This window comes from Corvus kubaryi, unplaced genomic scaffold (genome assembly GCF_017639235.1).
Source record: "Corvus kubaryi isolate FWS band 111438036 unplaced genomic scaffold, C.kubaryi_AGA036_p1.0 37386, whole genome shotgun sequence".
NCBI classification, from domain to species: domain Eukaryota; kingdom Metazoa; phylum Chordata; class Aves; order Passeriformes; family Corvidae; genus Corvus; species Corvus kubaryi.
In genome coordinates this window covers 2,637,452-2,781,630 of record NW_024581128.1, presented here as the reverse complement: position 1 = coordinate 2,781,630, position 144,179 = coordinate 2,637,452, and the positions used below count along the sequence as shown (strand labels likewise).

At 41.1% G+C, this 144,179-nt stretch overlaps 3 long non-coding RNA genes across 10 annotated transcripts in view; 2 read left to right on the top strand and 1 right to left on the bottom strand.

Annotated features, from left to right (window-relative positions):
- Positions 1 to 26,835, top strand: part of LOC121668733 — a 113,929-nt gene extending 87,094 nt beyond the window's left edge. Inside the window, exons 5-7 of the long non-coding RNA XR_006017544.1 lie at positions 3,921 to 4,000; positions 9,237 to 9,393; positions 26,399 to 26,835. This is a non-coding gene — a long non-coding RNA (uncharacterized LOC121668733). The remainder of the gene's footprint in view (positions 1 to 3,920; positions 4,001 to 9,236; positions 9,394 to 26,398) is intronic.
- A 23,733-nt stretch (positions 26,836 to 50,568) lies between these two features.
- On the top strand, positions 50,569 to 71,877 carry LOC121668700. Of its 3 annotated transcripts, XR_006017523.1 has the most exons (5): positions 50,578 to 50,955; positions 59,879 to 59,974; positions 65,926 to 66,029; positions 67,707 to 69,748; positions 69,932 to 71,877. It is a non-coding gene; the product is annotated as an uncharacterized LOC121668700 (long non-coding RNA). The 3 variants fall into 3 exon arrangements; XR_006017521.1 differs by having other exon boundaries at positions 50,569 to 50,955; positions 67,707 to 71,877; XR_006017522.1 differs by lacking the exons at positions 50,578 to 50,955; positions 59,879 to 59,974 and adding an exon at positions 65,687 to 65,770 and having other exon boundaries at positions 67,707 to 71,877.
- Positions 61,847 to 98,101, bottom strand: LOC121668699. Of its 6 annotated transcripts, XR_006017516.1 has the most exons (14): positions 97,929 to 98,101; positions 94,095 to 94,293; positions 93,694 to 93,746; positions 92,704 to 92,951; positions 87,300 to 87,408; positions 86,263 to 86,427; positions 85,900 to 86,075; positions 83,574 to 83,792; positions 77,181 to 77,281; positions 76,119 to 76,297; positions 67,589 to 67,748; positions 66,805 to 66,884; positions 64,961 to 65,745; positions 61,847 to 63,546 (listed from the first exon to the last, which is right to left on the bottom strand). It is a non-coding gene; the product is annotated as an uncharacterized LOC121668699 (long non-coding RNA). The 6 variants fall into 6 exon arrangements; XR_006017515.1 differs by having other exon boundaries at positions 85,900 to 86,427; XR_006017518.1 differs by having other exon boundaries at positions 83,652 to 83,792; positions 85,900 to 86,427.
- Between the last annotated feature and the right edge of the window lie 46,078 nt (positions 98,102 to 144,179).

The following is a 144,179-nucleotide window of genomic DNA, read 5'->3' as shown; positions in this document are numbered from 1 at the left end:
CTGTACATGCCAGCATAGGTCTGGAAAGGATGCTCATGGCTGAATTAATAAACTCTGACTGTGGAGGTTTCAAACATGAATTCTGACAGACCCTTCACTATGACAATACTAGTGGGAGTCACAATAATATCATCTGCTGCTGAACATTGCTAGTATGTGAGTACTGTTGTGCCAAAGGTTAATATGCCAGTTTTATTTCCTTCTCTCTACAGCTATAATTTAAATGAGTTGCACACATAAGTGGTGTTATATGCATAGGGTTTTGCATTAAGTTTGCTATGTCAGATTTGTTTATAAAAATCATATTTTGAACCACTTGCCCAGGGGCTCCGTTCTGGGAAGCTGCAAGCTGATTTCTTTTAAAGAGGCAGTTTTCATTTTCCATGGATTTTCAATAGAGGTTTTTGAGCTCAGTTTTAAATTCAGCACTTGCCCAGGTTTACAATTATGTTTAATTACTTAGCAACAGAGAGTCTAATCTAGTTTTACATGTGTGCCACATGACCCTTTCCATACCTTACTGGGATTGGAAGGGCCGCCTTCCTCTCTTGGGGAAAATTGCTTCCAACATTTTGGAGACCATTTACAATGTTTTTATTCCTATACTGCGAAGTTAACATTGCCCATAAACCTAATAGTCACACAGTAGTTAATAAGGGGCAGAAAGTTTTATAGTCTTTTCCACAGTTGTTAAAATCTTGCTACTGTAGTTTAGTCCTAGCCACACAAAACCTATCAGTTGTGAAAAACAAGATGCTCTATGTTGGTTTATTCTTGGAAACCAATGGAAGAGAGGACCTTTCTTGAGAGTCTAGCTGAACGTAATGAACTTGGGGATTATTTAAATTGCTTGGCTTGTAATATAAACACTCGAGGGCTTGCCAGCAGTGTACCTTCAGGATGTGTGACTTTTCTAAAAAAAAACATTCGGGATTTTTTTTTCAGAATCCATTGCAATTAGTGGCACTATGGCAAAGGATGATATATTAAATTGCCTTTCAGTGAGAGGAAGTAGAATCCATTAATGATGTCGCACACATATTTTTAGTCAGGTTCAGCAAAAATAATTTTCTATCTGTCTTTCTATGTTATGTAAACTAAGAACATTCCCAGGGTACCAGCTGGATTGTCCTTTAGGCCTTGTAGACCTTCAGAATGGTTTTGACCTTCTTCTGATAGAGGAGATGCTGATGTTCTCAACTGCACCAGCGGAAATGAGGTACTACTTAGAGTTTCTGAGATTTCTAGACTCAAACCTGAACTGAAATGGCTCAAATACAATTAGGGATTGGCTACTAGTACCTCCTGGGTACACACTTATTCTTGTTCCTTTTACTACAGTGACAGGGAACAGGAAAGGCTAGAGCTGGGACAGAATAGTCACTGAAGGAGTGTCAGACAGGAGCCACTCTGAGAAGGAACAGTTCACAAATTTCTCTAAAAGGGAATTTCCTTTGCATCTGTTAATAACTAAACAGTTACATTAAAAAAAAAAAAAATCCAGCCATTAATAACCCAAAATATCTTCTTAGAAGGTACTTGTTCTGCTAGGATGTGGAAAATGGGTATAGAGATTAGTACACAGTAGTGAAGAGTGGGGGCAGAGAGGAATAAACAACAGTTTATTTGTTTCAAAATTGAAATCCTATGGACACTGTGAGCTTTTAAGAACAATGATACTGTCAAAAAGTATGCTGTCTAAAAGAGCAGAGTTCTAATTACTTGGCTCCTGTAACTGTACTTCAGTGCTTAAAATGTGATTTCCTTTAGATTTCATCTTCCACCTGTGTTGCCTGGGATTGCAGATTGCTTTCTATTACATTTCTAAAATGCATTTCTCTACAGATTACCTGTGCATACTTCATTGCTTACATCCTAACATTGTTCTCCCATGCAACCTCTGAGAAGAGGGTGGTGCATTATCTTGGATAAGTTTGGCACTACCAACACACTGGGTTTGCATCCTCTGATAACTGTGGGCAGTCAATGGAGTAGGATTCTGTGGGTTTGGTGTTGAATTTAGTGGGACTTTTAAATGCAGGGAACAGATATTTTAACAATGATAGAAATGATAGTTATGCTGTGTTAGTGGTGGGCAGGTGCTTTAAGGGGAAGAGTCTGTGCATGGGGATAGAGCTCTACTCTTACTTCCCTGGGCACTGTGCCAAAGTATTACCCAAATACCATGCTACAACCAAAGTCTAAAAAGGAAATGGTACTATTCACTCAGTATTCACTCAGTCATTTCTGACCTGTTGCATGACCACACTACTGGATTAATTTTGAAGTACATATATGGGAGTACCCATGTAATTATCTGTCTAAAAATACAGCACTGCCATTTCTGGGTTATTTTTTAAATAGTGGTTGCATAAAACTTAATCAAGAGGCTTAATACACTGTGCTGTGCTCTTCTTTGGCTGGATTGTTACTGGGAAAATAAACTTAGCATTGCAGTGGTTGCAATGCCTTCAAAGTCTGGCCAACTCAGTGCTCTGGATGTGATTCTGCACAACGGGAATTCCTGTAGGCGGCAGGCTGCATGCTAATGGAATGGGAATGGGTAGGAGGAAATAGAAGCAGGTCCTTGTGCCTAACCCTTCCCACACAGCCTGATTTCCTTTCTCCCTGGGAATCTGCACACCTGGTCTGGTGCCAAATGCTTTCTGCTTAACCATAGGAGTAAGCCAGAACATCCTTCTTGGTGCCTTGGAGAAGCTGTGGGAGACAGAGGGAGAACTCCTTCCCTCAGATGCTCCTGGACACCCTAGAGCTATGTAGAGCCTTCAGCATGGGTCTGCCCCAAAGGTACAGTCTGCTGCTGTCTGACAGGCTGCTCCTATCAAGAAGCATTGCTCTGGAAAGCAGACTTGTCTTTGTGCAGTAAGTTTGTTCTCCTTGATCCCAAAACCATTGAAATCAACAGTGTTTTAAAGTCAATTTCCACTGATTTCTATGGTCTGGAGATTAGATTTCACTGCCTTTTCAACTCTGAATCTCAACAATTCCTTACTGCCTCACTCTGGATATTTTTTCCCTACTGCAGGATAAAAAGATGCTATTTAATATGACGAAATCTAAATAACTGGGCACTGTGCATGGAAACTACAGCTCTACTGTCAGCCCCATTTCACGGACAAGGAAGCTGTATCTGAAATCATACCTCCAAATTTCAGCAAAGCTGAGAACAGATCCAACTTTCATTCTGTGGATATCCTAATATAAAGAAATTTTTCCGCTTCATTTTAATTTGCAAATATTTCCAAACATCTTCACTTATGCACAGTCTCTTCCAAATACAGCTGTGAACTGTTGCATTGCTGTTTTGGTATTTTTTAAAATTTTCTTTTCTTTGTTAGTTGCAGTTATTAAGAGTTTGTGAGTAAATCGATTATGGGTAAAAATATACTTATAGATAATTGAGCTTTTTTATTCTTGTTTTGATTGAGATAGAATAGTACAGGGAAAATGCACTGCTGTTTCTAAATCTGAAACGAGGAATTTTTTTTCAAAACTGTGCTGACTTACAAGCTTCAACACTCATAATTTTAACTAAGAATTAGTCTCCTTAAAAAACAGACTGAGACCCTTTTCAGATTTTCCATTACCTGAGAAGTATCCTTAGCTCACCAACCAGTCAGGGAAGGCAGTTGGAGAACAATATTGTAAGTGACATTTTAGAATTGCGGTTTTTCAGTATTTATCAACCACTGTATTTTCAGCTTGAAGGTACCAATGTTTTTGTGTCACATAATAAATTACAGAATGTTTACATGCAATTAAGTATGTGCCTAAGGAGGAGAAAACACTGGGAAACAGGATTTTCCAGAGGCAGTAGCTAGTTCAGAGGCCCAGAGCCACTGCAGTAGCTGTTGTCAGGGAGGACTGAGTGGCAGTTCTAATTACCATTGTCTACACAGGTTTCTCATAGGAAGATACAAGCTGTCATGATCCCTTGCCAATCACATGAGAACTGACCTAGGGAGAACATCAACTGAAGGTGAGTGTACATATCCAATAAATCCAGTCCCCATTGCATTAGCTTATTTTTAGGATTGTCCTGAAAAGACATTCAGCCTGTATCATAAAACCTTCAACTGAGCAAAAAATACACAGAATGATGATGACTTTAAATTTGGGTTCTTGCCCTCTGGGGCATGAATTCATAGTGCTTCAGATACGATTTGATAATGTACTGGATGCTGAAAGAACAGAGAATCTCTAGATGGGTTCATAAAGCCAAAGCATTTCTGCAATGTCGGCACTCTCCTAATCAAAGGAAGCAAAATAAATTTTATTCTTAATTTTACTGCAAATGTTATACTTAATTTGCAGTGAAACCATGCTCTCTTTTAAAGATATTTCTCAGAAGCAGAACATTTAAAGTTAGCATGTAAATTTATTCTTGCATCTCATACACCTTTTTCTGATTTTTTCACCTTCTTCCATTGAATGTATTAAGAGTCTTGTTCTTGAACATAGTTTAGACAATACATGTGTCACAAGCAATGATGAATCAAAGAAAGAAAGCATCCAGAAAGGGGTTAACTAGACAGGTAGGCCCTCATCAGCATCACACTCTGTTCCATAGCTACCATAACAGTAATTGAGTCAGACACATGGATTTTAAGTGCCTCTTAAAGAGGAAAGTTAGGGAGAGACACTGTGGAAAGAAAATTATATACTGAAATGTGGCATCTCCGTTTTGCAGCTGCCGACCTTCCTCTGTCAGTGGCCACAGCTGTTGCCTTTTCTACTAAACTTAGCAGGGGATGGATGAAACTAAAGAAAAGCAGGGCAGGCACTTCAGCTGATAAGGGGGTGTGGGTCCAAGTCCCCCTGTGTAATCAAAAGAAACCTTTGGTAAGCTTGAACTCTTGAGAGACAGGGGTTTTTTTATGAGTGGATAGAAACTCATGCTGGGGAGATGTGTGCCTGCCTTGTGGGTGGATGCACTCTCAGGATGCTCCTCGAGGCCCTTTGTGCACTAGTTAGGTTTTCTCCAGTTCTACTGTTTTGCCACTTGTGTTTTGTCCATCTTGGGCAGCACACTAGCTCAGCATCATCTTTCCCAGTGAGTGAAGGAGAATATTTGTCCAAAAAAGGAGGAAAACTAGTCTCCCCTTCTGCTGCTCGTTGAATATGGTCTTTTAGCATTTGGTCCTCAACTCCAAAGCCAAACCTGGTGGATTCCAAAACAGGAGTGATGAAAAGTACAGGCTTGTTATATCAGAGCTTGATGTCACTCATACCAGCTTTTAGTCAGAGTCTTTCTATACTCTCACTGAATTTGTGTGGTTGTTTTGGTTGTTTTGGCAGTTTTTTTAAGTGTCAGCTTTAGACAGGATGAGACTAAGTAGGAATATTAACTTTTTTCCCCTTCCTTTGGGTTGTAGAAGAAAATGTGGAGACATGACATGACATTAAAAACAAATGCAAAGACTGAAACAAATAATCCATCATTTGTGATTTACTTTTTCAGCATTTTTTTTAAAATGAAGTCTTAAGCTTAAAAGCCAGTTCTCTGCTCTTTCATCTGCTGCCTTGGGATTTTTGAGTGCTTTTTCTTTCCATGTGACAGTCCCCTGCCAGTGATGATTTGGGGAGGTGAACAAAATGCAGATGTAGATAATTTAAGACATGTTCCTGCCTCTGTTCACATAGTCTGAAGTAATCTGGGCCTTGGTCATGAAGGGTGTTTATGGTGCAAGGGTCTGTTGTGTAGCATGGGAGGACTCCTTAAGGTCACAAAATCTGGTGTGGTTTTGCCCTATAAGAAACAGTCCTGGGACAGAGTTACCTGCTGAATGTCTTTCACCTCAAAGGCAAGCAGTTGGTTCCAACACAGAAGTTGGGGGTGATTTAATGTGAGGTGTGGATAATCAGGAGAGAAATGAGAATATAATGGCCTGACAATAGACATACAGCCCTGTACTTATGGACGAGCTTCACTCTCTGCACCAGGCACGATAAAGCTTGCTGATAGTGAACTATTGTATGAGCCACTGACTGCAAAGAGAAGGTCCTATGGAAACAGGAAATGTGGATGTTTGTGTCATATACAGAAAATTTGGCCTGGCCTGCATGCCAGATGATGTCCTTCCATCTGGTGAAGCTGAAGATGCTGAGGAGAGGAGAGGAGGAAGGGGACCATACCCAAGTTAGATCTAGGCACAATGTGTAGTTGAATGAAATAAAATATTTCTTGAAAAATGATTGATGAAGGCTAGAGCTCATAACTCCTGCGGTAATTTTGTCACTTTTATCTTCAGGGTGGAGATCACTACATGCCAGGCTGCATTCCTTCATAGCATCTGAATCATTCTTATTGTCTCCACAAGCTGAAAATGAGAAACAGACTGGCAGGAAAGTTAAAATTTTCAAGGTGGAAAGAGCAAGGAATAGCCTGATTTGATTTTGTTTTGGTTCCTTTTTTTAAGATTAAATGTTCCTGTTGCCTTTTTTGCAGATAATACACTGTATTTTATGATCCCTTTGTTTAAAACAAAACTATAGTTTCCTAGATTTTGAAGATTAGCTAGAGCACCTGAATTAAAGGGCTTTCTTCAGTGCTGTCTATATCCAGCCTGGCTTTCCGTGAGCTGCACGAAGGAGAAATATTTCCAAGGCACCAGTGGTTGCCATATCCTGTATGCAAAAAGATTCCATAAATGTCTGAAAACAGATGGAATGCAACTTTGGAGGAATAAATGGATTTTTAATTTTCTGAACATTTTGGATTCCATCTGGTTGAAGTAACTAAGTGACCTACTAGAATACTTTTACCTTTCTTGTATAATAGATAGAAATACAGCTTGCATTGCTATTGACTGACACATTCCCCAATAGTTCATGGGGTTTACTTGCTCATACATTTGCTTATTTGTAATTCTTTTGCCTGTATGTCAGGGGATGCCTGATGCAGCTCTTCCCACATGACAAATCTAAATGTTGGCCCTCTCTTGGGTCATGATTTATCCTTGCAGCTGGTAGGGCGAAGCTCTGAACCACCTGCCTAAGCCCACCTGACAGTAGTGGGAGTCAAAAGAGCTAGAATACCTTAGACTTATCTCCTTATTTTTTTTCGCTTCAAGCATTGGCACATGGCAAAAAGAAAAATAAAATGCTCTTAGTTTTCTGTCTTGCTTAAAGACAAAGAATGAGTAAAGGCTTTGTGTACAGGCACTAATTAGGTGGATTATTTCTGTTTATTGTTTTTTGTTACTGCCATTTAGAATGTTGTTAAATGAATAAGAGTAAATACATGTGTTTTTTTAAACAGGAAATGAGCACTTCTCTATGAATAGGAAATACAGGCAACTTGAACTCACAAGAAAGAAGTCATAAAATATACTAGTCGATATAAAAAATTGATGACCTAGGTTTATGGAAAAGACCAATTTTGTGCCTTTCACCTCACTGAAAGGTAGAAACCAAATCTATTCACCCTCCTTGAGAGAGAAGATGGGTCTTTCAAATCACTAATTTTAAGCTTGTACTTAAAGTTGCACTACTTATGAAGTTGATTATTTATGATTGCCATGTTGCCATTCAGAAAATTCTACTGAGAATAAGTATTTCCATGCTGATAAGTTCATGACTAATAGTTAGTAGGATATTGACAATGTGTTTGGTATTAGTTTTCATACTTTTTGGCGCTTGGGAACATTGCTCAGGGTTCTTGCTATGAATATGGATAAAACATTCCAAGGAATGAGGAATAACAGCTTTTTTTTTTTTTTTTTTTTTTTTTTTTTTTTTAAGGGTTGTTAACGAGACTCTTTTCCACTTCTGGAACCAAGTATATTTGTGTTTCATTAAAAGCTGTTACATTTTAGGATCACAAGTTTCAGTCTAGCACAAAGCCTGAAATCATTGAAAGTTTTCCCTTTTGCCTGACACATTACTGCTGTGTAAAAAGTGTGTTTGCTCAGTCCTTAACAGGACAAAATATAGCATTTCCACTGCAAACAACGTTTATATAAAACTCTGGTCACCATAACCCCATAATTCAAAGTAGGCTTGTTTCTTCTCCCTGAATTTTGTGATTATGAACTTTCTGAGGGCTGGCAGGAGCACACATGGGTTCAGCCAGCAAAACTCTGGACACGGTGCAGTCATGTTTTGAGTGTCTTTTGCTGGGGTCCAGGAATAAGCTTACCTTGTATGGCATTGAGAAAATTGAATTCTCTTTTGCATTATACACTTATGTAATTGCATTACTGTCTCTGAAGCCTTTTTGCCCCTATAAATGATTAAAACTGTTCTTACACAAATTTGGACTTGGGAGACACTTGTAAACCTTACACAGAATGTAAGTGGCTGAAAGACTCGTAGCTGCCAGCATCAAGGATTTGCTGTTTTGTGATTTTCTAGGAGTTTAGAGTTTTCTAAAGAGAAGTCTGTATCCTGCTAATAGAACTCATCACATGCTCTCTCATTTGTATAATTGAGAAAATTACGAATATAATGAAAACAGCTCCATCTAAATAAGTTCTCTATCCACAGTTAATAAAATAGTATCTGCCCTCAGAGACCTGGAATTTCTCTGCAAATGCTTTTAGTTAAACAAAGCATTTTGTGTACCTACAGTAAATTTATTTTTTCATTATTCATGAAACAACTTTAATGTCACTGCTGATTTTCCTGGTAGGATGTTCAACTCCAGCATACCAGAAGCTCATGCTGAGTTGTAGCTGAAGATGTCATTCACAATAAACATGAGCTGCTGTGACAATATGATGGCAGAAGGTGAAGAATCTCTTTTCTTGTGCAAGGGCATGCATGTGTCTCTGTGTATGAGAGAGAAGGAAAGAGATTTGATTGTGTTTACAAGATTCATTCATGGCACAGCAGGTAGTAGTCACATTGTAATATTCACCTTAACATAGCTAATTTGATTTTCAACCTGGTTATCATGCATTTAGACATAACGATACATGAAAATATATGCTCTAGCAGTGCATTTTAAATAAGGTTGCACACTTTAAGTCGGAATATATTAGAGGTAAACATTGATTTTTGCAATTGCAGGAGTCCTGGAAAGCACTACTCAGTGTATGTTACAAAATTACCAAGAGGAAAGTGAATTCCAATGGATAAGTCTCAGGCATTGTTACCATTTCTGGGCTGAGCTCAACAGGATGGGTGTCCCCATATTTGACATCTCTAAAGATATACAAGTTTTTCCATTTTAGAGCTTCACATACTAATGGAATTTCATTTCTGAGTTTCAGGTTGTCTTCTAACTGGAAAATGAAGAGTCAAAAAGTCCTGAGGCCTTTCTGCCCTTCTCACTGAAAGGAAAATGAACAGCCTGGTCATAGGATGAATGTTGTCTTGGGTCACCATCAAGATCCTGACCTGCCTAAATGATGTCACACAAGGAAAGAGGTATGATGATGTTTGTGAAGAGCAGAGCCTCATTACTGCATCCTGGAGTAGCCTGAGAGATAAGGGCATCTATCAGCAATTTAATTATAGTCGTAACACACTAGCCTTCATGTGAGACAAAAAGGAATCTGCTGTTTGCACTGTGAGATTTCAAGCTCAATTTAAATCTAAAGAGAGCGGACGTGGTTGGGCATGATTTTGTGAATCACCTTCAGCATGTTTGCACAAACAAAAGCAGGTATAATTCTCCTGAAGTCAATAGAGTTGAGCATGTTTATATGAATGGGGCATTTGGCCCAAATCCAGTTGGAGTCTTTGCACTATAACACCTCTGAATCTTCAGAGGTTTTCTTAGAGTCGTTAATATTGAGTCTGTATGTACCCAAGGTAATTATCCATTATTGCTTGAGCCTGGCCCAGGAATTGTTTCACAACATGTTGCCTCATTAGTAAAATATAATGGAAAAAAACCCAGAAAAAACCTGGAAACTAGGAAAGTAAGGGTGCTAAAAGGAGAAGAGTGTGAAGGAAACAAAGACAGTGGGGTGAGATCCTCTGATGGTGTAAATCAGTATCACCTTCTGTGAGGCTCTGCCAATTTACACCCTGTGATGCTCTGGCCCATGATTATTAGGAAAGTATGTTGTTGATATGCTCTATAATGGCTTCCATTACCAGCCCATGCTAAAAGAAGCAGCTGGTGAAAGTTATGTTTATGTTCCACAGATGGATTGGCAATGGCAGACGCATAGCTCTGTGTCTGGTAAACAGGTGTTTTACTTTATGTTTGCTAGCTAGCCATAAGAAGTCAGATGCTTGGTGAGGGGTGTAGGCAAAGAAGATCAGTTCAGTTGTTGAAAAGGAAGAAGCAATGCTTTTTGGTTGCATTTTATTTTCTTTTTAAATGGCAAGTAGTGTCCGGAAACCCATCCTGCCTTTTATCAGCATAATCTAAATGACTGGGAAGAAAAATTAACAGAGGAACAAAAACCCCCAAACTGGTATTGAAGTGATACTATCTCATCTCCTTCCTTTCTTGCCCATTTTCATCAGGAGAAGGAAGCACTTCGGCTTCAGATGAAGTAAAAACTGCTTATAATACAGTCAAATCTTCCGGTGCCAGAGGAGAAACTTTGCCAGTTAGTACAGTGCAGAACAGGATGAGCTGAAATTACAGCAGAGTTTATCTATGCCTTTGGTGGGAGGTGGAAATATAATCCTCATTTTAATAAGTAACAATTTGCAAACCAATTCTGATGCCTGTTAATTTAATACTTACATGCCCAATGCAGGAGAACAATTGCTTTTCATTATTCAAAAAAAAGCATTTATTTTGACTGTGTTTATTCACTTCTGATTGCCCAGAAAACTAAAAAATGGCTGGTATTTTTTCTGATCTCTGAATGACAAACACTTCTAGATGGCAGAATGACAACATGTAAATTCCTTGGTGAATATCATTCAGGCTAAAATTCTTTAAACCCTGAGAGTTTAAGAGTGTTTTCACAAATACCCAGTAGTAGATTGAATATTCATTAATAATGAATCATAGTGGTATAGATTAAGAACTTCTAGTTGCAAATCAGATTATTATCTTATTCTCTATACAGCTCTAGGGAAAGCTCCTTAGTATGTAGTGCAAGGAAGTAGCCTAAGGGAATAGAGCAGTCTGGTATCATTTACTCAAAACTTGCCCACACTGCTATTGGGTGTTGATCCTCCTGGCAGAAGGTTAAATGCATCCTGCTGAGTCCTTGGAACCAGTGGCCAAGGCAGGGATGAGTGGTTCTCCAAGACAAGAGATGACCTGCGGAGTGCAAAGAGTAGCTGGGACGGCTGAAGAACCTAGGATAGGTCTGAAGAGATGTTCACCCTCAGCATTGTTAACTCGTTATCACGCCTGTTTTATTGAAACCAAACCAAAAGGGGCAGCTTTGGAATCAGCGCGTTACGTCGGGGAGGTGGCTGTTTAAATGAAGTGCAAGCAGCGCCTGGTTTTGAGCTTCTGTTGTGGATATAATATATGAAGGAATAGCGAGAGCAGCAGGTGTTGTCAAAATTTATGTGCAAGCAGCAAGCCCAGGCGGCAGCCCCGCAGGAAGAGCAGTGACAGTTACTGCAGCAGATGGTCTCAAGAATTATGAATGTGGGACCCATCCCCAGCTGCCCCTATAAGTTGGTCCTTCTCGAGCACGAGCCAACAAGGCGTTGACTCCAGAACCTACACAGTCAAGTTGAGCAGCAAGACTGGTGGTGGTCAGGGCAACCAGCCAGTCCAGCTCCACACTGAACCAGCCTGACCCAAGCTGTACATATTGATCTCTCAGCAGCACTGCCGGCTAGGAGAGATACATCTTGAACCAGTTGGGAATCCCAGAATAGAAGTACTGATAAAGGCTCATGAAGGAATTTAACTACCCAGACATCTGTTGAGTAACAAATACAGCTGAACATGCATCATCGCAGAGGTTCCTAAATTATAGTGAAGACAACTTTATGATCCAGAAAGTAGAGACTCCTGAGGAGAAGCCATCCTGGATCTACAGGAGTATATTAATGAAATTTGCAGATGAAACTTTGCAAGTGCATTAAAAATACAGCAGCATTGTGTTTTAGGATTAACTTTAGCAGAGTATCGTATGTGTTTAGAACAGATTGTTTTCCTCATCCATTTATTAATTTTTACTGTTTCACGAGTAAATGAAAGTTCAAGCCCACCTTCTCCTGTCTCTAAGGCTGTTTGCATCATCCATGCATGCCAGATATTTGAGATCTACAGACTCTCAACTAATATACTTTGCAAACATCTCTCTTGGATAACACACAGCTCATGAGAAAGACCAAGAGAATTACAAAACTTGATAGATAATAGCACTATGCCACTTGCCTTCAAAAAGGCATATATGCAAGTGCATAACTTTGCAGAAAGTAAATCATTTGAAACAAATGTTAAAGAGGATGAGGAATCTTAAGAAGCAGAAATATTGAAAAGATAATAATGAACAGCAAATAAAGCATGAGTTTTCAATAAGGCACAATACCACGGAAGACCTATAAAATTTTGGAGTACAAACAAAGAAATATTGCATCACAGGGTGAAGTTCAAATAGGGCTCTTTTTATTTTCCTTTCTAATTTCAAAAAAAATATGGAGATAAAATGGGCTAATACACTGATATAAGCAGCAAAGAGGTTACACTGATTATAATGATGAACTGACAGACTTCTGAATTTTTAGAATATCCTCTAGAAGTTTTGATTTATAATGCCACTTAATGGAATAAGAAAAGAAAACCAAAGAAAAAGCCCACAAAACATGAGTTTTATCCTGAAACAAGGGAATCTGTGAAATCTTAGGGGAAAGAAAATCTCTTAAAATTTCTCACATAAATCAGCTAATCTTTGCCATCCTCAAAGAAAAAGCAGCCCCGAATGAATCCTGCTTCATTCTTCAGATTCAATACAGGGATAATGTCAGGTTTACTCTCTAATGATTCATTTCCTTACATGTGGAGAACGTGTCTTTCAAAAATTTAGAGAAAAAAACCATTTTTTTTCTATCTTGCCAAGTTTTAATTTTATTCATCCATTTCTTCATTACTTTTCTGTCCCAACATTTGTTGTCTCAAACACTACTCAGCAAAACCTTTTTCTCATCTATCCTGGAAGGCAAAGTTTCAATTTACATTTGTAATAACAAAGTATGATCATGTCAGCAGGATGGCAGCCTTAGTAATCTTCCTGCTAAAAACCTGTTAATTAGCTTTTAGATAAAATGTCCGTGTTATAAATATTTCCAGAAAAGAGCAAAACTTTGCACTTGTCTACATTAATCCTGACATCTGCTATAGGTCACATAGAGAAAAATCTGCCTGAAAAGTTATTCCAATTCATAATTGTATTAAAACTGTTATCAAATAATTCCACTCCACCCCATCATGGGCTTTCTCAGCATCTAATGCTATTAACATCCATCATCTTGAGCCTTGGCTTGGTCAAAGATTTTAGACTCTCCAAAGCATCACCTAAAAGGTCGCTGAGGGTTCAGGGAATGTTCAACTCTTTGATGAGAAATAACCAAAAGCTCCTTTTTATCTTAATATTCAACTTCAATACACACACACACAAAAGAATATTCTCAGGAAGACTGATCTCAGTCCAGGCACAAGCAATAGTGAAAACTTTTGTCAAAGGTGTGATCTGGTGTGATCTATGAACTACCTTTGCAAGCAAGGAATTTGGAAGGAGATGAAAAAATGAAAGAGAATCCCTCTGTGGTTATTACTTGTGTCTGAATTCCAGTTTGAATTGGACTCGGACAAAGAAGATAGAAGACAAGCATGCTATCAACAGGATAGCAGCAGTGATACACAAATCACCACTAATGACCTCTGTTTATGTGTCCAGGGAGCGCTTCTAAAGAAAGCCCACAAACACTCGCCTGAAGGCTCTGCTTGCTTCAGGCTGGATGGATTTTCTTGCTGTTCTTGCTCAAAGTTAATTTGTAATCTACAAAACCATTCCTCTATTAAGGCACACAAAAAAACCACCTAAAGGTAAAAAAAAAAAAATGGTGGCAGAATCTCAATCAACCTGAAACTTCAATTTTTGTTTGCTACACCTGAACTGACATACACAGTCACTGATCTGAGTCTCTTCAAGGTTTCAGCACCACAGTAGAAGTGAAGAACAGTAAGAGAATTTACTCATGGATCCCAGTGTCAATGAGGGAAGGTAGAAAAGGATATGAACTGTCCCTGAGCAAGGTTATTAGCTTGAAAAGTACTTAGCTAAAACTCTTTCCTGGTGCATTGACTCATGCCCTCCACTTCAGCAAAGCCAGATTACAGTGATTTGCCAATGATTTTGTGGCTGCAAAATGCAGGAAGGTATTTTAATTGCATTTTCCCTGTGATCAGTTCTGTTTCCATATTCTGTGGTTAAAAACTTACTGGAATGTTTTAAATAGAACAAAGAGCTGGTCAGCTATTCCGCACCATTGCCCTTCCCCTTTTTCACTCAAACTGGTCCAGGTTGTTTGGATGGAAATGCTACTTTAATCTGAAAGGCTTTTCACCTAGAAAGTGACTACAGATGAGCAGTGCCGACAGGAACTCTACATAATCACTGGCTGGGTTTTCTCACTAGATGTACATTTTCCAAAGGAAGTATACTGAAATATTTGTTTCAAGTTTTGAAATGGAGTGGTGTGAACTGACTCAGTGCCATCAATATGCTGATTTACCCCAGCTGAAGTTCCTGAGCTGCACAAAAACCCCCAACCTTTAATATTATATGTGAATCAGCTGTTTAGTAATCAGTAGGATCCAGATTCTGGTGGTTTTACTCCCACAAAAGGCAGGAAAAAGGTTTTTATCATATTTTTCCTAGTGATCAGCTTTGAAGGCTTACCAGTGGATGAAATTCCAACACAGTCTTATTTGCATTAATACAGAGAGGGTTAGACCAGTTGCTCTCTTCTTGCTCTTCACTCATATATATTCTCCTTGATTAATAAAAGTATCTATAATTTGCCTCATTCACCTTAATGGCCCATCCGGTGGAGGTGCAGAAATGGTGATCCTCAGGTCCAGAAAAGCCTCAGAAATACATGCCCTCTTCATTCATCTCCTGAATTGCCTGGTACAGCAGCTTACCTACTTCTGTCAATTAAGACCAGCACTTCTGTTACTTCTGCCTGAGGTCGACACCACTCCAGCAAAGTCACAGAATATCAAACAGCACTTCCCGTGAAATGTTTGTGTGTAAGCAGGACCTGGATTTATGCAGAGGATGAGGAGCGGGGGTGGAAGCATGGGTTGATTACATCCCTTGGTTAGATTGGATCTAGTTCCTATCTTGAGCTAATCCACCCCAGACTCCTGGCGGTAAGATCCAAAGCAAGCATAAAGCAGATAACAGGAGAAGGCAGGGGGGGCTGGTCAGGGGTGTTTGTAAATAAATCTGGAACCTGGGATCTGCAGCCTGCTTGGTTATGGTTTTGTGAAAACAGAATTACAGCATAAAATGAAAGCAGGCTGTGCAATGAAAACAAGAGGAATGCCATCGCCCAGGTTGGCTTGTACTGCAAACCACGCTGGTCAATCATCTGAGATGAATGGATGTATCCGCTGAATAACCTCACTTTGCAACTTTTATGTGAAGGTTTGATAAATGAAGTCAGGGAGAGGTACAAGAAAGTGATTAAAACCAGCCTGTGCAAAAGGCAATGATAACCTCCCTGGGCTTTAAACTTTTTTCTCCTTCTGCCTGAGTTTGTTGGATAATTAACCCTTTCATCCTTCAGTCTCTGTACACAAACAATTGTATATTCCTACAAAGCAGCTGCTTTCTGAAAGGCAATTTGTCACTGGTAATAAATTGAACACAGCATCAAGGCCAACCACTTCCGGGAATGTGTACAGCCAGGTACCATGATCTGGAATTTCCTACTGGCCTCACTGTAGCAGAAAACCTTTTCCAAAGTTTAGTGCCCTCATTTCTTGTCTCTGGATTCACTGAGATGCCCAGCAACTTGCTTAGGCAGCTCCTTTTAGGCACCTTCTTGAAACATGCCTCAGCCCATGTTGGCCAAATAATTTTAGGGATCTTAGTCTGTTGCTGTAGAGCTTGAATGGGATATTATTGTCACCAAAACAAAAAGGAATTCCGGCATTTTTGATAAGCATGGGTCAGAGTTTTTCTTTGTGGACCTGGAACCATCATCACAAACCACCATGGTTTGTGGTAAAATTTGTTACTGGCTTGGAGGACGGCTTGAGCGTGCAGAAAAGCATTTTGCCCACACATGGCATAGCTGGAGTTTAACGGAGTTCCCATGCCTAGGTATAGCCCATTGTGCTCCTAGGTGCCTGCTGGGGTTAAAAAGAAAGTGTCTGGGAAAAGGGTCATACAAGCACACCCTTGCCCAAATAGGGTTGGAGGCTTACAGTTTGTTTGCTTAATTTTTGGTCTCCCCAGCTGCATCAGGATACTGAATCAGGTGCTTATGGAAAAGCAGCTGTCAAGAGATGGGCTCTCAGGTGAAGATTTAGAAGTCAGCATTGACAAAATGCACAGAAGCTTACTTGCATGTCAGAGAAATGAGCTTTTCTAGGGGGAAACCCCTTAGACCTAGCCCAAAGAAAGGCAGCAGCACCACAGCCTCTGTTGTACAAAGCTCTTTAAACCCTTACTGAGAAGCAAAATATCTGCTGAGAAATGTCAACAGAGCTTTTACAACAGCCTGAAAATTAATTGTCCTCTGAAATGGCAGTCCTCAATTTAGGCTTAATCTCTCTTGCATTACTCAGGTAGCTATTGTGAAGTATCACCCCACTTGCTGCTCTTGCTGACAGTTTCTATATCCCTTCACCACACCCACTGGAAGGAAAACAATCACATAAATCCCTCTTGCAGGGCATGCTCCAACTTGTTTCTTATTGTGGGGCAAATTTATGGTCACATTTACTATGTACTCTTTAAAGGGGACTGGCTGGTGGTTGAAGGTCTAAAATTACAGATGACCTGTGTGTAAGCAAAAGTGGATTTGTTAAAAAGTCTGTATTTAAGGGAGAGGAGAAGGGGGTGAGAGAGGAGAGCTAGATGTTCTCTGTGCAGTTTATGACCTTTCCTAAAAAAAACCCCAAACCTTCAAGAAAGGTAGAAAAGCAATTTTCATTCTGTGGCTCTAAATATGTGTTTATCCCAGTGCCATGATGTGAGCATGCCCAGTTGGGATGATTTAGCACTCTGCTGATGACTACCAACGGAAGGACTTCATGTGAAAAGGTAGTCTGCCACGGCTAATGGGCTCTTGTTTCAAAGGGATGCTGTGTGTACATTACTAGTGTATGGAGAAGGTGCAGAAAGGCTTCAGCAGACATTAGGAATGGAGTGTTGTTGATGATGAAAAGGCACTTTGCTGTTGAGGGAATGGTGGGAGAGAAAAGGCGTATCTGTCTTTTTGATTAGAAATGCATGCTTCCTTTCATCATCTGAGCTGAAAAATTGGCTTCTCCTCTTGGTTTATGAAACCATTTTTCTTTCCCTTCCTTCCCAGGTTTGCAAACTCTTTAATAAATTAGTTACTGTGAGGTGCATGGGTGCAACAATCACCTTAGAGGCTTTTCCCAAATGCATCTTTAATATTTTATAAGTATTTAAATAGATTTATTCAATGTGAACAGCCTGATTTATTAACACTGGCACTCTGGCATGGAAAGGGGGTTCAATACAAATTATGTTGTGTCAGAAATTTTTAGCAGCTAGATCTCAATTTACCAATGGATTCTTGGAAGTCAGGAAATAATAGGACCCACCCCATGTTAATATTTAATCAGGCTTTGGTGCCAGATAGGAGAAGCTGTCGAATGAAGGAGATGCAATGAGGGGAGCCCTGGATTACATTAAAACATACATCATGTGTTCACTTCTTAGATGGGGAGGGGAGAAGCGGGTCATTTATTATGGTGAGAGGTTCAGACCTGCCACAGAATAAAGATGCTTTGTCAGGCTCTCAGAGCTCACCACATGAAGTTAAAGTCTCACCGCAGACATGTGAGGGAAGCCTGAGTGACCTTTTGGCGTCCCAGGGTGCACAAGGATGCACACCTTTCCTTGTGCATATTCAGCAAGGAATGTATGACAACAGAAATGCTGAACCTGGCACAATAGCAGAGGTGACTTGTAAAGCACTTTGTAATGATGCGATGAGATGGGTGCTACCAAACCCACTACTGTCCTGCTTAATTTGTGTACCAAGGTGCAGGAGAGGGGTGGGTCCTCTGTAGGTCAGCACTCTGTAGGTAACTGTTTTGAATTACCCCAAGTTCACTTTCACTCTGAAGTGCCACATAGTATTATTTTTATTTAGCCTGGTACATCACCCTCATAGAAATGAATGGGTTTTATTTCTGTATGGAAACACCCAACTGCTTTCTCAACGAAGATTTTGGGCCTAAATTTAAAAAGCGAGAAAGCTCAGAAGCAAAACAGTGGTGTTCACTCACTTGAACACAGGAGATGAGCATAAGGGTGCAATTGCAAAATAACTGCATAACAGCAAGTCTTTCCTAAATCACTGCACCCAGTGTGGAGCGATTCCAAAACTGGCAGTATCTCTTTTCTGCTGAGTACCAGTGACACAGCCTCCCCTGTTAATCCCCTAAGGCAGGGGCTCAACAGGTGAATTAAGAGGAAACAAAGTTTCAGCCAGCCACAGTGGGATCAACACTAGACAAGGAGGAGAAAAGAGGGGATCTCAGATGCCAGAAATACTTTCCTGGAATATTTCAGGATGACCCAGTGGTCATCCTGATGAGTAAGAAACCCTCCAGTCATCAAGAATGCCTACCCTTAATTGCAGGCTCCTGTGCAACAGTTGAGTTCCTAGGAGGGTGTGAACTAGAGCAGTGTGGTAGAAATGCCTGGAGTAACACTGGTGTATGCTAGCTGAAATATTGGCCTGTAGCTGAAGTCCTGTGGACAGTGAACTGGTCTTCTGGTAGGAATTTTATTCATTTCCTCTTCTCACTTAATTATGTATATTTCTATTCCTTTAAGAATGTAGTGTGTTTAGTTTCCTTATGTGCGTTCTTTATTTAAAGAGAGAAAGAAGAGTTCAACTGCTAGTCCTTTGTAATGTTAATATTACGAAAATTGGGAATTTGACTGAGTCAAGAGTCTACTCTATACATCTCATTCTGCCAAAGTTTGGTTGGAATGGTTTATTGTAAGGTTGTATTACCAGGGAAAATACCTTCCTTTGTGCTGTGGTAGTTGCCTGTTCCTGTTGGTATCTTTAAGATGACTATTTGGAGGGGGGAGGTAAATGGAGGACTGGAGCAGAATACTATGTTAGATTTCTTTATGCAGTTTATGGTTAACTTGAATTTATTTTTGTGGGGTGTATATCTGAGAATGTTTGGTTGACATGGTGATAGATCCAGAGCAAGGTCAATTCTATGTCACTGCTTACAGATCTCCACCTAATCTGCCACAAGGCAGCCTGGCTGCTTAGAGTGGGATTATTAGTCTCTTCCACATGGTAAATTTTTAGCTATTTTTAACACATACTTATGCAGCTCCTTAGGAGTAAGGAGAGATGTTGTGATGTACTTTACATAAAAGAGTAACATGTGGAGTTGCACCTGTATCAGCTGTGAGAATGATCATAGATTAAACCTCTTTCCATTCCAGGGAAGGAGTGTGTCCTGTGGCTTGCAGGATTACAGTTCCAGGTTTTGGTAACAAGAGGTCCAGGTTTCTAATGAAGGATCTAGGCGCAGCTAATTAGGACCTGCTTTGCTCTGATGGGTAAAAAGGCATGTCTTTCTGCATTATTTTATGAGTCTGCAGCTGATATACAGTTTAAGTTATCATTTGCTCCTTATGTGGTGCAAAAAACGAAACCCATGCCGCAAATTAACTTCTAAATTTACTGTTTTGGTTTTTTAAACCACTGCAATTTTTAACATCTAATCTCAATGTTCTTGGTAATGACTTATTAAGTCTTCACTGTGCCACATTATGCCCAAGCAAGGTGATCTCTTTGGTCAGCAATCTGATAAAGTCACAAGAAAAGAAGGTTTATCACTTTTATCTGAATCCCATCATCTGCTCCAAACTCAAATATGTATGAATAGATTTTACCAAAAGTTTTTTCAAGTTGGGGATAGATGGGAGAAAAAATAAAAACATCAGAAGGAATAGAGCAAGTCTCAAAATTCATACAACCATTGGGGCTTATTAATAATAAAATATTGTTATATAATTTAAATATTATTGTATTATAATAATTGCTATAGAATAATAAAATATTAAGGGGTTGGAATGGACCTTAAAGATCATCCAGTCCCAACTCTCCTGACATGTGCAGAGATACCTCCCACTGGAGAAGATTGCTCAAGGCTTATCTAACCTGGCTTTGAACACTGCCGGGGTTGGGACACTCACAACCTCCCTAGGCTACCTGTATATATACGTATTTTATCCTCTTCAAAGTTCATTTCATAACTATTGATATTAGGAAAAATATTAGAAAAAATATTGTTATAAAACATTTCAGGAAGTTAAAAAAAAAAAGTGGAATAGGTTTTTCATTTAAGTGTCTCTATTAAGCTCATCTGGATTTATGAAGAATTTGACCAACTAGAAATATGTCTGAAAGCACTGAAAGTCCAGTCCCCTACTTCCCAAAGGAGACAGCAATTAAAACAGATGAACAGTTCTGCAGTCTTTCGATCAGAAATGGTCTTGCTCTGGTCCTTAGGACAGTTACAAAGTCCTACTTTCTCTGTGAGTGAGGCCAAAGGGGTTATCTTGGAAATCTGAATGTGATTTTAATTATAGCTTTTATTATTGGAGCAGCTGTAACCAAGATTTTAATGGTCAATTATATATGGAGCTTTATTGGCAAAGGGTGTTTAATATTAAGCAATCATTGCTAACCATGAACATACCTGATATAATAATGAACTTTATTTGAAAGATCAGCAAGAGATAAACAAGTTAAATTTAGCTGTACAGTCTGTAACAATAGCATGAGGGAATACCATGAATTCATTTTATTTGGAAACAGAAAACTCTGGATGTTGTTAGATTATCTTTTTGAGAGCATAAAGTAAATGTTTGGTAACCAGAGATTTGTATTGCTAGAGCGAATCACTTTCACTAAAGCTACAGTAACCGAATGTTTAAATGTGCAGGGCTGAACTGTCAAAGCACGTAACAACATCTTTAAATAAAATGGAAGCGGCTAGAGCTGCCTTTATCTGTGTCCTCCTCTGACAACTGCTTAAGGTTCAATTCTGTTCTGATTGAAGTCAGGGAAGGAACTCCTGGTAACCTGAAATGATTCCTGGCATGGACCATACCAGGGAAAAAAGGGGAAGTCTCGAAGCACCAGAAAGGTGTGCTGCTGTCCCCCAGCACGTGAGTTATTTCTACTTGTGCTGAGCAACATTGCCAGCCCACAGCATTCATAATTGTGCCTTGAGCCCCTTGCAAGGGCCATGTCAAAGACAAAAGCCTTAATCTCTCCTCAGGAGATTTTTGTTTTCAATCTTCATGTTCTAAGTCACTGGACATCTTTGGCAGCTATAATACTTAGGTTTTCAGCTTAATTAAAGGCTCAGAAAACCTCTTACACTATTTTTAGTTTATTTTAATTAAAGCCGACAATCTCTGATAACCAATGTTAGGCTTACAAAGCAAAAGGGCTTGTGTGGCAAAATCTGCCCCAACCCCACAGCTGTGAAGCACTGAGAAAATAAGTGCTGGCTGGGCCATATGCCTGGCTATAGCAGGGTTTGTTTGCTGGTTGGGATTTTTTAATTTTAAATTTATATTTGTGGCAAGGGCCTGTTTGGCCTAAAGCAGGAGTCCTGCTGCGAGCAAGGAGGCAGGATGTAAAGTGGCTGTGAAATGCAGGGACAAGGCAGGCTGAACCATCCTGCAGACCACACTTCCACACTGGCAGGAGGACAAGCTATGTCTCCTCTTTTCAGTCCTAGTTTTTTTGATTCTCAGAGGCTAAACTAGGAGCCAGCATTTTTTATTTATATTTGGGCTAGAGTCTTTCTCCTCAGTCCCACTCTCCTTCTGATTGCCTCTATTTGGGCCTGATGGACCAATATTCTGCAAACAGACAGTGTTTTTGTCAGTGTGTAGACTGAAATACTCCAACCAGAGCTCCCTCCCTCTTCTCCGCTTCCAAAATGCAGCTCAAATTCTTAATTGGGTAACCTGAACTTCTCTCTAATCTGCGTGTCAGCGTGTATGGATGTAATGGACATGTCAGTGCTGTGTACACTAACACTTTTAAATCATATAATGAGCCTGTTCCCTAGAAGAATAAACACACAGTGCAATTTAACTGCAAACTGGGGGGATACCAAGAGGAATGTTGGCTGAAAGGTTATCTACAATGTAAAAGCAGTTCTTTCCTTTTGCAGATTTTGAGGGTGATCTGAAGCACTAGTATTCTACTTAATTTTGAGAATGGTTTGTCTAACTATTTGAGTGGTAGGGAGAGAGGAAAAGAAATTGAGAGAATTTCTTCTTGCAAGCACTTTTCAGTTCTTAAGAGGCTTTTGTGCTGCCTGTGCAAGCCTACAATTGGATATTGCAGAATACAGTGCTTTTATGCAGAGAAAAGTATTATGAAAAAACCTGAAAGGTGTGAAATATAACAAAAGGCAATGTTTGGAATTGCACTGTTAGGAGAGACAGCTGAAGTCAATGGGAGCTTGATCCATGAAAGCACAGCGGGACCATACCATATATAGGAAAGCACAATCTGTCAAAATTAAGTATGTAGTTTATGGTATGCTTTTTGTTTGAAATAACATATTACCTCCTATTTATAGTAAAGCAGACTAAACAGTTCTATATGTCTGCATTTAAGATTTTCAGACAGAGAGTAAGGATACCTTTTACCTGGAAATTGTAGAGTCAGGGCTCAAAATTGTTAGCAGTGATAAATGAATACCTGTGATTTTACAGGCATATAAATCTCAAGCTTCTGCTTACATAGCCCCGCTCTGTCTGCAGTATTGGCTGCAGCTGAATCTCACTGCTGGAGGACTACTAGGAAACAAATGAACTTGCAATGCATAGTATCTTAAAGGAAACTATAAATGGGATAGGTCAAGGACTAGGCATGTAAGCGACAGGAAAAAAATCTTCCTTTTAGTTTATACAACTCCTGCTTCCATGTCTGTGCAGATTCCTAATAAGGAATAGTAACTTTTTGAGGCACTAGGCCTGTACATATTTCCTGACCTTATAATTCTCACAGTTCTAGACATTCCAAGGTAGGGGGTCATTCAGACAGAGTTGTAATTTCTTGTGCATATTTATTTCCAAAGTATCTTTTGCATAGTTTCCCAGTGAAATCATGTGCTAGGGCTGGGGAATGCTAAATAGGTTATTTTTCAAGCTTGCATATAAAGGGCCTGTCAAAGTGCACTGTTTTGGACTTACCAAGTAAAAGTGACAGAGCCAAAGCATGATGTTTGTAGCTTGTCCTTCCTAACCCCACTGTGCGCTGGGCTCCCAACCTTCCAACGGGAGATGATGTAAGAGGGTTAAGGAGCTCTGGTTTTGTTATCATTGAGGATTTTAATGATCCTAAAAGTCTTGAAAGTACACGTGGCTCAAGTGGAGTTTGATATGGGCCTTCCCCAAAACCTGTTAACCCTCTGCTGCTAGATTTGTGCTCCTTTCTCTTCTCATTGTAAATAAAAACACAACAAATTTTAGGGGGAAAATGGTTGCAGAAGCTCAGCCTCTCTGTAAATAACCTTAACTGGTTGTGAAAGGACATTTTGAATTCATTTTCCCAATCCTTCAGGACACATACTTCTTTTTTGAAGTAATTATATTTATCTGATCAAAGAATTAGATACACCAGGGACCAGCCAAGACCTCATGAATTTTGAATATTCTTTTCTCATAATCCATATGCCAAGCAGCAACTAGAAGTTATCTACTGTCTGAAAGAGGTTTACACAAACTATTTGTCTGGCCATTTTCAAAAACAAGAGTCTCTGCTAAAAGTCTTGCAGATAATGTATGTGTCAAGGAGAAGCTGAACTTGAGCCAGAAGAGTTTGCCCTTAGTGCTGTGTATACCCTGCTCAAAGCAGCTGTAAGGAAAGTTAGTCAGACCTCAGCTTTCATCTAGAGGTGTCTAGCTAATCTAAATTGAAATGTGGGTACTTTCCTTCTGGACTCAAAACGCGTGCAATACATTTGGGACTGAAGGTTTCAAACTTGTTGAAAAGAAGTGTAGACTAGATGCTTACAAAAATTCCTGGGAAAAAAAAAATAAAACCTTTTCCTAAGATTTTGAAAAGAATGACAAGGGGAAGATCCTGTGGAAATTGGGATTGTTCTCAAAGATTGCTGGTGACAGTAAGTAACATTGTATAAAGCTCCAGTTAGGCTGCAAATGACATATGGAGACAATTTCTGCCTCAGCTATATTTACCTTTCCCTTTGATCTAACGGGAACAGCACATGGATACTGAGACAGAGCTTGGTCTACAGTATCCTGTTTGGTTTTGTGTATGGGGAGAAGTTTGGAATAGCTAGGATGACACGTGCTGTTGTAACTGAGAGGGTAAGATGGTGCAATGAGCCTGATTTAGTCACGTGGAGGGACAGTTACAAGGTGATATGAGTGAAATGCATTAAGTGCTGCCTTTTGCCTTTATCATCAGAGAATCACTGAAATGTAAGACTGGAAGGAAACTCCATAGGCCATATATTCTGTTCTCCTGCTCAAAGGCAAGATCAATTATACAGCCATCCCTGGCAGCCATTTAAGTAAAATATTACTGGAATGAAGAGATATTCTTTATATTTAGAAGGGGTAATACTGCCAGCACAGTGAGTTTCTTACCTTCTGGGGAAAAAAAAAAAAAAGAAAAAAAAAAAGAAAAAAAAAGAAGGAAAAAAAACATAAAAGAGAGGTTATTGCAGCTCTCTAAGAGTTATCATTCAAATTAGCTTGATGATTTGCTTGGGATCATTGGAGAAGCCTGACTAGAAGAGATAAGTGGAATGTAAGACTAAGTGGAAGTAAAAAATAAGGAGATATGATCATAGTAAGGCAAAGGAACAGGTTGAACAGGGTTCCAGTTGAGGTGGTGAGCTCCAAAGGCAATATTTAGGCAACAACTGAGTAAGCCTGTGGAATTCAAAAATACAAAGAGCTGTGCATTGTATCTCTGAGCTTTGAATTACCTGGTGACTCTTTCAAAGGTTAGAAGTGAAAGGCTTGCCCCCCTTTAATTACTATCAGTGATGTGTGTGTGTGTGTATGTGTGTGTGTGTGTGTGTTTGCTTACACAGCACTGGTTTTATTCCTCTTGAAAAAAAAGACACAATAATTTTAGTATTTTTTAAAAAAATAAGTTTTAAAGTGTCTAAAGGAGAGAGAGAACAAACAGCATTGCACCTCACATCTATAGGGATCCTGCTTGCCTCTGCTGTACTCGTATCACTCCCTGCCTGACTGTTGCAATTCATTTTTCAAAAGCTAGCCCATTTCATTTGACTTTTGTCAGAGCTGCAGTTTTCTCTGCTGTACTTTTAAGTGTAAACACTACAATTATTTTCAGAGTGTTATTGGTCATTTATTTTATCAATCTAATATTCTTATATTATGAATCTTAAAACCACTATTAACTGTTTTGGGTCATTTCTTATTTGTACCCCAGAAAACTGCTCCCAGTGTTATTACTTATTGGTCATAATCAATTAGGGAAGTTTTCAGACTATGGCAGTCTTATATAAATACACTGGCAAAGTTCACCTCCTATGATTTCTGACAATTAAATTGTTCTGTCACTTTGGGACCTTCATTAATCTCAACTTGTCATCCTTGTTTATGCAGGTTATAATGGCCTGTGTGTGTAAGTGAAATGAGATGCTAAAAGCCCTTGGCTGTTTAACTCTTTGATGAAAGTCAAGCAGGAATATGATGCTGAAGGGAAAAGTTGGGGGCTTTTTTCATCCCCCAAAATAGCACTATGGAAATTATTGCATTGTTTAACAACTAGCTTTCAAATAAGTCAAGGAGGAGTTTCACAGACGGGTGAAGGAAACAGTTGAGAGTACTGTTATCACAGTCCTTTATGTGTCTGCAGGACTACACATAGAAATAAAGACATGGCAACGTAGATTACTTTCTCTTCCAGGAAAGTGGTATCAAGACATCGTGTCCCAGCAGAGTAATGGCCAGAGATTTTCAGATAACCTTGCAGGATCAGTGTGGCTCAGGTCTCTAAAGTCTCTTGAAACTCAGAGATTTGAGTATTATTATTATTAGGTATTTTGTTTTGGGTAATTCTGGCAGACTGATTACTTGGGACTGCCACAGGCACAATTCTGAGGAAGTGAATTCCTGGGAAGCAAAAGTCCATTTAAAGAATTTAATTTACTAATTAAGTTCCTGGAGGAGTTAATAATTTTCTTCTTCCCTAAATTATCTCCTAGAATTTGAAGACCGGCTTTCTGATGACTCCGAATGCAGATGGTGGTTTACTGTCTTCTGCCCTTTTCTTCATCTTTTAAGAAGGTCTTAAAAGACTTTGTAGCATGGTCACTCTATGGCAGCAGCATTGTTACTTGTATCACTCTCAGACAGAATTCCTCTGTGAACCTTCCCTCTGGAATGGCCTCTCACTTTACAGCCATCTGAACCATCATCACATCCTCACCTGGCACCATGCACCAAAGATGCAGGTACCTTTTATTCCATGGAGTTCATGAATAGTGTTTCCTCTTGGGCAAGTGCCTACTGAAATTGAAGCCCAGCCTTAACAGATCTTTATTCTCATTTGCAACTGAAAATGAGGGGCCAGGTCAAAGCAAGCAGCACAGTGTCCAGTGCTGGCAAAGCTGGAGATGGAGCACAGCTCTCCTGACCTGTTCTGAGCCTCCATCCATTCACAGCTGGCCAAGGTTAAAAAATAGAAATAGTCTGGGAGTTATCCATCTCAAATCTAAAAGGAGTGTAATGATATGCTATTCTCTGCACCCTGAGAAACATACGAGTACATCTTCTCTCAGAGCACTAATTACCATAATTCTTAGACCAGAGAGAGATCCAGAACACTGCACAAATTATCACCCAATATCTTTAATAAATGTGGATGGTAAGTTACTTGCAAAGGTGCTGGTTAATAATCTGGAACACATATTCCCAGACCTAATTCATTTCAGTCAGGTGGGATTTATTAAGAATTGTACTGTCATGCAGTAGTATGAGGCAACTCTTCAGTACAGTAACTTCACAGACCAGCAGAGAAGAAATACAAAACAGAGACAAACTATTTTTGAATTTTCTAAATGCTGGCCTATGAATAACTCTTTGACACTGGGCAGTAAAATCCAGTGGCACCCATCAATCTGTTATAAAAATGCCGATGCCGGTGGGTTAATGGCTAGGTTTCCTAATGGCTAAGTTACAAAAAGGAGAAATGGTAAAGCTGCTCTCCCATTTCTATTTGATCCAGAGTTCACATCATAACTTTGTTTCTCTTTTCTTTCATGAGATTAATTTATAAAGAAAACCAAATCCCATGTGCCTCAAGGATGTCCATTTTGGATGCCTTTCCTTCTTGCCTAGAGAGGAAACAAAGTGATGGGCTCCTACCAAAGATGCATCAGTGTGTGTGCCTAAAGTTCAGCAGGATAAATGCAAGTCTTAGAGGCAATCTGCCAGATGTTATTTGTCGAAGCTGCCTCTAGGCTGCTCTGAAGCATACCAACACGTATGTCAGGGCAGAATGAGAGTCAGGGCAACTTTCCAATTTTTCTTGCTCCCAGAGGCTCTCCAGGGGAAGCTAAGTTTAGGAATAGAGAAACAAAGATGATGAAAATGAGAGATTGGTGTATGTCAGGCTCTAATGCTGGGGCAACTATAAAGCATCATATACATAATTTCACAAATTTTGAACTCAAAACAATAAAGGTGTATCTCTAAATACTTCAGTGTGTGAAGAAGGGGCATAAATCAGATGAGAATACTAGTGACAGCATTAATACTTCTGCTTTGACAATGCCACCTGAGCATATACTTTGGGAACGAGGTAAGGCTTTAACAGGCCTTTTGAAATAGAATTTTTAAAAGGTACACTGGATTTTACTCAGGATCATTCTAGGAAAATCTAGAGTTTAGCCCATTCATTTCCACCCCTTGCCTTTGTACATACATGCAAAATAAACAGACCAAAACATACGTAGTATTGGTTGCAAAATAAGTGATTCATCCCACAAAAGTGAAAACACTTGCCCAAATAAACATAACATGGTGGTGAAACACTGTTCTTGAAGTAACAACCCACAAAGATGCTGTTACTTATATTCTTCTTACATTATCATCTTTCCATGAACAGACAGTTTACTTAGACTGCTATCTATGGGGAAAGTCTATTTTTAGCATTGGCTAGCATAGCCAGATGCTGATGCCTAATACTTGCCTGTTGAAAGTGAAAAGACAGAACTTACTGTGGTTTAAGAAGGGAACTCTCAAAAAAGTTTACTACACTATGCAAAGGGTGGATATTTGGTCCTTAACCTCCATTTCTTTGCAATAAGATATAGCATTAAAGAGATGACAGTGATGTATTTGTTATCCTGCCTGATAGTCATGCATTTTTTTTCACCTCCTCTTGCAGTTTTACCTTACTGACATTCTCCATCTTAATGTTTGCATCAGACACTTTTGGTAGTATGCAAATTACATTTAGTACATAATTATGCACAGCCGCAGGGTTGCATAAATAAATTTTCATCAGTTTTGCATGTCAACCCTGAAATGAGTACACCTGTACTAGCTCAAGACTTGGAAACTGATTAATTGCACCAGGACCACTTAGCTCAGGTGGGATTCTGCACTGAGCTCCTCCACTTCCAGAACCTGGTCAGTCGTGTCTGCACAATACTGTGTTGTCTTATAGATGTATAGGGAGCGCTGTCAGAAGACCATTACGACCCCTCCAAAAGTGGTGGCACAGAGTGGAGCTCAGTGGTGGTGCTCTCAGGAAGAGAAGTGGGGTCAGCTGAAAATGGACACTTGGGGCTTTGACCCAATTCACTCTTCCTTGTAAAACTCAGAAATTTACTTCATGACATTATTTTTAAAGCGTTTTTTAAAACTGTATTTGTACAAACAATGGCTTTGATGAAGAATGGGTATTTTCATGTTTAGTTTCTTCAGAAGTAGTTTTCCAGTTTTCATTCAGCACTTTTTAGTGAAAATTCCCACTTTTAAATTAATTTCTGAAACATTTAGTGGATTAACTTGGAGCAAAGAAGGATAAAATGCAACTCACAAGTCATTTATTTCTTGATTACAGCCATCTCATATGCTCTGTGTGTATAAATCAGTTCAGTTTAGTAATACCAATTAAACAAACTGTAGCTTTAAAACCTCAAAATATATTTAAATGAAATGAAATAATTAATTTCTTTTAATGAGCAATCTCACATAATTAATGAGTTTGAAGTTTTGCATAATAACTGAAATGCAGGGACATACAGAGGCTAGATATTCTGGACATCAAAGTGTATGTGTGTGGGCACCCACATGTCTTTGTATACCCAGCACACACTTTTGCATCCCTACACGTGAAAACACACAAGCACGTATATGTATATTTAGACATGCATAAAATCACTGATGGAACTACTGGTGACTACCTCTCCAGGCAAATAAGGCTCATAAATTGACACATTTTGCTTAATCTGTATGTAAAGCATGTTACACATCACTGTTACAATGCAGACATCTTAACTTTAAATGAGACGAAAACAAACATAAAATTAGCACTTTAGGGAACCCCCTGCCACTCAATTTGTGTTGGGTTTAACACCTTCTTATTTTATATATCCTTCTACATAAACAGTTTTATACCAGCCCTTTATATGGTGCCTTCAAAGAATTAAATGTTGAGCTGTTTAAAAGCACTAATTAGCAGCTTTAATACAAAGGGGAGCATAGCTATTAGTAAAATCTTGTAAACCTAGAATACCCTTTGGGCCCCATAATTTGTGTGTGAAATAACTCAATAAAAATATTATATTGTTAATCACAAAAACCTTCGAGGGAAATACTAAATCTGGGAAGAAATATAAACTGTACCTTTCCAAACAAAGGAAGAAAAGTGACCGTCCACATTAAAGGAAAGCCATAAAACCCCAAAAAGAATATATTCACTGATAAAAAGCAGCTTGTTTCGTAGTAAAGGGTTTGCAATCTGTAGCCTTATGCACATACAACAACAAACATGCATTAATGGTGTTTAGTTTAAACACAGCTAGTGACATATTTATTAAATTAGCACTTCATTCCTTTTGGTAATGTGCAAAAATGGCAAGGCTTTTGCAAAAGGTAGCTTTTGATAGTGGTAAGATAATCTTTGAATCCATAGTCATTTTGGCACAATGCAAATTATACACACACACACATACATATATGTATATAGGAACTATTAGGGGTGTTAATAAAGACATTGGGATCAATCTCACCCAGATTTTCTTTCTAGATAACTAAAAGTACCCTTAATTTTGTTTGATACATTAAAATTATGCTTGACAATGCTGAGTTCTACTTCTTTCAGTACTTCACACATGGTTTATGTTAATAGTTAATATTTATGATGCAAGTAAATAATTACATTCTTAAATGTTTAAAAATTACGCTTATTCCAACATTATTAAAGAGGTAGTGTTTCTAATTTATACAATGTAATGGAGCTGAGTGGCACTAGATGAAAGAAGAAACCTCCACAAATATGGAGAAAATCTTTTGACTGACAACTAACTAGCATAAAACGTAAAATACTAAGAATGTCAGAATTTAGAGATGCTAAAAAAAATACATAGAACATTGCTTTTATAGCTTATAGGTTATTTCTTGAGATAGAGCTGAAGGCTTTCACCTTAAAAAACTCTTTGCCAGTGCTTCACTGAAAGGTGTTTGATCAGTACTTTGAATTTTAAATTTCAAGGGAAGAATTCTGAGGTATGTTACCCTTCTGAAATTATTATTATTATAGCAGTTTTATATGCCATCATGCAGTATCAATATTTTCATCTGGTATCATTCTTCCCCTCGCATTTCCTAGGAAAAAGACTGGGGAGGGGGGAGAGCTCGCCATGCATATTTTAACCGGTATTGTCATAATGATCATTTGCTGATCTAGTGCTAGTGGATTTTGTATTTTTTAATAGGAAAAGTAAATAAGCATGGCTTCTAATATTTGAGGACAATTTTAAGTAGAAATTTCTCCATAATGAACAATGTCTATTTTTCCAACTATGAGCTACTATGAGAAACAGATTTATTCAAAACCACAGTATATTTGCTGTGAATATATTTTTAATCTATTTCTCTAACATGAAAGAGCTGGCCAGAGCTTAAACTTTTTTCTTTTGGTATGTCAAGCTTTGCTTTTTACGGTGTTTTATGTTACAACCTAATTAGTATCTTACAGTGCCCTTACATGTACTTAGGGTGTAGGGTTTCACTAAATACACTGAACGTTTTATTTTGGGGGACCTCCGTGACACACTCTAAGCAGTTTTAGGCAGGCTAAGAATATGTTTCCAGTCAATCAAGCCTCTAGAGATAGGTTATCCACCTCTGGCTAATGCACTGCTATAAAACCTTCACTGGTTCTGACTGCGTGATACAGTCTGTTATTAAACCCCTTAACTGTGCGCGGCCGCGGGATTCGGAAGGGGGGAGGGAGACAATTATTTCCAGTACTTCATAAAGCCTACTTCAACAAATTATGTGAAGATTAACTAATAGCAGCCTCAGCACTGGATGGCTGGCCAAATTAGGTATGACTTATCAGACAGGTGCTTCATCGGCTGCTCTTTAGAGCCTGCATTTGCAGAGAGGGTCTTTCAATAGATGATGAACCAGGTCTGCACCGCAACAAAAGAGAGATCAAGCAAACGGTGCTCTGAGCTCCTCTGCAGACTGAGCCAGTTTGGAAAGCCAGTGAGGTCTCTGAGTGTCAGCGGTTTTCCTGCTGAGGATTAAATGCGCCTGCACAAAGCCAGGATATCCCACAAATCAAAAGCAGTGGGCAAGGAGAAGGAGCAAGCGATGGGAAGCGCAGTCCAGAGCACCATGATGGATTAGGGAGAGGGCCTTGTGAATGCTCCCTTCTCTGAAGGGGAGATAATCCGTCAATCTCAACAGGGCAATCCTGTCAGACTACACCAAGCTGGAATCCCTGGCATCCTCTTCGGTTTTTTATCTGTCCTGTGGAGGGCACCAGCATTCAATGGCAGTTGCTACCCTAGGCATTTGATGAGGAGCTGAGGAGGGATAATGGGGCATGTTTGGGAAAGGAACTATCTTTTGGCCTCCCTGCAAAAAGGCTGTATTATCTTCTATCTTTGGAGGGCTGGGCAGAAACCAGTCCAAGATGTTTTGGAAAGGTTGACATCTCTAGCCTTGCAGTAATAAAATGCAAGATAAATTGTTCATGTTTAAAATATCTTAAGATTCAGACAGGGCAATCTTACTGCAGTACCATGCAGGTAGAGCACTTGATGGGCTAGAAGGGCTTCCCAGGAGGAAAACCTTGGAAGATCTAGACTTAAACAGAGTTTATATTTAAACATGAAGGGATCACTCTGCTCTCTCTACAAAGACGTTTCATTTCCATCTGGAATGAGTATACGATAACCTAGTCAGACCAGCCTCTCAGTCACCAATCAAAACACTGACTCTTGACATTTGCCTAATTATCTTTTCTCATCATCAGTCATCTCTTGAAGTCTTTGCTTCATTCAGATGCCAGGTATTTACGAAATTAATCATGTCATTGAAAGCGGCATCTTTTCATGTAAATGGACTTTATTATCTGGATCGAAAAGCTCCCCCCCTCTCCTCCTTTGAGCTGCAAAAGCCCATTTGTAGCGAAAGTGTCTGAAAGCTGACATGCTGCCTTCTCAAGAAAGATTCGTAGTGGTGACCTCCCAGCAAGAGCTAAGCATCCGTCACCGGGAGTGTGTGTGTGTGCTGCTTGCACCCTTGGGCTGGATGCATGCTAATTTGCCCCATTGTTTCAGGGTGAGTGGCTTTCCAGCACTTCCAAACAAAGCCTTTTTGCATAAGCTTCTGTGTGTACAATTATTTTATGTTCACATCATTCCATCATCCTATGTCTATTCCTGATATAAGAGGGGATGGAAATGTCTTTGTTTTCTTGTTACACTGGGGATTACAGGCTGGATTTAGCATGTTAGCAAGGCCACTCCTCTTTCATTAAATCCCATTTGACAAATGTTGGGATCATAGGATTGATCAGCCTATTGCACTGCTCATCCTAGCTTTAACTTTCAAAGGGGCACTATCTTCAAACCGTGTTGATTCAACAAGAAACCAACCCACAGTGATTGGCTGTGCATGCAGAGTATTGCAGGGATGGATGAAGAAGTAGCAATGACAGGCATACTCTTAGGACTTACCAAAGCCTTGGTAGAAGAACGCATTCATTTTTCTCATTAGACTCCTATTTTAATGAATTCTATGATGGGCGGGATTAAGAACAGGTCAGCACTGATAATGCGGTTCTTAATTTTGGAGATATTACATTTTAAGTTTGTGGTGATGCATTAAACAACTCCTTTCAAAAACACCCTGTTATTTTATACCCATTGAGCTTCCTCTGGGACCATCTGAGGACAGCATTATTAATTGTTGGCAAGCTCTAGGCTCAGATTTAAAAAGTGAAATTTGGGTATCATCTGACTAAAAGGTAGAAGTGGAAGCTTCTCAATGGCCTTCTGTGCTTACACTGTAAAGTACTAAAACCTTAAGGTCACTGGTTTTTATCATCGGCAATGATCTGAAAGGATCAGCAAATTTATTAGGAAGTTTTCAGCATTGTGTGCCACGTGAGAGTCATGTTCTGTATTCCCTGTATTTCCTGGCAACAGTTGAAAAGCATGAACAGACCAAAAGTTGGGATTTTTTAATTACAGGCACACTGTTACACATCATTAAGGATAGCTACAAGTGTTTAGATGTAATGTATAGATTTTTGATTTTTGGATGCTAAAGGCAAAAAGAAGCAAGACCATTATCTAGTTTGCTTCTCTGTCTAGTAAAGGCCAAAGGACTCCTTGAAGGTTTTTTATGATTCTGTATATTTCAGCAGACCTTCCAAAGGTAATGTTAAACTATCATGACAGCAAAGCCACCACAATATTCAGTAAATTGCTTCCATTGCTAAGCACTCTCATGGTTAAAAAATTCCCCTTAATTTCTGGCATGAATTCATCTAGCTTTGACCTCTAGATGTTAGATCTTGTTTTACGTACGTCTTTGTTAAACTGAAGAGCTCTCCATCAAATTCTGTTTCCTCTGAAGGTTCTTGTATACTGTGGTCAAGTCAATCCTTAACCTTTTCTCTATTAAGCTAAACAGTCTGAGCTTCTTGAGCCTCTCACAATTGTTTTCTAATCCTCACAGTGTTTTCGAGTCCTTTAGCCATTCCCTTGGCTCCTCTCTCTAATTTATCAAAAACCTCTTTAAACATAGGCACCAGAACTATTCCATTAGTGGTCACAACAGTGCCACAGAAAAAGATAATATAACCCGGGCTTCCCCCTGCTTACATTCCTAAGGACTGAAGTTACCCTCCCAGCTACAGAGCTAACATGTAGTTGACCAGCCACCATCCTGTCATGTTCCTTCTGGAGCCATCTCATTCCAGAAGAGAGTCATCCCCTTTTGTAACTATTCTCTGGACTGTTTACCCAAAGTTATCATTTTACACTTGCCCTGGCTCATTGTTGTCTTTGTGCATCAGTGTCCTGTCGTCGCTACTTACAGCCCTCCCAGTCTATGTCAGCAACGACTTCATGTTTTCTAACAGCTGTTAAAAATGTTGAACAGCACCCATCCACCAAAGAAACAATGCTTCATTCCCAAATTCTCAGTAAAGATTCCCCATATAGAGTGAAAGATTACCAGCTGCCCTCCCCCTCCTCCCTTGCTAAGAAAACTGTGCACTATAAAGCACAGAGAAGAGGCAATACCCTTATCTCTGCCTGGCACCTCACGTGTCATGCCCACTTTGGTGTGGGATTTTTCATTCTCTTCTTTTTTTTTCTACACTGTCCTGAGAAAGTTCATATACCCGGTCCAGAGACAAGAGACTGGGAAACTATCACCTCTACCAAGGAAGAGTTAAAACTCTTGTCTGCCTGATAAAAGGATGTGTGCTAAAGCCAAGATGCATTTCACCAAGTGAAGGCCATTTATAGGAAGAGCAACACTTGTTTCTTCACATTTAGATTTGCTGTTTTGTGTAGGGTTGCTGCAGCTTTCTGAGATTGACAGGTTGCTTGGTGTTTATCGTTAATTATTAACGTTAATTTATTGTTAATTATCATGTCATTATTGCTGTGGTACTACGTTGGTACTAAAGTGATGGGCAGCATCCATTTGTATGAGTAAAAGTATAGGCTTGTCCTAAGGAACTGTAGGAAGGCTTTTTCAAAAAGTAAAAATAATAAAAATCCGTCACCAGTTTTAAATTATTTATCGCTATCAATGCATTTAAATGGATTTCCCTGTACTAGCCATAACATTTATTTTTCTCCATAGTTTTCAGTAGTTCTGGGAACTGTTTTTCACAGAAATGTCTAATTATTATCATTGGTAATTAAATTTATTTATTGTGTTTTGCTGTTGCTGAAGGAGCTTCTCATGCCTTTGACATACTTTCTTGTACACTCTCACCAAAGATGAATGGAGGTATAATCAAATTCCAAAATAAAATTGTCAATGTTGTCATTGTTTCTTTTTCATGGGGCAGTTTGTAACCATCTCTGATTTTTGTCCAGTTAAAAATTATATCATTTGTTTTCTATTTTGTAGTTTTTGAACATACTTTTTTTTGCCTTGGGCTCCTCTACCCTCCCCTTTTTTTAAAATTCATTCCTATCCAGAAATTGTCATTTGTATTCTGGTAACTTTTCAAGAAATCTTGCAAAGCATCAGCTCCAGACTTGTCCTTAGCTCTTTAGCCAAAATTTGTTATTTCCATGTTGCAATTTGAAAAAATGGGTGCAGTGGAAAAAGAGAAGGTGAAATGAACAAGTGGAAAAGAATTTTCCATCCCAAGTAAAACAATATTTTTGGTTGCAAAATATGAAGAGAACAAAAAAATAAAAATACGAGAGAGAAAGAGTGAAAGGAAATCTTAAAACTTTCAGTTCTAATGGAAAAAAAATTTGAAGTTTTGAACAAACAGAAGCATATTTGCAGAAAGGTGAGATTCTGAGATGGGTAAAAAAAGCAAAAGCAGAGGGAATTTTGGAGGAAAAAGAAAAGCTGTAAATGTCAATTCTTTTTCTTTAGTGCTTGCTTTCTGCCCTTCTTTTATAGAGCATTAGGACACACAAGGGGTTAAAGGTCCAGGAAGAGAGCTAGGGAAGAAAAATCCCTCTGTTAATTGATCTGCCTGTCTGGTGACGAGGGCCAGCTGAAGCTTGTCAGAAACTGTATGAGCTGAATCAAGCTTGGGGCCCTAAGTAAAATACAGACACCTGGAGCGAGGAGGGGCTGGCTCGCACTGTGAGCAGCTATTTAGTTGTTCTTTTAATGTAGGCAGAGAAGGGAAAGGGTCAAGCAGTGCTGAGCCTGGGCTTGAGAGATGTCAAATAGTTTTTCCACTGAAAAGAAACAAGGCTAAAGCCTGTTAATGGCATCTAATGCTATTATTGTGAAAGTCTGTGTGTACTTGTGGGCTTGCTGGTGTATGTTGGAGGCACGTTTTGGTAATTGAGGAGGCATTGTTGTTTGATAGTTTTACCCATAGGCATGTCACTGGACAAGCAGCAGTGGAAATTTGGAGTGAAATCTGCACAACTTGATTTCAATTCACGCTGCTCAAGGCAATGTGCTCAGAGGGGATCCTTTACCTCCTGCCCTGCTTCCCTTTCCAAAGGATGAAGTGATCCACAGTACATCCTAAAAAACATTTTTCTTTCTCCTTACTCTTGGTTCTGCCTCCAGACGCCTCCACCGAGGCAATCTGGCTAGGATTCTGCATGCCACTTTGTTTGACCCTGATGACATAAGTTGACGCATGTACTTTTGAACCTTCCCAAGAATGAATAATATCCCTGCAATAAAATGAAATCCTAGCATTTTTAACCCACCAAGCCCCTGTGATTGCTGGGGCTGGGCATGTCAAGTGGTGGCTCAGCCGATGGATGCCTGAAATGGAAGTGGATAGATTTCAACCCCCAAACAAACAAGGCATTGAGACCGGGCACTAGTCCACTTTTCTCCTGATACCTGTGATGAGCACATTTGAAACACTGAAAGCTTTTTTTCATGGTTAGTGGGAGGGGAGAGAGAGAGAGAGAGGACTAAAGAAGGTGAAAAAGAGCAGAGAGACTTGTGGCTTCAGATTTTAAAGGTAGCAAGTACCCTAGGAAATCTCAGGGGCTGGGGGAGGCTCGCTGGAACTAAAGCTGTGAACCATCAGGGTTGCTTTGATTCTCCTGTGTTAGGTATAACTTAAAATAGGTCTTTCCCTCCCCTTTGTCCTGCGTTCCCAAAATACTACACTTCAATTAGAGATGGGCCTCAAGGTTACACCAAGTTCAGACTTCCGCCGATTTTAGTGAGGTCAAACCCAGAACTTTATTTGGGGATTTCTATGCTTTTTGAAGACTTCCGTACACCTGGCTGAGCCCAGGCCATATAAAGGAGGACCAAGACACAAATGAACTGCATCATCATTATTAATGTAAGATCTTAAGCCTTAGTTATGCCATTCCTGCAGCTTTCGCATTTGGTGTCCAGACATGCCAAGAGCAGACCACAAGGAGACATGAGCAGAGCTCTTTTCTCCAAGAGAAGCTGCCAAGCTTCTCCTTAAAGTCCTTAAACCCTGTCAAGGTACTGTGAAATACTGAAATGGTCTTTTCTGGAGGAGGATTGTACTTAAATCAGGATGCAGGAGGTTGTATTTGGCTGAACCAGTGTGATAACTCTGCATGGCTGAAATAGAAACTGCCAGTATTTATTTGTGTGTATCATTTGTTGGATGCCAGGAATCCTTCTCCCTCTGGACTTCTAGTACTATTCACATCTATCAATGAAATAGAAGGTTTGCCTAAACATGGTAAATTTACATATTTATAGTTAAATATTGCATTGAAAATGGCAAGGACAAATAAACAAACATGTTAGAAGGAGATTAGGTCTCTCCTTGATTAGGTCATTGTTTTAATTAAATTAAAATCAGGTTTCATTTTTTTCATTCATTTAAAATGATAAGACTACCTTGAATCTGTCTTTCACACTTCAATTTTGTTTTGTTTCTTGAAGAGAGGCACTGAGGAGAACTGATTGCAGTTATTCTTGACATTTTAAATGGCCATCCTTTTCCTCTTGGATATGGTACCCAGATGTATAGTTAGAAAGTTAAAGTGGCTCAGCTAAAGATAAGGATGCTGTGAACTTCGGTTTTACAACTCCTGCCTTGGCCTCCCAGCCCAGCTGATTTAGTAGGAATGAGCTTGCCCAGCTCACAGAAATTCAGCCCAGGGGGAAAAGGAGGGGGGGGAAATAACAGTACTCCACAGACCTCTGCTCCAAATGCATGTAGAAAACTGCTTGACCAGAATGTCGAGAGCAATCTTGGCTCTGCAGCCTCCCCTAAACGAGGGGCCTGGGGGAGCTGCCCACAGTAGGGAGGCTGAGCCTGAGGAGTGGTATGGGCAGGAGCTGGGGTTGCCTGGCTGGAGAAATACAGGAGATGGAAAGATAATAAAAGGAAAGCATGGGGAACAGATTGCTTGAGCAGAATATTTTAGCTTAATAAAAAAAAAAAAAAATCCACAGACAACCCACTCCTCTAAGATTACAGTCCTCTGTATGAGACTGATGAAATTTATACAAGAGAGAGAGACATAACGAAAGAAATTGTTTATTTGTTTGTTTGCCTTTATAAAACCCATTTGGGAGGAACATCAACAAATACACCATACATCAGTTATCTGCCTTATACCAGTTACACTGATGCTGGAGACATCTTTTGTTAGAAATTAATGTATGTAATAAAGTTTTACATTTTTCATATGTTTTGAAGTATGTGGGTCATAATTCTTTTGACTGCATAATTACTTTTTCTACACAAGAAAAATGAGGTGCTTAGTCCTAAGTAAATAACCTCAAAACAAACCAAGAAAAACAGTTGCATCTTTTTTATCTTCTGGGTCTTGCACAATAAATATTTTGTTAGAAACTTTAAAAAAAAAAAAGTTATATATTCTCAATATAATTTCACTTAAAAAAAAAAAAGACCCTCTAGAATCACGCTGAAAAATACACTGAAGTTAGAGAGGAAAAGAAATACATTATTTGTGACATTTTTAGGTGCAGATGAAAATAATACTTACTGGAAGGGTTTGCCTGGTTAATAATTTTAGGTTTTCCTCTCTTCAATTCTGGACCATCAAAAAGCTCCAGTAAATTAATTTCACTAGATCCAAGAACATTTAGTGCTCTTGCTTCTCTGCTTCCATTCCCTTTAACTGAGCCTGAAGCCATGACTAAAGAGCCAGTGTGATATGGAGACACATGAGAAGGACAGTCCAGTTGAACCAGCAGGCAATGGAAAAACTCCCTCTGCAGATCAAACTGCCTTAATTTTGATTGCTAATGGCAGACATTGGAAAATGGTGTGATAACCTCCAAAATATAAGAGTCTGGCTTATATATAATGCCAATATAAAAGAAGGGGTTGTGCTCTGTTTTTTTGCCTAATTCAGGACTCTTTTTGTTTGTCAACATGGTTTTCTGAGATTTCTGGATGTTGTTACATTGGGTTTGTGAACCTCTCTCTTTTTTTATCTTGAGCACCAGAAACTTTTTAGAAGACTTTTAAAGAAAATAGGACTTGCAGGGATGGCAGCAGCAGCTTAGGTTCCCCAACCAGTAAACAACTGTATATATGGGGTGCAAGTGGATGCTCTGGCCATGTACCACTGGCAGCAATTCAGTCCCTGAAGGAAAGGAGCCCTGGAAAAGGTCAAAACCAGTTTGCCATTTCTAATCCTTAAGCACTGAAATAATGTCAAGTCAGGGTCATGTAAATACAGATAGGAAAAGGGGAGGAAGGAATGTTTTAGGGAAAAAAAGAAGAGATACAGGGGTTTTTAAACTAAACTGAAATAAGGAACTCTTCATCAGAAATCAGGGAGTCACACCAGGTTTGGCACTGGCTTAAATAAATCAGTTAAAGTACTGATTTAAGTTAAACCAATATTCTAGCAAGGCCTTAGGTTTTCATCTTCTGAAGACTTATGTGCATGCTTGGCTGAACAGTGGGAGTGATTATCTGTATAATTCATGGTAGGAATACAGCCCTATTATTTAAGGATTCAGCTTTATAATGTACTCTGTATTTGCAGATTGCTGCCTCTGTACAGGGCTTCTGTGGATCTGGAGCCACTTGCTCTGGGTAAAATGTATTTCCAACTCCTCCACCCACCCCTTTATTACACTCTCATGGTTGTGACTGTTGTCTCTCCCACCTCATCTGCATGAATTGCACTGATAGTGCTGGTGAGGAACGTGCCACTTCTGCGGAGCCAGGACATTTTTTATAAATATGTAAATAAAATTTACCTTCTTTTGCTGACCCCTCGAAGGGCCATTTTTGGCCTGCAGCAAATATTTATGTGTGAGCTGTAAACCCCTGAAACTGAGGGGTTATAGTGGAAATGCTGACAGAGTATTAAGAGACCTTTAACCCTTGGTTTAGCTGGCCCTGCTATAATTACAGGTCTGTCTGTTATTTTCAATAGCACTCGTCATGACCTTGCCTCTATTTTTTAATTATAGTAGAAGTTGTGAAGGGAATTATTACTAAGTTGGGGGTTCCCCCTCTCTCTGAATTCAATCTTTATTAAACATGTAAAGCGCTGAAGAGGCAGGATTGGGCTAATAGCCTTTTCCCTCCCTTTCCCTCCCTCCTTTCTAGACTGTGGTTCAAGTTGTGCATAAGCCCTGAGTAAAAGCCCTGTGATTTGAGCCTCCCAAATCCCCTGTGAGCACTGAAACTGGCTGTACAATAAGCATCAAAGGTTAATGAACAAGGGAAAAAAAGTTGACATTTTATTTGGTAATGATTCTGGTGCTTGAAATCCGGATGGAAAAGATGAGATCCAGGAGAAGGTCGCTTTTTCTTTTGTCCTTCCCTCCCTTTCTTTTCCAAAACCTCTGTGTCTGGAAGAGGCAGGTCCTATCAAACCCCAGAAATGTCTGTTTAGGAACGTTTGTGATCACAAACAACTGGGCCGTAGCTTGCAGCTTAAGGAAACCAGCTGGAATACATTTTTCAAGCAGCACTGTCAGTCCCTGCTCTGGCTCCCCTCTACTTTAGGGAGGGAGGGAACTCACTTGGCCAATAATATCCAGCCCCTTTCACTGCTGACCCATAGCAGTTCAGTGAGCTGCTGGCACTCAAGGTGGAAAAATGCCCCATTCTCATCGGCTGTGCAATGTCCCATTGGGTTTTCACATTTGGCCCCTGCAGAAGTTCCCTCAGCCTCGGTTGCCCAAACTTAATGAGGCTGAAGTTGCCCAGCAAGTCTGCACTGTGCAGGGAATCCCCAAGGAATAGGGACATTTTACAGCTTAGTGTACCATTGCTAAAGGGATGATAGAGTGATGTATGTTTCCCTGGCTGGTGAACAATTCCCAGCAACCCAGCAGTAGCCTGGAAACCTCCACAGAGGCAACAGCAGCACCCATCCCCAGTATCATCATGGGACTTTCCCGAGCCATGCATGTCAGCATGGTTAGAGCAGTGGAGGGGCCACATATAGCCTGGAAAAAGGGAGATCCTCCATCCTAACGTTGTAGTCTTTTGGGATGAGCACTGGCTTTTCTTATCATGGGACTGACCTAAACTCTGTATTCGCAAACCCCCTGACACTGAAAGGAGGCAAGCGGAGAGAAAAGTCATGATGTAGGAAGAGCACAACAGATGCATTGCAGCACAGGCATGTTAAAAACAAGAGGGTGACAAGAGATGTACTTCAAGGCAGGAATTTTCCTGGGACCCCTGGCTTCTCGCTCATATCCTCAAAATGAGCCCCAGGAAGGGTACAGGCTTTGTGTTGGCCCTCATCCCCTGGGTAAAGGGACCTTCGCTGTTCTTTCAGTATCTCCCCATCAGATCCACAAATTGAACCTGTGGAGCAGTTTAGGTATTTTCTTTTTTAATAGGAGTGATGGATTGGCCTTCAGTGGCTGAATGACCTTTCTGTTCCAGTCTAGGCAGCTGCAGAGGGTTTGAGAAACATGACTGGATCAGGCCCTTAGGAAATGCTTTCACTAAAGCACTTTATGTACATTCGGGGAGCTCATGAATCACTGGGCTTTGCAGATAACTTTACCCTTAAAATATAGGCGATTATATTCATTTTAATATTTACCCAGGTAGGATACAAAGCGTGTGGCCGTGAGGCGTAGAGCAGCGGTGAGCGATGGCTTGTCTGCATTGTTTATAGATGAGTAATTAGAGCTGCTGTGCTGAGGCTGTGGGATGGGGACCAAACTGGCAGGATATTTATTTACATGACTCAGTGAATGAAACTGAGTTGGAAACATAACTTATAGGTGTTATTCTTTCTCTCCCCACTCCAGCCCCCCTGCCCCAAAAAAAGCAGTTTTGGAGTATCCATGGCTACTTAATGCTGTATCTTCACACTACTTGTTTTGAACACCATGTTCCTTTATTGAGGTGAAAGGAAAATGAATTAGCAAAAGCTGGCACAGGTAATTAATATTGTGTGGGCGAGAGAGGGAGAACACTTTTTAAATGGCTTGCATTACATTTATAAATCTGTTCTGTGGTGTTCACTGCTTGTAGTTACGGCTAAGGATGCTCATCTGCCCCTCATCTTCCACCGCATACCAACTGACTGCCTTCTCCACTTTGATGATGTTGAGTATTTTATCTTGAATAATTTAGACCTTAAATTAAGTATTTGCACTTAAGTATTGCTGATATGCAATTATCAATAAAAGAAGCAGCTTCTTCTTGATCAAATGAGTGAGCTTTTTTCTGGGAAAGGTGAGAATGTTGAGAGACAAAATTTTACAGTGAAGTCACCTCTTCAGGTTTAACCAATTTTATCAGTGCTTTCCCAGAATATTTTCTCCTGCTTTAAAGTATACATTGACATCAAAATTATTGTTGAAAACAGGACTGAAAGTAAGGCATTATTCTAAGAAATAAAACCCCACCTATTTTTTCCATAGGCCTTTAGATTTTAGACTACTGAAAAATGTGTAAAATGTATGAAAATGTAGACTCTTGGCTCCAAAATGAAAATAGCACTCCTATTCCCAAATCGGTTATGAGAGTGGGTTTCCACTTTTCCACCTGCTTCAATTAAATCAATAACCCATCTGTACACTATCATTTTAGCTTTTAAGGTGGAAAGAATTGTAAGGGAAGTGTGGTATAGAAAGGTTAAGCTTACACATGGTGGCACGAAAAGGAAATACGAACTGGGACTGGAGTCTCACCAAGCATTGGGTTGTTTTGGTTTATGTGCTTCTTTATACCTAGCTCTTCGTTTGCAGCATTTGTTAAAATGCTGGTTGCTATTTTCATATACCTGTCCAAAACACATGGACTTACGTTTACAAGTTAATCACAAGTATGTCCATGCCAGTGTTAATTTCCTTGTTTTCTGGAATGTTGACAGTTGGATAGGTAGGCTCCATTGCTACATACTATGAATATTCACTGTATCTTTCCTTTTAAAAGGTATTTTGGCTTTATCATAAATATCTTCACAAATCTGGAGAACTAGGCAGGGGAAAGCATGAGCTGGCCAGAACTCTTCTCTATGTGTCTCTTAGGTAGCTGCCCTGTGGGGGGGTGACCAGGGGATAACTTAGCCAGGTCACTTGCTCTCCATATCCTACTGCTTTTTTTGATCTAAGTGCTTCTTTTGCCCTTTCCACTTCCCATAACATACCAGGACTGGCGTGGATATACATAGACATAGAAGCAATACTGGACCAAATTCCTCCTTTGTAAGTCTATTAAACCCTAAATCAAGACCACTCATACTTGACAGTGGGATCTGCCTGTCTTTCTTTCTTTCTTTCTTTCTTTCTTTCCTGTGGTATCTGTTGCTACTAAACGTGGTACTTGTTGTTGGAGGCAGTTTGTTTTGGTTTTTTTTAATATATAAAATTTTCAGAAAGACAGTCGTTTACTCTTCTGTAATAATTTGTATATTCCCTAAATGCCATAGGGATATTCTTCTTGGTAACTCTGGCTAAAATAAAATATAACGAAGGAAACCACTGGCTGTATGTTAGAGCAGGTCAGGAAGGGGGCAAGTTGATTTATGCTTCCAAATGATCCAATGCCATGAAGCATTTAAAGGCACACTGGCTTGCAAGGATGTGAGGGGTCCTCAGTTGCCACTGGCAGGCACAGCAGAGCAGCAGCCCCCACACTGGCCTTGGGAGGAGGCTACAATCCACTGCCCACAGCATCCTGTACAGAGAGATGCTGCTGGTCCCAATGCAAAAGCCAAGACTCAGGGGAACTCATGCTTTCAAGTCATTTATCTGCTTCCTGAAATCCTACATGATCTATCCAAGTGCCAAAGTAAATGAACAAATCACATTTTTAATGTTTTGCTCATTTCGTTTGATAGATTGCCAAGAGAGAAATTTCAAGGGGTCTACAAGTCTTTCAGGTGAAAGAGTGACTTTCTGCTGTGTTTTTCATGTGAGTAAAATGCAGATCTATAAAGGATTAGGAGTCTTTATTCAGAACTTGAACTTTAACATTCCTCAAGCCTCAAATTTTTAATCTTCAAAAGAAAGTAGTCATTTCATGGTGAGTTATGAAACGTGAATTATTTATTCCACCAGTAAATATGTAATTAGGCATATTTTGAAAATCTGTAATTAATCCCTCACCCCTTAAACCCATAAGAAATGCTAATATGCCTCTGAGGTAAGGCAGGTTTCTCTAAAGGGCATTATGTAAGCTGTTCTGATCTGTTGTATAATTATGTTTGCTGTCTGTAGTGGAAAAAAAATCCTAGTGAGAATTTGTTGTAGAGGAAAGGGAAGAAAGGGAAGAAAAAGCTTCACTCCTCACTGAGCAGGAGGCAATTATTAAATGGCAATATATCCAAAGTTTTTCATTTGGTCGGATTGGGTTTCAAAGGGTGCTGTGCACACACTGGGGAAGAAAATCAAAGCTGGTTGTTTTATTCCTACTAGATGCAGCAAACTATCAGCCCTGCCTCAATAACCCCATAGCCAAGGAGCTATTTTGGCCTGGCTACACCCACAGTTTAGCACAACTGTATTACCCTTTTATCCTATTGTTCCAGTACCTTCCCCAGTGGATTTTTCCTCATAAAACAGGGAGGTCTTGAATCCAAGCAGTATCTTTTGAACCATGTTCACTTTTTCATCTTGCATCATGGTAACACAGTATAAAGAAATATCACCAAAAAATATATATTTTTCTTTTTACATATATATGAAATATGACTTTCTGGCTTGCTTTTGCAGCAAGGAAATCTGTTGAGAAGAAAGTTTGACCAATTTTACCATTGTGGAAAGCCCAAGAGCAGACTGCTAAGCTCAAACATGGCTTTAGTTTGAAATATCTAGACATATTTTAAGAACCTTTCACTAACAGCAAGTGCTAGAGCTTTGTCACTTTGCTGCTTTGCTGTAAGAGTCTCTTGTTGACATTTTAACTTCATTGAGAGGACAGGGACAACCTCCTTCTTGAGTAAATGAAAGCCATTTTGGTGAAAATTGGGCATTTTGGCACTTAGGATTGGGCTTAGGGGGCTCCATAAGGGGCCAGTACACATCAGAAAAGATTATATAAATTTTCTCAAAAAACAAGCAGACGAGTTCATGCAGATATGTTTATTGGTAATTCGTGAATACAACCACCTGACTACAGCCTCAGAAGAAGAATATCAGGGGAAAGACTTTTCTGTATGATATGGATGGTTTTCAGTACTTAACCATTCTCAAAGTCCTAATTATTGAGTTTACTAGTTCATTATTTTCTCGCTCCCACCAGTGGTGATATGTAGGAATTTTATCTACTTTTTCTCCATGCAGCTTTTTACTTTTGTCCCAAGGCGAGAACCTTAGGTCAAACCTGTGGTCTCAAAATTATCTGGCTTTAGAAGCCCTCTGAAAGATACACCTTTAAATGTGTGCTGAACTTGTCCATCACACTCGAGAACAGGCAGCATATGCTGACTCAGTATTTGATGAAGAAAGTCAACCAGAATTTGGGCATCAGTAACGCAGATGTACAGCCATTTCTCTTCTGAAATGTAGGCAACTTAATGTCAGAAGGGTTGTAGCTCCTGCAGTAAGAAGAAAGTACTTATAGAAGCTAAAAAATACCCATCAGGCTGCTCCTCAAGAGGAACATATGCCTGAGTCAATGACATTCAGTGGTACAGCACCACTGAAGTGAACATGCCTTCTTGTAGACTGAATTAATTTAAAGCAATAGGAAATGCAGTATTCTGTAGAAGCTGTTGACCTCCTGGTGAATTTTTCATGGGCATTTTATTGTTTGTCATCTTTATTAAAGACCTTGGAGATGTGAGATGATGTGAGGATCCCAGCTTTTGTCTGAATCAAGCCGTGTACCAACAGGGAACACGCTGCTTCACTGGGGAGAAAGTCTGTGAAAATACACCCTGCTCCACTGTGGTTTTTGTTCTGAAAGCCTTTAATGCTTAGGTACTCTCTTAGGAGAAAAACAAGGCATTTCCAGGGAGTCATTTATGCCACCTTAAATAGATGTGTTGGCTTTTCCATACCCATTAGCCCACAGCAAATGACAAGACATCTAATTTTCTGGTGCATGAATAGTTGACTGAAGTGAGTAGAAGTCAGGTCAAGCTCTGAAAGAACCTAGCCCAGATGGCAATTACAAAGAGCTTCATATGTATAATTGAAATTTTATTATTTTTAAGTCCAGATGATAATTCCTGAGGTCCTAAATGATGAGTATTCAGCACTGGCATTTGGCAAAGCTATGTCTGCTTATTTTTATTTCAATTACACGTAAGTCAAAAATAGTCTTGTTTGTATTTCAAGGCACAGCAAAGAGGGAGTATAAATCCCCATAATGTGAGCTTTTCAATGAGGTCTCATTTCAGTTTTCAGTTCATTTTACAAAGTGAATTTACAATAGAAGTGCTGCCAGTGGACATTATGGCCTCAGCGATGGAGAGATAAACCTCTCCTCAGATGGTGCTTTTGGTGTAGAGAAGTGTTTGTGTCAACAAAACAATCCTCAAAAATGTAAAAGACTGCTGCAAAGAGGAAGGGAACAATCAGATCTCCATGCCTCTTGAAGATAGGACAAGAAGTAATGAGTTTAAATTGCAGTAAGAAAGATTCAGGTTAAAACCCTCTTGTGATAAGAGCAGCAATGCAGTGCAAGACACTGCCTGGGGAGGTGGCAGCATTTTCAGCACTGAAGGCCTTAAAAACCCAAAGATAAGCATTCTGTCAGGAATGACACAGGTGCCATGGGCCAGGGAAGGGACTGGTGACCTCTGGAAAACCCCTCCAGCCCTTTGAGGTGATGACTTTTCAGGGTTATGCACTTTGGGATGGTCTGCGATGTGAAGCTCCAGGAGAGTTGTGCCTGTTGGAGATTTTCATCTGTGATAGAGGCTCCATGTCGTTAGGTCTGGGGAGGTCTGAAGAATGATAAATGAGTTTGGAGGAAATGAGAAGGAACACGCTATCATGCCTGGTTTCAGGAAAAAATAATTTAGGCAAATTGGGTACCATGAAGTCCAAGTCTTTCGATGGACCCTCTCCTTGTTTTTCTGATGAACTCTCAGGGTACATCACTGTCCAGCTTTCTTGCTGGCCACAGATATCCCTGAGTAAAAAAGTAGGAGAGTTGGAGTGTTTCATTTGCACCATTCAGCAAAGCAGGAGATTGCCAAAACCTTGAGGGGAGGGAAAAAGGGATGGGCATGGGGAGAAATGCAATGGAAGGAGAAAGGAGATTGAAGTATCAGGAGCCTTTAGAGGGCAGTAAGAATCCTTGGAGGGGAAAAACAAAAAAAAGGAAAAAAAAGAAGGCTGTAGTGGATGAGAGATGGAACAGGGTGTTAAAGGGGGAGCTGAAAGGAAATGTTCCAGGATTTTGGTTGACAAACCTCCTGACCACACTGAACTTCCCAGGTATTGTTTATTCCTGACGGGTTTCTGATAATGCCCATGAACAGAGCTTTTGCTGATAAGCTCAAGTGAATAGTAGTGGTATGATAAATATGTTTCTACTTGCCCCCTGCCAAGATATTAGTGGAAATTTGGTGTTGTCTGTCTTTTAAACTCAGGATGGAATGGTCTGCTTTTTTGGTATAAATATAAGGAGTCAGTAAAACAAATGAAACCCAGAAATCTTGAAATGCTACCAAGCGCTTTCCTGCACCATTAAATGGTTCCTCCCTGAGGAAAGAAACAGATTCCTGGTCCCAGTATGTAAATTTGTGTGTGTGTGTTCATCCGTGTTTGTGTGTTGTGCAGGCACCATACCTGGGGTGCATGGAACCTGAAGGAAGAGGTGGAAGCAATGGGATGAACCCATGCGCCCACTGCTCCGGAGGCTGCTGTCACCACCACAGTCTCACTCTCAGTGACAACTTTCTTGAGAAAACTTTGACTCCCAGGCAAGCTGGGAATTTGCTCCACATGAGCAAATCATGTCTGAATTTTGCCTCTTCACACCGCAAGGAAAACTCCCAATTTTATTTGCCAGGTGTTTCTCAAGGCAGTATCTCCTACCCTTTCAAAAGATTGTCCTACATCATCATTCATTAAACATTTGCTGTATGGTAATTCCATTGTGCCATTGTATTGCAGCTTTCTGTGTTTAGTTGCTCATAGTAAAATTGCTTTTACTATGAGACTAATATGACTGCACGGGGCAGATTAATGTGCTGCTGCACATAAACGCTTGCCTTGCCAACTGCTCCTAGTTAGTTGGTTTGAGTGTAAACCATGGGTGAGATTTGAAGTGAGGAGGCATACAAATCTAAAGCCAGGATCTAACATGATATTAGCTGCTTTGCTAGCTTATCCATGGGTCCCCACTTCCCAAGTATGTTACATATAATTACTACATTGCATTTTTAATTTTGTTTGTTCTCCTCCTTGCAGTGCCCATTTCTTATGTTTCTTCTTCACTGTATATAGTACCCCAGCAACATCCACATTTATAATTACAGAAGATAAAGTTATAATATTCCTGAGGCAAAACTGCATTTTAACAACTGTGCTAATGTGGAAAACAACTTGTGCAGAATAAATATGCCCTACAATTAGTGGTATGCCGACATTTTTCATGGTTACCTTACATATAAATAAACTCAAGCCACTGACATTTTTCCTAAGGGCTTTTATCTCTGCAGCCCCGAAACTGCAGACAGATTTGTTGTAAGTAACACTATCACCATAATAAGTTTGAAAGCCCATTATTTTTTTAAAAATTCATCTGCTTTTACATCTGCATAGCTCGGGGCTGGGCTGGTGGGTCTGATATTGTCTTGTCTGATGAACCATGGGTGCGTCCTGGGCTCCCCAAAGCCTATCATTTGGCTGAGGCTAACAGGAGGTGACTGGGCAAAGCCGTTTCACCTGAGGGTGGGCCAGGTCACAGGTCACTTGTAATAGCTCCTCCATGCATCTCCAGACCTGTAAATGAGACCAGAGCCTGACTCACTCTACTACACTTTCTTTGTCTTAGACGGATGCTCTAATCAAACAAATTACCTAGCCCGTGATCACAGCCACTGAGCCAGAGATGGTTTTGCAGACGCTTGTCTGGAGCCCTCCAAGCCCCCTCGACCGTGCAGCACCGCTTAAAAGAATGGGCTAATGTTTTTCACCAAAGGTAATAAAAAGATTGCAGTTACTTGGCTAAGCTGGCCTCGGAAAAAAATCCCCAGAGACACCATGGGACACAGTTTGACACACGCAGCACAGCAAAGGGCACATATAGGACGTAATGATGGCTCTGGCTTCCCCCAGTGTGGGGGTACACATGCTATGGCTCTATGGACCCAGTGCATCTCCATAAAGCCTAAATGCTACAACAGTAAGGGAGTAGGTGCACCTTACCTCTGGGTAGGATTACTCTCTGCTTGGGGTTTTATTTTCTTTTTTTTAAAGGGGAAAAAGACTGAGATGGGCAAAAATCCCATGGGAAGAAGGTGAGCCCAACCATAAATAACTGGGCTCATCCAGCACCAATAAAGAAAAGCATACAGGCGTGGCTTGTTTATTGTAAAAATCAGCCTTAGGCAAAGGATTTAAAACTGATCAGCCTGCTACAAACATTTTATATTAGTCTTGTATTTATTTATTGCACAGTCCTTTAGTTTTATTTATTGACTGTCATTTCCTACTGTACTGCAGGCAGTGCTGTCACTGTATATTCTTAAAACTTTCACAATAAATTGTAAACATTAAAAAAATCCCAGCCATCCCATATTTTTATCCTGCATTTTCCAGATATTTTGGCTTTTGTTGAAGTAATGTCAGTTGTTTACTTGATTCTGACTCAAAGAGAAAAAGCAAACCACCACCCTAGGTACTTTCTAGTTTCAGATGTTTTGTGTGATTGTAAAAGAGAAAGAAACCAGTTTTGACTGAGAGAATGAGCTACTGCAAACAATCTGTTGCTAATATAGTCTAATTGCTAGTGATATTTTGAGAAAACAATTAAATTGGAAGTGGGGTTACTTTGGTGTTTATTGTCTGTGACAGCTTCTTTTGGAAACAGGCTCAAGGGCTGCCGAACTGAGGCTGTGATGATGTGTGAATAATACTTATCATCAATACAGAGCCAGCCAGCAAAGCAGAGAATTACAAAATGGGCAAACTCACCTGTTAGACATGTCAGGATGGGCAGGGAGCTGTTACATGGTCACAGGTGAGTCTTTCCACTTACCCGTATTTGCACCCTGCAGCATCAACGTCCTTTTTGGCACTAGGAATTGGGGGGGAAGATGCTTCAGTGCCTCCTGGGTTTGAGCTAAAAAGTCTGTATAAATTTGGTTGTTGGAGGGAAAGGTACCATATACTAGCAGAAATACATTTGAACCATGAGTCTAACAGCTCAGGGAAAAAGTCTGGGCAAAATTCCCATGGATTTTCCCACATCCAGGTTTTCACTGCCAGTTGTCACTGTGATTAGTTCAAGGTGTAAACAGACGTGCCCTCTGCAAGCAGATGTGCTAAGAGATTGTCACCCACCACCAGGCCTTCTTCTTCAGTACCCTCTGGTGGGAAACATCCCCTGTCCCTCCCCACCAGCAAAGTTGCTCACCTGGGTCCATCCAGCCCCATTTTGAACACCTCCTGGCAATGCTCCAAAGACTTCTTCTGAGATGAAGCCATTCCTGTGCAACCTCCACCTGATGGGCTGAAGAAGCTGAGTGGGCATAAAAAGGTTGCCTTGAGGCTACTAAAATGCTGTGAAGACTTTGTATAAGCCAGTGATATGGTTGGGTCAGCAGTATTTAATTGAGTTCTTGTCATGCCATGACATACAAGCTACCACAGAAATGGCATTAAAGAGAGATGGTAATTTTCAGTTCAAAGAGGTCAGATCTCTGGAAATATGCGACACTGTAAAATGGTTACAATGGTTCAGTTACTGAACTTGGTACCACTGGAAGAAGTCATCAGCAGCCCCATCCCGAACCATCCCGGCCTTCAGCAAGTGCTGAGTGTGTGTTGCTGCTCCTCAGTGTCGAGAAGTCCAGGCATGGCAGAGAGGACTACTTAACCCCATCTATGTATTGGTTGGTGAGTTGCAGTTTGCAAGCTTTTCTACTGTGGCAGTAAGTCTAGGAAACACTTCTTTATATCTCCTATGAGAACACTAGTGCTCACAGTATCTTCCGGCTCCAGAAGCCAGAGATTTAGGAAAAGCATCAACTGCCATCTAAGTGGGAACAAAATCAAGTGAAGGGTTTTGACAGTGAGAGTCAGTGTCTCAGGAGCTCTCTCATTTTTGTCCTCTCTGCAGAACTGCTTGCATCAAGACCTTAAAACCCCTCTATAAAAGCTGTTTGTGTGAGAGCAGATGGTATTTCATTGTCTTTTGCTACTGATCTTGAATTATCAGCCTTTATAATGAAAATGCCAATTCAGCCTTGACTGTTCTGCTATAACTCTACCAGGACCACTATAATGCACACACCATATATACTGAATATTTATTATGGTACTGTGCATATTATTTATTGTATATGCAGCATATTTTGTAGGTGAAAAATGATACCTTATCTAAGTCAATGAGCATAACCCGGAAAAATATGGCAGAGTAATCATGTGATTCATAATTGACATCTGCTCTCCAAAGACTTGGACAGAATCTGAATTTTCAGCATGCACTGGAAATGCTCTTCTGTTTGCTGGTCTGGGCATAACCATGCCACTGCTCTCTCCAGCAGCTCCATCAGTCTTCTGTATTTCCATAATTCCCTGGGTGCATGGAAAAGCTGGGCCAGGCACATGCTGAAAATATTTCAAGAAGTTGCAAAAAAGTGCTGATGTTTTTCAGTGTCCAGAAATAAGACAAGGAAGCGGGTTTTTTCTGTCCAAATGCTAATGAAGACCAGCCTGTGCTCATCCTCAGGGTTTTCATAGATTCACAGTGGGATTTTATGCGTACATGTGTTTTCACGTATATAAGAGTGAATCTTCTGCTCTGATTTCACCACTCTGTTGGATATCACCACACAGCCTGGATGTGGCCAGACCAGCGAAACCTCTGCAGCCTCACTCCCCTCCAGCACTGACTCTTTGGTTCAATCCTATTGTAAACCCCCATTTCATGAATGTGCTTTTTCTGAAACAGCATACAGGTTCCTTGCATGTACTTGGAACAAATTGCTGAGAAAAGAGGAACTGGGGTGTGGTGGTCAATGGTTTTTGTCACTTTTTTGTCACTGATCTTTCTGGTCATGAGAGGCTCATGGGGCAGTGGGTGATCTAGCTGCATTCAGGTGCTTTTAATATGTTGTCTCACCAGCCTTATTATTAACCAGATTTCCAGACTTAATGTATCAATGGGATAGACAGGCATCAGTGAACAACTCCCCAGAGGAGAGGAGGGATGCGGAAAAATCCACAGAAATTACATATTAGGTAAAGTCATATCTGATCTACAGAGACTTGACTGCGTTTATGGAGAATAGAAGGGCAGTGAAGCTGGAATTTGAGAAGTGGAGTTGTGTGAAGCCCCTCAGTTCAACAAGCACCACATCTTGGGAAGTTTTCCTTTTGCCATCTTAATTTTTCCTGCTTTTGTGGATTCTTTAGTGTCTGCTACTCCAGCTGGGAGAAATCTAGAGGCGTCCCAGCCCTTTGCAGCCTGGCTGCAATATGGCATCCTTGCACAGTGGGAGGGAGGGTGAGGCAGGAGAGGAGAGGATGAGGAAGGGTTTATCAGAATAAACAACAACAGGGACATAGCAAGAGTTTTCGAACAAGCATCCAAATCATATTATCAATGGCATCTAGAGACCAGCTCACGTCTTTCTTGGCATTGGTCTCGCTCCAGGAACGTGGCCAAACTTGTCTCAGTATTTGAGCTAGTCTTCCTTGTCAATGACTCTTTTTTTTTTTGGACAGATACGGCTCTGTTCATATCACACTTAAAAGCAATAGGTGAAGAGAGCAGAGGCTTCACCTCTTTCATATGCAAAAGACAACAAATTTTATGTATATATGAGGGGAGCTAATCCTGCTCTCACTGAAGCCTTTTGGAAGATTCCCAGTGACATTGCAGAGACTTTGAATTATGGCCAGCTTTTGCTTTTATTTTTTTTTTTCTTTCCCTCTTGCAAGATGTCAGGAATAAATATTTTAATTCAAAATGGCACTGCGGTGCCTTGCAGTGCTGCAGGCTGGGACCCTGTCCCCAGCAGCCTCTGGCACTTTTCCCAGCAGTGAGGCATGCAGCCGGAGCATGGCCCTTCGGCAAGCACAGCCGCAACAGGGAGGTGCCAAAACATCACAGAGCAAGGCCATCATCAACTAGCAGGCAGGCTATTTTGTACATTCAAAACTCACAAAAATATATATAGTTCAGTTGGCTCAGTGAGCTGCTGAGGAGCCTATATGCTGCTTGCAATGTGTCCGCTATGGAATAAGACATAGGAAGTCACTTTAGAGATAATTTTAAAATATTTCAGGTCCTCTGGGTATGCCAGATCAATGGCAATAAAGCCAGCAATCTGTGCTTTATACCAAATAATCAGACCTGGTTTGGTTATGCTGCCCTTGCCTCAGGAGAAGTTGGCAGCCAGGCAGAGAGGATGATGGCTTTACAGAGAGCAGAAGAGGAATAAGGCTTGTGAATAGTGCCTGCAAAAAAAAACCCTCTTTAAAAATTTGTTGAATTTTAATGAAAGCAGCTCATAGTGTATAAGAGGGACAATGCTGTTATGTAGCAGTGGTCTTGCTTGCATGTCTAGCCTGGGAGCTGTTGTGAAGGCTCGTAGTCTGTATCATGGGACTCAGTGCACCTTGGAACAGTGCTGGAGTAGTCAGTCATTTTATACACCCAGCATGTGTCCATACATATGGATAGGTAGAGACATGCACGTACATTTATATATATGTTTGTGTAAATCTGTATATACATATATGCATATATGTGTACATATATATTTATACACACACCATATTATTGAATATACATGCATGCATACATATGTATATCTGCTTAGGCTTCTATGCATTTTTTATGAGAAAAACAAAGCATAAGAAAAAAACCTAATTATTTAGATAACTAACAAAATATAATAATTATACACATTTAAATACATCGTGAGCCTTTGCATGTATACATATGTTTAGGTGAAACAGTTTCACGGATATTTTACCTTTTCACATAATATAGGATGAACCAGATTACATAGTGATCATAGTGGATAATTGCTACAATGCAAATTAGAGCAACCAAGTTATCCTCCTCATATATGGGTCAATTTAAAGAGATAGTGTCAGTCATGTTGTGACCATGCTCCCCAAGAGGAGTTCTGCACTTGGAAATGTCCTTAGAGAGATGGTCTTTGGCTTTGAAAAGTGTCTGGGCTGCCTTGGTGGGGTGGTGCAGCCAGCACCCAACACCCCCAGCACCACTCACACTCCAGCTCTCCAACAGTGAGTGTGGTTTCAACATGTGCACATCAGCTTTAGGAATGTCTAGAAGTTTAACAATGAATCATCAATTCCTAATGGTCCTACCTCCTCAATGCTTCTACTCCACTTATTATCACATCATTTAAGCATCCTAGGATGGTACTAGGAAACATCAGTCTCTGACCAAAAGAATCTGAAGTGCAGCATTAAGTTTCTTCTCAGGGATACTTAGTCTTGATGACTGTCTTCCAGGTAAAGCAGAAAGAGATTGCCTTCTCCTGCCAAAAGGGGTAGAGCAATATTTGTCCTGATTTCTGATGGCAGTTGTTGGCATGCTGCTTGGAGTGGCTGGTACCCTGCTTACATGAATTCTATTCAAGAAAAGAAACATGATACTGGGTGGAAAAATAATAACGAGAAAATTGATAGCATTTCTGAAAGTCAAACAAGCATCTCTGACTTCACTGTGTCACCTGGCTAATGCTGAAAGCTCATGCTGAGCCTGATTTTCACAGGGATAAACCCAAACCACCAAACGTGGCTGATGCAAGCAAGTCACAGTGATAGCCAGGCGGTAGGTTTTGCCAAAGCCCAGCTTAGACAGATGCACCATATAGTCCCTGCCGCCAAAAAAATGAAAAGCAGAGATCACTTCAATGTCTTACAGGGTCAAAAAGAATGAAAAGGAGTGGTTTGTTATTAGGGATAAAAATTGGTTTGGGCTTCTCGGGAAACAGCATGATTCTCCTTCCCTGTGGTACTCAGTTCCTCCAGCATGTGCCCACAGGTGCTGTGAGTTGTGGGGTCTCAGCTGCAAGGATTCCTTCACCAGAGGAACTCTCCTGGGCACAGGAAAATTTCCTTTTCCCCTTACTTCTGGTGTTTGAGGTCTTAATTTGTAAACCCCTTGCTTTTGAGCAAGAGAATAGCACAGTCCTGTGAGAGTGATGTGGGATGCCCATCCCTGTGGACGGGACTGGAGAGGGATCAGCAGGCCATTTCCCAATGCTTTTCAGATGCCCTCATTGAATGAGGGTGTGGGGGGAAATCCTGGAGATGTCAGAAATGCCAACAGTGAAGGAAAGAAAGAACGAAGGAAAAAGCACACTCACATCTGCAGCTGATTTAACCATATAAATAAATGGTAGGTTCCTCTGGCACTCCCAGCACAAATAATTAAATGGTGCATTTGGGTTCTAGGACACCAAAATACAGAGGGATATGAGAGTGACATGTATGTATTTGTCCCAAATCATATGTTTATCTTTTTTCCCTCTATGCAATTAAAAATTCATTAATAACCATATGACTAAAATAAAAGCAGGGTAGCGGGGCTGGACTGGGCTGTGCATCAGACTGCATGCGCAGGGAGCTGGGGGCTGCTGTGCCTGGAGTGAGACCGGGGCTCTGGTTTTATTTAGGGCCACGCCTCGGCAGCTTTAAGACAGCACAATGCAATTACTCTGACCACAAAATGTTCTGCAAGAGCCTGATGGTCCCTGATGCAACCAGGAAGGGAGATGATGGGAGCAGTCCAGCCTTGCCAAAGCCTCTGCAGTGGGGCTGTCAGCAGTCATCTCCCTTCTCAGGCAGCCCCTAGATGTTAAGGTGAGCTTAACTTCATATATATCTGCCAGACCCAGGGATTCATTTCCTGTAACTACCTGCTTTTTTCCTATGTAGGTGTACAGCTGAGGATGTGTGAGATGGATGCTGGCTTCCAGAGCTTGAAAAATGTTCTTTCCTCCTCTTAAAAAATCTTTGCCAATGCTGAGAATCTGCTGCCTCTGTTCAGGTGAAGCTCCCTTGGCACTTTTTCTTAGGAGCAATGAAGACATCAAGCCTTATATGGATTCCATTATTATTTTGTTTTATTGTGTTGTCATTTTATGAGGGACTTGAGGCCCACAGGGAGCAGGAAGGCGCTACCAACTAAACCAGGGTGGGGAGCGGAGGAGACATGTCGAGGCAGCCTGGTATCAGGGAATGATTTCATCCAGAGCCCTATTGTGGCAGGGAAACAATTCCCGTTTACCAACAGGCCCACTATTGTGCTGCTGGTGCCAGAGGAAATCTGTGGCTGAGCAGGGTTGCACAATTGCCAGTGTCATCCCTGCCAGACCCCTGGGCTCCATGGAGCTGGGACAGCAGGCAGGGCTTAGCATGGCATGTGGGTATCAACAGACCTTGGTGAGGCAGCCTGAACCTGGCCACACAGCCATAGGCTGTTATTATTTTGCTGTGAGAATCAGAGGACTGATCCACGCTGATACACCCCTCCTACTTGCTTCCCTGCCCTCTTGCATCAGTTTGGGGGGTCCTTGGGCCAATCAAATGTGTGACCATACAAGCAGTGTTAAGGGTGCTGCATGGTGTCCAAGCAAGAGAAGGGTGAGTCAGCTTATACCATCCTTTTATTATTTTTAAACCTGGACTCCATGTAGGTAATGTTAATAGCAAACCAGAGTGGGATTTGTGAGTTAAGATGACAAGTGTTGTTGAAGTGTTTCAATCTCCTTATCTCTTTCCCAGACTTCTTAATCCAGAATTTAGATCATCTAAATGCAAAGCCCCGTGCCTCTGGCTTCCTCTTCTTCTCCTTTCAGTTCATTTGCTTTTAAAATGGACATTCAATTTTTACCTGTGGAGTAGGGATGGAGCAGCTTTGAATGGAATGAAGAGATAAATGCTAATCTGATTTGCACATCCTCTGCCAGCACCTCTGGCAACTCCTGCTTGCAACTCCACTGCCAGCACCTCTGAACTGAACCCTCATAACCCCCTAAGCAAGAAACACTGTGTGTCTGGACAAGGAATCCACACCAAGTCACTATCCATGAATGGACACAAAGTCTCAAATACTCAGAGAAGTTTGGAGGGTCAAAAACTCCTTGTTTTTTCTTGCTTCCTAGACAGCACACAGCACAGCTACACATTGGCTGTGGGGCCGTGGCAGCTCCTGAGATGTCTAGGCTAGGGTTTAAGGGATAACTAGGCATAACTTTGAGTTTTACAGATGTGTCCATTCTCACATGGCTACAGCTCACACAGCTACATGAGCTAATTTTCATGAAGTGTTTTGGGGGCTGCCAGCAATGCAGATCCTGTATAGAACAAGCGATGGCAGAGATCTAGGATTCACCTGCATCTCAGGAGGGTTTCATTGCACGCCCTGAGTTCCCACAGCTCTATGTACCCAGGCTTGAAGCTACTTCAGGTATGTCCCTGGTTCATCATCAAGCATCAAGGTTCTCCAGTTCCTGCAGCACATAGATCTGGTTGTTTGTTTTCCTCCACCTTCTTCAACTACCCTGTTTTCTCATGGGGGGCAGCCCTTAGGGTTATGATTACTGGTCCTACCCCAAAAGTCAGTGCTGGAAGATAACAAATGACCTGATTTTTCTCATCTTCTTTGAAAACTTGGAAACAGATCTACACACAAGCTCAGCTGGGCTGCTGCAATACTAACCTACCCCTTAGGACTTCTCTGCATGAAAAGAGACTGGGACAACCCTGAGAGAACAAAACAGTCAAAAATGGTTTTAATTTACTTCCCTGTATGGCGTGTGTTCACCAAGCAGGGACTGGGAGCAGCGTCCAAGCCTAATTTTTGTTTCTCCATAAGGGCATTTAGAGAAGCATCTGAGCGGAGGGACACATACTCCTGTGGTGTCATGTCAGAATTTCTGCAAAACCATGTAATTTGTGCACGTGCGCAACCTTGTATTTTGTTTTGGGGTTGTATTTTTTTTATTTTCTGTCACAGACTGCTGGCAGATAACGTACTATTCTCTCAGCCTGGTATGAGTGTACACTGAGCCATTCCCAGCCAGTTGGAGCTTTTCCACAAGATGGTACTTAGCCCAGTCTGTAATTGAAACAGGGCATGGATGCTCCTGGGGAAGGCAAACATCAGCCAAAAAACCAGGCCGTGATAGTCAAAGATATTTAGTATACAAATAAGAAGATGTTTCATAAATATCTTATAAAAACAGTAATTTACTTCCCAATATTTCAGCAGAATATCTAAATGCAAACAGCAGATGTATTTTGGAAGGATGAGACAAATGTTTAGCAAAATTAAAGTTATTCATGTGCAGTCACACAGGGAATATTTGCATGATATTTTACTAATTGCTCTAAAATCTGAATTGTAGCAAATAAACAAACTGGGGGAAAAAATGAATCAGCAGAAAGATTAGCCCCAGGCCTGTCTTTTTAAGTTCTCTGAGTCTTTCTTCAATAACCCTTTTTCTCTGGTGTCCTGGGGTTCCTCCTGAGTCTCCTCATCAGTCTTCTCAGTCCTGTTCCCTTTTGCAGAGTTTTGTTTTTCCCCGATGGGATTTCTTCTGAGAGGGCTTTGCTTTTCTTCTTCCTTTGGAGTCCAAGCACTCTCCCCTGGTCTGCAGATCTGCCTGGTCCTGTTTCTTATTGCTTGACTGGAGTCAACAAGACCAATTTCCCATGGTCAAATTTTCGTCATCATTTTGGGAAAGTACTTTGCTATTGTATCAAGCTCAGGGATTGCCCCAAATAGGATTAGCCATACAGAAAAACCCAACACAAAAGGAGTAGATGCTTTTATATTGGCCAGGAATTCAGACTTTGGTTACTTTAACCTTCTCTTACAAGTTTCAAGTTACAGCAGCAAGGATCGAGTTGTAGTTGCTGATTGTTATGACATTATTTTTTGTCAGGTCTATTTATTTGCTCTCCCGGAAAAGAGAATGTATTTCGAGATGTCAAAATATTTTGTTCGCCTTCATTTCATTGTAAGAGGAGCCTTAGGTGAGGTAAGAAAAATGTATGTTTATCAAAATGTTGGTGCACAGTAGATGGTTACATGCTTGTATATGTTTCATCCACCCAAAGGAATGGTGAGGGTACAAAAAATCAAGCAGTAGGAATTTAGCAAAGGTCAGAATTAAACTGATATGTCTTACACAGAAGTCACATTGACTGCAGGAGGAAGTGGGCTGCAGCACTGGAAACAGAAGTCCTTGGTTTCACACTACAGCTGCTTTTTACCCAAGGTGTTGGAGTTTCTTACAACAGTGAGCGTCTCTTACCACCCTTCTGTCCAGACATGTAGGTGGGTAGGAAATGCACCTTTTACACGTGACTTCTATGGCAAAAGGAATTTTTTTAGCCTCTGAGTCTTTAAGATGCAAAATCACATTGTAAATCATGTCCCTAACACTAAAAATTCTCCCTGTTCCATTCTGGAATCTGAAGGAGAGTCTGTGAGCCTTTGAGGGAGTCCAGCCCGATGTGGGGTGCACATCTTCTCTTAGCTCACATAGCAAGCATTTTCAGGATCCTGCTCTTCATGCTGGCCAGTATTTTCATTTTAATCTCATTTTCCTTATGGTTGTGAGGTGCAGGTGGATGGGGATGCTGAGCTAAATGCACAGGTAGGTGCTAAGAAGTAATATAAGTTGTACATCTCAGTCCTCCGAGGTTTTGTTAAAGTACTTCTGTAGGGTCAGTTGGTAACTTCTTCTCTAATCTGATATTTTATTTTTTTTTATTTGGAACAACAAAATTAATACAAAAGTCTATGGGTATCTGTTACCTGACTAAATAGGAAAAACAAAGGGGAGAACAGGGCATTACTGTCGCTATTTTTTTTTTTCTTTAAAGGATGAGATTTCCAATCATTCATGAAGTTTACACTTTGAACTCATTAAAGTCTTTCTTTAGCTTCTCCCATCCACAGGTCATTGCAGGAATATGTAAAAAGGAAATGTTTTATTTTAACAGAGTCAATCAAAGTACATGAAACACACACTTGTCACTGCGTAACACTCCTTAAGTTAAATCACAGAACCAAAGAGAACTTTTTTTCCTGCCTCGGTTTTTTACTTCATTGAAAAGAGCTCAAAGTATAATATTCTTTCAGGAAGCTTAAATTGTATTACTGGAAGTAATAGCAATCTCCTAAGCAAAATCCCACAGGACTCATGCCACTCTGCTTTCTAAAAAGCTGCATTCAAGCACATCCAGCGTTGCCTCTTTCCTGAACACTGCTCTCGAGGTTGTGTGCAGGGAGCTTTGGATAATGCCAAAGCAACTGGATATTTTTGCATTGGGATCTTCCAGGTGTTTCAGTCTTTATGGCAGTCCAGGATCTTGGGAGAAGCTGTGAGAGTCCTGCCCAACCATCCTAACTTTGGTCCTGCTTCTTGCTGTTTAATATGCATGTGTAACTTCCATGAATGTAAATAAAAGTTATGTACATGCATAGAGAGGGAAATAGATGCATTTATCTTGGCTCAAGACAAGCAGCATCTCCCCAGGCAGCTACTTAGGAGGTTATTGAAGAGACAACAGCAAAGTGGAGTGGGTTGTACCTTTCTACATATGTGTTGTAGAAATTATTGGCATGTTGCTGATGTTTATGGCTAACAAATAGTTTATTTCTAGGCTAAGAAACATTCCAATGTAAATGCTCAACTGGCAGCTAGCTGGAAGTTTGCCACTTGAAGTTAAAAGGCCCGTGACCAATGGTGTCAGATTAACATTTCCAAGTTGGACAATGTACAAATGGTGTTCTTGGACTGAAATAGAAATAGATGAAAGTGGTCTACTGCAGTGCAAATAACAAACTGGCAACCAGCTGGTCATTGGAAAGAGAATATGCTATGGGAATATGCTTTCTGCAGAAATACTTTATTTTGGAGATAAGTATCAACAATAGGAAGATGAGGCTTGTTTAACAAGAACCATATGGTCTCATCCTGCTTTTATTTCACTCAGTGGCAAAGCCCTGATTGTCTTTTGTAGGTGCGGAATGGGGATTACTGCTAATAAACAAGAAGTACAACAAGCTGTCTGATCCATTGTTGCCCTTCAAGAATTATAAACAGGTTATTTTTAATGCACATGCTGATATTTCAGGAGACAATAACTGAAAGTAAGCAGAATTGAAGGTGCTTGCTGAAAAACCGTTACTTCTGACAAAATAAGCCAAGAGAAAGAACCATTCAAGACAAAGTTTTCAAACTGTGTGAAACCAATACAGCAACATTTCCAAACTGATAAGTGGAGAAGTAGTGGATGGGTTCATTCAAAAGAAAAAGTAGTTTGAATTTTTGTGGAGAGAAAACAATAGCCTGTAAAAAATAACTTATGAGCAAAAGGGGAATACGGCAGGGACCTCGCTGAGGTTTAAGTAACTACACAATTTAGTCTGTTAGCAATGCAATTAAAGATAACAGAATTTAGCATTGCAGTTTTGGTATAGCCACAAAATTGATTTGTGCTACGGAAAGGAAAGGGAAAGGGAAAGGGAAAGGGAAAGGGAAAGGGAAAGGGAAAGGGGAAGGGAAAGGGAAGGGGAAGGGAAAGGAAGGGAAAGGAAGGGAAAGGAAAGAGAAAGGGAAATGCAGCCTCAGTGGAAAATCCTGCTTTGGGAACTTTTCAAGGATGTAAAACATTGTCTAGAATTGTTTACTTTTATGGGTAGGAAGTAAAAAATAAGTAAGAGTGGAAATGGCATTCTTACCATAGCTGGAAGGTCGCATTAAAATCAATAAAAGTCAGCACTGCAAACTCATTTTTTAAACTGGTTGTGTTTTGTTGCTGGTTTGTTGGTTTGGGTTGTTTTTACAGTGGCCAAGGTTTTTTATTTTGATCTCAAAAAGACAGCAAGTAGGAAACTACTAATTATCAAGAAAATATAAAGATTTGAACATGAAAAATATAGATCATGTATGCAGAGGCTCACATCTCCTTTAAGTACTCAATCCCACTGATTTCCCTGTGTATGAATACAGTTTATAACAATCAGGGATATCAAAATTATGTTACATATTGAGATACATCATATTACTAACTCTGGTGGTTTTTCCTCACAAACTTCCTTTTTCTTCTCTTCTTGCTTTAAAGTATAGAAAATAGAGGAAGCATAAAGAAATAATACAGAACCTGAAGCATGTGAGGATTCAGATGTTCGGTTTGACTGTCTTAGTTAATCTCCACTTTTAACTTTGAACACCCCTTCCCTATGACTCCCTTGGCTTTAGACTGATGTCAAAACAGCCTTAAACCATTTCTGTTGGTTTTCTGGGCTCCTGATGCCCACCTCAACCCCTCCATCTGAAAAACGTCAAATCCCCAGCACAAATTACTGCAATTTGAAAGTAGTTTCAAGGCAGCCCAACGATGAGGGCAATCCCACACTATCTGGTTGTGTTTGTGATGGAAATACATGACAAGTGTGGTCCTCATCCAAAGCTCTTCAAAGTGCTGGGGTGTTTCTCCCGCATGACTTGGCAAGTTGTTCACAGGTGGGTCCTGGTGGAACAGGACTTCAGATGCCAACACTTTCAGGATTCAGTTTTTCCAAGTTACCAGCAGCTCTCTAATAAAAGGGAATCAAACAGAACGTAGGTTCAGTGTCCATTTATAGGACCACTAGTAATTTGGCAATGTTACCAATAAATAAACACCCACACTTCCCTAAAGACTGGGACTGCATTGCCCCACTGTACAGCTCCCCCAAAGCTGAGGAGAACCCTCTGATTTTATCTCTCCCTTGCTTTTCTTTTCCCCAAGCAGCGGGGATAGCTGAAGAAGCCCGTCATCGTTTTATTGCTGTTTCTAATAAACACATATGGTGATGCCTATAACAAGAACAACAACGAGTTGCTATTGTTCAGCACATGGCCATATGTGGGCTGTCCAGCGGCTCGGCAGCTGCATCATGAGGGCTCAGGAATGCCGATAGCCCAGAGAGAAAGGAATGATTTTTAAGGGCTCTGAGCCTCACAAATAGTGCATCTGCTTTACATACCGCTGTTGCTAAAACAACTTCTGACCATGGTGTGCCAAAAGCATAGATGTGGTGTTAGTCACTACAAAAGTTCATAAGGTGCTTAAATTGTTAGTAATTGCAGTGCAGACTGAGAAATTTGCTGGGAGTATGTTGAAGGGAGCTTTGCAAAACAAAAAGGCCTGAATAAATATTTTTATAAATATTTTGCATGTATATACATATATATATGCATCTGTATGTGTGTATTTAGACACTTAGCGCTATTTTTTTTACATTAGAAACTCAGGCACTTGCACATCTAGTACTTCACATAATAAAAACTTTGACCCCAGCACTAATCCATATTTCTTTTATCCCATTGTGCAAGGTTGAAAGGCATGCAATTTGCCAATAGTTTTTTCTCCATTAACTACATTTCCCTCTGGCCTCATATGGCTCTGCTTAGGATGGATAATCAACACTTCAGTGATGCAGAGGCAGCCCAAACACGATGGTTGGAATGCCTCACATACAACTGTGTTTCTAACACTCTTCTTTTCCTGTTGCCATATCTAAACTGATTGAAAATGAACAGCCCATCTGCACATCTTCATTTTTCCATCAGTGTGTTGAGGGGAGAGAGAGAGACTGTGATTGAGAGAAAAGAGAAATAAGGCTTGATAGGAGGAAACACTTTTTTTCAAATTTGGACAAACACAATCAGGCAACCAGTGCTTTATTAAAGCCCCTGAATAATTCAACTGATTTTATGTGCATGTGTGTGTGTGAGAGAGAGAGAGAAAGATGCTGAGTACCTACTGTAAATAAGAAGAGAGAGAGAAAATTGTAAAGGATCCAAAAATCAACTACTTGCATATGTCTCCAACCAGGGATTTTAAAAGTCTGATTTAAGTATCACAGTGCAAATGATTTTGGCCAGTATTTCTAACACATGGCAGGAAGTCTTGGTCTTGTACTTCTTTTGTACATGTACACACCATCTTTGTGGCACACAAATTACCTGTATAATGGGACACGATTTGAGTAACCCGTAATGCCCCAGGAAGAACCACATCCAGGCATTCACAGAAACCATAGACCAACTCAGACTGCCAAAATCCACAACTGTTTTTGCCTGGTAAATGAAACCACAAACATTTGCATGCTTAGATATCCCAACAAAAAGTAAATATTCTGGATGACGTACTTTTCAATATCATACACAGTGGCATGAAAAAAACAGAGGGAAAAAAATTGACTTCTGTTTACTCTGTCTTAAGGAGTTCTTTCCAATGGATAAAGCTGAAATGCCCACACTGACTTCCCCTGAAATAAAGAAGGACCATATTTTCCCCCTGACAGATGTACATGGCTCTCTCTTCCTCCTGGGAGTAGTGGCAGAGCTTCATAAAACCCTGCGCCAAGGCCAGATTTTCAGAGGTCCCCGGCATCCCCCAGTTCCTGTTGATTTGTAAGCAACATGCAGCTTGAGGTTTTGCTCGTCCCTCAGCTGAAACTTTCAAAACTCGTGATTTCTCAGCATGAGTCAGTGTTTTATGTAACCCTAGCTTGCACTGCTCCAAACCCCTCCTGAGCTCGGAGTGCTCTGACAGCCAACCTCAGATTCTTCATCCCTGCAGCTGATAACTTCAACCCTCTGATGGTGGCACAACAGGCCCCTCCATGCTGCTCCTGGGGGTTTTGGGGCCTCAGTGGGGCTCTCCTGGTGCTCTGGGGACCGAGGCTAGGAGAAAGCTGGGCTGGAGAATGGAGCTCCACTCCCGGTGGGAAAGATGTTGAGCTTGCCTGCAACAGAAATGCCCAATCATGGGTTTGTTTGGCTGATTTTTTTTTCAATTGCCTGAAACAGCATCAGTTTTATCCATGGCCCTGACAGAAAAAAAGCCCCCCAAAAAAATTCTCATGTAGAAGTAGGAAGAGAAGGCACTGATTTGGTGGATCCCACTTGCTGTTTGTTTTCTGCAGGCACCTTGGATGGTGACTTCAGTTCACCTGGTACACTGCTTCACCCTGAAGGCAGCATCCTGAAGTCAGGTACCTGAACGAGCTGGAGAGGGGCTTGTCACAATGTAAGTAATTTTTAACCATTATCTGTAGATACATTGAAATATATAAAAGCAGATGAAAAGAGTGTTTGAAGGTGAGAAGCTAAATCCCATTTTTAATTCCTATTTTAAGTTGATTTTCCCGTGAGAGGTGGAAAATACCAACACGTATTCCCCTGGCAGGTTCCCATGTCCATTTTTGGGGGGGATATCATTAGTGGTGGGATACACCCTTCCCAACCTCAGTGTCAGCACAGATCTCTCATCTCTCAGGCCAGCCAGGAACTGTCCTGCCACTCAAAGGAGGAGGGATGCCCATTTTGGTTGGTCAGCCCATCCCTGCCACAGCCAGACAGGAGTCAGTGAGAAGCTTTTATGTTCCTGATGCACAATTTCTTCCTCCTCAGTCTTGGAGGGGAAAAGGGCTGTATTACATTTGGCCGACCCCTACCTTCTCTCTCTCTAAACGTAGTAGAAAACACAAAATGGTGCTTTTTTCCTACAAAAATAAAGCCCCAGTTTACTGGAGTGGGGTCTTGTGGACACTGAGCTAGAGCCACTGTTTTATTGGAAAGGTCTGATGATGTGGCAGAGTAAAGTGTGAGGAAACCAGGCTACTCAATGCAGTACAGTGGGAAGCAAGTGGAAGGGCTGGAGAAGCTGTAGAGATGGCTTGGGCTCCCCCCAGTATTTAAAGTGGAGCCATTCATACCTCCGTGTGTCTCTGCTTGCTGTTTGAAATGTACCCAGTGCATTCAAATCAATGAAACAAGTAACAGAGAAGCACATTTTGGCGTACTTTCCCAGGTATTGCTGGCTTTTTTTGGTGCAAATGACTGATTTGGACGTCATGTGACAGGAGTACCTCAAATTTAGGCCCTAGAAAAAAATATAAGAAAAAAAGATCTTAAAAAAAATTAAAGCAAAACAAAACAAACAACAAAAAGAATCCTGAACAATTTCCTAAAATAAATGTTATTCTCTTGCCTTACTCTGTTTAATCCTATGTATGTGTGTACAAATATTCACAGGCAAAAATACTACCTGATGATAAAATAGTCCCACATAAGAAATTCTTTACAATATTTAGAGAAACCATAGAGAAATGTGAAGATCAGGTGAGGGGGAACATGTGCCAGCTCACTCCACTAACCTACTTAGATGCAGCTTGGTAACAGCAGAATAACCAGCCATCTGATGCTTTGGATGCTGTGATCATGTGCTGGCACTGTGCAGACCTCGGGTATTGAAACCCTCTCCTAGAAAAATGATGGGATATTTCTTATCCTTGTTATTGCAGAAATTTTAAATACATGTCTGTAGGGTCATGGCCAAGTTTTGCGGTTGCAGTGATTGTAGAACATGAGGAACGTGCACCACAATATTGGGATTTGTCTCTTATGACTTGTCAACCCAACAGACCAGCACCTTCCCCAAGATGAGTGTTGACACCTACATTCCTCCAGGAAAGGGCTTTATGCAAAGGTTTTTTCACCCAACTGTTTGCCTTATAAATGTTGTATTACCTCCATAAATGTGTGTTTGGTTGTACCAATAGATAACATTCCAGTGATGGGGCCTACCTTGTGTGCTCGGGCAGGAACTAACAGGATGGCCATAGATTTTCCTGGAAAATTTAGATAAAATCCTTTTTCAGCTTGCTATGCCTATGGCCTGATTTTGCTTTTTTTTTCATTGCAGACCTCAAAAGCAATCCCCTTGGACATGGTTATATATATTTCACTGTAAGTGAAAGGGAACAAAACAAATAAAAACACAATGAGACTCTTTCTCCACGCTGGTACATTCTTCAAACTTTCTGCTGAGGATTTCCAACAGCATTTGTTGTCACATGGTAAGGGCTCTGAATGAAATTATTGATGGTAGCTGGAAGAGAAAAAAAAAGGGGAAAAAATGAATGAAATCCCTTGAGACAAAAGGTATGTCATGAACTTCCCCAAGTTATTTTCAAGTGTTTCTGCCAGTATCAATAAATCCCTCAAGTTTCAGGATAGGCTACATTAATTACAGGATGGCATTATGCATTTAAAGGTTGCTGAAAGTTATATCTGTGATCAGTCATGTTTGAATTGCATGTTCACATGAAATATTTTTTTTTTAAATATGTAGGCATGCAGGCGAGCAGCGATAGCCTCCACGATGTTTTAATAGGCTTTTATTAGTCTGTACTTTCCTTGTAATCTTGTTTTACAGTATGTGCATTCAATGTGTTTGTGTCTGTGCTCTTCATGCACACATCGCAGGATGCCAAAACATCCTTCTGCTTCCTTGTTTCCAACCACTTAGTCAGGCACTTGAATGCTTTCCAAATCTTGTTAAAAAACAGCAATAGCACTATCACTTCTTCTTGTCAGAATGTACAGAAAGGGACGGATGGAGAAGGCAGTGGAAAGGTAAAGGAGGAGGCTGAATGGTCAGGAACCCCTGGTGGGAGGTCTTCATAGGTGAGCCCAGTAGAGCCACGGTGCCATGATGCCCAGACCTGATCTGGGGCTTTCCACTGCCTCACTGTGGGGTTTTGGTTCGCTTGCTGGATGAAAAAGCACTGCAAAGATCCTCCTTATACATTACTTCTAAATTTAAAAGTTTACAAAGTAAAAATTCCCTGACTGAAAATCAAAGAGTATTTTTCTGTGCTGATAAAGATTAATTCTATTTCCATATTGAACTGTCTCTTTTTTTCTCCAGGAAAATTTAACATAACATTCAAATAGAGGTGTGTTTTCTTCTGAGTAAAATAGATTTAAAAGTCAACTTTATTTTAGTCACTAATTTTTCTGAAACTAAACTAACTAGACAGGCCAAACCTAGACTCAATAAGTGCTACAAATTTACACTTCTGGTGAGCTGAAAATTGCTCCTGAGACTGTTGAAAGGGTTTCAGTCAGGTGCAGCCTTTCTGGGTTACACTGGGATCATGCAATGCTGGTGGTCCTGGTATGAGCTTTAATTAACTGTATGCTCACAACTGGAGGGAGCAGGGGATGATAGTTTCCCTTGGATTGCTCTTGCAGATGTAGATTCTCTGATGTCTACAGACAGTTGAGTTCATCCCATTGCTACTGGGGAAGGCAGACATGGTTGCCTTGGTTGCCTGTCTCCATGAGGGGGGAATATCTGACCAGTTTGGTTGCAGTCACACAATGAATTTAAATGTGTGTTGATGCAGGCGTACGCCCACACACCCACACACCCGCATGGATCGTGATGAGCACCCAGCCCCAACAGCCTTTAGCAACACAGATAAAAATAATATTACCTTAGAAAACTTATGCTGTGTGTGAGTGAGATGACTGCAGGGCTCCCACTACCTCCTGGGAGGGGCTGGGATTTCAGCTTCAACTAAGTAACTTGCCAAGAAGTTGTGACACAGCCATTGCAGGCTGTCTACACTACAGCCCACAGTTGTTCATGGTCAGCAAAAAAGCTGGTCAAATAACATTTATCAGAGTGTTCACTTGGCCTATGCCCCACATTCTGAATAACTTGTTTTACAGATTATTTTTTTCCCAAGATGACAGGCTAAATGCAGGACTTACTAATATAATTCTCAAAAGCAGTCCTTTGTCAAGTCTTGGGAGAAAGTTTGAAGTCAAGTGCCAGGTTTCTCAGCAGAGCAGTGTCTGCGGTCCCAACCAGCTGTGTACTGTGGGAACACACAGCCGTGTGCCAAAACATCTGCTCATAGCATCTCCTTGCAGACGTGGGCTCCATCATGTCAGGTAAGAGATATCCCAGGACTTGAGGTCGTGTGTTGGATCTTCTTGCTCCTCCAAAAGGGAAGGACATGGGTGAGCCTCTTCTGTTAATCTACCTGTGCTTGGTGAAGCAAGGATGGAGGACAAGTCATGCAGGTTCACATAAAACTGCATTTTTCAAATGAGTAGTGTCTTTTTATTTTTCAGGAGAATGACAACCCTGGTTACCTCAAGGCTGATGCACTCTTGGAAAGTGAAATATTTATGGTAATAGTGATGGCAGAGAAGAGGAAATCTCTCTTGTAAGAAAACATGGTGCATAAACACACACCATAGCTCAGGCCACATCTTCATTTCACCCATAAGAAGTTTGTGCAAGTGCAGAAAAGCCCAGGTTTTTCTCTTGCCCCCCAAAGAAACATAATCTACAGTTTATATCGGATGGTTTATGAGAGTTTATTGGAATATCCAACAAGGTTCATGTGATGTATCATAAGGTAAAGCCTGTTCATTGGTGATTTACAAGCAGTGTGTGCTGGTGTTACTGTAATTTATAGACCACAGATGGTCATGGGGTGCCCCTGCTGACTTGTAGCTGAATAAGAAGCTGAGCCTTGTGTGTCATCTGCTGCAGGTACCTCCGGCTCACTTCCCCAGATTAGTGCTGATCGAGATCTGCCCTCAAACCCAGAGGGTCCCAAGACCTTTGCCTTGCAAGCTGGGGCTATTTCAGGAGGGGAAAGGATACAAATGATTAAGGCTGGGGAAAAAACCCCTAAGCCTATCAGAATGACACCAAAGGAAAATTGCTTTTTACAATAATAACTTCCCTTCTCAAGGCTGGTACTTCACTTGATGGGATTTTGTCACCTGTTAAATGGAAAATGAAGAATGTCAGTCACCCCCTTCATAAGCCAGTCAAAGACAAACACCTGCTCTGCAAAAATTTCTGTATATTCATAGATCTCCCTTGTAATGACCCTTAAGATAGGTCCTATCTTTGTTGTCATCATTTTACCCTTTTATGTAATTACTCTTCAACTATGTTTTACTATGACTTTTTTTCAAGTTTACCTGTCTTTTCTTCTTTAAACCTTATAAAATAATTATGTGTTTATTCCGGCACCTCTTTCTGATTCCCCAGGACTTTGATTCCGGTGGGTGCATGAGGCAGAGGGAGAACCTGACTGGCTGCACATCTCACCCAAATCTTTGGGAGATTTACTGTCTTTGGCCAGGGGATTGGGCCCCTTTTCACTTTTAATTTCTCTGGTTGACAAAGTTCATCACGTCACCTCATATTTCTCCCAGACGTGTTTTTGTCTTGCTGCGTGTGGCCTTGTCCTGCCCACAGAAATACCACGGTGGTCTCCGTCAGGATCCAGCAGCCTTCGGAGGAACGTGCCAGATCCAGGGACGCCTGGTGCTTGGCTTGCCTGCTGCAGCGAGGTCATGCATTTTAACAAGGCACTGCCGATCCCCTTTTTAAAGGGCATTGATTATGTTTTGTTAAAATGGGCTTTGAACTCAGCTGACCCTGTGCCGGTAGGACATTTCAGGGCTTTTTTTCTGCCTGGACCACACTTGACACCTGTTGGCAAACACAGCTGCAAATGCTGCTGAGAGAAACCTGCATCCGAGCTCAAAACTGAGTGGCTCAATTTTTTCCCAGTAGTAAAGACATAAGAGAATTTGGTGGCTTCTCTAGTTAATAAAGAGAGAAAAAAACCCCAAATTTGTTTTTCTTTATCAAGATGAGGGAAAAAAGCACCCTATAGACAAAAGAAGCAGAAGGAAAGCTGTAATGGAAATAAAACTGACAGCCTCTCAAAACTCAGGTGGCACTTTCCTTTTCCAGTTAATTACAGTTTTAATTACATGGCTTCTTGTGACTCCTTGATACCTAATAAACTAGACTCTGTGGGGCGGCAAAGTTGAGTTTTGCTTGAACTGCAGGTGTAAGGCTCAGTATGAAACATAAATCAACTTCTTAAACATGTTCCCATGGTGTGTTCAGGCTTTTTCTTCCTATTTGCATGTAAAAATCACATCTTTTCACCATTGTTGGGTAAAAAAAAAAGAAAAATATTGAAGCTACAATGGAGAAAGTATTACCTTTGTGTCTTTGGATATAAAATCCCCTTTTATAGGGGGAAAAAAGAGAGTCTTTCATTTTTTTAACCCCAGATATGACAAATTTTAAAGGAGTGATGCATTACCTACATAGACCCTCTCTCATTAACCTTTTTTTGCAGGGGGTTGGGTGCATAAGATAGAAGAGGAAAGTTCTTTGGCAGGATGAAAGCAAGGGGAGATCAGTATGTGGAAATAAAGAAATATTCAGCCCATAGGAGCTCTGCTTTCCAAACCTCTCCTGAAGGTTTGGAAAACAGAGTGTCTGTTTATTCTTTGTGTATTATGCCATGGAAATGTGTTCTCCAGTCAGGCTCAAGCATGTTCCATATATTACCTCTGAGCGGGGTAACCCGCTGATGACCTGTAGCAGCAAAAAGCTGGAGACAAATACAGTCCAAAAGTTCACATTGGTCTCAATCCCATGGGATCTGATAGGTCACAAGTCTGTGGCAGGAAAATCTACTGTCAAGATGGTCAGTGGAGATTTCAGTGGAAGATTTGCCCATCTTCCCTCTTCCTCAAACCAAACAAAATTGTTTTAAAAAAAGTGGGAGGAAGAAAACAGACAGTAGGGCTTCACGTATGGCGTTTGGATGGTGTAAAATATGAACAGAAAGGTTCATGTGTGGGACATGAGTGTATCAACAAGTCCTTCTTAACCTGTAAGACTGGGAAGGGCTGGTTTTTTACTGTCTTGTTAGTTTTAACTTCAGCTTGTGATTTGTCTGTTGAAGCATTGGTTTTAAATGAGTGCAAAAAAAGGTGTATTTGTTATGAGTGAAGAAGGAGAGCTCTGGGAAATAGGTGCCCAGGTAGCAGTTTTTCATGCCCAGTAGGGGCAAGAGCCCAAACAGGAAAAATCAAAATGTCCTGCTTGCCTTTCAACAAACATACTTATTTCTGTTGTATTCTCCCATTGCTCATTACCTGAAGCAGCACTATCCATGGCTGGAGCAAGTGTGCTGAAGTCAGCAGAAGGCCTTTCTTGCTCCTCCAAGGGCTTCCTGATACCCACCTACTTCCCCCATGGTACATCCCAGCCTCAGACCCTGTTCCCTGAAAACCACTGACATCTCACTGATGCCCACAGTGTTCAGGGCCACCTGAGGGAACGTCCTATATAAAAATGTTATATGACTTGGACAAAGCAGGCAGATATCAGCGTTAACTTCAATAGAAATCTTGCCTGAAAGACAGTCTTCCTGCAGACTAGACTTGTCTGGTGTCATTTCACCTTGATGTCCTGTTGATGACTATTCTTGGTTGTTTATTATTGTTGCTGTTGTTTTTGTTGTTCTTGTTAAAGATCATAATTTCTTTTTTCCCCCACAGTCTGGCTACCTCCTCTTTTTTGCAACTGCATATGCTTACCTGAACAACTCCACTTCCAAATAACAGGTTTCTCTCGGATTAATATTGTGTTCAATCCCTTGGGTATAACTATCTTGTGCTCTTGTTGTCTGTTTGTGCGCAGTGTTTGGGCAGTCCACAGCAAAAATGTGGGGACCTGGACCATGGTCTGCAATTTCTGTAAGTTATGTGGTGTAAGGAAAATAAAAACCCAACCCAACAGCCAAGAGAGAATTTTCAAGATGAGAAAAAGAATTCCTCCTACCTTCCTCCCAAATAGTGTGTTTCATCATCTTTTTCAATTAGTCTTGGTTTTATTTTTGAAACCACACAAAGAGGCAAATATACTGTTTCATATAGTTTCATATATGGTTTTTCAGAGTGGGAAAGGCAAGGTAAAATTAAGCAAGCTAGAGAAAAGGAAGGAGAGTGGGGAAGGAGAGGAACAGAAGTTTAAAAAATAAAGAAGTTTTAAAAAAATTTAACTCCAGAAAGGTTTTATTCAGAGCTGTGTCTCTCACATCGTGCTGGGATGGGGTGTGTGAGGCATCAGAGCAGCAGCAAGGATTACAAGCTCATGTTGGGGAGAAATCTCACATGCCTATGGCTCAGCAGAGGGATGGACTAAGTGGAGAAATGGCAATGGAAGAAGCAGCAGCATCATGAATGTCTGTCATCCTACCACTCCAAGTGGTGTGGAATGTGAGAAGTAAGAGGAGAAAAAAGTCAAATATGCAAAAAGTCTTTTCAACAAAGAAATAAAGCAAAACTTTCCAGCTGAAGCAGAATATCATTTTGTTTGCTTCTAAATGCTTCCAGTGGAAGTTTTTGAATGAGGAAGAAAAAAGCAAACATGCATGGGGTAGGGAAGAGGCCACTTGTTTCTGTGTGTATTAAGTTGCCTGTACCTGGCTGGTTGAGAGCATAAATGGTGTGAGTGACTGCAGAAAGCTGCAGCATTGAGCTGGAGAAAGTGCAAAAAATGTTAAGGACCATCCTAAAGTGAATACATCCCTGCAGGATGGCTGGTCCCATCATGGAAGGGGAGGGTGGTGACACAGTGTTGCGTGCATTAAACCAGATGCCACCAATCCATATGGCAATGTGGTCTGATGTCTTTCAAGGCAGTTCCAACTTGGAAAAGTCTTGAAAAGTTTTCAAATGTCATTTTTATGGTCTGCTGAAACACAAATGTCCATTTTTCATTCCACAGAGAAAGTTTATGTGGAGGAAGGCAGGTGAGAAGCAGCCACCCTCAGACCCAGCCGCCTGGTTCCTGCTTCCGAGCTGGGCAAAGGAAGCGTTGCAGAGTGGGGAGTGTATTTCTTCCCCAGTTGTTGGCAAGCTGTGCTTTAATAACGACATAACAGACAGTGCATGAAGGAATATTAGCTGCAAAAATGGGAAGGGAGCTTGGAAGAGGGTTTCTGTCTAAACTTGGGAACCCAGTGCACATCTGTCCAAACGTACCTGAGGACGGAAGAGTCCGGGTGCTAGAGATCGTACCCTCACTTGAGGCACCACCACCGAGGGGGGGTGGACTTAGCTGGGGAGGGTTTTTTTCAGAGCTGGGCACCCCACTCCACTCTGGGATGGGGTGCATGAGGCATCAGTGTAGTAGTAAGGGATGCAGGCTCATGCTGGGGAGAAATCATGTGCGGCCATGGCTTGGCAAGGGCATGGAGGGAACCGAGAACCAGTGATGGAAGAAGCAGCAGCATTCTCATGGTGGCTGCAAGACCATGCCTTAACATGAGCAGTCACAAGTACCCAAAGCTGCTGCACTGGACTCCCAAGCATATTGCTCGTGTCCTGGTGCTCCTACCCATGGTAAACATTGCAGATCCAGCACTTTAGGGGATCTATTATTTTCTGGTTAAACAAGTCTATCTCTTGTTTTAACCGGCTTAGCTTTTTTTGAGCTGGTCCCTCATAAATTCAGTCCAAGCTCAGCTGAACAATCCTGGTTTTTAACTTTTAGGAGGAACATGACTTATGATTTACTAGGATAGCTATGTCGAGCTTAATGTAATAAAAGTCCAACCTATGTGATGTGTATGGGCTTCTGTATTATAAATATTTAATAAGTTATATGGAAAAAAAGAAAGTATAGGAGTTACAGCAATCATATTAAAGCAACTAAGTAAATGTAAAGAAGATTAAAGTGTCTAACTCTATATGGCATAAAGGCTAAAGCAAACCAGATCTGTTTTCTAGATACTTTTTCCATGTACAGCTGTAACTGGGCTGCATAGAAATAAAGCAAGTACTTAAAGACAGGCAAAGTAAAGAAAAAAAGAGATCTAAAGCATTTGGTTGGCATTGATAGCAATCATTTCAAAAAGCCCTGGAACATTTAAAGAGAATTAGAAAGGATTTTGCTGGAATCAAAGGGAGAGCACTTTCCATGGCTGGGTGTGTATTTGGGTATCTGCAAACTGATTAAATCAGAGTGAACAGAACAGCCTTGATCATCCAGGACTTTTAAAACAGAAGAAAGGGGTTTTCCGGTTCAGGCACTTTTTTTCTCACTCATGCATCTTATGGTTTTCATTCTTACTTGATGGTAAAGTAACATTTATTTTGCAACAGAGACTCGCAGAGAGCTCTGAAAGGCCCTGCAGGTCAAGCAGCTACAGAGTGCACCAAACCCACAGGGGTGAGCAAGCCTGGAAATATTTAGGCTTAGGGGTCTTTTTTTCTTCCATCCTAACCTAAGTTTTGTTCTTAAAGACAAAGTGGATATCTTCACACTTCACTGCAATATCCATTACGAGGCAGACAGTGCTCCTGCCTTCGCACCTCGCTACATGCCATTCCTTTGGCAGCACCAATTCCATAACCACCTTTCCTGCTGCACAGGCCAGAAGAGATTTTCATGAGGACTTTGCTATTGCTGGTGACTTACCCTTGGTATCAGCCACGTGGAGAGAGTGAGATCAAGCCTCCTTAAATCCCTAGCTTTCCCTCTCCTCTTTCACACTGGTGGTGTTGGTGGTCTTGGCTCTTTGCTCTGGTACCCCCCGGTCATCTGGGAGGGAGCTGGGATAGTGCCTTGTTTAATTAACATGTGACAAGTGTGTATTTCTGTTTGTGAAAAGAGAACAGAGGGGAATGAGGCAAAGTATTAGAGTCACATTTATGGCTGATGCTAAAGAGTGCATCTTCTCCCCAGCCTCCACCCTTCCCACATCCACTTTGGCTTGTGAAGTCTGCTGAAAACAATTCCCTCTTTCTTTTTTTTCTCATCCTTCTTTCTTTCTTTCTTTTTTTTTTTTTAAGCCTTCTCCTGGCCTAGGCAATGGATTTGTCCAGCAGGAAGTGTGGGAGAAGGGAAGAGTGGACTGTGGGAAAGGGGAGTGGGAGGGAGACCCTCCCCTCATGCAAGGGCTTACATTGGTGGGGCTGTTCCCATCACCCCACTCCTTGCTCCTCCCACACAGCCATGGATAGAGGAGGGCAAGACAGGAGGTGGGATGAAATCAATAGAATTATGAGCACTGGGTGTGGGGAGAGCTGGGGGTGGTGGGGTAAGATGTTTTCCCCTTTGGTCCCAACATGTATTTGATAGAAATTTTAAAGCTGGAAATTAGGGGCAAGCATGGGATGGATGTACTGCAAATCCAATGCAAACAGACAAATGGAACAGGCAAAGTGAAAATGAAATTACATTCATCCCCTGCTTTTCTACCACCTCAGTCTTGTAAAATTCAGTAAACAAGCATACAGTGTAACCCAGCCCCCAACAGAGGTGGCAAGAGCCTTTCCTTTCCATTTGATGGGAAGCCTAAGCTGTTTTTAGGTCAGGGAATGGGTCTTCTTGTGATTTTCCTTAATGATATTTAGAAGTCATGCACAGAATCTCCAGCACCCAGAAACTGTTACATTTTTAAAACCTTATGTGGATTCCTACTGTAACCCACGGAAGAGGAAAGCATCCCACATGGACTTCAGGGGGATGCTGTGTTACCTGGAGGAGCGTTTCCCAGCTCGTGCCCGGGGTATCGAGGACACTTGGCCACACAGCTTCTTCCATAAGCGCGGCTCAGCTCCAACCTGCCATCCAGCAGCCTGGTTTTATGGAAAAGCAGGGGTAAGAAAACTCACTTCACGGTGCTGACAGAAAGAAAATTGCAGTGCAGAGAGGGCTGATTCATCTATTAAAATAGGCACCTTTTTCTTTGCAGACCACCTTTTTCTCTAATTTTTGCAGTATTTTTCCTGCTACAATTAACATCCTAAACAACATTAACCCACCTCCCTGCTACCAACAGAGACGCTTTACAGTGCTATGGAGAACTATTTTGAAGGTACAAATCACTTGACCTAAAGACTCTCCCTGGAGTGTCAGTGCTGTGTGCTACATTTTCACTCTGCCAAACTCTTTATTTAGCACATGCTAAAGAACATTTAACATTTAAAGATCCCCTCTGTACATCCTCTAAATGTCTCCATTCTTTGCTTGTAGATTAATATGTCTTCTGTGAAAATGAGATAATTGATTACAGAGCTGTATTATTTACAAATGAAGTGTTGTTCATGTATTGACCTTTCATTTCTATAGCTCAATACTAGTCCTTGTACAGCATTTTTAATTAGTGAAATGGTTACAGAATTACGAGAAAAGAGCTTCTGTAGATGCTTTTAATAAGACGAAATTTAAAGAAGACTTGCACATTTAAAACTGCAAAACATATTTCTACACCCCAAATCTCTGTTTTGAAAGAGAAAGAAACCTCTTCCTTCCAAAGGCATAAGTGGTAATGCAGGCTGAAGGGGATGATCAGCACACACAAGTGAGCGTTTGCCCTTCACCCTGTTCCGGTAGTTCTTCTTCACCAGGGGATTCATTTCAGCACAATCTCCTTGATGAGCAACCAGCAAAGCCCATGTGAGCATTTCAAGATGAATGACACTGATAAAGTCAGGGGACATGGGCATATTCACAGAAGCAAAGTTCCCAAAATCAGTGGCTATGGGGCACCAAATGCCATTGTCAAAGGTGCTAGAAATGCCAAAGTGGCAAAAAAACCTAGCAAATTCATCCTCCTGAAGCAGGACAGGGCCACCTGACCTGTAGAGCCGCGCCGGATTAAATAATCATGCACCCACAGCCCGGATGGATAGAGTAGGCAGCCCCATCCCTGGCCATGGTATTGCACTCAACAGCTGTGAGCTCCGGATGTCTCAAACCCAGCTGAGAGAGAGATAAAGTGTAAGGAAGCAGGAGGAAATTATGAAATATGGCATAAATACAGTTCACAGGAGTTCGAGGTTTAAAAAATATCCTGCTTGGGAAGGGGAAGGATACCCTGTGAGAGACGCCAACAGGCTTGGGAAAGCTTTGGATTTCAAGAATAACCAAGATAAACCTCTCCAGACGTGAGTTTGACTTAGTCCTCGTATAAATGCTTTGGTCTGTTTGTGTCTGGTTTAGTTCGGCCTCTTAAATGAGTACTGTTTCTAGTGAAGGCAGTGATTGGGATGGGGAAGAAGCATGCTGGAGTCAGGCAGCTCCATGGTGTGCAAGACAAGCCACTCAAGGTGCTCCTTTCAGGTGGCTGATCAAAGGCAGAGGTGCTCACAACACACAGGGAGCATAAACCATTGCAATATTTTAATTTCCACTAATAGAGTCAGACAAACAAAAACAACAACAAAAATTATCTAAATTTAGCCGGACAATCTGCTTCTAATAAAACTCCAAACACGCAGAGCTCAGGTTGATTCCACCATCCTTCCCCAGGAGAGTGAAGGAGGATTTTCCTCATGGACTTCAATATATTCAGACTCATGAATAAAAATATATGAAACATAAAGCAAATCATTTAATTTCTCAGTAACAATGATGCTAGTTACAGCTATAAAACAAATCTTGTAACTGCAGAAGAGGGGTTTTTAAAATCTTTTTTATTAATTCAACAGAAGCATATTAAAAATGTCTGTCATTACAAGTCTGAAGAAAAGTATTAGGTTCGAATAAGGTCATTGAGGAAGGATAGAGGAACGTAAGGGAAGAAAGGCTTTAAGCGTGCTTTCAGCATCCTGTGGATACAGAAAAATAGCAGAAATCAGTCTTCAGAGGGTCTGTTTTGGGGGACCTTCACCCCAGTACACATGATCCCACCTGTAACATCCACTGAACTGATGAGAAAAACCTCACACCATCATCTTTCAGTGCTCTTTGGGAAATGTGACTTGCTGCTTTGACAGCTGAATTGTTTGCAACCTGTGCTTTATCTGAGGCATCTCAGGCACCGTTTTCTTGTTAAGGGGCTGGTCATGTTCCCTGCTAAGTATCATCATCTTCTGGCCTAGTGCTGATCCCCTGTTCTTACTGAGCAGTCACTGCTGCTCAATGATATTCCAAGAAACAAAATTAGGTATGTATTCAAAGCAGCTGAAACAATTCTGCTGTTTATGGCCAGGTCTACCACACAAGGTAAATCATACATCTATGACACAAACCATGGTATAATTTTGCAGAAGGTGGCAGCAATCTTTGGGCAACCCCAGCTTGTGGCTGTGCCCATGTCTGTGCAGAAAAGTCCCAACCAGGGCCCATCCACCTCACATGATCAAATTTTTAGCCTTCCTCACATCTGAAAATAGCAGGGTGGGGGTGTGCTGCTTCTTGAACACAATATATCCCATACATCCAGCTTTCTGGGCTAAGCAGGATGCGGGGACCTCTCAGATGTGGAGCCAATAGGGAGCACTCTGGCTACCTGGGATTTTATAAATCTTTCAGCTATCAGTCTTTCAGAGCTCCAAATGCAAAATCCAGCAGCCCAGGATATCATGTGGATTTATGACTTGGGATTTATGAACTGGTCTGGATAAAATAAGAACTGCCTGACTTTTTCTTTTTCTTTTATTTTTTTTTAGTTTGAGAAAAAAAAATAAAAGAATGAAAGATTCTTCTTTCTCTTTTCAAAGCTTTTTGTTTATACAAATGTGGATGTCTTGTATATATTCAATTATTTTGATTTTTCTTCTTATCTGTGTGCTTTCTGGGGCTGGAAGAAGAACAGAGAACAAGCAATGCTGCTCTCACAAGGTTTCCTGCCTGACAGGAATCTCCTGAAGAATCAGGGTTTTGGGGCACTCCCAGCCCTTCTCCCAAAGTTAGGAAAGGTGCTGATAAATGTTTAAGAAGGTTTCTGGATATTTCCAAGCAGTGGGGTAGCTCCCCACCATACTGCTGCCCCAGCTCTCACCCACTTTCATCACTTTTTTCCTTAAATAATTTTGCAGCTCATTTTATTTTTCATTTGATGCACGCTGAGTTTTTGTTTTAGGTGCATATGCATGCAGACATATATGTACACAATCACACGTCTATTACAGCTGCATAAACATACACACGTATGTTTATGAGGGAGTATCATGGATGGTTTGTATCAAGGTTGGACTAGATGATCTTTGAGGTCTTTTCCAACCTTAATGATTCTATTATTCCACGATTCTATTAATTCTTTTATTAAAAACCAATACAGACTATCTGGTTTTTGTTACTAGTGAACTGTATATATTTTGCTTGAGAGCCCATCCCAAAGGAATTTCTAGTCTTATCTGTAACTTGTGACCTTCCTTTCAATAATTCTCATCTTACAAAAAAAGAAGACATGGTATTTACCTTGGTCAGGAGGAAAACATGTCAGATATATTTTTGTCCTCTCTTCTGATTGACCCTTTCATACCTCTGTTCACAGTTTCTGAATAATTTTCTTCCCACAATCCTTGAATTCTGTTCGTTCTTTTATGGAACAAGATATCCCTTAGGAAAAAGCAACCTAATAAATAGCTCCAGTCTTTCAACCTCCCACCTTCCCCATCCCCTTGGGCACAGTATTCACATGCTAGCACTGCCAGAGCTTGCCAACACCTCCACCCCAGGTTGCTGAAACCTTTGCACGTACTGTTCACCTCCTCACACCTCAAGCTGGCACCACATAGACACTGGTACTGCTGTGTTTAACCTCCACATGAGACCTGTACACACCAGTAAATATCTCCTCAGGCTTCTGACAACCTCTTCAGCAGGGAAGGGGCTGTACAGGGAGAAAAGGCCAGGGAGGGCACATGAGGAAGGGTGCTCTCACCCCTTCTCCTGGTGATGCCCCAGCCACAGAGGCAATGCCACACCAGCACTAGGGGAGTGGGGATGATGCTCCTGGAGCAGCTTCGTTTTGTTCTGCCCATGAAGAACAAGATTTTACATCACCTTTGGTGCCTGAATAACCTAAGGTGGGGGTGTTTATCCCACCGAGGAATTCAAATCATCCAAACAAAACCTCCCAGCCCCTATCCTGTGACACACGACATGGAAATGCAACAGACTCAGTCTAAGAAATGTCAGCAACTGACTCTTTGTGGATCTGAAGGAAAATGTGTTGTTTTGTTTCTAATTACCACACATTCAGAGTGGAGTTTTTTAAAGCATGACTTGCAGCCCAGGAATAATTTGATTTGGAGCTTTTTTTTTAATAAAATCAAGGAGCCCAAATCGTGTCTCAGAACTAGATATAAATTACTGCTTAAAAAAAAAAGAACTCAAAACTTATATTGGTTTTAAATTATTCCATGTGAATTTTCCAATTTCCATCTCTTTTTCAGCTCAGAAGTTATGTGGTGAGCAACCAGGTTTGGGATGGGGAAGCCAGGAGACTACTCCCTGCCTTAGCACCTCCCTAACCTCAGCTTTGGTTAAGAAAGTTTGCTGAGAATTTCATGTGAATTAATGAAATTTAGTGAGCAGTGAGGAAGGTAGTGTTTGGAAATATGTCCTTCCTGTTTTCACCCCACTCAGCATGTGTATCCCTGGTGACTCAGTTATCCACTGCAGTTCCTATTCAGGCACTGGAGATATTTTGGGGGCAGAGTGGGGGGAAGAATAATTTTTCTCCTCTGCAGGCCTTTTTCTGTCCGCTTTTCGCATCACTGGAAGCTGGAGAAGAACAGGTGGCTCTTGTTTTGACACCAGGGATGTGGTACCCACACCAGAGCAGCTGTGCGCTGGAGCTGGGGAGGGCAGTGGAGCAACAGTTGTCTCCTGGGGACATCCCAAGTCCCTCACCCCTCTCCCTGCAGCACCCAACCCTAACAAAACCCGCCACACACTGATTGTGTGCCAAAAGCATCTTCACTTGGCTGCTTGGTCCTGGTACATGGCTCCTGCTCTCCCCCAGTCCCGGTACCATCTCTGCATGGTCCATTTAAAATTATCTCTCCATCAGAGAGCGAGGGAGGGGGCTGGGGGCAGGCTCTGGTGCAAGGCACTAAGTGTCTGGACCCTGCTAAGTTCAAAGGCAGCCTCCCTCCCACCCCGAGGAGGGATGTAGCCGGCCGGAGGATGGCTGGAGGCCACACAGACGGGAAGGTATGTAACAATCCATTTATCACTTTGCAAATATTAGTGCTGCTTGCATTTGCTGCAGCAATATTTCTTCTTGGAAATTGGTGAAGTGAGTAATAACAATGTTATTTATTCTAAGACCTTGGAACTGAGAAGCAATAACAGGGGGGACTGTTCCCTTGAAAGCTTCAGAGGTGCAGGAAATATAATGGGGGGTGGGAGGTGGGGGGGGACGATGGGAAATAGACCAACAAAGATCTGGAGGAGAGAAAGCCATCGAAACATTGTGTTTAATTTCTTTGCCCCAAGAGTAATAAAATGCTTTTTGTAATGATTTATGTATAAACAAGGTGGGGTGGGAAGAAGGGTGAACATTTCAGATTCATCTCTGGCTGGAACATCCTGCAAGGTAGCAGGGCATGCACCTTGGGTTCACGGTCTAGCAAAGAACCTCCTTCACCAGAGGAGACCAGAGTCTCCTTGTTCTCTTCTTTCTTTTTTTTTTATTTCCCCTCCCCCCCCCCTTCCCCTTCCATCCCTTATCTGAATATATAAGGCTGCCCTTTGCTCAGATTTATGGGTTGGGGCAGCACTGTGTGTATTTACAGTCTCCTGACCTGCAGACCTACAGCTGAACAAGAGCAGGAGGAAACCAGGGCCTGTTCCATAAACAGAGACAGATACGTGGGGGAGGCAGCAGGAATTGTGAGCAGCACTTAACATTTTTAACTATTTGGCCAAGCCAAGGAATCAGTGATTAGATTAGAGGGAAAGAAAAATGAGAAGTGGGATTAAAGATTCCTGAATCTGGGAAGGTGGGGGAAAAGGACAGCAACAACCAACAGAGGCCCCAGGTTTGTCATGGGGAGAAATTAAAAGTTATTGGGCTGTTATAAAATGTTTTCCAGGGCAAAAGGGAAGAAATGAAAGCAAATCTCCAAAGCGTTTTAATCAAGTTGAGCTTTCCTTGGGTAGAGCCAAACAGCGCTTTTCAAGTCTGATTACCTTTTGAGGAGGTAGATTACTTAGTGTGTGTTTATTCAGGTACTAATTGCCTCAGATTAAGTCAAAAAAAACCCTTACTCGATGATAATAAATAGTTCTTAGGTCCATATCTATCCATTGGTTTGTCGGCAGAAATTCAGTGCAGATGAGAAAATATTTCAAAGGGGCCAGAGCATTACTCAACTTCTCAGAGGCAAAGGCAGCAAAAGTGGCAACAACCTGGAAAATAAATATATGAAATGCAACGTATGTAGAGGTCACAATATAGCATAAGTATATCAACATGATGAACAGCTTTGATGAAAATGGTAAACAAAACCACCCTCTTTTCCTGTGGCTTGTTTTACATTGCAATAAACCACTGACTCTATAACCTATCAGAACATGCTGAGATTTTATGCATCATTTCCAACTACTATTTGAACATTTGGTTTAGAGTAGTCATGAACCATAATTAATGGGATTTTTTTGTGTGTGTGTCCTGATAAAAAGCAAGCTTTATTGTATTTTATTACCTGTTGGTCCAAAGCTCCATATAGATGATGTAAATTCATTGTAGGTTTTAGGCTGGGGAAAAAGAGGAGGTGGGGGTTTTGCACATGACTATGATGAATTAACGTTTACATTTCTAATCAAACCCAGAGGTTTAGCTTGAGATGCCCAGTCCAAATTTTCTTTGCTCCTGTGAGTGAGTTGGTAGCGATGGGACACAGAGATTTTGGCCCAGCTCAGCCTACCAGGAGGAAAGGGGAAAAAAACCCCAACAACCCAGGCACCACAAAGACCATGGAGATGAATGGCTCTATTTTATGAGCCATAAAAGTTTTATTCATCTTGACACCGAAACAGGTTTAGGCAGCGAGTTGACACGCCTTAAATAAATAAGTGGAATTAATTCTCCAGCTCTTGAAACAATAGCAGCATGCCCATAACGCTGAGAGCTGCCCCGTTGTTTCCCGTTGCTGCTCGATATTGATATTATTTGTGGGTTGGTTTTTTTTTCCTCTGGGGCCTGGTTTCTCCACTTCAGATTCTTCCCCTGTTTTATTAGAGGTTGAAAAAGGTTCAAGACCTGGTTGTACCACTGCTCCCACCGACAGCTAAAGAACCAGTTTGGCGTCTGGTTTGTCTGTTGTTTTACTGCTGACCTTCAAATCAACTTTCCCCTCTGACCCCAGGAGGCATCTATCATGACAAGAGGCTGTTTAACACAAATGGTGCCCATTTATAGGGGAAGAGAGTCAGAAGATTTCCTTGGTTGTTGGTTTTTTTTGTTTTCTTTTTTTTTTTAATGAAGAATTTGGTTTTTTCACCCCTCTTTTCTCAGTCACCACAGGTGAAATCCCTCCTAGCAGCTGGCTTATGAAATAATGCAAGGGGAGGCCTTAATGAGCTGAAAGCACCCTCAGCTGGAGATAAATATATGCAAATGAGATGCACAAACAAAGGAGCCCGGACAGAGAAATATCTGCAATTCCAGCAAAATGCTGCCTGCAGCTAGAAGATGAACAGCTTTGATAAAATGGTAACAAAAAGCACCTTTTTCTCCTCCAGCTTGTTTTACATTGCAATAGAGCATTGTTATTGTAACCCATTGGAGCATGCAGAGGTTTTCTGCCGCTTCAAAAAAAAAAAGAAAACCTGTTTAAACATTTGTTTTTAAGGCATTCACGGGCTATGAGCAATGTGATAGCTTGGAGTTTTTTTGGTGGCTTGGGGTGGGTTCTTTTGGGGGTGTCGGTTTGGCCATGGTGGGTATTTTGGGCGTGTCTTTCTTTTTAAGCTGTTTTTAAATATATATATTTTAATATATATTTTACCTGTTGGTCTCTCTCTGACTCGGGTTGCTGATGATTTTGGTCATGATGTTTTGCAAGGGGGAAGGCAGGGTGGGGGTGGCTGTTGGTTCTTGAAAAAAAGTCCAAGTTTTGCTTTCAAATTTGGAGGGAAAATCCAAGTTGACAAGTGGTAAGAAGCAGCTCGGGGCCGGGGGGAGAAGAGGGGAAAAAATCCAGACTTGAACATTCACCAAGCAGCACCCAAACAGGCAGCTTTAATGAAAGCAATCAAGCCTCGGAGCTAATTCAAAGACAGACATCTAACATGCTGATTTTAATAAGCTTTTAAAAGGCAATCTCTAACTTTTAAAAGTCGCTCTTTTTAATTTAATTGGGGTTTTTCTTTGGTTTATATATTGCCAAAACAAACACAGTCACTAAAATATGTTTTCAATATGTATAAGTAGCATATCTAGACAATGTTTTAAATTAGCCCTGTATTTTGAGGGGAGGGGGAGAGGGTGGAGGAAGGAAAGAAAGAGGCTTACTTGGGATGAGTCGAAGACATTTTCCAGGGGTCATCATGTCAAAATAATACCTTTATCTTCTCGTCCTTGCCTTTATGAATCCTCCTGTGTGAACGTATGGATGCCTCTTTACCTACAGGCTTCTTCAGAAAACAACCCCGACCGATCGTCTCTCGGAGATAGGCAAATCTGCCTTTCTAAAAGGCAGAGGAGAAAAAGGCAGAGAAAATACAGTGCTGTTTAACTTTTAACCTTATGATATCATTAAATAGATCGTTATGGATTTATAAATGGAGGGTAAACACTATAAAGTTTAGAGGGCCTTTTACTCCAGGCACTAACCACAATTTTTATATCTGGCAAGAAGAAGAAAAATAGACTTACCTTTAAGGGAAAAAATCCCCCTCTTTCTTTGGCACTTACAGATGTTAGAGCAGACAAGTGTCGGATTTCCCAATGTCAAGAAGATTTCCTAATTTTTCACAGCCTTCTCCTGTTGCATTTTTGGCCCGATGTGAGAAGCATCAATTTAATTTGTGGGGCTGCGCACTGGAAATCAAGATATACATGTATGTGTGCTTTAATGAACCCTAAAACCTGACAGGCAGCTCTGCTTCCAGTTGCCCCAAGCTCAGGATTTCAAGAGTTAATAAAAACTTGGTTCTATTAGGAAGGCTTTCTTTTTGCAGCCCAGGTTTGTAGCAGCATAATTATGTTCAACTGCTGCTGTTTGAAAAGGGCAAACAGCATCTTAGGCACAGAACAATGAAATTACAGCTGAGATTTAGGTTAGCAAAAGCCGTCTTCTGCAGGCTTTTATGATTCATTATTTCCCATTAAATACAGTATTAGAAGTGTACACCAGATAGCTCATGGTTGCTGCGCTCAGAGCACATTATCTATATTACACAGGTCTGGGGAGCAGAATTAGAAAACTTTGGGGGAATGAGCAATATGTGTTTGCTGATAGAAGTACCATATGGCTCATCTTCCTCAATTGCTTTCATTGCGACTCTGATGCTGGAGAAATTAAAGTTTTATTTGATGTGGCACAGCTTAATGAACTGTCTTCTGTTAGGAAAATTGAATATGTTTCCTGTTATTTGAGCACAGAGCCCTCATGGTTTTGGCTGATGAGGGATGCATTATGTATTGTTTATTTAGCATTTTGAAAACAAAAGCAGATATTGGAGGTAAAATTGATTACTGCAGGATGTGTTATATAATCACATTTTTCTCTCTTTAAATTATGGCCTTGCCTATTGTTTTTATGGCAGCATTTTTTGAGGAGGGGTGAGGGCATCCCCTAGTAAAAAAAAGGGGTTGTTGAAGCAAAGTATATAATCTCTGCTTTGTTTAAAAGCAGTGCTAGAACTTTTTAAGTTTAGAGAAGGACATGGAAAAAAAAGAAGTGCACTTACACACATATTAACCTGCAGGCCTAGTGGCTGCCATGCCGTTGGTCTGGGGATGCTTGAGGACTGTGTGTGCACTGGGCTGTGTCATTAGAAGAAGACTCATTTCTCCGTCCTAGGTGGAGGACACAAAAGAGAACATCCAGAATTCAGGAACCGAATACCCTGAATTTAACATTTCTTAGTATGCCAGACAGAGTTCATTGCAAAATGTTAATACCTGCAGGAGGGGGGGAATATAGGTGGGGAAGATATTGAAAATTATTGGGAGAAGCAGAGCCCATGTTACCAGGCACTGCAATATCAGTCATTTATCTGGGACAAGAAATAAGATATTGATGGAAAGATGGCTCAGATTAAAGGCAATGTATGGTTTTGGCTTTTTTTTATAGTGTAAACTGACATGCACACACCAAGGATTATATACCCTACCCGTGTCATTGGAGTGGTTGGCAGCAATAAGCCCAGTGATAGACAGGGCTGTGGGTGCTAACCTTTCTTCTCTCTGAGGGAGCAGACAACTATATTTCAGCTCTGAAACTTACAGACAAAAAACATTAATATCTCTGAAGTATGTTATTCTTATTAATTCTACTTCTACTTGTTGGAAATCCTGCCCAATGACACCCTCTGACTTTTGCTGCTGTTGATCTCCCAGGAAAAGGGAGTTAGGGAGCAGGGAGAGGAAGGTAAAAACTGCCTGTAAAAGCTCAGTTCTTCTCTCCTGCCCTCCATGCTGCTCTGACAAAAAGGCAATTTGTCTTGTGTGCCCCACGATGTTTGAGGACTCCGGCAAATGTGCCTGTTAAACAAGCCTCACACAGAATCTAAATACCATCCATTAAAAGAGAAAGTCCGAACGTGTTTATAGCAGCGGGCCAAGACTCTCAGCCCTCGCCCCGGAAAAACTCCCATTGACGTCAGTGGGGCTTGTGCTTATGCAAAGAGTGCGGGATGCTGCCCTGCACCTTTAGAAACAAAAGGAAAAAAAAAAACTAAATGAGTGGTATTGGATGGAGGATATTGCTCTTGAAAATGTCTTGGAGCAAAGTGGTTAAAGCAAAGCCTGTACAAACAGTGACTATAAATATTTTCCATTCTGTATCACTCTTCAAACAGTTCCCTGCCATAATTCCAGGTGGGTACAAAAATAAATAAATTAGAGCATGAGGGGAAGAAGAAGAAACTGGAAAAGAAAAAAAAAATTACATTGCAACCAAGGCTGAAACTACAGAAGCTTAATTTCTTTCATCCAGATCTATTTCCCAGAGAAGAAACCGGTGGGTTTTTATGAAAGGCTGCTCCATGACAGGAGCCTCCTTTGAGGAAGACCATTATGCATTGTTATCAGCATGGTGTAATTTGACTGTTGACAAAGTATCTGTGGCAGTGAGAATGAAAGCAGTTAGAAGTGTGTCGGGTTGTAATCAAGAAGATGCTTAGCTGTGCAACGCTGCATCTTGAGCAGATTTGAATCAACATTGCCTTGAGGGGACACACACACAGAGACACAGACACACACATACACCAAAAAAAAGTCCATTAATTTTTAGTGGGAAAATTAGAGTGGCACTTGATGAAGTGAAATTTGACATGCGTTAATTGCTCCGCAGCTCTCCTAATTAGAGATTTTCAAATTCTTTTACTGCTGTCAGCCTGATGTCACATTGTCTTGCTGGACAAATAGTAAAATTGCAAATTGGGTTGATCAAGAAGTTGGACTTGAAGATATTGGCCTTTAGCTTGTTTGCTGCTGGTCATCATTTTCATAAGAGAGTTGACAGCGTTGTGGCCTATGAAGGGCATTTGAGGGGAGAAAAAGTGCAATAAAATCCTTCTTCTTGATAAATAGAGAATCAATGATTTAACAGAGCTGGTTTAAAAAAGATTAAAGCATGCAAGAAGTGGACAATAAAGCAATGGAGTTGTAAATAAACCTGTAAGCTTTGTTAAATCTATGTCTTGCATGAGATTTCAAATATGATTCTGTTTTTAATAAAAACCATTAAATTCAGTTTATTTTTTTCATGCACGTTGTTCGCAGTGTGGCAGACGGAGGCAAGGGGTGGGGTTCAGGTTCCTGCACGCCTTTTGCCCTAACCTGAAAGGCAGCATAGCAAGACCGTGTTTGATATCAAAAACTAGTTATAAGATTGTACGAACACATATTTGTGCTGGTTCTGAAAGCATGATTTTGCATCTTTTGTTTTTGTTTTCTTCCTTCCCCCCATTCTGGATCATGCCTCTCCTCCCTTAGCCTTTGAACCCCTCTTAATTCATTAACATATTGAATTTTTTCAATTTTCCATTTTCTTGCAATAACAATATTAATGCCAGGGCCAAGGCCTGATTGGAGCTAAATTACTTGTTACCTGCTGGCATTTATTTATATGGCATTGAATTATAAAGCTTTGCTATTGTCATGCCTTGGGCGAATTGTTTATGACACCAGTAATAGGAGTAATTGTTATTGTTGAAATTACCTGTCAGCTACCCATAGCAGTGGCCCTTGTCCCACTGACAAATAGTGACAGGGGAGAGGGATCCTCCGCACGTCCTCCTGATGACTTCTCCTCTGATAATAAGGAGTGCAGGGCCTCTGATAATTTGCCTGTCACTGTTGAGTGCAGCTCAGAGAGAGTTGGCCAAATTGTTGTCATTCACTTTGACAAAGACAGCAAAACGCTCTGGAGCAGGAGGAGGATTATCAAAATAAATGAAAGCCCTCACACGTCCTTTGTTTTGGGTTTTTTTGGGGGTTGGGTTTTTTTCCTCCCCATTGCCACTTGGGGAGGAAATGCCAGAGTTGTAAAAATGGGGATATGTTCCTTAGCAGTGCAACTTCAGAGTCAGCACAGGGTAGGGGGGAAAACTGCACAAGGACTTCTGCAATTTGTGTGCTGTTTGCCTGAAACATTTTGGTTTCTAAATATAAATTAAATTCTTTATGGATTTTTTGGGGGTTTTGTCTTGCTTTTTTTTAGCCTAAGGCTGTCTGTGTTTTGGCAATTACCAACTGTCATTGCAAGAGAAAGGGAGGTGTTTCTGTTGCATGGATTTGATTTTATTTGATTATTTATTCAGTTATTTTTCACAGTCAGAAGCATTTCTTTCAGCTCTCCTCTTTCTCTCCTGCCCAGCCCTGTGAAACATGCCTGGTGCAGCATTCAGTGTTGCCCCATGCCCAGGGCTGCTGGAAGCAGCTCTGCTCCTGTTACAGCATCTGCAGCTTTTTGCCCCCTAAGCTATTGCAATATCTTGACCAAAAATATTATTTCCTTTAGGAAAGGAGGTTCTGCCACTGATAAACCCAGCAGAGGTCTGTTTGCTGCTGCGAAGGAGCTTCGGGAAGAGGCGGTGTTATTTGTCAGAGCCTATCTATTTATAAAAAAAAATAAAATAAATTACAAAAACTCCCCCTTCACGTCCTGTGACTGGTGCGCACGGGAGGACGCCCACGCTCAGTGGAGATTTGCTGCCAATCACACCCCGACACTGCTGAAAAAGGGAGATATTTTACACCATCACAGCAGCCGGGCTGCATCAGGGATGCTCGAAGTGCAGGTTTGGGGTGAGTGCATTACACCCTGCCTGATCCGGAGTCATCCACCCCGCATCCTTCACAACTGATCCAATAATGGCAATAATTTCCCCTTTATTGGTCTTTACACTCAGGTAATGACTACCTGGGGCACAGAGCACCTCAGGGGCTGCTTTAGGCCCTTCACCCCCAGTAGCCAGTCCCTAATTGATCAGTAAAACCTCCCACTGAGTCACTGATGCATCATGTTATTTGCTGTAACAATGAGGTTTGGTCCACATAAATACCTGTGGGCACCATCTCACCCCTCGATTTGCTCTTTGAAGGAGTAGGTCTGAGTTCCTGCTACCAAGAATTTTCATCAGCGGCAAATAAATCTCCCGAATTCAACTCTTTCATTTGTAACCGTTGGGCTCAAACGCATAATTTAGCCAAATTATCAGCTGCCTCCATCTTCCCGGGGAACGAGTGCAAACAACGTTTTAGGAACAGACATCTAAATTTAGTAGGGTTTTGAATAATTGATAGGCTGGTGTGACAGAAGATAGAAACTTATGTTTCTAATCATCCCAAAGCATTTCTCCTTCCTCCCACCCCCCAAAATGAAGTCGCTTTGTTTGCAGTTAAATATAGGGAAGATGTCCACTTAACAAGTATAAAATTGTGATAGCATTAAGAGGTTATCCGTGGTAATAAAAAGCGCAGAACATGCCTGAGAATGTGATCTGTAAGGCAGATAATTTTTAAAGATGGAACTTGTCCTTGCTTTGTCTGGAGAGAGGCATGTTAGTGATCCCAGAAGGGGAGGGTAAAAAATATAACACACATTTCCAACTGAAGATATTTAAAATGTGTAATGTATTTCGGCATGTTACTGTAAGCTGCTGTTTGATGTTTTTCCTATAAAGCCTGAATTAAGCATCCCATATATGGTTGTGAATCTCCTGCTCCTAGCTGCATCAAAAAACAAAATACATTTTAAATGGCTGTATTACCAATATCCTGGTAGACTTTAACACACACACATAATCATCTTCCCTCTATTTTCTCTCTCCATTCCTAAACACAGTCCTTTACGTTTCAAGCTCATTTGAAATGTAAACTTTTAGCAAATAAGCGATGGCTTATGGAGCTGCATTGCCGCTGTGACTGGCAGCAAATTCCTTTTTCTCCCTCCCCTCAGCGTAAGGGTTTGAAATACCCATCAGTGTCAAAAGAAACTGCGCAGATCACTGCTGCTCTAAATAAGGCAGAGCAATGTTGAGAAAAAAAACTGTCCCCCCAAAGAAAACAGAAAAAAAAATCACTCAATGGATTAAAATGACATTTCTGTCCCATGTCAGTCCAAATGACAAAGTGTCATGTTTTGCATCATTTCAGAAAGATATTCTTCAAACAAATTCAGCATGTAAACAGGCAGCGGGCTTTTGTTTGAAACATTGCAGATCAAAAGTTGAGGGAAGAGCAATTAATATTGCCTATTAAAATCCCTGTTATTGTTAGAGATACATTTTGTGGTTACTGACTATAAATAAAAGCAAAGGAACAGAGCCACGGTTTCTCACCACTGCAGATAGAAAAAGGCAATTTCCAGCTTTTTCTGTTTTGTTTTTTTTCCCTCAAAGTTGCTCTTAGATGTGTTTGCTGAATAAACAGGATTAACTGTATTTAAAACAAGAGATAAAGAACAGCTTTTTATTACACTGAACGGTCTGCAGGGTTTCCAGGCTCCTCTGAATGCACTTCATGCCTGGAACAAAATGTTCATATTTTACCTTTTTTAATGACACCATATAGAACAAGCAAAATATTCTTGTAATAATACAAATATGGAATCAATGGGGAACGGTAAAAAAAGAGCATTTTTACCATTTCTGCTTCTGGCCAAATGCCGGAGTGGTTTTTGTTTTTTACTTTCTTTCTTTTTGCTTTTGTCTTCGTTTTTGTTTGCAGTTTTGCAGCAGGATGAGAAACCAGGGAGAAAAGTATTCCTGTTGCTGAAGGGGCTTTCCCTTTTCCTGTGGCTGCAAAAACTCACCGGCTGCTGTTAATACAAAACTAATGGCAAGAGCGCGATCCGGAGAGCCAGCCTGCTATCAGCTGCATTTCAATGGAGGCTTTCTCGAAAAATAGGTACAAAGAAAAGAATTTAGACAAATTTGCCTCTTAACCTTTAAAGATTTCCTGCCTATTCCAGTATGTCCTTTATTACATTAATTTTTTATTTAAATTACACCATTAACTGGATATGAATTTATCAAGAATACATATATTGATTTATAAAACAGTATCATTAATTATTATAATAGCTAGATGTAGCTGATATTACAAAGCCATTTAAAGGTTTTTAATATAACTTGGACATACATAGATAGATAGACATTATGGACAAGACTACAATTTAAACTGGCTACCAGCAGTTAATGAAATCCTTGATTTATCTTCTCATTTAGAGATTGATTATATTGTTGCTTTGTAAAACTATTTATTTTATGCCATTTTTCAAAGGATGTCTCAATAAAAGAAAAAGATAAATAAAACATCCAGCCTAGTCTCAAAGCATATTTGGTTTTATATTTTCTTTTTTAATGCTGCAGCTGTTAATATATTACTAGTTTGGAGACATGTCACCTTTACAGAGAATTGGCTTTCTTGATAGTAGCATAGTAGCTGTGTTTGCACATGCACAATTTCCTACATTTGGATTAAAAAAAAAAGAAGAAGAAAAAGAAAAAAAAAAGAGGATGTCTTCCCGACAACATTGTGCTTATTTCCTAAGCCAAAACCCAATAAAACGCCTTTCTGGCATAGATTTCTTAGGCATATTTTTTGTTTAAGCTGTGGAAAAATGGGACTTACCCTAGTGCTGCAAAGCAGTCAGTCATGGAGAACATTTTGATTTAAAATGCAATCTGAAGAGAAGAAAAAAGAGAGGGGGGAAAAAAAAAGGAGAAGGAATGATATAAACAAACAGTACACCACTTTCAAGTTCCTCCTAAAATGTTCCTAGCTTAACTAATACATTGGAAGTTTAAATCTTTACACATTGTTCTTGAGGGCCTATGTCTCTTGACTCTTTATTTATATCACTTATTCTTGTCTGGCAACATATGTTACCGATTTATTATAGTATTTTTTTACTTTTAGCCAGACAAATGTAAGGGCTAGCTGAGGAAGGGTAGTTGCATCTGATGAGTTTAACAATTGCAGGGCATCCTTTAGGGGTAGCCAATGGGCTCTTTTGAAGCTATAATACTCACCATTAACCATTTTCATGCTGACATATTTTTATTGTTGAAGTTGGGGCTTTCCCTCATGTCAGCCTCTTTTGTATTCAATGGCTTCGCAGGCAAATCAAGCAGTGTGGCTGAGTGGTTCATCAAGCCAAGGTTTTTGTAGATGTCTCAAAACACACTCTTATATCTTGGTATCTAAATCTGCATAGTGCTCCCCCCACAACTGAACAAAGAAAAAGACATGCAGAAAATAATAATTTTTTAAAAATCTAACTCTACAATCCATGACAAATGCAAGCAAATCCTAAGCTTGGGGGGTCAGAGTTCTCAGTGCCATTACTGACACCAAAAGGTAACAGAGAAGATGACTTTTCCCATCAAAGCAACCTCCTCTAAATTCTTATTTTAAATGGCTGCACCAGCAGCAGAGGGAGAAGTTGCAAGGACAGGTGGTGAGCTGGATGTCACGTTTTGCACATTGTGTTTTTAGGTGACCCATTCAGAAGCAAGATCTTGAACTCTCCCCACCTTTTCCTTCCTACCCATTCTCTGTCCTATCTCCTTGTTCAATGGCAACATCTTCCTCCAGCTCCTCTGAAAACTGTACCCCTGTGTCTTGTTCACTATTAGAGCCACATCTTGAGCTTCTGGGAGCAAACAGGTTTGTACAAGCCATGGGAACATAATTCCTAATATATCCCACAATTTCCAGCCTTTTGGTGCCAGACCAGACTGTTACACCTGTCAGCAAATCCTACCATCTATGAGACACCCAATGTGGGATGCTCAAGAGTTTTCCTCCCCAAGGATCACAGAGTAGATGGTAGGGAACACTCTGAATTTTCTGCTGCTTGGAATTCAGTCAGATTTTTAGGAAGTTTTAGCTCCAAAAAGTTGGGTTTAATTTCTCTTGCATCTTCAGGGAATGTGGGAAGAGGCTGTGTAAGCTAACATGAGGACCTGAGTAGTGATGATCTGTGGAGGAAAAAGGTACAGTGAGCAGCATTTTGGGTGGGAAATGAGGTGTTTCAGGTAGAATAAATACAGAAATTGCAATTAAATTTGTTAGGCTCCCTTGAAGGGAGAGATTGAAAGTGGATCAGGGCATGTCTCCTGATAGCACTAGGGGCTCCTTTGACAAATGCCACACAATATAGCTTTAGCTGGGAGGAGAGCAAGTGCTCCCATGGGTTTTTTGTTTGACTTATTGACAGTTCAGTTGTTGTGGGTTAATTTGTTTGATTTTTAAATTTTTAAAAATTGTCAAAAGCTCCCTCTGCTTATTGTAGGGGGTTTTGAGGACTTTCTAAAGTAGGTCTGGGTTCAGCAGTATGCAAAAAACTTGCATGGAAACAAAGATTTTCCTTTCTTTTAATTTTTCTATCAAGAAGCTAGCTTAACTTTTACTTTGGGTTGGTTTTTTTTCAAATTGCAATTTAATTATACTTAATTATGCTCTCCTGAAACAATATGCACCCCCCAAATGAACCTTTGGAGACAAGTCTCATCCTCCCGAATGCCAAGGGCACAGTGAAAAAGGCTGCACGTGAAATGGTCACACCAGGACTCCTAGATTTAAGGATTCAAAGTCTTGGCTTTTCCAATTTCTCCAGAAAGGTTTTATTCGGGCAGATGTCATCAGTGTCCTGGGCAAATATTTGGTGGCAATACCAAAGCTTGGAGCATATGGATTATTACTTACTTAATTTTGTATTTTAAGGACATGGACAGCAACTTTATAATTAAGCTAATAGCCTCCCTTAAATTTTTTTATTCCTCTCAAACCCATATTTTTTTGGCTGGGGAGGGAGGAACAGGAAGCGTGACTTGGTCTCTCAATCACTCTCTTTCTGTTTTGTCCATCACCTTGGTTTCTTTCCCCTGTTTTTGACCTGCACTTTTTCTGGATCAGACACTGGCAGGTTGAGAGGTAATAAGAACCAGATGGACATAGTACAGAAATTGCCCAAATGGGTACGAGAATGTGGGGAGCTGTCAGGCATGGAGAGAAGCTGGAATTTTTCAGCAATAAAATGGGATTTATCGCCACTCTACCACAGTCATTGCCGACAACCGTTTACCTTGACAGAAACCCCATTCCAATAGGCCATACCGATGCAGATTTTTTTTACTTTTTTTTTTTCCAAAGAGTGATGATTGGTATTTGTTCTAAGGCTCAAATGGCCTGCACTAAAGGTGAAGCATTAGGCCAAAGTCCTGTATTCCCTACTGAGGCAAATGAACCTGCTAAAATAAGTTCCTTCCACAATAGCTGTGTAATTGAAACCAGAAAGTGAGAGAATTTGATAAATTGCTTGACCCTGAAGGAATGTTAAGGTCATAAATTTTCATTGCATTTTTTTTGCTTCTTTTTTAGGAAAAAAAAATCTCTTTTATATATATAGGTATATAGATATATTATGTTTGGTATTTGTCTCCGAATTCCAGCTAACTTTCAGATCATTAGCCATTACTTTGCCATCCTCTCCCCACAGGAAACTACTAGAAGGTTTAGAGCATTCCTACCTACACCTTCCTAGGAGGGCTGAAGGACTCAAAATACTCACAAATGGCAACACTGTTAAGGAGTCAGCCACATAAAGAATAAATAACCCAAAATTGGGAGGTTAGCAAGTGCAATCCCTTTAGAAAGACAAAATAAACAACATAAAAAACACAAACATACTGTACTTGAAGAGTGCTGGAGTTAAAAAAAGGTTTGTGAATCATTTACAGGTTATCCAACATTTATTGCTACTTTTACCCTTTTTTTAACTTAGAAGTGGCATTACCTTATACTCGAAAAAGAATGATCAGTGTTTTCTTGAATAGTATGTACAATATTAAATAATATGTATATAAGAAGGTGTCCCTTCAAGCTCAAAAAGACACAAACAAACCCCAGATCCCACAGTGTCTTATTGTGATAATACACATCTTGATGATAAGCAAAAGAAAATAAAATTAAAAAAATATAGGAAAAGAAGGCACACCAAGAGAAAGGATGAGAATAATTAGGAGAATAACCAGCAAGGTAAAACCTCCAGCCGTGTTCCCTGTTCTGTGCTTGCACCCGTCAATAAATACAGCCATACTAAAATAGCTTCTAAGAAGAAGCAGAGAGGAAACTCAGAAGTATTTTGGGTTTGTGTATGGCTGTTTGGGTTCTTTTCCCCTCAGTAGCAAAATTTACTTCTTTAACTGTAGCGGATTCTGCTTCACAATTGCTTGAAATTTGCCATCATATAGTAACTGTTTTTTATAATCTGGCTGCTTTCCTCCCCCTGCTTTGAATATAGCATTTCAGAGGCAAAAGTGTCTCACTTCAATAAGGCGCTGCACTTTACATAGCCATACGTACTTAACCCTACATGAAGCAAGTTAAATAATCATTAGCACAGTAACCCATTGCTATCAAAAACTTATTGGTCCTCTAAATTTTAAACTAATAGCCTGTCTCCCTTGTTCTGTGTGTGTATGTATCTGGTTTTCAGACAGTTCAGTGGAAAGTCATAGATGTTTTATCAGCACATATTAGATGATTTGCATTATTGATATTTCAATTTAAAAGAAAAATAATTTTTAAAAAAAGTGCAGGGAAAAATAGCTCTGCTGAGTTGGTTCATCCCTAGACCCCTGATTCTTAGGTAACTCCTCAGAGTGTAAATTAGTAGCCAATATTTGACAAACTGGTAAAGAAATGCACTCTGCTCCTCTCTGGCCAGGTTGTTCTAGTTCAAATAAGTTTCCTTAAGAAAGCATGAAAAAGAGAAGCTAAAGGGAACAAGAAGAAAAAAGGAATTGAAACAATGCCCCTATAAAATCATAGCAAAAAAACCCTCAATAATTTATACTCACTTTTTCTTTTTGGAGATGTTAAATAAAACTATGGGGTTTTCTTGCTTTGTGAGGGATGTTTTTTCCCCCATAAAATTTCTGGCCCAAATCCCTTCTTCCCTTTTTATTTCTTCGAGTCCCAAAGTAACTGCTAGTCATTTTGAGACAGTTACTTATCCAGAGAATGAAGGAGTATCGTCTGCATTTCAATTAGAGACGGGAAAAAAAAAGATAAAGAGTTGGAATGTAATTGAAAAATGCAAAGAGACATATTAGGATGAGAATTTTCATCTGTTGCTGTATAAATATTTTAATAAAAGTTCTAAAATAATGTGTCTGCCTCCTGCTCTATAAAAGAGAGGAGATTATGAAGTGCAAATGATGCAGCTTAGATGTATAGATCCGACTGGGATTTTTCACCATTTAAGAGTCTCTTCGTGCTTCTCCTCCAGAAGTTTGTTTTAGAGCCGTTTCAGACCCCAAGAAGTATAAATTTCATAAGTATAAATAAAAGATGACCAGCAAGTGGTTTCAATCACTAATATTTTTTGCAAACTAATGTTCAGCTGATGCAACTCGATTTTGTTTTGCATCACATTAGTGTCACAGCGGCAATGACTGGCCTTTATTCACCAACCCTTTGAGTCAGCACTTCAAGACATCTTTCAAATTAGGTCATACTGCAAATTTGCCGCTGATACAAAGGTTGATTAAGAGAGCTTCACAATTTTAAAGGGATGTCTTGTGAGGAGAATTAAGGTCTGGTTGATAGTTCCAGGAAATGTGAGGCCCTGTTAACTACATGAAAATAATGTATAGGCTCTACGGGGAAAGAACATATTTCCTCAGAGCGCTTGAAGAAATACTCATTTACAATTTAACCAAGTCCTTCTCCCCACACTCCCCCCCCAGTCCTGTTGCAGGAGAAATTGTGTGACGGGTCTCAAAAACAAGCCTTGAATTATAGCACAGAGGCAGTGAGATGAGCCCTGTTCTCCTCTTGCTGAAAATCAGTCCCCTCCTTTTGCCTCCTTCGATCTTCTTTGGAAAGACCTATTTCTCCCCCCTCCCACTGAAGCATCTTGGTTTCTGCTTTCCCCCATAAAACAATCCAGCATCGCAACGGGACCCTTCTCCCCTAATGTAGCAACTCGAAGCTGAAGCTGAATTGCCGTGTAAACCACCCCTGAAGATCTGGAGGGAATGATGAGAAGTGACAACCAATCATAGTGGTCAGAGCTAGGGTTGCAAATTACTTCTAAACCCGATTTAGGCATCTCAATGCAGCGGCCAAAATTTTTCCCCTCTACAGCACAGAAGGGACAGTAGCTCTTCTTGCTCCAGGGTGTGAGCATGCAGGAGAAAAATCTCAAAGGGAGCTGCTGGCTGCCAAGCGGTTCTGGAAATCGGGCCACTTCATTTTTGATGGCTAAGTGGGAAGCGAGATGAATGATCTCCTTGAAGGGAATCAGACCAAAATCTAACATTTTTGTGGCACTCGGGGATTTTAGATTTCCCAAACTTTCTCTCTTTTCAGGGAATAGGAACACATGAAGGGCCGAGAGTTCCTCTAATTTGATGTAAGTGGATAAAAGTCAACTGCCAGCTTCGTTTTGGTTTAACTCTTTGGCCCACATGACAAGGCAAGAAGCTGCTGTTAATATTGAATTTGCCTAATGAATCAATGCTCAGGATGGGAGGAAAAAGAGACACGATTTTGGCTGCAGCTACATTGAAAGCAGTGTTTAATTCTCCTGTCACTGAAACTAGAGTCCCCAAGTTATCTTTTCTATGCTCAGGAATATTACCATGATTTAAGGCTATAGCATCAGTGAAAAAAACACAAACGATTTAAAACCAGAGCCCAAAGAGAGGTTTCTTGCCATATGAATAGCCATGAAAGCCAGAAAAATGTTTCTCATTCCCTCTTGTATTTTCCTTCATTTCTTTGCAGCGGAGTCCCTGAACTTGCATTTCTACCACGGCAGCTGACTTCATTTCATGTTTTTGATGTTACGATCACCCACAGACATTTCCATTCTCCATATGTTTCTGGATTCAGTCACTTCACCCACAGCCCTCCCCTACAGTATAACACCTCAAATCCCCCCGCATGGCAAAATCTATTTTATTCCCAGTCACTTTCAATTTGCCTCCTGTGTTTCTCTGAAGTGTTTAGTTGAATGTGATTTCTAGCACCAAAAGCAGAGGAGGGGGAAAGTGGCAGGCTACAAATGAGAAGGTGGCCTGTGCCACAGCCAGGAGTCACTGGAAGGGAGAGTTTTGAAAAGAACTGAAATAGGACCACCACAAGATTGATTTTAATAATTTGAGCTACATTTACGCTTCAGGTTCCTTTAACCCTCTTCTACCAGGTTAGATGAATATGGGTATAATCCCTAAAAATGTAAGTGATAATAAGATTTAAAGACAGGAGCAGCAGCAACAAAAGGTGTATGTCTACCCCATTAGCTCCAAACGCCCCTGCAGACCTAATTTGGTAGCGTCACCCCACCTCCTGCCCTGTGGAGGTAGCTGCTGCTGCTTCTGCTACTGCTGCCCTTCTCCAGTCTCCATGAATCAGGCAAGAAAGGATATGAACTCATGCCAGAGTGACTTAAACCAATCGTGGGAAAACAAATTGGGGGTTCCTTTAAAAAAAAATAAAAAAAATTCATGCTGCCTTTTGAGTCTTTGTGGGGACACTGAGAACATGCTTCCAAGCTCTTTTGTTCTGCCCTAAGGGATGGAAGGCTGCTCTTAATACAAGAAAACAAAGCCTTCCATTGCCACTACCAAAAAAAAAAAAAAAAAGCAAGCTGAAACGCTTATGAACACTTTGCTCCAGGCTCTGTGGCAGTAAGGAAAAATCATTGCAACCATCACAAGACTTGGCAACACCAGGGCCATGCCAGCAGAGTGCTTTTCCCCATTACTGTAAATCACAGGCTGAGCCCAGTTTATTGTGAAACATCCAATTGTGGCTCCTTGAATACGATAAATAAAACCACCGTCCCTCGGTGCACTTGACTAGTATTTGTGGAAGCGAGGGGAAAATTCACACTTCTGCCTAGGGATAGGACAGAGGCAGCCGATGCTTCAGCATAGCTTGGTAGAGACAAATCACAAAAGATGAGCTGCAATTAAATATGGGACTTTCTGTGCCTCTATCCTCTTTTTCACAGTTGCTACTGCCGAGAAAATCACTTTATTCATTTTAGGCATTGCCGTATCAAGTATTTTGAGAGACTAGTCTTGGGCTCATTTTGGTTGGGTTTGGGTCCACACTTGGATCAAAACTGAACATACATAGTTGAAATCAAAGCTGAAATGGTCCCTGGGAATAAGGCAAGTCACAGGGGGGTAACATTCACCTTTAGCCAAGGAGCCACGAGCCCATATTACAGCTACTAGCCCTCAAACACATGCCATCAGTGCTGCAGGGCCCTTCTTCAGCCCAGAGAAGATGGTATTGCTCAAGCCTTTCCTCTGGGAATATGTCAACAGGCACATTTAAAACTCAGCTTCTGCAAGCTATCAGCCGCTGGCCCTCATGCCAGGAAAACACACAGGCACTAATGGAAACAGTACACAACCAGGGAGCAGAGCTGCACAGGGTTAGATCAAACTATGCCCATATTTCATAGGATTGCTCCCACCCCACCATTGCTTTACTTCTATTTTCTGCCACACACAGACCCAACGGAAGGATGGTGCGATGGAGCCAGAGGCAGAACAGCTCTGTAAATAAGGCCAGCTCTGAAATCTGCCAAGTGATCCTCAGATATAACAGGCAGTAATACCTCAGGACTCATTCCCTACAGGACATGGACAGAAAATATTCCAAAATAATGGATTGAAAACCCTCTTCTTGCTCAGAGCTTGTGTCCTTTTGTGCATAGTGGATCAGCTGAATATTTATAGAAGAGATTGGAGGTCAAACTACTTCACTCGCTGCTCCAGCCCCCTTGCCCAGCTTTTGCACAGCCAAGTCGCCAGCTGGCGGGTAGCACCTCTCCCCGCCGCGCCGGGAGCGCAGCCTCCTCTGAGCGCCAGCTGGCTCTCAGGGACACCGGCGGTGACAGACCCGCGGTAAACCAAGTTGCTCCAACCTCCTGAGTGACTGAAATTAGAATGGGCCCTCACATGGTGATATTTAAGGCAGAACTTTATTTTGCAGAGGATAAAACTTGTAATTTAAGTCCTTTTCTTTATCCTCATCTTTTTTCTCCTCTCCAACAGCTTCACAGCTCAAAGTCTTCCTTGATATGATTACCCATGAAGCTATACAGGCCAGAACCCCACAAACAAATCTGCATAAACCCTGCATCTTCATCAATAGGTGTCTACTAGAAATGAGCTTAAACTTTTAAGATGTGAAAGAGCCAAGTGCTTACGGGCAGCTGGTTTGCTCCACCAGCTCCATTGAGCAGATGAGAAAAAGCACCTAATTAGCTAAATTTATTAATATGCTGCTCTTTTTTTGCTTCAAAGAGGCTACAGCTACATTATAGAGGTGAAACATGACTTTTGATGATCAAGCAAGCAGTGATTAAATAAGGTTAATCCTCGTTTTATATGCTAATAGGATATTTATAATCTCAACTGCATATCCAATTTAGCTATTTTATTTTCTGTTGTTAAGAAAGTATTTCTTATTAGCGAAAGAGAATACCCCTACGTTCACTGCAGATGCTATTTTAATTGGGCTCAAGTGCATTGTATGTAATTAGTCCACTTCTCTAATATTTCATCTATAATTACACCATGAACAATGTGCTTAAATTTCAGAAGGGCTGCCAGTTTAAATTTTTTTAAAAATAAAACTGCTAATTAATTGGTGACCCTTCCCACAGACAAATGATTTGCATTGTAGCCTGGCCCCAGGGCTCTCAAAGGAGGCAAAGGGATTGCCTCCCTTTGAACACCTTGTTTTGACACGCTGCCTCTGATCTGAAAAACATAAAGGCACCCATGCCATCCACCTGGTTTCACCGGGACTGCCACTCCAAACTTGCTCCCGATGCACGGCAGCATGGGCATGACTTCAGTAGCAATTTTAGACAATGCTGGCTATGGAGAATGACCAAAGAAAATAACTGGATGTCATTCATCTCATTCACCTCATAAATTGTCTCTATAATTTAAGAGAAGACAACAATGTGGTGGATAGGGGAGGGTTCCCATTTATCCACCACAGTGGCACAGCTCTGTAGTAGAGAAAAAAGAAAGAAAGAGCCACAAACATGATGATGGTGAATATGTTGTGATCCTATCAGCAGGACTGAAAGGTTAGCTCTAAAATACATCTTCTGCAAATGTCAGGACAAGGTACTGCTCAGAGATGATGATCAAACTGAGCTCTCGCAGAGGAAGGCCACATAATGTGTAAGATACTGCATGGGGTAAATATTTCCCTCTGTAAAATACCTGCAGTAATTTCACTGGCTGCACACTGTGCTACCATACTGGGGTCTTTTGTGGAAGATCAGAGGATACAACACTAGGGCACTATAGTGGTCCTCAAAGTAGAACCTCCTGTTGCACTTTTCCCTCCCCTAAATGGCAGCAAACCACTAGGCAACAAACACATGTGCACATATTTATAGATGTGTGTATATACATATGCACAAAATCAGACTGAGCATGAAGGATCTTCATCTCATTCTTCTCAGACAACCATTTTGTTAACACCACAGGCTTCCCTCCAGGCTGAGCAGCTCCACCTCAAGTAGGCCAGATCCAGCTCAGGATTAGTGCAACAACCCTGTGGTTTCTTGTCCCACTGGTGTCCCAGCAAGCTGCCACCACTGCCTGGGTCCACCCATGGTTAGCCCATTGTGGAACTTGCAGTCAAAGGAGTCTTGTTACTCCCAGTGTCTAATGATTTGTGATAACCACATCAAGAGTCCTAGAAGAAACAGAGGACACACACCAACCTTCCTACTTTTGCCTCCCTAAAAACATCCTCAGTTTAGGGAGAAAACAAAACTTTTAATCACACAGAATACCCTTACCCAAGAGGACATAAACCTCCCTCGTTCTTCATGGTTCCCATCCCAGAAGTGAAACCTTGTCATGGACAGAGGAATAGGTAACTAAGCTGGCAGGATAGACAGGATAAGGGCAATGGCCTTTACCCTTCCAAAAGCCTTTTGACAAGAGGATGAAGGTTGTGGACCAATAAGTGTCCAGCAGAAGACAAGGGTGAGGAAGAGACAAAGTCACACTCCCTGGAGATGGAGAATGAGATGCTCATTGGAGGCACATTGCAGGGCTGTTACCATACCCTCTTCCCAAAGTACCCCCATAAAGAGCCAGCACTTTGGTTTCAGGCTTTTCCTCTCCCTGGGGGGTGTGAAATGCTTTTTAAGGAAGAGTGACTTCTTTCCCCCTACCCACCCCCACGCCCCCAAAACCAAAAGCCTGACCTCTTCCCATCTGCTGGGGAAAGCCAAATCGCTACCAATCTGGCTCTGATGTGAACTAGCTCTTTCTGCCCAGAAGTTTATTTTTCAAAACAAGTGTGCCTGCAAAACAGTGTTTATTTAAAACACAGTATGAAAGCCAGTAACCCAACATGCACAGGGAACAGCACCCGGAGGTCTCCCGCTTAGTGTTTGAGAGCTATTAAGTAAATCAGGGGAAAATTCCTCAGGAAATGATGGGGTTAGGCCTGATGGGCATCCCCGTGTGATTAAATGCAACTTAATGAGGTCATGGGTGACAGATTTGGGCGCAGAAGTGTTTAAACAGCATGCAGGGGAAAAAAAAACCTTCATAGCACACAGGGGATGGGAATTGAGGCTGGTTTTGTTATCCTGTGGTGTAAAAACACACGGAAAAAGGGTGGCCTTCTATCACACACAAGCTTTTCATGGCCTTCTGTAACAACTTACGCCATTGAGCAAACATTGCAGAGCTCTCAGTTAGGAATGGTCTGGCTAGTGTCATGAGTCAAGGATGGCCAGCATCACTTTGATTTCTTAGAGGTTAGAGAGGAGGATTTAGGTCACAACACTTTATTTCCTCCCCACCTCCCCAACATCTCTAATAGAAAATGGTTGTCTTGATCGAAGGAGCTAAATTCTGCTGTCATTCTGCAGGACTGCGATAATTACATTGACTTCATCTGAGCACTTTGGTTTTGATGATACATCTGTCAAGGACAGGAGGGGATCCTCCGTGTCTCACAGTCCCTGGAGCATTTGTTCAAGTAACCCTTCAACATTCACATAAGAAGGTCTTCTCACACAACCCATGATTGAATCACTAGGGAAGGAGGCTCCTGGCTGACATCCCACCAGAAATGGGGCATCTTTGTGGAGAGATAATGGAGAAATTTTTGGTTTTGTCAGCCTTAAGGCTCTGTTGGCCTGGAGCAACTGACTCTTCCTTCCAAAATAATAAATGGATACCTACAGGTTTTCATGTGTGGTCAACCCTGATGCAATATATCCTCCCAGCTGGCCACACCTCCTCTTCTTTAGTCAGCATACCAGTTCACATGGTAGAGTGACTTGCATTCACTTGTGAACAATGTAGATTTTACCAGTTGACTATTAAAAAAAAAGAACAAAACAACCCAACAAAACCTAGAACCCATATTAGGTGGAAAGGGAAAGGCCAAAGGGAAATTATTGCTGGTTTAGACAGCAGCATAAATTTTCTTCCTATTTTTAACCTAGCTTTTAATTTAATAAATTTTATGACCCTTATATTAAGTACATATGTTTTACAAGACATTGTGTCCCTTGAGTCACCCTGAATTTACTCTACTATAGCAGAGTTAAATGAATGAATACTGTGTTTCTGATTTCAGCTTACCCCTTATTTGATCCTTATATAGTCAATAAACCTTCATAGAAGCATGAAGCAACTGAATCAAGCAGGGTGCCAAAGCTGTGTTTGGGAACTCTGTTAGTCTTTAAAAGGGAATTAATAAATTGCTATTCTCTTATTCAGATCCTGCTACACCACTGCCAGGTTTCCCATGCTGTTTACAAGGAATAAATGGTGGTACCGATAAGACTCTTGAATATATAAATTACCTCTTTAATTTTCGTATGATAATTTAAAAGGAAGGTCAAGTCTTCCTTTGCCTCCTAGCCCCTTCCAAGCCTCCTAGCCCCCCGAACTTAACTATTTTCTTTTTTCCTACTGCTCTCTGGAAATTTGGGACAGCAAAAAGCGTTTAAATCATCCCTGTACAGGTTATGGACTATTCCCAAACAAATGCAGTCTTGGGAGGAAGATGGGAGATCTTTTAGAAACATTTGAAAAAAAGCCAACTCTGCTTTCCCAGTATAAGTAATCCTTTCACTCATATTGGAATGTATAGGCTAGTAGGTGACAGAAGAATAATGCAGAAAAAAAATAATGCCAGCAACAAATCAAGGATAAACAAATTGGAATATCAATTGAATTACCTGGAGTAGATCCCTTTACAAAGCTAAGATGCCCTGATACTCAGTGCCTGCAGAGAAAATAAACATGTACAGAGATTATTCCTGTTTGGGTGCATTTGCACTGTTTATTTAAGTAATACATGAGGGCAGCTTTTCACACCAGGTTTGCAATGGTGGCAAAACACAAAGATTAGAAAGGGATAGTTGATACTTGCTGAACAGTGGGAAGCATGAGTTATTGATTGGCTTGGTATCAACCTAGAGTTCCTTTTTAATATAATAAAATTAGTTTAGGAGAGTGTTTTATAAATCGGGTGGTTCTTATTTGATTTGAGTACTGACTCTTAGTGACTTGCCAAAGTTCAGTAAATATGCAGAGCATAGTATATGCACTTTATCTTTGTGTATTAGCTATGACATAAACACAGAGGGGAAAAGTCAAATTTTATACATCAGAAAATGGGTTTGTTGCCAGACATTCTAACGTCGCGTATTTAATTTCACTGATGTACGTTAAAATGGGAAACCAAATTCAATGAGCTGTTTGTTTCTTTCTACAAATACGCTTACATCAATGACCTCTGAGGACATGACCTCAAAATGTAACTAGATGTTTAAAAGAACCTCGAAGATCTATATAAGACATTAACATTTGTGTCAGAGGGCAGTATACAAGCATGTATATACTCAGCTGTCTATATGTCGACTGCTATTTTTTTATTGTTACAGGAAACCAGCCAAAGTCCCAAACAGGAAAATTATCAGCTCCTTTTTTTCTTGGCATGGTCCTGTTTAAGACTAAAGACATGACCTTAAGTTAGAACATATTTGAGCCGTATTCAGCAACCATTTTGGCACCTTCTGTGTGGGGTTTTAAATGCTATCCTGTTTTGGGGAGCACAAGGCTCTGACAGTGGTGAGGCGCACTACATGGAGGTGTGCAGCCCTGAGCGTGAGGATTCACAGAAGACTCCTAAAAAAGGAAGAAATTACCATTTTAGCTGGGCATGGGGAACTCCTGGTCACCTCTCCAGGGACAAACTGATGTCAAGTTCTGCTGTCTGTCAGGATTAAGTGCCTGTTTGCTTTCTCACTAACATGTGGTTTAAGAACAAAGCAGCTCAAATCTCCTCCATTCTTAACAAAGCATCTCAAATTGCTGGGTAAAATTCCTTAATCCTCCCATCTTAATCTGAAAACCTCAGCGCCACATGGTAACACTGAGGTCTCTTTTTGTCCACTGTGGAGCACCATTGACATCACTGTTTGATTTGGAGCTAACTTTTCCTGGAGCCGCTCATTATCAGAGGGAAACCTCAGGTGCTGTGTTCTCAGAGCAGGTCTGCCCAAGTGGCTGCCCTTTCCTGAAGTTTCCACTACCAGTGAGAAACTAAATACAAAGCAAGAAGAGAATAAACTGGCATCGTTTCTCATCTCCATAAACATGTGTGGTAAAACGTAACATGAGTTTTTCCATCACGAGAACTGTGAGGAAGGATGCTGCAGCTGCTTGCCCGAGTGGTCCGGAGGTCAGGCTAGAAGAAACAACCTTCAACACTCCCATCAGTACAAGCAAGCAAACTCGATCTAGAAAGCAAGAAAGCAAAACACCTGATCTGAAAAGGGTTGAGCTGTTGTAACTTGGCACAATAAAGAAGTCTAAACATCAGATGATTTGATCTCAATGCCTATGCATAGTCATCATTCTGACATAAAACTCAGCTGTCATCCTAACCAGTATTGTCCTGCAACCATTTACCCAATAACAACAAAAATCAATTCCCTATTAGAAAAGTCACAGAAATCACTACTTGTTCACTCTGCAAGCATTCCTCCTACTGTTACTACTGCTCTCCTACCACTTTTGTCCTGTGTTAGTTTTACTTACCTTGTCCCAGCTTCAGTCAGTGGTACAAACAAAGCCCCAAGGGGTAAGATCGAAGATTTGCCTGGCCAGCAGTAGTCAGAAATCACTGGCCAGGGAAGAGCAGAAGTGTAGGACAGCAGCAATTCTGTCCCAGTCCACTCTCTTTCTGTGGGAGATGATATAAGGGCCAAGTCCCCCTTCAGGCACTTGCCAAACATGCAGAAGTTTGCCATATAAAACTCAGGAAGATGGAGAAAACAAGAGGTAGTTTTCACTTAGAAGATTTTATTCCTTTTCTTCTTTCTGATTTCAAATACTTCCTTTGAGATTTAGCTGTAGAGGTCCATGAACTGAATTAAATGTGCTATTACCTGGACCTACTTTGATCTATATTTGCTAAGAATTATTTTGTATCTCATTCTCCTCCATTTCTGACCTCAGCAATGTGCGTGCCTTAGTTCGAGCTTTGCTTTCCCTTCTAATCAGGGCCAGGTCAGCCCCAGAGTCAGGACTTTTATGCTAAAAGCCATAAGGGCTCCATAAGGAGCAGCAACTAACTCCCTGTGAGGAAACTTCTAACATGTTTTCTTCCTCCCATCATCAAGTAAGACACCAAGAGCAGCTTCAGAAGGTCTGGCCATGAAAAATAACTCCAGGTTTGTGATCAGCAATAGTCAGCTGGAATGCATAACTCACTGCTGAGCTGTTTATGCACAGCTGGAGCAGACTGGTGTGGAACAGAGTGTGCAGGGCAGGTGGGCACAAGGATGCACAACGTTCAGTTCTAGATACCCTGCTGGTTGGCTGAGGAAGGGATCATCAGGGTCATACCCTTCAAGATGCCAAGGCCAGGGGCTGAAATATATCTAAACCAGCACTATCTGGGCTGGTATTTAGGAAAACAACAGGTAGAACTTCACAGCTCCATGCTGCATAGCATTGTCATGTAAAAGGTTTTCTAAGCATAATTAGTGGCTCTTGAGACTGGAGATGCAAAAGCTGCAGAATATGTTCTTTATCTATCACATTTCTAAAAAATATTGCTTAAACTATCTCAAGAGACTTCCAGCTCCTTGTGGGAGACAGCAAGCTAAAAAAATGGATACCTATGTCCAGAAAGGATGCTAGAAAATTCCCTGCAGTTCTCTTGGTAAGGATAAAGCTTGAGAATCTGATTTATGGAATTAAATAATAACAGTGAGTTTGCAAGCAGACAAAGATTCTGGGACAGCCTTTTCCATAGAAAAATCACAAATGGGGAGTTATTGAGTAACAACATCTCTCAGGCTATCCTGAATAAATAAAGCTTTAAGGTTAAAAAGCAGGGAGCAAGGTGCATCTGCACAGACAGAGCTTAGGGACTGGAACGGATGGGAGCCAGCAGAGCCTGGGGAGCACCAAAGACCCTTTAGTACAGACAGGGATGACTGATCTCCCACAGAGTGAGCACAGGTCAAAGTCTTGAAAAAACCCCAGATTACTAGGAAACAGAATCCTTCAGAAATTTTTCCACATTACTCCTGCAGGCAGTGAGACTGCACACTTGAACTATGAGCTAATGGCAGGACTTTAATCAAACCATTCCCACAGAAATGCTAAGACACTTGAAACACAACTCATTGGCCAAAATTCCTCCACACAAAGGTGACAAATGAGCCTTGAAAGACATGCCCACAAAGCAGACATTTCTCAACTGATGACGAACAGGCAGCCGTCACTGCTGCATGCCGCTCTTAACCCGAGTGGTAATAGCTACTGGCCTCAAGAACTAGTTAGCTCTCATTTATATCAGTGGAAAGCAGTGTCTCCACTGAAGTCAATATAGTTTCACTGGGCTAAGTGTGATCAAATTAGGCTTGATGTCCACAGACCTGAGTATATTGCTTGCCTTAGGGCAGGGGAGCAAGAACAAAGGGCTCATATATTGGTATCTGTGTTTGGTCTGTAAAGGATTGCTCTCTCCTGCCCACCACATCTTTTAGCAATGGGCTATGTGGAGTCATACAATTAAAAAGTCATTTATGTTCAAGATTCCCACATCTCTGAAGTATGTCTTGTCACAGCACAGGAGTTTAGCTCTACTTTAGAGAGATTCAAGCATCATGAAAAGCTGGCTGCCAGCAAAAATCATTCTGAGTGGAAATAGGAGAGGAACAAAGAAACAGACATACACAGAGCAACCTGGAGATGTTACAGGACTCCATCAGAGCTGAGTCTGGGTACAAGCAAAGCAGGCAGCTGCCCAAAGCAGCATGGAAACAAAGGCATAAGAGTATTTCCCCTGATGTCCTTCCTCCTGCATGGCAGTAGATCCTGCTTGATGGTGGCCCTGTTGGTGGCAACTGGAATCAGGGATATGGAAAGCCAACCTTTGAATCCACCTCCAGGATTCGTGCTGGTAATCACAAACATCAAAAGTTTGTTTGCAGTGCTCCAACACAGAGTGTAAAACCTCCCAGGTTGTGCTGGTGATGGAGGCAGAGCCTTGGGAAGCTGCTAGTGACCCTGAAAGAGGATGACCATCCCTCACAGAGACCTTGGCACATGACCCTGGGAAAAGCTCACCTGCCACTGGAGCCGGATGGTTACCCATTTCTATTTTCCCACAGTCTGCCTTGTGCATGGTTATCATCCCACCATCCACACCTGAAGCTCTGGGGCAAAGAACACAGGTGAACTTGCAACAAGAAACATGTAGGCGTACAAACATGCACCCCTTTTGTCAGCCACAGTATTTTACAGCTCATGGGGGAGTAATAAGCTTGGGCTCGGTATCTGCCTCGTGGTATGATACAACTTTCAATCATGTTAATTAAATTAATATGGGCCATGCTAATGAAAACCACAAAATACTATTTTGGTGTCTATGAGCACATACATTTTGATAATATCAACTTGTCATTCTGATGTTCCTTTCTACACCAAATACCAGCAATGTAAACATCTAACAACACTTTCATCATAACAAAGGAAACTCTGCATCAGCACCAGACTGAACGCAGACAGACTTGTGTAAGCAGCAAGCACCAGAAATATTCAGGCATACTAGGGCTCACCAAGTGCTCAACAAACGCTCCTCCTATCTAATCTTTTAATCTACTTTTGAGGTATATTTTTGGCTCGTGTTTTGTTTTAGGTTAGGGGGGTTTTTTATTATTATTATTCTTTCCCTGCATGATTAGCCATCCAGGAAATGTTTAAATTACAAAATCATAAGGTTTAAAAGATTTATAGATCAAATTATATTAACCTAATGCAATAGGCCAGCCATACGGAAATTAGAAGTCTTTATATTTTATTTTGGTTATTAAATTGCTCCCTTTATACTGTTTAGTTTGTTTGTAACAGCAAGGTTTTGCTGTCTGATGTCAAAACTCGCAGAGTAACCAAGCAAAAACAAATGACTTAGTCCTTGGTTCAAAGAAATAATAGGTTACTAGCATAATTAATTTTATGTTTAATTACTGCAGAATGAAACAATTCAACAATATCCAATCAATCCTCAGAATGACAGAACAGAAGGTCAGAAGTTGCTAAGTCAATTGTTTTGAAAGAGAAATTTATGTCAGGTTCTCTTTTATGTGCTAGAGAAAGAAATTGGATAAAAGTGGTCAAGCAAATGTTAATTAATTGTATAAATGTAATCCTGTTGTCATGCAAAAATCACAGAGACTCCAGGCACAGCGTGCAAAACACTGGGTGTGCATCAGTCAAGAACATCTAGAAATGACATCTTTGACTTAAAACAGTAATAATGAAAGAAAGGAGAGCAAGCAGAAATGTTTGAAAGCCAGACTAGTTTTCAAACTGGCATTCAGAAGCACATTTGTACAAGCTGACTGGCTCAGACCAGTGGCTACAGAGGCAGGTCCACACCACCATTAAGTATGACCCTGCTCGGCTCTTTAGTAGCAAATCTCAGAGGTGGCTACTTTTGTCGTCCCTGTCTTTCCTCTGATTAGGAAGTTAATTGGGTTCAAAATTTCCAACTTCTATGATTATTTTTAAACCTGAGCCTCCAGGTTTTCAGCAAGGTGTTATTTTCCTGCAACATTGGCCTTTAGTTACATGACTACACATTCCCATCTTGCCTGAAAATAGCTGCTCCTGCTTTCACATTGCCAGGAAAGTTCAGCATTTTAAGAGGCCTCACCAGTTTTCATCAGTTTCCATCAGTTTCCATCATTTCCCAAGACTGTTGACCAGGTGTTTCCAAGACCAAGATTGTCTAGTAGGCTCAGCCATCCTCTGGCCCAAAGTTTCATTTTTTTTCTGTACTACTCTTCTGTTCAAGCCTTGCTTGAACAGTGGCCACTCTCTATCACCAGCTGCTTCTGCCTTTAAAAACATCTTGTGAAAAATCTTTAACCAGTCTATTCTCTTGTTTTGTGCTGTCACCATCACCTTCAGCTGAAAGCTGGCCCAATCACCAGTACCATAACTGGATCTGGCAATGAGGTCCATGAAAATTTACTATGTTGGCTCTGAAGTCTTGCCAAGGCAAGGACAAGCACTGGGTGTTCCTTATCTCAGCTCTTGCTGCATTAATGGTATGGTCCCAGCCTTTTGAAAATTAGGGCAACAGAAGCATTAGAAATCATTGATCTAATTATCACCATGCCAGCCTCTTTTAATCCATTTTTGCACAAAATCCAGCTGGATAATTGGCTGCATGCAGAGCACAGACACACCAGGATCTCTGACTGTAGAAGGCCTCCTTCAGCCAAGGATAAGCTACCTCTGGCAACCAGGGAAGGACAGTGCTGTATCATCGAGTGGGAAAATTGAGATTCAAGTTTGCATGTAAACCAAACCAAGCTGTTTTATGAACCAATTTCATGACCTGTAACAGGAGGTGACCCCAGGGAATGCTGGATAGACCAGCCTTGAGCTCTCCAGAACACAAAAAACATTCTAATGTGCAAGCAATGCATGATGAAGATGACCCTTGCAGTAGCTCTGCCGTATCTTAAGACCTTCTCTCTGAGCCACTCAGCTGGTACCAAAAAGGGGGCACAGCAAATGCCAATCTCCACTTATTTCCACAGTTCAGCCCATTTGATGGTGGGAAACCAGACCGATAGGGAAGGAGGAGTGAATGATGAACTCCACAGCATCGCACTGGCATTCCTAAGCCTCATGCAGGGTTTAGCTCTTATTTTTCCATGGGAGATGCCAAAACATTTGCAGACTAAGCAAATATACAGCTGTATACTTGTTTTAAATGTATATATTATAGGAGGATCCAAAGGATGGCAACAAGTGGGAAGAGTACACCATCCAAGAGCCCTGGCATGGACCCTTGTGATGTTACTATGGTTATGTGTGGTAAACAACACCATGGAAAAAGTTACTGAGCTTGAACAGGGACTGATCTTTAAATCTTAGTTGGGCATCCAGTTTAACCTTGAGACACAAATGTTTTAATGGTGTCATGCAAATATGAGGGCCTACACAATTTCTTTTACCTATAGCTTTGGAACAGAAGCTGAATACCACTACTTTGTATACAGAAGGATGCTTAATACAAAAGGCAAAGGCACTGAAAACAATTGTTTCAAAACATGATCCTAGAGAGGTTATTTCATGGTTTTGCTATTCTTGAGTCTGGGCCGATGATGCCAGCATTACTAATCCTTGAAATGAGGGGGTTTACATTGGGAGTGTTGACATAACCTTAGCTACAGCAAGAAAAAAGGGTACGAGAAGATGGAAATGTATATTTTTGGAAATAGATTTCATTCTGACAACCCTATAACAAACAAGTGAAATTTTAATACTGTGCTTCGATGAAAAATGAGCTGCTGAATAAACACCAGACTAATTCATAAAGAGCAAACTCAGCCTGTTTAATATTTCTTGAACTGTCCCAAAAATTCCATTGATCACTAGTGATGCTGTAAATAGAAAATTCCTACCATTTTCAAAGGAGCCAGGAGAATCTCACTGGGGTTTGCCTATCAAACTTTTAGACACTTTTGAAGCTCCCAGGCTAAAACATAATAAATCAAATATGAAATTGTATAGTGTTGGGCTGAGCTGGAACCTAGGATTTTGTGGTCTGTTCCTGGGATTGTTTTAATTTTTTTTGTGAAGTATTTGGTTTCTACTTAATTACTGTGTCCTCCACAAAAAAGTCAAACATCCCTCCCTTGATCAATCATCTATTTAGTTAGTAGTGCACAAATACTTCAAATATTACCTATTAGGCCATTTTCCAGTTTAGTACTGATGTACGATAGTGCATTTTCTTCCTGAAAAATGAAATCCATGTCATGCCCAATATTAAAATAAAATCTCATAATCTTAGGGTTGGAGGCCGCCCGGGGCGCCCAGCATCCCCTGTTATTCTTTTCCGGGCACAGTTACAAAAACATCAAGATATCAAATATACTGCATTAAATACATCCTAAGGCTTAAGATCAAATGGGTATTCAACAAGAATTTATATAAGCCTCAAAGTTGAGAATCCTTCCCTGTATTTTTCTCATTTAAGGGTTTCTTTTGTCAAGGAATTCCTTTATCCTTGAACATTTTAAAGGTGATAATTTTTACCTGTTTTCCCTAGTGTCAACCCTATTCGCTTCCTAGACAAGGAGTGCTGAGGCTGCTAAGCACCCTCCAAAAAAAACCCCAAATAGTATAAAATCAAGAGCTCCTTGGGCTAAGCACCAAAAATGAGCAGTGTGTGGCCTATTTTAAATGAAAGCACCTTTATTTCTTATGCCCAGGAACTCTGCCCTGAAACCTGACTTTGCTGTACCAGGACACCCAGCGATCTTGGACCTGCAGTTCACTGGTCAGAGTACTGGCACCTCGAATCCAAGCTGGTGGGGAAGTTTGGGATAATTTCATGTTAGGCAGAGTTAAAACCCAGGCTGTCCAGTTGCAGTGCTATTTTAACCCAAACTAGCATCTTTCCCACACTCCTCCCTTGTAGCACAGACTGACAAGCTCTCCCTTGTTACAACTTTTTATTCCTGTCCTTTCATTTGTCCTCCTTTTCCCAGAAAACACTCTGGGACATAACATCTGCCCTTTCCGCCCCCACCCCCTTTTTTTTTTAAGGGAAAATATATCATTTTCAAGTGGCCCAGAAGCTGACGTTCTTTGCTTACCTCCATTCTTTCCCCTACTCTCACACTCAAATTCTGAAAACATCCTTTTACAGCTTTGTAAAACGAAGAAGGAAAGGAGTGGATGATATAGATGTCTGAACAAGGCTTGCACACAAAAACAATATACTTGCCATGCTACTTTAAGTCAACTTTTTGCACTAAGAAACAACAAAGCTGTGACTTAGTCTGATGCAGCACAGTTTTTCTCATTTTTAGATGTCGCTTCTCTTCAAAATTTTGCTTCCTTCTCCATAGGCAAATAAGGACAAATCTCTTAACATAAACGTAAAAAAGATTTGCATATTTACAGTTCAGAGCTGTTCTGCTGATTCCTTTCAAATGCATGCATAGAAAGGCCCCCTCACACCCCCACAACTGCTCCCACAGCAAGCCAGGCTGTTCTGCCTATCGCTTACCCAACAGCCTTGCCCTGAACCCCTGTAAGAGCTGATGTAAGCGTAATTTATACTACTTCAGAGCTGGATCTGTTTGCTCAGGAGCATGTAGATCAAATTCTCTCACTCCCCTACTACACAATCCAAAGTTTTGCGTAGGTCAGGGCATGAATCTTTTTGTTAACAACCCTTTTTTCTATATACTCGCATAGCAGAGAACTAAGTTAAGTGTGTGTATAAACACACATGAATGTAAATTTTCTCATATGCATAACACAGCTCATGCGGAAGTTTTTTCCTCCTTTTCTGTTAAAAGAATGAGGAAAGTTTGTTTTAACACAGGTCTCTCGTCTTCAGCACCACTTAAGAGAGAGTGATCGGTTTGCATGTCTCAGTTTAAGTTTATGAACTGCCAGCCCACTTTCAATGACAAAAGAAAATGTAACCTAGGCTGGTTTTCAACCACTGATTGTCAGATCCCATGTTCAATATGTCATATGAAGTACACTTCATTAAGGACTGAATTACTCTTCCTGTAACATGAGCTAAATTAAAGTCAACGTTGGGCTGCATAAATCACCAATTCACATGTATCACTAAGTGAAACAGTCATCATCGCCCTGTGCCCTAAAACAACCCAAAAATCTGGGCTTCATTTCTATATATTGTAAGGAGAACAGATAGGATATTTTTTGTTCTTTGCTAGGAGAACAAAAAAATCTACTCACAGTTTTACTGTCAGAAACTACTGAAGTTTTAAGGAATAGCAATGGCCCTGTAACACCTCTCATCAGACAGTGTATTTCATGGTGCCATGAATTCTCCACTCACGATGAACAGACCCAGACCATCCATCAGACTGCCATAGAAGTCCTTCATTATATTGACAGAGTGGAAATTTGGTATCCATCCTGTTTAAGCGAGGGTATGGGAAGGGATAGTCCTGGAAACACTTGAACAATGACCAGGGCAGTCCCACTAGGGTAAGCCCCTGAATGACAAGGCTCAAGTCTATGGGGTATCATAGGATTCTGACTGACAGTTTCCCACCAATATATTTTTCTATTACAAGAGGTGGAAAAAGCTATATGAAAATGAAATAGTTGGTAAAAAAAAAAAAAAATACACCAGTGTCTCATCTGTGAAAACACAGGACATAACTATGTCCTCTTGCAGCAGTTTCATTCCAGCGCAGCTCTGTTGGGTAAGAAACCACTTTTTCTCTACACAGAGCTGAGAACAGATTTAAGCCTCCTAGATCCACTCTGAAATTTCAGGGAAGGCACTGACTGGTCAGAGCTGCGAAAGATGTTTCCAGATGACAATGGGTGGCAGAAATAATTAGCACGAATGGCCAATTCTTTATGCCCATTGCCCAAGTCAGAAAAACGCCTCTAACGTCCAAGAAAATCAGTGTAAGACTGGTGAACAAAGTAAAGAATTAGAGTCTAAATTGTTTCTTCATATTTATTCCAGCTGTTTGAAGAGTGTATTAACTTCTGTTAAATACGTAAACTAAATTTACTTATTAAAAAGTAAATAAGACTTGTCTGTTCTTTTCAATAGATCTTTCATGTGTTTTTAACTTGAGAGGAAGATGAGAAGTGAAATAGTAAAGAGGCCCTTTTTTGCTGGTCTGCTTACCATCTGGATCTCTCTAGGCCCTGGCATCTGCAGGAGAGGAAGGAAAAAAATCAAAGTATTCCTGGAAGGAAGAAGAGCTGCTACCTAGTACACAAATGGGAGAGAGAAACCCGGAACTGAAGGGAAGGAAGAAGAGGAAATATGAAACTCATTTATTTAGCCTCCCAGTGCAGATTTCTTAGCATGCCCCTCAACTTTCTGATCTCTTTGTTTTCTTGAGTATGATGATTTTCATGCCTTCTATTCTTTTTTCCTCACATTTTAGTTTGATGTTCTTTCTCCACAAGCTTCCTGCATATGTCAGCATGAAACAATAGGCTCTCATTACACTTGGCTTCTTTCATCTCCTTCAGACACTGACCTACATTTGTTCTGTTTTTGTCAGTGTGGAAACGTTTTCCCGTATCAGTTCCTTAAAAAAAAAAATCACATGTTCCATATTACCAACCATGTTCTGTTGTCCAGAGTATTTACTCTGGATGGTCTTGCAAAATAATTTCAATTTAATTGAGAAGTCCTGTAGTACTCAGATACCTGGTTGAAGTGTTACCAGAACATGGGAAACCATATCTCGGTGAACATAATTCATGTGCTCACATTGCAGGATTAGCCAAAAAAACATGTGCATCTATAGTGAGGTGGGAGCAAGACCTCACCACGAGCATGTCATAACCAAGCCTGTGACAAGCTACAGGAAAAACCACTTCCACTTCACTCCTTTATGCACTCCTTTCACACTGATAGATTTTTCATGTGTTGGTCTGGTAGCAGCACCACTTGGGTCATTCTTACTTTTCCTGCAGAAAACTTGGAGCAACTTTCCTTAAGACAGTGGTGATGGTTTGGCTCCAGTCTGCCAAGCCCAAGTAGGAGTAAGGCAAGAAAAGTGGAATCAGTGTTAAGAGGGTGGTAGACATTCTCAGCCTAGCAACTTGGGGAAGTCCAAGCAACATGGGTGCATATTCTAAATTCTGCCCAGGACCTCCATTTGTGCAGTCCCATTAGGGACCTACTAATACTTCCACAGCACATTGCAGAAGCTGCTGAATAAGTAGGGAGCATTTTTGTCTGCATTTAGAGAAGAGTTTTCTAAACACAACTACTCCCAACTTCTTGCATGTGTGCTCTAGCATGGGGATCTTAAGGATTCACAGCATCTGTGACTTAACTGTTGACTTTGGAGCAGTGATCCCACCCATGCACCATCAAATACAGAATCAGGATCAAGGTGTCATTTCCACAAGGCATTCTTGGACACCTACACAAATGTCGCAAGGCTCTTTCTCTGAGAAAGTGTATAAACATCAAAAAAATGAAAACAAAACATGAGCAGTTGCACAAAAGCCAGTATCCAGTCATACCAACCACATATTTTATTACACTCAACATGCAAAACAGCACAGGCAGCAGGTTTCATCCTGGCACTTCTAAACAACTACCTAGATAAATACAGTGCTGATTGACAAAGAACTAGAATTTTGGTAACATGGTTTTGGCAAAGCAATCCTGACAATCCATCATCTGGGAACATGTCATGTTTGACCTTTGTCTCATAAACCAAGGGCTAAGCCTTCTTCAACCCATCCTAGTTTGTGGTAATGCCTATGCTAAGTATTGCACTGCCCTCCTGAAGACAATAATTTTTTTAATACTTTTTTTTTTCTCTCATATGTCCAAGGAAAGAAGCACAATGAATATTTATAGACTGCCAAAGCCAAAGCAGCTACAGCTTGAACATTCAGATTGCCTCAACTGGTGGGTGAGCATGCATACAACTTAAAAATGCCAAACCAACATCATTTGCCTGCTCAAATACATAGTTTCAGGACCACACACTTGGGGATGTGCGTCAAACTCAGGCATCTCCAAGACATAGCGGAGCTGTGCTGTTTGCCGTAGCCAGTGTGAAAGCTGGTACCACATGGGTGCAACCATTCTTGACACATGGCGTGTTCAACCTGACACATCACCAAAGCAGGGCTCCCAACGCACATCTCATGGTGTCTTTGTAAACAGGGCCCTAGGCTGAAAGGTGAAGACACCTAAACAAACCCTACCAGCCCATAGCTCCCAAGAACACACATACAGGGGAAAAAAAAAAAAGCAGTAGAAAGGAGCTGCAAGACATAGATGGCCTTTTGGGTCTGAACCAAAGCATGGAACACCATGTTCCAAAGGTCAAGGCTGCTGCTGACCCTAAGGAGCACTGGCTCTGGAGGCACTAAAGCACCAGATACTGTCCCCTGCTGCCTGGCACGCTCTCTGCAATAAGGCATTTATAGTCCCACCATGTCACATGGACTTCTGTGCTCCATCAGGACAATGAACATAGTCACACTGGACATAAAAATCTGTCACTCTGAGATGGAAAGAGATTACTCATTTAATAAATCGTCACAGCAATTAAGCATTTAGAGGAAAGTGTATGTTCCCCTTTGATTACAGAATGCACTTTAGGAGCCACATTCTGGTATTTCCTGGTCTAATCTCCTATTAAAAAGTGCCTGAAAAGTGACCATGTAAGCTTTCCAGCCCCAGTCAAAAGTGTATTCTTTGGAGATACTTCAATTCCTTTTCCATTTAAGTGCACAGAAAGATGACACTGACTGAGTGATGGTTGGCCAAAGGGGTCTTTAAAGTCCTAAATCACCAGACATAACAAATTAAGTTTTAATACTAACTTAGGTGGAGCATGGAAGACAGAGTGGCTTGTTCCTCACTGTGAAAGCTTTGCACTACCAGCCAAGAGCCATGAAGCAACATCAACAGGCAAGGTCAGAATTTACCTCACATGGGAAGTCCTCGGCCACTGTGGGAAGACTGCCTTTGGAAAAACACATAACACCCCGAATATCCCTTCTGCAGCCTCATAAATGCCAAATCACACATGCCATTGAACTCACATAAGAAGTGACATGCAGGGAGACTTCTGGCATACTGAAGGAGACAGGTATTTTGGGAAACACTCACAAATCTGTCCCCACAAAACAGTAGACCTCTGACATATGCTCTTCCCTTTATAACAGCAATAAAGCCAAAATACCAACTATCTGAAGACTTACTGTTCTTTCAAATTCAAATCCCCACTCCTTTACCCCAAACATGGGAAAGATTGGGTCCCAGTGAGGACCTTCTTACTCTGGCTTGTCTCCATGTGCAACAGATTTAGTGCCTCAGCCAGAAACCACAACTCTCAATGCTATTGCCCCACACTGAACTCCTGACAAGCACTGTAGACTTTTTATAACTGATTAGGAGATTATTTTGGCTGGCCTTGCACTTGCATAGGTGATTTTTAATGAATGCACAGTGCTTTGGTATACGATGCCAGCTACAAGCTCTTTATTAACATTTATTGGTATTAGGTAACATTTTGAATTGACGGAACAAACCCCAAAAGACCCTTGCAAGCTTTGTAAAATATTTATGTAGAGGAAGGACTGTTCTGAAGTTCAAAATGACATCTTTCCATGTCCTAAGCAGGTGAAAGGCAGCAGACAGACACCTCAGCACATATACATCCTATGTAAAAATGACTTGCAAAAATAAACTGAAGTAAGTAATGACAACTTGATGGGCTTCATGGAGGAAACAACATGGTTATTGAGAAATGTGCAGTGAGGTCAGAGGACCATCTTAGCCACATCAAGGTAGTGGTCACAAGGAGGGGGGTTCCTGTATATGAGCAAGGACCAGATGCAAATACAAATGGCAGTTATGAGAAGCATCATCACCACCAGAGAATTGCGCAGTCTCCAAGGCCAAGCTGGCTCAAAGACAATCACAAACTAGCCCACAGCTAGGATGAACTGGTATTTGCTTTATGACCAGCTCTGCTAGAACAATGCTTCCAAGCTTTTGGGAGATTGCATTACTGAGAGGTGCTTTACAACTCAAAAGCTTCAGTGGATGGCAAGCAATTTTGCAGAGCATCCTGCCATCTCTGCTACTGGTACTCAGCCATATATCATTGCCTGCAGATATTAAAAGATGTGCCAACCCAGCCACCTGAGGGGAAGAAAACAAGAAGCATGCCTGTCAGCACAGCTCTGCTCCAGATAAGGATATACGGATTATCAGATTCTATTGAATCCCTCAGCAGCAACTGAGATGTAAACCTCAATTCTTATTAATAGTCACTCTAGGTCTGCCTCTTCTATCTTCCATTTTCTGTCCTCTTAACCTCCTGCCTAATAAAGGTCAAGCTTGTTCAGCCATGGAAAAATCCTGTCTTGCAAGTCCTTGATGGGAAGCAAGCTAAGACAACAGCCCAGGTAGAGTGCGGTACAATGGAGCAGGATGTACATGTGCTGAGCATTCGGTCTGATTCCTTTAAAGCCCACAATAAGCAAAAACATCACCCACTAATTTTGCAGCAAGTGACCTGTAAGCATCAGAAGCTGAGTTTTCTTATCTTTCACAATTTTTATTTTCCCTCTTCTCTTGCTTCCCTATTTGTGTGTATTTATATTTTTATTCATTTGGCCTAAAGAACAAACAGGATTTGACTTTAACAATAAAGCTTCAGTGCTGCTACCTAGAATTTGCTCCTTCTTTCCCAGAAAGGTCATTTAGTATCATCTGAGAGAGTGACAAGCAGCATATTTTCTTTTTTCCTCCTCCTTTAAAGGATCCTACAGCTAAAGCAGAATAAAGAAAATGGAACAAAGTAAAGATGGAGTTCAGTATTAACACCTGAACAGCAGTGTTCTTTCCTCTGGTTCCCTTAAAAATAAACTCCAATGTGCTGTGTATTCAGGTACACAAAAATTATGCAAAGATTTCTATGATTTGTTCAGCTGGATCATAGAAATCTTAAGGCTTGGACTTAAGGCAGGACTTCGCTGCACCCTGGAACAGAGAAACCCATTTCCAAGAGGTTTCCAAGAGGGAATTAAATATGCGTGCTGCACCAATACCATTCTGGGCCATCAAAGAGGCAGGGTACTTCCCAACCTCAGCACCCCCAACCTGGGGGTTCTATGCCCACCAAGACGATTCTGTACAAATCAGTGAAGAGCACCCTGCCAGGCCCAGCTCACAACCTGGAGTCTTAAAGCCACCACATGTGTTTTGCTTCCTGTTCGTTCTGTAACTACACATTTGGCCCATCTCAGCAAGGACCATCAGACGTGCTGCTGGAGCCTCAACCCACTCATCATCCCTTTCCTGGATGGAGGTGGAAGAAGGCAAATGATGCCCTTTTCCCTAAGTAGAAACATCTTCTTGGCCAGAGCCACCACAGAAATACACATTCTTCCCAGAAGGTGCTGCTCCATCTCAAACTGAATGTGAAGCAGCCAAGGACTTCCATTTCTGCACTATTATCCAAAAAGTTGGGGTTTTTTTTAAATTACACAGAAAGAACAGGCCAGCCCAGACCTCAGGGGCCACTCTCTCAGCTGGTGTGAATTAGTCAAGCTCCTTCAATACAATTAGAGTCATTTACTCCCACTGAAAAACTACTTTAGAAAAATGGAAGACTAAAAAGCCAGTATCAGGGTCCAGATTTCAAATCCTCTGCCCAGCCAGACTTCCAGATGGTATCAATCTGCCTGGACAACTCAGAAAGTCTAACCAGATCTCTTGAGACTCCCATTTCAATGCTTTGGATGGTAGTGCAGCACAGGGAAGATCCGACCTCTCTAGTTTTAATCAGGTGGAGAGGAAAATAAAAGAGACCAAGGCATTTTGCTATTGCCATGGTTTCAAGACAGTGACCAAAATTAAAACAGCATCTAATTTTAATTAATGGGCTCCTGTCATCAGCCCTTTCTTCTCTCCTCCTCTATGATAGTGGCGTCAGAAGAAAATTGCCAAATCTAGTGCAAAGGCTGACAACCTTCACAAAAAGGTCTTTGTATGCAAAGCTTTAAGAGGAAGCACAACTCAGAACTCACCCAAAAAAAAGAAAAAAAAAGACATCTGCATGTTTTTCCAAGTGTTTTGCTTGGTCTGAACGGGTTTATTTTTCCTGCAGTGCTGTGAGTGCAGTGCTGACTGTCTCGCAGTGAGAGTCCAGCTAAGGCAACTGCCAGCATGTCAAAGAAATCAGGTAACGGGGGGAACGGGTCCATGAAGCAGGAGAGCTCATCCATCTTCAGCTGAAAACTCCCTTCAAGACCAGTCCTTTCTGTGACTCCCAGCTACTTAACTTATCCAAGTGCCCTATCTTCTCAACAGACAAGACCACACAGGATATAACCTGCAGATCCTGTTGTCTCAACAGAGGCCAACACCAGATGTTTTGGAAGATAATGTAGACAAACAAAGGGAAAAACCCTATGATGGAAAGATAGGGAATAATCTAATCGCTCCCAAACAGCTCTTCACCTTAACCCCAAAATTCACGTCCAGTTTTAAAAGCTGGTTTACTCCAGGTCAGTAGTTTTTCTCAAGAAAAATGACTGTGTAGACATCATGAAAAAACAGCAGTAACAACCTTGAAGGGACAGAAACACCTGAAGATGCTTGATGCTTAACTTCCACCAGCACTGTTCTAAAGTCATTTGCACCAGTTTTAAAAATGTATTAAATTTCTAGCATCGAGTGAAGCAATTTAATCAGCCAAGAAGTTTCTTTGGTCTCCTCCTTTAGTAAACCTTTAATTCCTTTTGAACACCTGCTGTGTTTCCAGTCCTAAGAACTCAGTAGCCATCACATTCACTGTCAGACTCCCTGAGGCCAAGAGGATCAAAGTTACAGCACACGGTCACCAGCCCTAATACTAAGTCACGCAAAATGTTAGTCACTATATCTTTTCCATACAAGTCTCTTTACACAAACCACACAGCAATGCTTCATCATAGCACAAACCTATTTACATATTTTAAAGCACATTGGGAGGTCGTTTCCTGACAAAACAAAGACATTTTAAAGCATATTTACTGTCTGTGTTTCCGCATGTGAAGAAAAAATTTTGATTACAAGTGGTGATTAATTGATCACATACAGCGCGCGTGCTTTGGAATTGCTGTGAATAGAATTGCATTGAAAACATCCTAACAAGGACATCCCCAAATATTTGAAAACAGACAGAGCTGCAAAATGAATGCTAAATGTCATTCAAAGCTGATAATAACCATCAGTCAATGCCAGTAAACAAACAAACAAAACCTTTTGGGTTAACAATTATTGAAAGAGTTTTAAATTGCTGATTACTATTGTAATATCTGAGATGGAGAACAGCTGAATGAACAGCTGAATTTCTGCATGCTAAGAAGAGCTTGCTCAAGTAGCAAGGATCATTTTGTGTATGAGCAGTTTTGACTCTTTTGTGGTGCATTAGTACATATATCTAAGGAAGAAATCAAAACTATATGCCCATATCTAATAGGAAACATAAAAGCAAAGGACTATCAATGTTGTGAACTTTTCTATTTTTCCAGTAGACAAGGAATAAGCCCATGTTTCTCCATGTCATTTTTCTAAAACGTTGATATTCCAGTTCATATTAAAAGAAAATTCCCAAAGGTAAATGAAAACGAACTTTCTCTAAAGCAAACTAAAAACCAAACACCAAAACAAAGAAACCCACAAAGGTAAAGGGAGAAATGAGGGTTGCCGCTCGGCAGCTGGCAACCAAAACAACCACTTTAAACATCAATAACTCTCTCCCAAGAGCTGGAAGAAGATTTAGTCTCACATCAGAGGGGAGAACCTGGTTCTCAGGCCTCCTTTGCCATGGACACATTTTCCTACCCATTGGGGAGAGCTGTGGGACATGAGGCATAGGCCGCATGGGGGTCTGTTCCATGAAGATAGGACGGCAGTAAAACCCCAGAAGTGGCAGGAAAACACTTGGATATTGGCCTTCCTGAGCATCTCAGGGCACCAAGACCCCAGATTCCTACCCCTGATGGAAGGAAAGAGGAAGGGCATAGAAATGGTCTACTAGATGTGAGGAGAAGCAGCAAGACACAGGGAACAGTAACTCCACAGTCTCTTACTCCTAATGGGCAGCCTTGTGCTGTCTCAGGGTGTCATTTGCAAGCTTAATCCCTGTCAGGACTGCAAGACGGGGTACATATGGTAAAGGATCAGGGCTGCAGGCAAAGGGATTGTTTATTGACAGCAAGTGGGAGCAGCCATCTCCCTTGGTCACAGTGCCCAGCTATTTGGGGAGAAGGACTTACACCTTCCCTGTAACAGGTACCGAGATCTATTTCATCCACACTGCTATCCAGCATGACACTTAGATATCACAATCTCTGGCAGACAGTGACAGAAATTAAAGGATTAAATAAAGCCTCACTTGCAGCCCTCCTATCCAGCAAGATTTCTGCAGAGCCAGCAAAATAGTAACACAGGAAGGAAAAATCTCTGACTAATTCCCTGTGTTTTCCAGTCTTCTTTGCATCACTTTTTGTTGGACTCAACCATAACTCAGGGCCCCATACAGATAATTCTGGAAGCAAATAGGCAAACTCCCAGCCCGAAGTCTTAGTAGAACAAGCTCACAGAAATCTTGAATAAGTTAGATGCTTCCAGCTTATGTGGTCTTCATGAAAATAACCTATGGTAACTAAGGAACTAGTTGTATCCATCTCTCAGATGCTAATCTGAGGTCTTATGGAAGGCAAAGGAAGGTTTTTGGGGGGTTTGTTTCTCGGTCCTTTATTTTTTATTGTTTTATTTTGTTTTATTTATTAAAGAGATGGTGTGCTCTAGACCAGTAATTTAACCTGCTAGGAAAAAAAATCTGGAACAGCTACACCATCTGAAAACAACCTAGAAGATAACAAGGAAATGTGAGCTGGGTGTCCTGGGGTGACTGTATGATACTGTATTCCCTATCACCGGCCTGTGCCTTTAGGCCAGATCTGAGAGAGGAGGGAAGCAGGTGGAATTCTTTCGGTGGCCTGTATTCAAAACACACAGATAACTCGCTCGCTCGCTCTCTCCCCGGCTCTTGGCTCTGCAGCAGGGAAGAGAGGTGCATTCTCTTGCTTTTTAGCTAGCTTTTTGTTCGTTAGATGAAGTAGGGAGTTTTCCTGGGACTGTGGCTTCTTCCTTTTCACCTGGAACTGTTCAGCTTTGCTCTGATCAGGAACACCATCACCGGGAGGCCCCACACCATGGCCCAGAGGGGCCCACGCTGCCCCCCAGCTCCGGAGAGAGAAGAGCCACACCTACAGAAAGGACTCTGAATCTACCAGGTCTTCTCCACAGTGAGAGGTTTTATTATTTAACGTTATTCATTCTCTCGTGCCTGTGTGGACCCTGCTTGTTAAATAAACAGCTGCTTTTTTTCACTTTCCTCCAAGAAATTTCTTTCCGAACCCGGTGGGGGAGGGGCTGCTGAAACCTGCCTTCTATTAGAGAATACATTCATTTCAGATGTTTCCTCCTAATTTGTCTCAAACTGAGACACTGGCCAGCATAGACTTCTTGCAAGAACAAATATTATCAGACTAATAGAGTATACTCCTATGATATCATAACAGCCTGTACAGAAAGAGCAATATAACTCAGTAAACTGTTATGACATTCTCCTAAGCAAATCAAGAAAACATGGTCAAGATATAACTATTTTGGGTTAAGTGTAAGACTACTTCTCAAAGTCATTTCCGGAAAGGTGTTGTCTACAACTCCTGGTTGCAATGGCAAAAGCATTCTCCAAGAGCAGTCCTAGCCCTGGCATTTATTTCCATCAGTGCTCTAACTAATGGGATATAATATATCAAATTTGCAAAGGGGAAAAGGCTGAGAGGGACTTTATGGACAGGATTAGAACTCAAAACTGCAGAAGCAGCTTGAAGGTGATACAATGAAATTCAGCAAGGACACATCACAGAATCACAGGAGATTCTGAATTGGAAGGGACCCCCAAGGTTCATCAAGTCAAGGCTTAAGTGAATGGCCTGTACAGGGATCCAATCCATGACCAAAATGAAAGGCTCTGCATTTTGGTGGGATGACCACCTGCACTACAGACAGAATAGTAAGACCCCAGGACCCCCCTTCTCCAGGCAAACCCTCCTATTTTAACCCTGTTACTTCACAAGAAATCACTTAGTTTAGGACATTGTGAAGAAGGGATTCACACCCCACCCCCAGCAATAATTTAGGGACTACCCAGTAAGCAAAAACAAACCAAAAAAAGCCCCTACTTGTCAATTGCAATGATATGGAGCAAGAAGGGAAATGCTAATGGACTTATAGGGAAAAAAAATAAACTCCTACTCTCTTCCCATTGTTTGCAACCATCTGGTGTCTGCTAATTCCCGCTCAGCTGGCTGGTCTCATGGACTGCCGTGGTCTCCGTGTGTCACTAGGGCTCTGAAACCCTCCTGGCAGCAGTGTTTGTTGGGGTCATCCTCCCTCCCTCTCCACTGAGGGCTGGAGGAGCCTTGCTGTTCACCAGCAATGACAGCTTATCACTACACCCTGGGATTTAAGCATGTTTATTATGCATGTGGGCTCTGCTCCGTGCTTCCTGGTAGATGGAGACATACCCCAGTCCCTTTGGGTAGATTTCCTTTGTAGAGCAGGCAAGAGGTAGACTTGTGGCAAATAACATTACTCGTAAGTAATTTTCCCTTACTTTATATAAGCAAATGCCTTTGATATACAACAATCCCCGACATGTTCAGGTTACATGCTTATTTTAAGATCTTTTGTTTACTTTATGATCTTCATAGGTCATTGACATCCCATTTAGCTCTGGTGACCCTGTTTATACAATTGCAATATACATTAAAAAGCGTTCCTTTGGATAACATTAACATTCTTGATCTTAATCCATCACATGGGCTAACAATAGCTCCAGCTCAGATGTGTACGTAGTTGTTAAAAGCTTTAATGTAAAATCCAATACACATATCGAGTGGGAGAGGCCTGATCAAACAGATTGGCTTTCTTTTTTCTATTCTAAGTGGTAGAGGATCCAGAAAGAACTATGTAAACTCTCGCAAAATACTCTGCAGGACCTCTCCAGCCACCACTCAGTGCAATTAGATTCACTGAAAACATGTGACTTTTTCTCTCCCCCTCACCCATTTCCAGCATGTGACCCTGTTGCTGGAGCAGTCAACCACCTCCAGGAGCTTTGATTCCTGAAGTTCTCCCACTTGCCGAAAACATGGGTCAGTGCCATTTAACAGCCTCTCCTGGCAGACAAGCAAAATTTTGCCTGCTATCACCCTGAGAGCTGCCGTTTCTCTGACGTGATTGGCCAGGATTGCCTACTAGCAATTTCATTGGGAAGTTATGCTGCCTGCCATGAATTTGTTGACCTACCTGGTATTTCTCTGCGTCTGTCTGCCATGCTGTCCACCTGTTGTGGGTTATGCTCAGAAGGCCATTGTAGGATCTGAGGCATGAGCAAATTCTAGGCTTCCCTTAAGGCTGCCACACCCCAAATACAAAAAAAAAAAAAAAAAAAAAAGCAACCAAAAATGTACCCCATACCTCCTGCAAAACTCTGGCCCACTCCAGTGAATGGAGCTCAGGGATGGGAAGGCATTGGTACGTGTCAAATAACTCATGCAGGAACCAGCAGGTTCCACAAGAAAATCAGCCAGGATGGCTTAAAGCCACCCAGAAAGCAAACCTGGTCTTCTTGAATGCTGAAGCAGTGGTGGACCTTGGGTCATATCATGGCAGCAGTGCCATTATAAAGTGCCAACTGATAAAGACCATGATAAGGAGAGTTAGGTATTTTTCCTTTACTGGGCCTGGTGATGATATACAAGAGATTAATATACAGTTTGAAGACATAAAAAATTCTACTTTTTTTCCCTGATGTATGTGTCTGACTGAATTTAAAGAGATGGAGTCTAAAGAGCACCATGCAAAGCAGCCTTCTGTCCTTTCGGGTTTTTGGTCTACTCCAGGAATGGCTACTTCTGTGTAGGTAAAGAACAGACCTGGTGACCTCACAAGGTCCCCTCCAGCACCACGTGCCATGACTTCTGCAGTGCTGCTCCGATCACATGAGAAATATCCAAGTTATAAGCATGATGAAAGCCACAAAATGTGGCCATACCTAGAACACGATGACCCTTTTTTCTGCCTTTCTTGTTTTCTCTTCCTCCACAGGTTCAAAAAATGACATTTTGGCAGGCACATGAATGTTTTTTGGGCTCAGCCCATATTTCCCAGGAGACTGGGTTCAGTTGCAGGGTTAAAGAAAAAAGTACTAATAAAACATCTGACACAGTTGCCATGACACACCAAAGGCAGGATGAATATGCTGAAGAGGACATGTCACATGAGGAGAAAGGAGAGCAGGAGGCTGCGAGAGCAGCTGAGAGAGCCAGGCGACACATTCTTGGGTCAGATGGTCACCACAACAGCTCTGGCACCTTTGAGCTGTGCCAGCTGTCCTGCTGCCAGACCCTTTGTCATGTCTCTGATTCCTGAGGAACAGGAAAAATATTTGGGAAATTCATCATGAGGGCCAACTGCCAGAGCTGCGCTGCAGAGGGAGACTGCCAGCTGTACTAGCACCTTTGCATGTCCCACCTAGCAATGAACAGCACTCCTGAAACAAGACCCTGAGGCTGCAAAGCAAAAGGGTAGATTATATCACACAGAGGTCTCCCTACTTGTAAGTGACCGATTGTTTTCTCTCTATCATATTTGTTGGCTTTATATGCCATCATTTCTTCTGAGTACAAACAAAATCTTTGTTCAAGGTGCACAATATTAAAATTTTAATTAAAATCAAACCTCTAATTAAAAAAAAAAAATTATGAGAGAATGAAAAGTGAATAAAAAAAATTCTTCTAACTCTGAATTGAAAAGAAAACTTGCATCTAGTCAGAACTGTAGGCTTCAAATAATAAGTGAGCAAACAACTGCAAAAGGGTAAATTTATAAAATTAGGCAGAATGCAGCTTTGCTCAGTGACCCAGTGCCAAAGGATAGAAACATAGGTGTGGATGTCTGTGTACATCATGCCCAAGGGTTAGCTCTGCATGGATGTGTGTGCTGTGAATGCAGGGACTTGTAGCTTGTCCCTGGGATGGTGCTTCAGCAATACTACCTTATTCCCAACTGCCAGTACCCCACCAACTTACCTAGCCATTTGGGACCAGAGTGCTTTATGCATTTGTCATTCCTTCAGATGCACAGCTTATACCATGTGTGTCATCTGTCCCAGAGCAAACTGAGACGCACATTTTACAAAGGGAAAACTCCCCTGAATTCAGGTGCAGAAGGTTTTTTTTTTGACTTGGTGGAGCATCAAGAAGCAAGAGAGCTCTACTGTAGTTCCTCACTGGAAGACCCAGGTTGCCAAGAGGGTGAAGCATGGCATGGACATCCCTTTTGAGCAAACGTGCAGAGGCAGGCTTCATTCTAGAAGCTACACAGGTGTGCTTGTGGAAGTTCAGAATGGGAGCAAAGCGAGAGGACAACAGACGAATTCCCCAGTTTCACTCCAGAAATAAGGTTTGTTTCACATCTACAGAGAGGTTCAGGTTTTGGACAAATCCAGAACTCAAACGCAACTTTTGTGGGATAGGAAATGAACCTGCCAGTTTTGCTTTGCCAAAACCACATTTTAAAATGCTGTAAACTCATTTCACACAGCTCTCTTCAACACCTTTGAGCTGCCTGAACCACCACATTATTTAAGATCTCACTCACCCTGTCATTTGTGGTTCAAATGCCACCAGACAAAATAAACAACCCAATATTGAAAGATTTCCCCTGCTTCACATGAGAAAGGAAGAGCGTCAAATCCCTGCAGCATCTGGCTCCTACTCTGTGGTAAGCTCTGGGGCAGTTTTACTCATGGCATTTCTCCTAAGGAAGGTGTGAACCATGGTGGAAGAGCTCTTCATAAATCTGGAGCCACTCCCTCTGAGTCCACCCCCTCAGCAAGCCAAGATCTCTGAAGCACCAGTTTCTATTTCCAGCCACGTACCTTGGCAGCTACGCATAAACTCAGCTGCACCTTGAGGAAGGAGGGCAGTCTTGAAGTGAGCAAATGCTCTACAAGATGTTTTCAGCTGGTGAAACAAAGCCGCAGGAAAAGCCTGGATGCAGCACAGCAATTTTTGTCTGTCGTTTCAGATATTTATACTGGAATACGATCGTTATCTCTTCCATCCTAGCTTCTCCTTCTGCTCACTACTACAGGGAACAGCATTAGGATGGCACTGCACTCTACTGCCATAATAATGAAGATGTCACTAATTCACCATTTAGACTTCACTGCCTATAAAACAGGAGGAGGAAATGGGCTATGAGCATGATAAGGAGCAAACCCTGGTTTGAACACAAATATCCTTGAGAGTTGGGAGTAGAAAGAGGAAATTAAAGACAATCAGCTGAAAGTATTTTTCCAGTCATCAGGCATTGCAGTGAATGTGCAGGATGGAGCCATGACCACTAGCTGCAGGGGCAGGTCCCCCCAAAGCTGGCCAGACTGGGCATGTCTCTGATATTTCAGGGCTTCTAATGCTTCTGGGATCCTAATTGAATAAATTACTGTAGGAAGCATTTATAGCATCATAGAATACTCTGAATTGGAAGGGACCCACAAGAATTATCCAAGTCCAATTTCTGGCCTTGCACAGGATAGTCCCAAGAATCCCACCATGTACCTGAGAGTGTTGCCCAAATGTTCCTTGAACTCTGTCAGTCTTGGTGCTGTGACCACTTTCCTGGGGAGCCTATTCCAGTGCCCAACCACCCTCTGGGTGAAGAACTTCTTCCAAATATCCAATGTAAACCTCATTCTTGCCCTTTCTGGGGGTCCTGTCACTGGTCACCAAAGAAAAGAGAACAGTGTCTTCCCCTCCTCTCCCCCTTGTGAGTAAGGTGGAGATTGCTGTGAGGTCTCCCCTCTGTCTCCTCTTTTCCAGGCTGAACAAACCAAATAAACTCAGCTGCTCCTTGTGTGACTTCCCCTCTAGACCCTTCACCATCTTTGTAGCCCTTGTTTGGATGCTCTCCAGCAGCTCTATATCTTTTTTATATTGTGGTGCCCAAAACTGCACACACTTTAAGAACAATATTTAAATCATAGCCTCTCCTTAAAGCCCTGGTTGAGCAAAGACCACTTCCCTAAAACTTTCTAGATTTTTTCAGAGGATGTGAGTACAGGGAGGATATCAGTACTCCTGTTTGGGGAAGAGATGTGAGTACTCCTGTTTGGGGAGGGAGGGAAAACTCAGTCTTCCCTGGCTCTGGTCAGGCCTCAAGCTCCAATCTAGGACAGATCAAAGAGTTGGTTTTGGGTCTCTGTAAATGATATTAAACTGCCTGTGTGGAAACAAACAATTGCATTAGAAAAGACTGAGAGGCACAACGCTATATATTCAGTATCCTCCAAGTTAAGATATTTACCTGGAAAGTAGGAGATATGGATTAACACTGTTGCTTTCAATTAAACAGACATCTGAGAAGAGCTATGACAGTGGGACTGCTGAAGCCAAACCCAAGACCACACCATCCACCTGCCTTGGATCCCACAGCCAGAAGGTGTTTTGAGAGCTGGCCAGGGTGCACGGTGTGGGAGGCCCTACTCTCTACCTCACCTTGGAGGTGTGCTCTAAGAATAAAACACCTTTGCAAATGCCTCCAGCATTTCCTGAGGCTCCCTAGAACTTGCCAAATTTCCTCAAGGTTTTCCGGGGATCCCAAATTCACCAAGGCTGTTCAAGCCTAGAAGTGTGAAATCTTATTTTCCAGTTCTTTGCTCAAATTTAATGAACCATCCCCTGTGTAACCTCCCTTGGAGAACATTTTGAAACCCCATGTATTTCCCTCCCCCTCCACAGCCAACACAGCCAGCATCTGGCAGGAACCCCAGCGTTTATCTTTCCAAACTGGGTTGTGAGTGCTTGGTTACACGAGTCACGCACAAGTTACACTGTACCCTGATGATGGAGGAAAAGCCACCAAGAGAAGAGAGATGTACAATAAGGACATCCTGCTGCTTCTTCAGCAAGAAATTGCTAGAGAGCAATGTGAGCCAAACCTGAGCCACTACTTGGGCTGAAGAGCCTCTGGGAACCTCGATGAATCTGCCCCTAAAATAATGCTCCATTTTCCCCCTAAGTATTACTGACTGATTAAATGAACTTCAGCATATAGCAGGTCTTTGCTGCTGTTGTTATTTTCTGCATTAGTGGTTTTTTGGATAAGATATACTTAAAGAAAACACTAGAGATCTCAATTAAGCAGCTGGGTGACTTATAAATATATATTTATGTTTGAAGCCTAAGTGGCCATTGGCTTCCCTACTGTTTTACTTAGCTAACAAAACAACTCTATCAAAGTAAGTATTATTCCAAAACCCAACTTCCTGCACAGAATGCTCCCATGTGCTCCATCAGTCTGCTTCTCTGATGAACTACATCGTTTCTTATAAACTGTCCATGGCCCATAAATTTCCAAGCATAAAGGCTATTACTGTGCTGTGCAAATCTGCTGAGAATTTTATCCTTATAACTCCATTTCATTTGGGCGCAAATGAGTTTGGTAAGAAAGTTGATCTGCAAACTTTTTCCCCCTATCTTCTGCTTTCGAGCTTATTTTGGTAAGTAATACTTACTAGATTTATACTTGAGGTGGGCTTTATTTTACTGATTTCAGTTGAACTGCCTCTGCCTCAAATTAGCTTGCTTTAATAAAGGAAAAAAGAACTTCTCAAACGTTTATTTCCCCAAAAGCTTAAAAACAAAGTTCACAATAAACAATGAATGAAAGTAGAGCAAATTGGGGTTTGGGCCACCTACTAGATATATATTGCAAATCTACTCTGTTTTGTAATCCAAAGAGAAGACTCCTGCATGTATTCAAGTATTGGGAGAAATAACTACTTCAAAAAATTCCCTTTTCCTTTTCCTGGACCAAGCCACTTGATGGTGGAAATTTGAGGAATTTTTTTGATGTGTGCATGCAGATGGAAACCTCTTATGAATGTTTTGCTCATTTTTAGCTTTCACAATTGCATGTTTATGTTTGGACTCCTGTTGTCACATGTAGCGGAGAGGTCTTCAAACAAATTGTAGTCTCTCTGTCCACCAAGCAGAAAAATGACTAGATTTTGCCATCGGGTGCAGCACGAGGCTTATGCTTTCCCTGGCTTAATTCCAATTTCCATAACAATACAAATTAGACTTGCTCAAGGCCATCGAAGAAGTGGGGGCATGGGGGAGAAGATGAAATAAGCCGTAAGTCTCATGGCTTTCTTCCTCCAAGCCCCAAAAGCAGTCAATCACAAGCAATATGGAAAAAAAAAATAATGTGCAGAGGGACGTTTTGATATCTTGATTCTGGAGACTTCTTGACTACCTTGTACTAATTTCATTATGCTCAATTTAAGGGCCTTTTTATTGATAGATACCCCAGGAAATATGACTTGGAAACTGTGCTACCTTGGGATATCACCAACCATTTGACATTGGGGAACTAAAACAAAAACAGATGTTTTAGGAAATAAACAGCTTGAATATATCACTCATAAACCAATTAAAACTTTCTGTAGCAAGTTGACATTTCCCATGAAGCAAGCAATGGGAGTAAACTCAAATCAGTTGGCTGCAAGCTACAGAGCAATTCCCAGCCACAGATTTATTTTTTTTACTGCTTTGAAAATGATGTTTGGATTTAAAAAAAGAAAGGTGTGATAAAGAAGCAGTCTCACCTTGTCACTCTCAAACCCAGAATCTGTCTTTTCACCTTCACACTTCACATTCATTGCTCATTAAGCAAACAGTGAGATATTCCTGCTATTGTTCGTGTCTTTGGCAGAGAATCTCCATGACTTCAGGTCCAAGTGCACTCCAAAATAAGGCATGAAAATTGTTTCTGTTTGTTTCAGGTATTTAGTTAAAAGTAGTTTGAGTAGTCTGGGGAGTACAGGGGAAAATGAACAGTTTGAGGAGTTGTTTTCTTATTTTAAACTTTTAAAAATTTTGTCCTTCATTTTTTTTCCGCAAGATACTTTGTTTCAAAATTTTATTTTGCAAAGGCAAGCAAAAACATCTAAACACATGCTTAACTTTAAGCATTAAAAAGTCAATGGGATTTAAGCATGTGTTTAAAGGCAAACATATGCTTTAGAGCTCTACTGAATAGGAATGGTTTATTGAATCAAGGCTATAGACAGGTTAATAAAATGAGTTAATATATGCAATCTGGAAACAAAAATTAAACATGTTTCTGGAATATTAGCATTATAAGCATTGTCTTGTTCTAGCTCAGTTCCCTAAATTACTGTTGGATTTGTAATGTCCTTGACACTGTCTCTCTCTCATTTCTTGAAGAAATGCAGATTATTTTACTAGATTATAATCAGCTGGCTAAAGTACAGCTCTAAGTTTATGATTCTATCCAGAGCAATTCGGAACAAAACAATCTTACTTCAAAAGGAGTTTATTCACCAAAACTCATTTTCAAAGAAAATCTGCCAAATCTTTTCCACTGACACATACCTGTAATTCCCTCTGTATAAATATTCATGTACTGTGAATAAGAAGTAGAAAATATTGTGTTATTTTTCAATATTTACTCCAGAACTAGTTCCACGAAAGTGCTTATTGTGTGACAAAAGATAGGAGTTTACACTCCCATCAAAGGTTGCTTTTAAATAGATCATAAAATCCATTGTGAATATTTAAGCCAAGAGTAATAGCACGGTGTCATATAGTCACACAGTATAATGCAGTAACACTCTGCATTTTGACATCTGCCCAGGCAGATGTTTAGAACAAAGTTCCTCAGATTCTTTCTTCTTTTTTTTCTTTTTTTTTTAAGTTGCATGGAAAAGAATCTGGGAATCATCTTTTATATCGAAGCTACTTAGTACAATTTAACTGTCAACAGATTAATTAATTTAAATGGAGACTTACTGTGGAAGCCAAAATCTCACATAAGCCCTGAACAAAAAAACAGAGAAAAAAAGAATAGCCTCCCAGCAACAACCTGACCTTAGGAAATATATGCATTTATACACGAGGAGGATGTAGGATTCCCATTTACACAATCTACAGGATGCACACAGAGCGAATGTCTGAAATCCCACAATTTACCTTTCTGCTGTTTTCTCATCATCTTTAGCAGAGGTAAGAGTATCACTGACAGTCAACAGATATTTTCCCACTATATTCTTTCAGAAGGACTACATTACTTAGTAGTTACTAATTATTTTGCCCATAGCAACACTGCTGGTAAATATCAAGGCATATATTTATTTAAAGTAGTTGCATAGGGATGTCTTTTTATAACTCTATATCTTGTGATTTCTGGGGTTTAGATCCATGTTGAAACATGCACATGACCACATGCTGACTGCCAAATTCATTGTAATGTAGAGCTTGTTTCAGGGATAGTCCTTTAAACATAGTTAGCCTGATTTTTTTGAGGTCTTGCTGGTTGGCTTATTTATTATGAAGATTTGTCAGGCAGCACAGTTAAGTTAATCAGTAACCAATAAAAGATTTAAGTTCAGAGATATAAACAGGTTGATTTATTGCTCACAAAGGTTTTTGGCTTCACTACGGGAACTCATGAAAACATGTTGCTATGGTTACTTTGGAAACTGATACCTTTTTATACCCTACTAATACATAGGAGTTGGAGAGAGGTACCTATGACTCCCAGGGACCTATACATAATTTTATTTATTATGATTATTATTTTGTAACTTTCTGGTTTTAAATTTAATTTTTTATTTTTGCTATGCAAATATGTAAATAACCCAAAACTTTCTCTGCTTTGAAATCTCTGTGCCGACTCCAAGTTTTCCTAACACCAAGAGAGTCCGATCTCTCTGTGTGTCCCTGCCTTGTTTATCATTTTTGCAATCTCCACCAAAAATCAATCAGACCACATCATTTTAAAAACAAAGGTGCCAGCCAAAGGATACTTACAAGTTGTTGCATTGACATCTCCAGCATGTAAATCCAGAAGAAGAAAATCACAATGTTAAATACACTTAAAATCGAATGTAAACTCTCTCCTGCCGGATTTTTTTGGGAGTCATTTTTGCTGTTTGTTTTTTTGGGGTTTTTTTATCCTACTGAACATGTTACCCAACCTCATTGGTGAATATTATGCAAGTTTCTTTCCTCTAACTGTTGTCATGATCATCTCTATGCTGAGCATGCAGTTTAACTTTGGCTTGGGCTGGCTGGAATATGCATTGCATATGATTTTCCAAAAGTCTGATGTGATTGGTCTCCCACGGTCCAACAGAGCCATAGGAAAGATTTCAAAAGACACTGTGGGCTCCATAGCCTTGCTGCTGTATTTTGGGAGGTAATTTTTAGGCACCTGAATTTACACTTGGGTTTTAAGACCTTGCTAGCATTTAGGGTCAGGACAGAAACTGGACCGTGAGCACACCTGTCCGTTCTGTGTGTACCACTCAGGCCACCAATATTTCATTATCATCAAAAATCACTCTACTTTTCTCCAAAAAACAACTCCTAAGCCAGTTAGACATTTGGCCCAAACTATTAATCAAACTCACACTCAGGTTTGTACCAAAAATAAAGGCAGTGCTTTCCAGCCCCTCCCAAGGCTTCAGTGGAGGTAGAGATGGGCTGGACTGCTCACAGTGCTCTGGATTCAGCCTACAAAACCATTAGCAGTGTCACCCAGCATATAGATTATCAAATAAATGATGGCCACATCTGACTTGTGAGGCTAAAGGTACTCTCTGTCGAGGTGTTCTGATGACATCATCATAAACCCAGAGGGCAAAGCTCAGCTAGTTTATGATGTCACCAGAAGGCTTCTCTGGTCTGCTGCCATAGTCCATGGTCATTATTTTCTGTAACAAGAGGAGCATATGTACCTACATCTCAATAGGGTTCTGATCCACTTTGGCCTTCTTATTTAAATAACCATAAATAAACAGATTTTTTTATTCTGCATATATACATATTGCATATATTGTGTACGTACTTTTAACATACATATCAAATTTGCATCTATAGTTTTTATATCATTTTCATGTGTGTAGATCTATATATATAAATTATATATATGATTAATATATATGCATATGTATATAGTATATAACCTGTTCTTAGCCAGTCTTTACTGCCAAGACGTGAACCAGGGTTGTAAGGCCAAGCTGGAAGTACCTCAAGCTGGAAGAAGCCCAGCAGGAGGGCGGTGGATCTGGCCACCCCCTGTGGAGCTGGAGCCCATACAGGATGGATGCTTGTCTTTTTTTAAATTTTTTTACTACTATTATTATTTTGTGGAGAAGTCACAGCTACAAAGCATTTCCTAACCACTACAATCACTGAAGCTGGCAGCAGCCACGAGTCATTGATCTCTGAGGGATTCTGCATTTCCTCTACAAAGCAGCTGTACAAAGGCTGGTGCCACCTGACATGGGGCAAAATAACCCTGGGGTAGAAAATACAGACAGGGAATAAAACAGGCAGTAAGAAAGCTGGCCTTGTCTCCTCTGTGTATCTAAAGGTGAGGATCCCCCACCTTGGACCATGCACCCAGCCCCGGGATGAGGCTCACATTTCCTTTAGAGACAAGCAGGCAGGAAAGCTACATCATCTGGTGGCTTTGGCACAGCCAAAGCAGTACCACAGCTGGATAGCTGATCTGTGCCTTTCTCCTCACTGAGAGGCCCTACCACATGCTATGAAATGCTTTAATGTCCCCTTAACATGCTGTATAAATAATTTCCGTATCCATTCAGTGGTGCTCACATGTGGTCCTTTGAAAGAGTTAAGTAAAAATTACAGTACCAATATATCTTTGAGATGAAACAATGACATTTATAGGTCACTGTAATCCATTCATTAATTAATTTTTTTACCAGCCTTCCATATGATCCATATCATGGCTCCTAAATGCTAAATTTGTCCTACAGAACTGTGTTTTAACAAATAGGTAAGTTTTAACACTGGACTTGAAGGAAGTTTCTTAACATTTGAGCTATGTCAGGAAGGGCAGGTAAATAAACTTGCATTCCCATTGTAGTCTACAGAGCCCTTTTTTCAGGCAAAGAATGAAAGAGCACAGCCCCTGGGTGTCCAGCCATTACCACAAAACACAACCATGCACCTTAAGAGAAGCTGCCCCATTTCTGCAGCTGGGGCCGTGACATGTTTGTACCTCCTTACCTTTGGGGAGGCTGTGAATGGTGCTGCAATGTGCTGTGCAGGAAGGCATGGGATGAGGAGTGGGAAGGAGAGTCATGTGTGACACTTCCCTTGCTCCGCTCCCTGGGAGGCAGCAAGGCCAGAGGAAAGGCAGCTGTGCCTCAGGATTGATGGGATGCAGAGACAGTGCTTGCTTTCTGACTAGGGAAGTTATCTGACAAAGGCAAAGGATGGATTCCACCAGGACTTATCTTTTTCCCCTGTTCTTCCTCCAACATATTGGTAATGTACATCTCCAGCCACATCCACCATCCCCCGGCCCCATCCCACCTCAGTGTCAGTGCATGAGCCTGACAGCCCCAGGTTTTTATATTTTACAGAGCTTCTCAAGAGCCAGCACAAAGGGAAAGAGGCTTTTCAACTGGCCTATTTTGTGACTGAGGGGTCTGCTCTATTAGTGATATGAGAGCCCTGATGTGATACTCTCCAATTAACAGTAAGGCATGCCTAAATCCCACCATGTACAATACACTAATGTGTTGGTCTTTCCCTTCACAAAAGTAGTTTGCAGTGCAAAGGGTGTAGGTACTAAAGAGACATCTGATTGGCTCAGGTCTATCACGTCAAAAAACTTTTACAACTTCTTTACATGCCTAAAGCACAGTTTCATAAGTCAAAGACCATTACTCTTATAAAACTGGTAGGAAAGCTGCAACTCAATCACATGCCAAGACACCATCAGGCCAAACAACACCCTAAAAAAAAGTTTCAAGGCAGCACTTCCTTTTCAAACTGTACAGCTCCTTGTTTCTACATCCTGTAGCAAATCCATTTGTTTATCAGTGTGAAGTGCGTAGCCTGGATTACAGGCTGGAGCACAGCCTGTGTGTAAACCAGCATAAGGATATTTCTTTGCCCTCATGTGAAAGTCACTCTTGGGTAATCTGTTAATAATAACCCTCATGAAATTCCTTAAATGCTGTAGAGAAACAGAGAGAAATTCAGGTAGGGCTTCCGGTAGCACTACATGAGGAAATTAGATAAATAGATCTGGATCACTCAAATGTAAGATAACAGAGAATTGTTGTCAAGTAGTCTAAATCCATCAAAACCCAATCATGGCAAAAAGTTCAGAGGTTTCTGTTGAACCAGCAGCAGCAGCATTGGTGTCTCTTGTGAGCACCTTAGTGGGACTTTATACCTTCAATCAGTGGAAAACAGTTGCAGGGTGTTCACTGTCACCAAAGTAAGTGCTCCAAGTAAGTTTAAGTAGTAGAACAGCCCAGTTAGAAAGCCATTCCAAATATTTTCCGTGTATTTAAAGATTTTCCTTACCAGTTTTTACTTCATCAGTTCAACCCAACACATTTATTGATTAGTTTAGTCTCTGTGTGTGCATGCATGCAGGTATATAGGGAAAAACATCATGAACTCTTTCTCATCTGTAGACATACGCATGCTACAAACAACAGAATGAAATTTTGGGTGATTTGGAGCCTATTCACCTGGCCAAACTAAAATTACAAAGAGCCACATCCCGAGTTAGTATAATCTGTCTCTGATGTCAAGAAAATCTCTCCAATTTAAACCACTTGAAATATTCAACACAGAGATCTGGAAGAGTGTGGCCTGTGATGAGATTGATGGGAAAGATTGTTGAGCACTGATGGGACACATTAATACCTCAATTTTCTTGGAAAGTTGGTTGGAAAGTAGGCATCCAAGTAGTCACCACGAGTAGGAAGAAATCTGTCTTCTTTTCTCTGATCTGAATGCCCATCTGTGCCATGGATATCTTGTCTCATTGGGAGAGAAGAAAAGTGGTGTTGTCGCATAAGTAGGGCAAAGAAAAAAATACTATTTGAATCATAATTTCAAAAGGAGAAATTTGACAAAACCAAGTTCTGAAGGGGCTACCCACAGGACAGGCACTGTCATATTAGGTTAGAAGATAACAAGTATTGGCAAAATAAAGGCTAGTCTGGGCTCCTTCTCAGTTTCAGAATTATTGCTTATATTTCTACTTTCTTAACAAATTATTCCATTGACACTACAAAGCAGAGGGCTGAGAGTGAAGGATAATACACAAGAGAGCCCCTAGGCTGTTACTTTGGATTATAAGTATCTAATTTCAGTCATTTAAAGTAAATTCAGTTTTGTCAAAGACTCCAGTCCAACCTATAAAACTCAGGTCCAGTGAGCATGACAGCATGCCTTGGAGGAACAGGGCTACAAGAGGGAAAACAAACAGCTCCATTCAACTCCTTAAAAGGCCTTATTTCATCTAACTGTGGAGTTTACCAACCCTCTTTGATTATGTGTGCTGTAAGAGAGTGATATTTTCAGTTACAAGTTGTTTCTTACACATCCCATCATTTTGTGTGGGTTTTTACACCCCCAGTAGAGAAACTTCCATAACCAAGCCCAACAGAGCAGAGAAGGATGAGAAAGAGAGGGAAGACAAGTACTAAGAAAGTAATTTTAGGAAAGGATGTCTTGTGTGTTATTGGAAGTATGTGCCATTTGTACTTGCACGTAACTATCATGCATCCACCGTGACTATGAGGCAATAGAACAAAACAAGTTCAGCTCTCCTCTGCACTGGGGGTAATTGAAGATTACCCCTTTATTTCAGGGGACAGCTTCAATTTTCCTGCTGAATTTGTCTCTGAACAGCAATAAACAGCCATCCATAGGCCCTGGGTGTCAATCAACATACAAATTTCCCAATTTTTAGCTGCAGAAAGTGCAGTCTTGATTGAATCCCCTTTTATTTAAGGACTGTAGGCCTTGGAGAGCTTTAATAAATCAGAGATTTCTGTACCCTGAATTGCACAGTTCATCCTCCCATACACTTGTGAGGTCAACCTGTTTTAGAAAGGAAATCTTTCACCAACTTCCTCTTTGCTCTGGACTAAAAAGAATTCCTCAAGACACAATTTGAAGCGTGGTGTTACAACCTGGGTGTGCACATGGAAAGACTTAAGGCTACACATTCATTGCATCTGAAACTGGGACTTGAGCTAAGTCAAGGGCTTCTCCACCAAGAGAATATGAAGAGCAGTGTCAGAGTCTTTCCCTGGTAAACTCAACTCACCTGCTCTGTATTTCAGTATTCCCAGTTTTTCAGGGGAGAAAAATATTGCTTAATGACACTGAATAACATTTGCCTAATGCCAGCATGAAACTCAGTTCATAAAGATAGTTTAAAGAAGTAGAAAGACGGGATTGTACTGTTGTTGTTGTTGTTGTTGTGGTTGTTATTAATTACAGTTGTTGTTGCCATTGTTGTTGAAAGGGTTTTCTAATTATAGCAACTAAATAGTATTTAATGTTAAATGCTCCCAAAGAATGACAAACTCCTCAAGCAACAGCCCCTCAGCATCTGTTTGCTAAAAGCTTGAACTTCCCCTGTTCAAAATATAACACTGCTTAGCAGCATGGACTTGAACAGCTTTGGAGGCCTCTAAAATGGAGCAGATATGTAGATGCATAATGAGAACTCCCATTGTTGTATAGCCTAAAATATATAAATATATTTATATATATGTACTCATATATATGAAATTTACACTGTGCCTTAGTCAAGTGTTTGAAACTTTATAAAGAAGAAGCCACGGTGATTTAAATCAAGAAATGTATTAAAAATCATCGATTACCAGCCTCACTATTTGCCTACCTTACTCTCATGGCTGAGAGTAAGGAGGCAGGTGGGATAGACTGCAGTTATGTAAGGCCATAAAAAGTCCACTTGAAGCAGACCAGGCTCAGGGGCTGCCAGGCTGCAGCCCACACCCCTGAGGAGGTGGTTTTATGGCACTGCTGGGGCTGTGCCTGGTTCTCTTCAGTCAGAGGTGAGCAGATGCATCACTTGGCTGATGATGAGGCCCAGGGACCTTGCTCTGCTCTAATAACAGAAAGTCTACATGACTACATGTCTCCTTGTTTGGGTGCAAAGAAAGACCTGCTAAAAAGTAAAATAAAATAAAATAAAATAAAATAAAATAAGATAAAATGCAGTTATTTCTCACTCTCAGTTTCTTCACTGCAAGAGTTTCCTAGCCCTCACGCTGGGAAAAACAGGGGTGCCTCTCCCAAGAGAAATGCTGACCTGTCCCAGCACCCAAATCCATGCTTCCCAGTAACAGCCCAGTGTCCAAGAGCTGCAATTTCCTGCTTTATTCTGTTCCAGTTTTCCCCACCACCCCAAAACGAGACCAGCCCAGGCTGTAGCCACTCCATCTCTGGCAAAGGAGGTGAGCCCCCAGCGTGAGAACATTTTGCCAAAGAAAGAACCAACCCTTCAGCACTCACGTTACATAAACAAGATAAGATGTCCTTCCAGCCCAGGCCCCGGGGCTTGTGGCTGGGGCAGGAGGAAGGAAGCTGGGAGGGGAGCCACAGTACTGCTATCCCTGCCAGGCTTGGGAATTGAGAGGTTAAAAGGGCTCCTTCTTCCTCCCCAGGACAAAGATCTTCACCTCAACTGTTCCTACCACATTCAGCAACTTGTTCAGACAATTGTGCAAAGACCGTGTCACAGGGCCTCAAGCTGGCACCTCTGTGGGTCTCAAGGGACTTTCCACTGCTCCAAAATAAGTCCTTGCTATCTGCTGTTTCCTGGTGTAAACAATACGCTCCTTGCTGAACACCCTCCAGCTCAGCAGCCTCAGTGCTTGGTGGCTCCTGTACCTATGTTGTCGACACCAGCCACATGGCTGTGCTTGGCAGAGAAATTTGGTAAAAAGCACTGTAGCTCTGTCCCAGGGCAGTATATCCAATATATCCAGTAGGAGA